This window comes from Peromyscus eremicus, chromosome 1, assembly GCF_949786415.1.
Source record: "Peromyscus eremicus chromosome 1, PerEre_H2_v1, whole genome shotgun sequence".
In the NCBI taxonomy this organism is placed as follows: domain Eukaryota; kingdom Metazoa; phylum Chordata; class Mammalia; order Rodentia; family Cricetidae; genus Peromyscus; species Peromyscus eremicus.
The window spans coordinates 61,584,753-61,724,859 of record NC_081416.1 but is presented as its reverse complement, the minus strand read 5'-3'; the positions used below and the strand labels follow the sequence as shown (position 1 = coordinate 61,724,859).

General features: G+C 49.9%; 5 protein-coding genes and 1 non-coding gene across 10 annotated transcripts; 3 read left to right on the top strand and 3 right to left on the bottom strand.

Moving 5' to 3' along the window:
- Positions 1-40,834: 40,834 nt before the first annotated feature.
- B4galnt4 (beta-1,4-N-acetyl-galactosaminyltransferase 4) lies at positions 40,835-51,837 on the top strand. Its single transcript, XM_059249909.1, has 20 exons — positions 40,835-40,987; positions 43,519-43,622; positions 43,972-44,067; positions 44,164-44,259; positions 44,345-44,435; positions 44,511-44,611; positions 44,761-44,828; positions 45,064-45,142; positions 46,633-46,699; positions 46,803-46,937; positions 47,021-47,130; positions 47,211-47,311; positions 47,396-47,487; positions 47,558-48,446; positions 49,878-50,161; positions 50,285-50,438; positions 50,553-50,625; positions 50,719-50,872; positions 51,149-51,275; positions 51,440-51,837. The coding sequence occupies exons 1-20, from the start codon at positions 40,837-40,839 to the stop codon at positions 51,561-51,563; spliced, it is 3,096 nt and encodes a 1,031-aa protein (XP_059105892.1). The 5' UTR covers positions 40,835-40,836; the 3' UTR covers positions 51,564-51,837.
- A 7,725-nt stretch (positions 51,838-59,562) lies between these two features.
- On the top strand, positions 59,563-68,746 carry Pkp3 (plakophilin 3). The gene is made up of 13 exons (XM_059249900.1): positions 59,563-59,920; positions 62,029-62,108; positions 62,243-62,874; positions 62,969-63,092; positions 63,620-63,824; positions 65,870-66,044; positions 66,566-66,683; positions 66,756-66,926; positions 67,030-67,215; positions 67,547-67,700; positions 67,874-68,066; positions 68,159-68,246; positions 68,440-68,746. Exons 1-13 carry the CDS (start codon positions 59,689-59,691, stop codon positions 68,473-68,475), a joined length of 2,394 nt encoding a protein of 797 aa, XP_059105883.1. The 5' UTR covers positions 59,563-59,688; the 3' UTR covers positions 68,476-68,746.
- Positions 68,747-69,550: 804 nt separating this feature from the next.
- Sigirr (single Ig and TIR domain containing) lies at positions 69,551-78,405 on the bottom strand. Of its 3 annotated transcripts, none has more exons than XM_059264663.1 (10): positions 78,293-78,405; positions 73,333-73,494; positions 72,127-72,319; positions 71,580-71,710; positions 71,358-71,498; positions 70,942-71,085; positions 70,737-70,839; positions 70,510-70,660; positions 70,158-70,347; positions 69,551-69,869 (listed from the first exon to the last, which is right to left on the bottom strand). In XM_059264663.1, exons 2-10 carry the CDS (start codon positions 73,337-73,339, stop codon positions 69,706-69,708), a joined length of 1,224 nt encoding a protein of 407 aa, XP_059120646.1. In that variant the 5' UTR covers positions 73,340-73,494; positions 78,293-78,405; the 3' UTR covers positions 69,551-69,705. The 3 variants fall into 3 exon arrangements, with proteins under 3 accessions (XP_059120646.1, XP_059120633.1, XP_059120639.1); XM_059264650.1 differs by having other exon boundaries at positions 78,261-78,380; XM_059264656.1 differs by lacking the exon at positions 78,293-78,405 and having other exon boundaries at positions 73,333-77,787.
- Positions 78,406-79,603: 1,198 nt separating this feature from the next.
- Ano9 (anoctamin 9) lies at positions 79,604-98,961 on the bottom strand. Its single transcript, XM_059249889.1, has 23 exons — positions 98,875-98,961; positions 90,912-90,986; positions 90,578-90,703; positions 90,305-90,450; positions 88,277-88,323; positions 88,120-88,178; positions 87,962-88,035; positions 87,617-87,751; positions 87,412-87,508; positions 87,180-87,240; positions 86,986-87,068; positions 86,787-86,891; positions 86,558-86,710; positions 86,440-86,476; positions 86,151-86,262; positions 82,263-82,320; positions 82,077-82,174; positions 81,838-81,980; positions 81,588-81,740; positions 80,707-80,854; positions 80,014-80,115; positions 79,846-79,939; positions 79,604-79,720 (listed from the first exon to the last, which is right to left on the bottom strand). The coding sequence occupies exons 1-23, from the start codon at positions 98,878-98,880 to the stop codon at positions 79,604-79,606; spliced, it is 2,229 nt and encodes a 742-aa protein (XP_059105872.1). The 5' UTR covers positions 98,881-98,961.
- Positions 85,349-85,452, bottom strand: LOC131902869 (U6 spliceosomal RNA). Its single transcript, XR_009377149.1, has one exon. It is a non-coding gene; the product is annotated as a U6 spliceosomal RNA (small nuclear RNA).
- An 11,692-nt stretch (positions 98,962-110,653) lies between the features above and the next one.
- Ptdss2 (phosphatidylserine synthase 2) lies at positions 110,654-136,436 on the top strand. 3 transcript variants are annotated; one of them, XM_059264647.1, is made up of 12 exons: positions 110,654-110,847; positions 114,941-115,042; positions 123,367-123,449; positions 127,395-127,462; positions 131,800-131,934; positions 132,384-132,434; positions 132,985-133,098; positions 133,187-133,305; positions 134,604-134,718; positions 134,808-134,953; positions 135,057-135,242; positions 135,589-136,436. In XM_059264647.1, exons 1-12 carry the CDS (start codon positions 110,732-110,734, stop codon positions 135,779-135,781), a joined length of 1,428 nt encoding a protein of 475 aa, XP_059120630.1. In that variant the 5' UTR covers positions 110,654-110,731; the 3' UTR covers positions 135,782-136,436. The 3 variants fall into 3 exon arrangements, with proteins under 3 accessions (XP_059120630.1, XP_059120631.1, XP_059120632.1); XM_059264649.1 differs by lacking the exons at positions 110,654-110,847; positions 123,367-123,449 and having other exon boundaries at positions 115,002-115,042; XM_059264648.1 differs by lacking the exons at positions 110,654-110,847; positions 123,367-123,449; positions 127,395-127,462 and having other exon boundaries at positions 114,940-115,042.
- The last annotated feature ends 3,671 nt before the right edge of the window (positions 136,437-140,107 follow it).

Sequence of the window (140,107 nt, the reverse complement as noted above, 5' to 3'; positions counted from 1 at the left end):
AAGTCTGGCAGAAAAGCACGCAGATCAGACTGTGCCCGAAACTAAGTCATTCTGTATGTACACAACAGCGGCTTTCAGGCCATGTGTGCCCCACCCTTTGGCTATCAGACTTTTGAAACAATAAGCCTCAAAGAATTAACATTGCCCCAGGAATCTCAGGCTGGAGGAAGAGAATTGCTTTGTCTCCTATGAAGAGAACATACACCATTCTGAGAACTTACTGAACCACCTTGTGGACAGACTAGAGTAAGACAAAGACAGGTCGATGGCCAGCAGGTCCATGCCTCCACCTGGATTCTTTAGCTATGCGTGTTTCTTGCTCTCTCTTTAAACCCCATGTCAGTGCCTGTTCTTTTAACTTCAGCACAGTGGCTGGGCCTTAATCCACTGCCTTTTCCGCCAGCAATTGTGACTCTGCAGTTACTGGTCTGCTTCTCTGGCAGCTGCCTGGCCGCTCAGGCTGCAGTCTGGTGGGATGAGTTCTGCTCCCGAAGGCACTGTCGGGGCTGCTAAAGGTAGCTTTAACTAAATCCCTGCCGCTCTAGTTATGAAAACCTGCTAGCTCAGGGAGGCTGTGTTGCAACTAGCTAAGCTTCTCTCCTTGCTGGTATCCCCAAAAGACCCATGCCTCCACTCTGCCAAACCAGAGAAGGGCACGCCACTCCAAATCCCTCCCTACTACTTCCTGTGTCTCTCTATCTCTCCCAGATGCCCTCTGATGCTCTATGATTAGTTTCTATCAACTAGTAGCTAACTCAACCTCCTGACCCAAAGTTAATTTTATTTAATCAGCCCAAATGCAAACTCAGGGTTCACAGTGTGATCAAATATCCCCCAACAAGTACCCTAAAGAAAGGCCTGGGTTTGGATCAGAATCAATTGAGGTGAAAAGAAGAGGAGCCCAACCTCCACAGGAGCAAATTATCCTTTAATCAGAACCGTGAAAACCAGCAGTCTCCATGAGAGCAGAGCAGGACTGCAACAGGGTTTGGGACTTCCGGGGCAGAAAAGGGAACTCGGGGTGAGAGAATCCATATGCATATCTGTTCCCTGCAGTCTCCAAGCTGTAAATACCAGCCAGGCTTGGTATGTTGATCTTCTCAGATGCTTCCTGGATCCTAACATCCTGAAGATGTTCTTGTTATGCCCAGATCGCGGGGACCCCCAAAAGACCACCACAGAGACCGAATCCCATATGTAAAAGCAAAGAGCCTTTATTTCAAGCTCAGAGCTTGGATTCTCTGTCCAATGCAGCAGTGAGAGCAGAGAGCCCTGAGCCCAGGAAGGGTGGTTTTTTTGTTTTTTGTTTTTTGTTTTTGTTTTTTTTTTTTTATCATAGCAGAAGTTGGGGTGAGGGGATTTCTAGGGTTCAGGACCCTGATTGGCTGACATTTGTCTAGGGGTCTCTGTAAAAGGAAAATAGGTGTGTGCTAGACTCAGGGACAGCTGATAATCTTATGCAATCTTATCTAATGGTTGGAATGTTTGGGGTGTCAGGTACTTCCCCTTAGATGCTGGCCATCCCTGGGTGGATCCCTGGGTGGTGTCAGCTTATGGCTTTTCCTGGACCTGGGTGTTGCCTGCCAGTAAGCCTGTCATATCAGTTGTGTCTGGGCCCCTAAGCCTGTCATGGCAGCTGTGTGGTGAAGCTGTTTTGAGCCTCCCACAGTTCTCAGCATGAGAACTTCCCTGTCAGGAATTTCTCAGCTCACCTGGGGCTTTGGGTTTCTTAGCTCTCTATTGGGTAACTGGACCCTTTTATTTGTTCCAGGACTTTCCAACATAGTCCTGATGAATAAATGTTTCTCCATTCTTTTTAAAAATCTTTTTTATTACATTCACATGTGTGTGTGTGTGTGTGTGTGTGTGTGTGTGTGTGAGAGAGAGAGAGAGAGAGAGAGAGAAAGAGAGAGAGAGCGCCAATTTCTCTAAGAATGCACTTTGAGTTGAAACAATTGTTTTCATGTGTCATTTTGTGTCAGTCTCTCAGTGTGTGTTCGTGGTGACTGATTCAGTGGCTGCAGCAAGTCTTACTAGAGATTTATTTAGGTACTCAGAATTTGAAGAGCTGGTACTCCCTGCACCCCCGACAGCCCCACTCCCACAACTGTTTTGGTGACTCTAGGTACCAGAAGGTTAATGGGAGTGTCATGGCATCCAGCCCCACTGCTATACAGTAGTGCAGACCTCTGTTGGGGTTTTCTTGAGAATGGAGTGGGTATTGATGAACCTCCATCTTAGGCTTGAAAGCTGTCTTACAGTAAAGACAAACTAAGGCTCATTCCTGTTTATGATTACATCTGTTTCTCAAGGATTGGGCTGTGCCCCACTTGTAACCTTAACTACACACAGTTCTGTACTGCCTGTTCCAGGAAACAGCAACCAAGCCTTTGTTTCAAAAAGTTGTTATGATCATCTTGCAACCCTACCATTGTTTCAAGAGGTTGTTATAATCACTTGTTGTTATGGCTACCTTGTTTTTTTTTTTTTAAGATTTATTTATTTATTATGTATACATAAGAGGGTGCCAGATCTCATTACAGATGGTTGTGAGCCACCATGTGGTTGGTGGGAATTGAACTCAGGACCTCTGGAAGAGCAGTCGGTGCTCTTAACCTCTGAGCCATCCCTCCAGCCCATATGGCTACCTTGTTATAACGACCTTTTATGTTCTGCTTCTGTAACGCTGCCTATTTGCCTGCCAAACCCCTCATTTGGTACTGAGGTATAAAAACCTTGTCTTCCCCATGTCCAATGCTGACTTCCTGAATCCCACCTTAGGGGGAGGCAGCCCATGTACATGAATAAAAAAAAAAAACCTTGCTTTAATTAATTTGGCCATGATGATTTGGGTTGGTGGTCTCTCCTCCCATCTTTGGGATTAACAGTACCTCTGTTTCTGAACTTCCTAAAATTATTTGTAGAGGCTTGTGTGACTTTTTCTGGTTCTTTCTTTCTTTCTGTCTGTCTTTCTTCCTTTGCTGATGAATTTGTTTTTTAGATGTGGGAATTAAATTAACTGTCTTAGTCACTGAAATGACACAGCGCATGGGAGGCCTTGGCAAGCTGGGCCAAGGTGCCCCGATGGGTGAGGGAGACATGCTGTGTAGACTTGCGGGCAGGCTGAAGCATGGAGCGGTGGAAAGTCATTCAGACCACACATCTAGGTGGAAAGTTTATTATAATAGAGAGGGAATAGAGAGAGAGAGAGAGAAAAGGAGAGAGAGAAAGAAAAGGAGAGAGAGAAAAGGAGAGAAAGGAACGTGGAGGTACTCGAAGCCTCGTGGAGAAGAGAGAAGGAAAGGGGAAGAAGGAGGAGGGGGAGGGGATTTTTCTTCTTAAAGGGGGTTTTACATCAGGATGCAAGTGGGGGGGGGCAGAATGCCAACAGTCACTGTTCTATCACTATGAAGAGGCACCACAACCAAGACAGCTCATAATAAAGCATTTAACTGGGGGCTTGTTGACAGTTTCAGAGACTTAGTCCATCATCATGGCGGGGAACATGGAGGCACACAGGCAGACATGGTGCTGGAGAAGTAGCTGAGAGTTCTTCATCCTGATTGTCAGGCAGCAGGAAGAGAGACACTAGGCCCGGTGAAATCTCCAAGCCCACTCCCAGTGACACTTCCTCCAACAAGGCCACACCTACTCCAGTAAGATCACACTTCCTTATCCTTCTCAAATAATGCCACTTCCTGGTGCCCAAGCATTCAAGTATTTGAGCCTATGGGGACCATTCTCATTCAAACCACTACACTTGACATATTTTTATGTTGTCTTTGGTTTGTTTGTTTGATTGATTGGAAGGATTTGGCTCTTCTATAGAGTTTTCTCCTAAGATAAACTTTATTCAAAATTAAACTGAAGATTGACATTTAATAAGCACCAGAGGAATCAGCTCAGGTTCTAAAGAGAAAAAAATGTAATATTTTTCTCTCCCATATAATATCTAAAATTTTTAGACTTATTTATTTTATATGTATGATTTTTTTTGCCTTCAGGTATGTTTATGCACCACATGCTTGCCTGGAGGCAAGAAGAAGCCAATGGATCTCCTGAATCTGGAGTTACAAATGGTTGTGAACCACCATATGGATACTAGGAATCAAACCCAGATCCTCTGTGAGAGTAATGTGGTGGTTTGAAAGAAAATGGCCCCCAAAAGGAAGAGCACTATTGGGAGATGTGGTCTTGTTGGAGTACGTGTGGCCTTGTTTGAGGAAGTGTGTCACTGTGGAGGTGGGCTTTGAGCTCTCATATATGCTCAAGCCACACCTAGTGAGACAGACCACTTCCTGTTGCCTGTAAGTTAAGATGTTAGAACTCTCAGCTCCTTCTCTAGCACCATGTTGCCTGCATGCTGCCTTGTTTCCCATCATAACGATAATGGACTGAACCTCTGAACTGTAAGCGAGCCCACCACAATTAAATGGGGTCTCTTCACAGCAACAGAAACCCTAAGACAAGTAGTAAGTGCTCTCAACCACTGAGCCAACTCTCCAGCCCTTCCATATAAATTTTATTTAAAATGTATAATTCTTTCAAATCTTAAAGTTTAGCCAAATGACCCCAGCTTATTTCTATTGGTTAGAAATATAATTTGGGCAGGTGGATCTTTGTGAGTTTGAGGCCAGCCTGGTCTACAGAGTAGGTTCCAGGGTAGCCAGGTCTACACAGAGAAACCTTGTTGAAAAAAAAAAAATTGGATTTATCTACTTATAGAGCTGGTATATTCATATTATTATATTGCTTTGTCATACGTGCCTAAGTTATATTGACTTCTCAAAACAGAATCTCAAAAGATAATATATTTGGTTATATTAATGTGTTTCATAGATTGTTAATATGTAATAGCACTTTGATGTACCATTAAGAGACATGTGATAAGCTGGATGGTGGTGACACATGCCTTTAATCTCAGCACTCGGGAGGCAAAAGCAGCTGTACCTCTGAGTTTGAGGCCAGCCTAGTCTACAGAGTGAGTTTCAGGACAGCAAGGGCTACACAGAGAAACCCTGTCTTGAAAAAGGAGAGAGAGAGAGAGAGAGAGAGAGAGAGAGAGAAAGAGAGAGAGAGAGAGAGAGAGCACTTCTATGATTTTAACAACAAATACTTTTAGAGAGACAATGAGTGAATTAGGATTCTCTGGAGGAACAGAGCCGATAGGATGAACATATATATACGGTGCTGGCTGGTTTTGTGTCAGCTTTACATAAGGTATAGTTGTCAAAGAGGAGGGAGCCTCAGTTAAGAAAATGCCTTCATAAGACTGGGCTGTAGGCAAGCTTGTAGGGCATTTTCCTAATTAGTAATTGATGGGAAGGGGCTACTCTCCTGGGCTGGTGGTTCTTGATTCTATAAGAAAGCAGGCTGAGCAAACCACAGAGAAGAAGCCAGTGGGAAGCATTCCTCCATGGCCTCTGCATCAGCTCCTGCTTCCAGGTTCTTGCCCTGGTTGAGTTCCCGTCCTGACTTCTTCAAATGATGAAAAACAATGATGTTTAAGTGCAAGCCAAATAAACCCTTCCGCCCCACGTTACTTCGATTATGGTGTTTCATCACAGCTATAGTAACCCTAACTAGCACATATGTATGTATGTATGATTTATTAGGGTAGCTTACAGGCTGTGGTCTGGCCAGTCCAACAATAGCTCCAGCAGTTTGTCAGTCTACAAGGCTGGATGTCTCAGCTGGTCTTCAGTTTCCTTTGGAACCCCAAAGAAGTGGGTTCTAACACCAGTGAAAGAATGCCTCAGCCACAGGACAGATGAACTTGCCAGCAAGAGCGACAGCAAACAGGAAAAATGTGCTGGGCGGTGTGGTGCATGCCTTCAATCCCATTACTTGGGAGACAGAGCCAGGCAGATCTCTGTGAGTTCGAGGCCAGCCTGGTCTACAGCTAGAGATCCAGGACAGGCACCAAAACTATACAGAGAAACCCTGTCTCGAAAAACAAAAACAAAACAAAACAAAAGAAAGAAAGAAAGAAAGAAACAGGGAAAAAAGCAAAAACTTCCTTCAATGTCCTTTTATGTAGACTACCTACCACCTTCAGAAGGGTTTGGCCAAGATTTAGGGTGTGTCTTCCACCTCAAATGATCCAGTCAAAAAATCCCTCCCAGGTGTTCTTGCCTTGAGTTTTAGTTGATTCCATATATAGTCAGGTTGACAACCAAGAATAGCCATCACCATAGGTATGGGTGGAGGGCAGGGTTAGGAAGAGATAGGCTTTAATCAATCAGGCTTTAAGATCACTGAGGTCATATTTCTCCATCAACTTGAAACGCCCTTAGAGTCTATAATTTGTATAAATATCAAATCCATTTGATAGTTGAGCCATAAAATAGTCATGGTGTATAGTTATTGTTGCTTTGAACTTTTAGCCTTCGGATTTAAGGATGACTGACCCAGTCAGTATCTGTGTAGACCCTGGTCTCATTCACACATACCTCTGAATACTCATATGAAACAGTGTTCATTAAGTCATAGGACAGAAACTGTGTTAAGTTGTTAGAACCTTTTATTTGACTGCTTAGACAATATAGTAGTATGTATGCATGTGTCTGTGTTTATGTGCCATGTGTGAGTGGGTACCCTCAGAGGCCAGGAGAGGGCATCAGATCCCCTGGAGCTGGGAACCAATCTCAAGTCCTCTGTCACAGCAACAAGTGCTCGTAACTACTGAGCCATCTCTCCAGCCCCAGAAATATCTTAACATATAATGATAGAACTAAAATTAGAGTACTCCTAAGTAATGTACAAAAAACTTTTATTTTTTTTATTCTTTACATATATTACATCCCAACCACAGTTTCCCCTACCTCCAATGCTCCCAGTTCCTTCCCACCTCTTCTTTCCCCAAGATCCACTCCTCCTCCATCCCCAACCCCCCCCCCCAAAAAAAAGAGCATGCCTCCCAAGGATATCAACTGAACATGACATAACATATTACAATAAGACTAGGCACAAACCCTCATATCCAAGGTTGGACAATGTGGTGATGTATGTGTCCCCCAATATACTGTGTCTCCCAATAAAGTAAAACTTGCCTGGAGATCAGAAGAAAAAGCCAGCCACTATATAGAAGTCAGGCAATGGTAGCACACGCCTTTAATCCTGTCACCAGGCAGGGATCTGTCTGGATCTCTGTGAGTTCAAGGCCACACTGGGAACAGAGCCAGGCATGGTGGCACATGCCTTAAATTCCAACACTAGTTAACCATGGAGGTCTGGAGGTCTGTACAGACAGACAGGAAGTGACAGAGCTAGGCAGGAAGAGGAAGTGATGTAGTTGGGCTGAGAGAGCAAATGAGAAAACAACAGGAAGGAATATAGGTGTGGGTAGACAGGAAGTAGCTTGTCTTTGGAAGCTGTGAAGTTGGTGAGGTGAGGTTCTGTGGCTTTCCCTATTTCCCTGATCTCTCAGGTTTTCACACATATATCTGGCTCTGTGTTTTTTATTTAATAAGACCATTTAGAAATTTATCTACAGGATAAGGCAACCCAGTAGGAGTAAAAGGTTCCCAAGTGTAGGCAAAAGAGTCAGAGACACCCCACTCCCACTGTTAGGAGTCCCACAGGAACTCCAAGCTGCACAACCATAATGTATACGCAGAGGGCCTAGCTCAGACCCATGCAAGGTCCATGACTGCTGCTTCAGTCTCTGTGAGTCCCTGTAGTTGATTCTGTGGGTCATGTTCTTGTGATGTCCTCGGCTCCTCTACCCCTCTGTCTCATAGAATCCTTCCTCCTCCTCTTCTGAAGGGTTCTCCTGACTTTCCCTCATGTTTGGCTGTGGGTCTCTGCATCTGTTCCCATCAGTTGCTGGATGGAGCCTCTTTGATGATAATTGGGCTAGGCACCTATCTATGAGTATAGCAGAATATCATTAATCATTTTATTGACCTTTTTTTTTTTTTTTTTTTTTTTGCCAGTCGTATTTGGATCTAACCTGGGTCTCTGGGCTTTCCAGCCTCCAGTTCCTGACCATCCACAGTATCAGACATGGGCTCCCTCTTGTGACATGGGCCTCAAGTAGGACCAGGCATGGGTTGCCCACTCCCACAAGTTCTGGGCCACCATTACCTCAGCACATCTTGCAGGCAGGACAGAAGGTCTTGTGGCTGGGTGGCTGGGTTGATGTCTTAGTCCCACTGTCTGGAAGCCTTGCCAGCACCTCTAAAATAATTTTTTAAGAGAATTTCTTGGTAAATCTGGTATCTATTTGATTGTTACTCATTGTAAGAGATCTATTATTCCTGTCTAGGACTTCTTGTTGGTACTCTTCAATTTCTCTGTAGTGCATCTAAGTGTCAGTGATGCAGTGGCCTGGGTGGGCACCCATAGCAGGAAAGTGTCATGAGTGTAATGTGAGCTACATCGATGAACACACTTGGGTCTTCCTATAATACCAGAATTTATTACATAAGCCTAAGTTTACAAGGTGCAGTAGTTTCAGAAGCAGCAATTGTTGGTTAAACAGTGCGCTGCTCGTGGCTGGCCGCTGCCCGCAGCTGAACGCCGCCTGCAGCAGCCATGCTGGCGGAGGAGAGTGCTGATCGGAAGAATCACGGCCATGGTTACCTTTTTAGAGCTTTATTGGGAGCGGGGAGAGAGAGAGGGAGAGAGAGGACAGACGGAAGGAAGGAGTGGAAAGGAAAGAGAGGGACACACAGAGGGCACACCTGCTTTTTAGGCTGGGACGCCCTTGCAGGCTGATGAGATAATTAAGGACAGAATCCTTACAGCAATGCCAACTTTTCAGCGGACCTGTGTGGATCTTCTCTACTGGACCTGGACTCTGAGGACCTGGAAGAATGGGGCGGACCACAGTCTAATGCTTTTACACACTGAAACAAAGAAAGCAACCATCTAAGGAAGATTGTCTGAGTTCAGAAAAACATGTAAATAAACGCCAGTCAGCACACAATAAATATTAACAGAGCAGCCCTTTCCCGGAACTTTCTTAGGACAGATCAATCTAAACACAGTTGCCTGACACCTACCACAGATTATATCTGGGCATGCACGAAAGCAAAGCAGAAGGCCATATCCAAACTCAGGGCACACTGAGCAGATTGGGTCCATAGCTATGTTCTGACATCCAACAAGAATAAGCATGTCTGATAAGTATTGGATCCCCGGTTGCTGGGTTCCTCTGCCACCAATACAATAAGCCAAATCAAACCGAATTAATAAATCTAGATTTAATAAACAGGGCAATGCAAAGCAGAACACTCCTGGGTGGCCCTCAGGAAGGGAGGGGACAGAACAGGAGTGTACACAAGGCAGATCTAAGGTCCAGGTCTTAAATAGCCTGGTAGGTGTGGTCCTGGGCATATCCCAGGCAGGAGCCACAGATGCCAGGCTTTCTGGAATGGGGCATCTTCATGGAGAGAGAGGTGGGGCTTCTACCTAATCAATGTCTTATAAATTGAATGTGAATGTTAAACACAGGAGGCACAAAAGAATGTCCAAGAACAATCCAAGGAACAAAACGCACCTGAGGTAAAAAGCCCTCTGCCTTATTTCCCGAAGCCTCTCTCACAGTCCCCAAGACATCGTTTACCGTGGGTCATTCTCTTGAACTTGTTCCAACAGCGATTAGCTAGACATCCCTGCTTTCTTTGATAACCCTGACCAAGGCAAACACTTTGGTTCCTATCTTAATAAATAATATTAACTCTCAGCCATATACACATTGCACAGTAAATATATGTGTGGGTTACAGAATTGCTGTAAAGTCCTAAGAGGCCACAGCAAGGTTGAGAGGTTTCACAAGTCCTTAGACTATGAGGAAGTTGATGGAAATGTAAATAGAGTCTGTACTGGTAGATAATGAAGCCATCAAACAACAGAGAAGTTGGAAACAGTGTGGCTCCTGCAGAGTCAGGCCACTGCTAAGGCACAGGTTTGACAGTGAAGCCCAGAGTTGAGTTCAGCAGCAGAGAGAAAAGCAAGGAAGCAGGTGGGTGGGTGGGCGGCCTGCAGGTTTAGATACTCAAACAGGACAGGCAGATGGCAGTTGAGCACAGTTATCAACAGTGGAGACTGAGCCAGGATGAAGCTCCTAGGCAGTTGGGAGTTCTTTGTGACTCCTCGATGCACATAGGAAGTATTAGGATGGCAGGTTGGTGGCAGTTGTCACCAATGCCATGAAAATAAGAGCAGTCCTGGTCAAAGACTCAGTTTACAAAGTGCCTGGTACAGTTCTGTAATGTCAGGCTACAGCATTCCGTGGCTAACATTAGATTCCTGGACTGAGCTGAAAATTCCCAAGTGGTGACACACTCAATTTCCTTCCACGGATTATCAGTTGCTTTTGTTATTCCAGAGTGGTAGATTTCTGAGGCAGATTAAAGAGACAGAAGGCAGGAAAAAAAGGAGGCACCTGACCTTTGACGGGATCATGCTTATTGGTGCACACGGTGATGGGAGGCATAAGCTAACCCGAGGGAAGCTGAGCTATCTGCCAGTGGGAAAAGATGGCTGCAACCGGAAATGACTGCAGCCAGTAGTTTACTTTCCCCTCTTTCTGGAGTTGCTTTGCCTGGTTGCAAGGGGACGCTGGGAAGTGTAGTCATTTAACTGCAAACCCAGATTCAATTCCCAGCACCCACATGGGGGTGGCTCACAACAGTCTGTAACTCCAGACATTAGGAGATCCCACGCCCTCTTCTGGCTTCTGCTGGCACTGTGCACATGTAGTGTACAGAAAAACATGCAGGCAGAACACTCACACATATAAAAACATAAAGACTAAAAAGATTTTCAACTTAAATCTCATTTTGAGGTTTGAAGATGGACTTGGGACTAGTTGGAGCTTCCTGTCCCCCTTCCCAACATGGCTACATTGAATAAATCTCCCTTTTCTGCTTTGCATGTTTAATTTGACTCTTTTAATTGGCTTATAGAGGACAGGTGGCTGCTGTGGGATGTTCTGTATGGCAAATGTGTTGCTGATTGGTCAATAAATAAATCACTGATTGGCCATTGGCTAGGCAGGAAGTGTAGGCGGGACAAGGAGGAGAATAAAGCTGGAAAGTGGAAGGCTGAGTCAGAGAGACACTGCCAGCCGCCACAATGACAAACAGCATGTGAAGATGCCGGTAATCCACGAGCCATGTGGCAAGGTATAGATTAATGGAAATGGATTAATTTAAACTGTAAGAACAGTTAGCAAGAAGCCTGCCACGGCCATACAGTTTGTAACCAATATAAGTCTCTGTGTTTACTTGGTCGGGTCTGAGTGGCTGTGGGACTGGCAGGTGAGAGAGATTTGTTCTGACTGTGGGCCAGGCAGGAAAACTCTAGCTACAGGTGGCTGCACCTGACGTGGAGCAGGGTTAGGGGTTAGGGTTCTGTCCCCCAAATTCTATAACACTAAATTAGTACAACAGGCAGGCACCTGACAGAGGCTCACCAGGGCTGCCAGGTGGAAGAGGCTTCTGGGAAGGAGATGTGCATTATCTCATTAATCACATAACAATCCCTCCCATCTCCTTTTGCTTAGCAAGACCAAAAAGTAGATTTAGAGCAAAGCCCAGACACCATCACCTTTTCATATGGTAATTTAAATTCCAGGATAGGGCGAAGCTGATGTTTACATTTCTAGTGTCACCAGGGAAACTGCAAGTAGGGACCCAAAGCTTCAATAGCTTGAGGCTACAAAAAAAAATTTCTTGATTAGTCGAATACAGAAAAAAAAAAAAATCAATATCTCCTACTATATTCCTACAACTATATGAAACATTCCTGTGACCCCAGAAGCAGGCAACCCTTCTCAGACACTAAGGGACTAGGTGTTAGGTTCCCAAACAGGTAGACAGATAGAGGGACCATAACTGGGTAATAAAGTTGACAAATCTCACCCTCCTGACCTGGGACAAAAGCCTGGCCACTTAAAACAAAGGCTGGGCAAGCCTCTTTCCTTCCCGCCAGTAAAACCCCCTTGCTGATGGGCCTGAAAGATGAACGAAGGCCAGATAGGACATGATTGCACAACACTAGTGAGCCAATCAGACACCCTGTCTTTGTTCTACCAAACAAACTCTTAAAGCTGGGGAAGAAGACCTTTCGAAGTTTAAAAAGCCCCGAAGGAGAGGCTGGGTTTTCAGGCTTCCGAGCCTCCCTCCTCTCCTGCCTGGAAGACCAGCTTTCAGCCATGTCGGAGAACCAGGAATCTTAAGAGGGGTGTCAGCGGGCTGAACTGCCTAGGCACTGAAGACTTTTTTTCTGAGGCCCAAAGCTTAATTCTTCACTTCATTTTTCTCTCTTTTCCTGTCTTTCGTTTCTCCCTTATCCCTTTTATACCACCTGAGATAAAGATTTCCGTTGAAGAGAAGATTACCTCACAACCTCGTTACATATTTTCCAAAAACAAATTAAAATCTACATAAGAAGAAATCATATTATGATCACAAGTTACATGTTTTCCTTAGAAGCCCACAAGTAAACATTTTCTTTGTATTAATTTTCCCACCACAACATCTTCACTCCAAAGCAATGGTTCTTTTTTTCTTTTTTTTTTTTGATTTTCTAGACAGGGTTTCTCTGTAGCTTTGGAGCCTGTCCTGGACTAGCTCTGTAGACCAGGCAGGCCTCAAACTCACAGAGATCCACCTGCCTCTGCCTCCTGAGTGCTGGGATTAAAGGTGTGCGCCACAACCGCCCAGCACAATGGTTCTTTTATGACTGATTAACAAAGTTTTGAGCAAACTAAATGAATTTCAGCCCTTTCCTTTTGTCCTGGCAGGCAGCTGTTTTTGGTTTCAGTGTAGCAGATTTCTGTTCTTAATTCTCCTCTGGAGAAACTTTATACTAGTGCTCAGCTAACCATCTATTTTTCCTTACGCACAATAGGGTCATCTAATTTCCTTTCACAGCTTTATTTTTCAAGGTGCATACCGGGGCCCCTGATTAATTCTGTAAGTTACATGACCAAGGAACTCAGACCTAACCTTGGGTGTAGGGACATACTTGTTTTCTTTGATCATAAGTCCATTTTTCTACAGACAGAATTCATGGGTCTATAATGCATGAAACTTTCTTGTTTTTATTTTTCATCTTCTGTAAATCTCATATCTAACTAAAGGGAAGGTAACTTTTAGCCTATTTATATCTTTTTTTTTTTTTTTTTAAACTTTTTTTTTTTTGTAAATTTTATTTACTTATTATGCATACAGTGTTCTGCCTGCATCCCTGCAGGCCAGAAGAGGGCACCAGATTTCATTACAGATGGTTGTGAGCCATCATGTGGCTGCTGGGAATTGAACTCAGGACCTCTGGAAGAACAGTCAGTGCTCTTAACCTCTGAGCCATCTCTCCAGCCCCTATATCTTTTTTGTATCTCTTATTGGAGCAATTGTCAGAACCTAAATCATGTCCCTAATCATCTTTACTAATGTCTTTTTGTTTTGTTTTGTTTTTTTTTTCAAGACATGGTTTCTCTGTAGCTTCGGAGCCTGTCCTGGATCTCACTCTGTAGCCCAGGCTGGCCTCGAACTCACAGAGATCCGCCTGCCTCTGCCTCCCGAGTGCTGGGATTAAAGGGGTGCACCACTGCCACCCGGCCTAATGTCTTAACCACCTGTACTGTAATGCCCGCGTGTGAGCCCTCCAACAAGACTGCCAAGGAGCCAACTTCTGATGCAAGAACAAGAGGTTTCGTTTATTCCGGCCTAGGCGGGGACCTCCACAACACCACGTTACAGCAGGTGAAAGAGGGGAGACCCTGAGCACTCACTTTAAGGGGTTTATATAGGAAAAGTTTACATCCAGAGGGTTACATATCTCAGGATTGGACAAGGGGACTAGGGGTGAGGTAGTTCTTTGAAGTTACTGGATGAACTATAAGCATAAGGTTACTAATGGCTAACAGGATTCAGGGTATCTATACAGACATAAATTTTTTACTCCCTATGTCCTGCTTTTGCTGAACCCAGGATATATACATTCAGATTTATTGTTCCAGTCCTATTCTCCCATGAGTTCAACTTCTAGTCATTTGAGTCCATTACTCCCCATATCTTGTTTTGCCAAGTCCAGGATACACAATGTAGGGCCCTGGCCCCCGTTTTGGGTAGCTGTTGCCTTGCTTGCTGACCTTGACCTTGATGTCCTCCCTATGCTAATCCCCTGCTGGTTTCCTCATGAATGCTTAAGGGAAGTTCCTTGTTTGTGTATCCTGCATATTGGGCGTTAACAGCTTAGATGCAATATGTAGAACATCAGTAGCAAACTTCTGCCCTTCAGGATTCTCCCATTGTGCTGTAAGCCTGTATTTAAGACCTCCTCCCTCCTTCAATAAGTGGCATTCAGCATTCTGCTGAGGCAAATGACTGGATGTCTCTTGTCTCTGTTTTTCAATCCGCAGCCCCTCGCTCAGACACGGTGAACGTGTGGTGGTAGCACACACATTACCACTACAACATAGATTTATTGTTCCAGCCTTATCTTCCCATGAGTTCAACTTCTGGTCAGTTCTAAAACTGCTGGTCAGCAAATACTTTTAGAGGAAGGGGGGAGGAGAAGAAATGTCTCTCAAGATGGCTACTAATTTTACCTTTCAGTATCTTTTAAGCTAACTCAGAAAGTCCAATTAAATCATAGATCTAACTAATCATCATTGCTTGTATCGGGAGTTCCCGCAGAGCTTTGCAGCTGGTTTGATTCCAAGTGTTAGCACCTGGCTTTGGTCTGCCTTTTGTGATGTTACCTTTTCTGTTTAAAGTATGTAAATTGTATCTGAGTGCTCCCGAAAGGGTTCAAAGCCTAAGCAAAACTTGGTTGCAGAAGAACTGGAAAAACTGAGATGTTTTGTGCCTGAGAATTGCTGTGGCATGTCTCTTTGTGGAGCTTCCGATGTGGAGCTCAGATAAGAGGTTTTGGTATGTGGAAACTGACTTGCTAAAGGTAGGAACTGTATAATCACCCTAGCTTTCCCCAAACTCGCTCTGTAGACCAGGCTGGCCTTGGACTCACATCCACCTGTCTCTGCCTCCTGAGTGCTGGGATTAAAGGTGTGCACCACCACTGCCTGGCCTGTTTTTTAATTCTTTAACTGGCAGATTAAATGAACCTCATCAAGACCCCAGACATAATGAAAGTCTAGGAGTTAGACTCCCTGGGAGGTAGATAGGGGAGGGGCAGCGGCTAGGTAATAAAGATGACAAATTTCCAACTTGGCCAGCTTCTTCCTCAACCTCCAGACTTGAGACAAAAGCTTTTGTCTCACACTTGCAGGCCCCCTGCTAACAGACTGGCTCAACAGGTTCAAGATCCAATCAGGACTGTCACACACAGTTGTGGACCGGATCAACCAACCTGTCTTCACACTGACTCACCCTAAAGTAGGGGAGTAAACCCTTCAGAGACTTTAAACCCCCAGCCCTCAAGACGACATTGGATTTCTTGGCTTCCTAACCCTGCCCTCTTTGCAGAGGGTCTTTTTCTCTGTGTGCCTGTTCCATGTGAGTGTTTATTCACCCCAATAAAGGCCTTCCTTCAACTGCTGATTCTTCTGCAGTGTTTGAGATTTCTCTGCTGCTGCCTGTTGAGCTTCAGATTTTTCCTGCCTCTTAATTCTTTAACTGGCAGAGAAAACAAACCCGATCAAGACCCCTGGACTGTATCAATAACATCACCAGCTGTGTGTCTTCTCAATTCAGTTCTGGCACTGTCAACCTGGAGGTTGTTAGACAGGGACTGACCAAGGTGATGTGGTAATGAAAGTTGACAGACCGGCCTCTCCAGGGTAGATGGTCCTTTAATTAGAACAATGAAGGACACCAGTCTCTCTGGGGGAGTGGGGTCTGTGCACAAGGTACGAGGAACTTAGGGGCTTTAACGGGCAAAAAAAGGAGACTTTGGGGATGGAAGATCCTATCTGTTCCCCTGCAGTATCAAAGTGGTGCATACCATCAGAAACTGGTACTTGATCTCATCAGAAGCCCCTGGGGTCCTAAAAGCCCACAGGTATCTTCGGTCAACTCAGTGTTCCTGTCTGCCTGGACTTTCTCAGCCCACCTGAGGCTTTTTTCTTTCTTTTTTTAAAATTTTTACTTATTTTTATTTCATGTGTGCATGTATGTCCATGTGAAGGAGTTGAATCCTCTGAAACTGGAGTTACAGGCAGTTATAAGATGCCATGTGGGTGCTGGGAATTGAACCCAGGTCCTCTGGAAGAGCAACCAGTGCTCTTAACCACTGAACCATCTCTCCAGCCCCACCTGAGGCTCTTAGGTGATCAGTCCTTCAGAGATAGCAACAGATCCCACAGGTCAAGGCTGAGACCAGAATACTGACCCCCACACACATATACACTTCAGATGCCAGTGACAGCCCCAGGTCATGACCCCCATCCATGCTTCCGAATGGTAGGCTATACAGTCAGACAGCCTTCTTGGAGTCAATTTATTTTCTCAAGTCATACACAAAAGCTCAAGGGAACACTTTTATTGACTGGTTCATTGTAAAAGGTATTTTTGAAGTTATAATTATTTTACCTTTATTTATTTATTTATTGGGGGACAGTGCAAGCATGCTGTGTGTTGTGTAATAGCCTCAGGTCATAAGGAACTGAATCAGGCTGTACTGGGCAATAGCCTAGCCCTAAAGAACTGCTCAGCTCCAATCTGAGGAACCATTCTGTCCCATCTGTGGAAATAATATGCCAGGTATCAGAAACAACCCACGTGGATCCCAGTCAAACCACACACACACAAAAGCTGTAACTTCCTGGTAGCTACATTTGAATGCATACATACATACATACCCCCCTGCCCCTCTAAATGCACTCAGCCTTCATCCTGAGGAAAGTTTGCCCCCCACCCCAAGTTATTCTGATAAAGCAGGCTCAGCCTGTTGAGGTCAAGTCTGCTTCTCGGCCTCATTTTTCTTCCATCTGGTGTTGAAAACCAGGACCCTGTAGGATCCTTCAGGCAGAAAGCCCTCCTTCCTCCCTCCGCAGGGTCGTTCCCTTGGGAGAAGAGATACCCTCTAAGCTCACTATACAGGCTAAACAGCCACCGGTTTCAACACTAGACCTCTGGTCTGTGAGCTCTGCCGCCATGAGCAGTGCGAGCCTCATTGACCGAATTTGGTTTGGGAACTTCATTGTGCTCTGTGTAAATCTATCTTGACCCCAGTCCTCTGCTCTCCTATGGATCCTCCCCATCCATCATCCTTTAACCTCTTCATCTCAGACTCTGATCTCCAGGCTAAGAGGACTTTTGTCATTTGGTCATTGCCATCCATGCACCCAAATTCTGCAGGACAAGGCAACTGCCTGGGCCTGACTCAGAGGTGCCCTGAACAGACCCCAGAAACTCTAGGAGCTCCTCACTCCTTCTGTATCACAGATGCTTGGATGTTCTGGAAACCTCCCACATTTGTGACTCCCCCAAGTCTTAGAATGTGGGGACAGACCCTCCTAATACTCAGGTCTCTCTGTGAGTTCAAGGCCAGCCTGGGCTACAGAGTGAGTTCCAGGAAAGAAAATCTCATTTCACAGCCTCCTACACATTCTTACTACACACTCACTCAAGGACCTCATCAGTTACTATGTTTTTCAAACACTCCCCCACCCAGGGTACAGCTTCTCCATGCTTACATATTGGATCCCAACCTGTGTATGAACCATGCCCATCCCTCAACTCCACAACACTCCTCCCCCAAACCCCTCTACATCCTCAGATCTCCTTCAATCCTGATCATATATTTCATTACTCCCTGCAAAAGACTGGTAGTACCCTAAAACAAGCCCTTTATACAGCAGGATATGCTTTACTTCAAGGGGATCCAACTACCCCTACAAGCTCACATGTACTAGAAGCCAAAGCTCTACCCTCCACACAACTTCACAACAGGCAGAACTAACTGTTCTTACCTAGGCTCTCACTAACAGGCTTTCTGCCAACCCTCCCCCACCACATAATAAGATTCTCCGCTGATGCAGTAAGCCAGAGCAAGCTGAAATTAAAAAGTATAACAACAGGTACATTTGAGCAAAGAGCAGGACAACTCCTGTGAGGGTTCTCTGGTCCCAGAGATCGAGGCCAGAGAAGTCGCACCCCCAGACGAAAGAAAGCAGGGAGATGCGACAGGTTGTAGCCGAATGGGTGGTGAGGTGTCTGCCACAAGCTGGGTTTGTACCCAAGTGTGGTCAAAAACTGAGCGCTCAGGTGGGGACTCAGGTGGCTGATGGCATCAGGGGAGGAAGCTGCAGTAGCCGCCAAGATTTCAGAACTGGGCTTTTGTGCGCCTTCCCTTTGTTCAGAGACTCTCTGAGCAGGTGGAATTTGGAGAGAGACAGACCAGATCATGCAGGGGTGAGCTGGAGGTTCCAACTGAACATTCATATATGCCTATAATACACTCACTCCAATATCTTAATCTGGAAAGAAAAGAGCTTCCTAACCCAGAAGGGAATTTGCCAGAACTTAGAATCATCTGAGAGACAGGCCTCTGAGCACAACATGGGTTGGTTAGGCTCTGTGCAAGTCCTTGGAAGATTATCTCGATTAGTGAATTGATGCCGGAAAGATGCATTGCATTGTCAGAGGGACTATTCCCTGGGCAAAGGATTCTGGACTGCACAGAAGGAAGAGAGTGAGCTGGACACCAGCATGCTTGCCTTTGCTGCTCTCTTCTGACTACAGACTTAGTGTGACCAAGTGCTTCAAGCTCCTGCTGCCGCCTCGACTTCCCTGCCCCAGCTGACTGTAACCTGGAACTATGAGACAAGATAAACACTTTCTTTCCTTGAGTTCTTGTCAGGGTATTTCATCACAGCAACAGACAAGAAATACGGCAGAGCATCAACTTTTTCTTTGAGGTAAAATTGGGATTTTTTTTAAGATTATTTTTATTTTATGTGATGACTGTTTTGATTGTCTATATGTCTGTGTACCATGTATGTGCCTGCTACCAGAAGAGGATCAGATCTTCTGTAACTGGAGTTACAGACAGTTGTGAGCTGCCACATGGGTTCTGGGAAGAAAACCCAGGTCCTCTGCGAGGACAGCAAGTCCTCCTAACCACTGAGCCATCTCTCCAGCCCCTGATTTGGGATCTGTATTCCCTTTTCTTTTTTCCCAGTATCAGAGCTTTATTAGGAGGTGGGGGACAGAAAAGAGTAACCGGACCTGGGAAGAGGCACGTTGGGGGGGGGAGGAGGGGGGGGCAGAAGAGAGAGCTCTTTTCTTGAAACAGAGTCTCACTGTGGAGCCCAGGCCAGCCTCTAACTCACTGTCCTCTCTGCTCAGCCTCCCAACAACTAAGATGACAGATCTGAACCACCACACCCAGCTTATGGCAAAAGTTGCATTTATTTATGTATTTATTTATTTATTTATTTACTTTTGAGTCAGGGTCTCATGTATCCCTGGATGGCTAGGTAGCTGAGGGTGGCATTGTACCACCTCATTGCCTGTATTGCTAGGATTATGGGCATTTGCTACCACTCCTGATTTATGCAAGGCTGAAGGTCGAACCCAGGGTTTTGTGCTAATTAAGCAAGCACTCTGAATGCTAAGCTACAAATTTAGCCCCCAAAGCTTTCAATGTTTTTGTCCTAGTTTCTCAGTTTTCTTTTTAGTCTGTTTATCGTATTCTGTTATACAGATTTTTAACATATTTATATAATCATGTGCGTTCCTCTATTTTCTTGCCGCATCTGGCCTTTTAAGTCTTCCTTGGAAAGGCTTGTCTTAACATTGAGGCTAGAGAATTATCCCTGGGCTCTGATGCTTGTGTGGCCTCAGCTTTCATGTTCAGATCCTTGATCAGTTGTGTTTCTCTTGTGTATGGTGGGAAATACAGATCTCTTGTTGTCTTGCCCCAGGACCCCTCAGCTGCCCCATGACCCCTCCAGCTGCCCCAGGGCCTCCCAGCTGCCCCAGGGCCTCCCCAGCTGCCTCAGCACCATTCACTGAAGAATCTACATTCATCTCACACACTATATGCCTCCTGTGTTGGGTTCAGATTTGAATTTACCGTGTTCTCTCTGTCCTACCCGTCTATGTCTGTGCAGAGGGCATACCCAGCTTTAGCCGGGCCTCTTCTATGGCCTCCTGCTCTTGCTCAGCACTTGTGTCTTTAACGTGTCCTTGGACTTTTTCAGTATGAGCCCAATCTGTGGGGGTAGCCTGTGCTGACTGTGGCTTTCCTTGGTTTTATTGCAATTCTTGGACCCAGGAGCTGCTTCTAGGAATCCCCTGAGAGTTCACTGACCCATCTGTCTCGAGGCCCAGTGTCCAAGAGCTGGCTAGTCTATGGGTAACCGAAGCTCTACTCCCCATCTTCCACTGGCCCTGCGGAGAAAGGGGTGGGAAGCCAAACCCCTCCCTCTGACCTTCCCATTCAAAGCCAGACAGTGGGGCCCAGTGAGGAACTGTTCCTGGAAGCCAGCTGCTCCAGAGTGGATTTGAGAGAGGAACAATCTGTTCTTCCCCAACTCTGTAATGACCAGAGCCTTTCCCTTCCTGGGCCCTCCTCTCCTTCATAGACCCCAGGACCTGAGGAACTCTGGCTTTTCTCCTGAAAGGTCCCTTACAAACTGTGTTTGTAAACTTACTGACACGAAACTTATCTCATCCAAGTAACTCTTTAACTTTTTCAAAAGAGACTTTGGATCTGTTGATAAGGCCAGAGGGTCTCAAGCCCCACCTCCCCCGGCAGGGACTAAAAGCCAGTGCTCAGGGCAACCTTGGCTGAGGCAGGACACATAAAACACTGAGAAAGATTTCTAAACAAAACAAACAGAAAGTCAGGTTTCCTGACTGTTAGACAAGAGTCTCACAGTAAAGCAGGCTTCCAGGCTGCAGTTCAGACTTGCTGCCAAGAAACCAGCTCCAGGGCCCGGCCCTGCTGGTCCCAGCTCCCCAGGGCAGGAAACCATCTCTTCTGTGCACATACCAATGAGTCCACCCTGCCAGGGCCCTGTGCCAGCCCTGGAGAAGCCTGAACACCATGAGCCACAGCAACTAGGAGTGGAAATCAGAAGCAGCAGTGGGACACTTTGTTTTTCTTGATCAAGTTCGGTTACCATCACATGTTTGGAATATTTCTCCATTACAATCTACTTTGGATTTGTCCTTAAGAATTACGGTGGCTCAGGCCTGTAATCCTAGCAAGATGATCATGAGCTGAAGGCCAGCAAGAGTTGCATAGCAAGACTCTATCTCAAATACAAATAAATAAATAATAAATAAAATTGTAGTATCCTTGGGGTTTGGCTTACTTAAAGTAAAGGTTCATCCTTGCACTAAAACTTTTCTCTGACACATTTATGGCTATCAGCTGTGCCCTGCTGGAATATGCCTCAGTATGGCATAAGACACCTCATACTGAGTGGAATAGTGACTGTAGACTGTGCTTTACCTTGGGAGACTACATTTTACAAAGCAGAATTAGGCTTCACTCAGCGCAGAGGCAGGACAATCTCATTTGTGTGTGTGCGCACACACATGCACACCCCCGTCCAGCATCAAACATGCACACACATACACACACACACACACACACACACACACACACACACACGCATACACACACACACCCTGTCCAGCATCAGTCATGATGTATAGACTAAAACTTGTTAAGGAGTACCACCCATGCATGACCTCATCAAAACAGATAGAGACTACAGGACATATTAAAAGCATCTCAGAAAAGCCAGGCTTGTTGACTTACTAAACATACCAGACCAACCAAAGGATGCCACTTTCCCACCTAGCTCACATAAAATGGGGAACATGTAACATCGGGGTGGTGGTGGCCCCACCAGCCAGTCACTCAACCACCCAATTGCTGCACCAAGGAGCAGACAGGCAGAGAACTTCAGTATAGTCCCTACTGCACAATATGTCTATCTCTTGAACTGCCATGTTGATCTGGGTTGGTCCTGAGTTTTCTGTCAACTTACTCTGTACCAGCTCAGCTCTGCACCTCAGCTCTGTTGCCTACAGCAGCTCTCTGAGTTCTTTAAAATCTTACCTAACCAGCCAGGCATGGTGGTGCATGCCTTTTATCCTAGCACTCTGGAGGCAAAGGCAGGAGGAACTCTGTGAGTTCAAAGCCAACCTAGTCTACCTAGTAAGTTCCATGACAGCCAGAGCTATCAGTGAGACTGCATTTCAAAAAATAAAAAAAATTAAAAAAGAAAAAAAATCTAACCACTAGAATCTTTCTTAGCATCCATGTCAGCTCTCTACCTCTGTCTTCAGGAAGGTGTCTTTGAACTTTGATCTATATATAGTTGTATAAAGTATAATACATGACCTAGGTTAATTTAGTAAATAAGATTATAAACCAGGCAGTAGTGGTGCACACCTTTAATCCCAGCACTTGGGAGACAGAGGTAGGCAGATCTCAGTGAGTTCAAAGTCAGCCTGGTCTACAAAGTGAGTTCCAGGACAGCCAGGGCTGTTACACAGAAAAACCCAACTCCCCATCCCTCCCCCAAAAAGAATTTAAAATAAAGGCTGGGCATGGTGGTACATGACTTTAATCTCAGCATTCAGGCAGCAGAGGCAGATGGAACTCTGTGAGATAGAGGCCAGCTTAGTCTACTGGTGAGTTCCAGTCCAGTCATGGCTGCATAGTGAGACCCTGCCTAAAACAAACAAGCTAATAAATCAATAAATCGGAACAAAGGAACTGAGACCATCATGGTCACAGTACTGTCAAGAGAAATCTGGACGACTCTAAATTGCAGCCAATAAAACCAACTAATGTAGTTTGTGAACTTGTTTTTGTTTTTTTTGTTTTTTTTTTCTCAATAAACTCTGACATCATGGAAAAACACAAAAGATGTCCATGTTTCTGATATGATGTGCTTATTTTGGATCTTAGGAAAGGTGTTTATATTCAAACACGAACATTTCAATTGCTGTCACTGTATGTCATACAGAGTTAATCTAATGAATGAACTATTTTGTTTTCATGCTGGGATGCCAGGGGGCAAACAAATGCTCCTTATATCAATTTCACTCTACACCTCACCTGGGCAGCCCCAAGATCCTCTTGAGGCTACAGTCTGTTGAGGGAGCTAGAGAGAGGCATACCCACCTGAGGGTTAGGTCTTCACAGTATGGGTGATTCAGTCTAAGGTCTAATTGGTTGCCAGAACAAGAGGCTGAGTCTGGAATGGCAGACAAAGATAAATGGCAGTTGGGGTGTCCTCATCATTTTTGGAGAAGCCAGGAGGGTTCTTCCTATCTGGAGCAGTGTAGAGATGGTCGTGTCCTGTGGTTCCCTTAATCCCTAGATGCGCTCTTTGCTAGATATAAGAACGTAGCTAATAGTTTTCTTGCCTAACAAGAGAAAAGCATAAAAGTTTTTTACTAACTTTACATACACATTGTGGGGATGTTCATGACATAGAACTATTTTGTTTTGTTTTGTTTTGTTTTTTCTGAGGTGTTTGGGGTGTGTTTGTTTATTTGTGTTTTTCAGTAGAAGTCAGACACACTGAACTGGGACTCAGATCAGTTCCTTTGCTCGGCCATCATCAGGGAAGCATTTTTTTGCAATACTTGGGAACTAACAGAGACCTACAACTGGACAACACAGAGAGTGAGAGATTCTGGAACATTCAGTCCTAACTGGGATGTCTTCATCAAACTCCTTCTCTCAGGGCTCAGGAATCTATGTGGAAAAGGAGCCTGCAGAAAGATTTAAGAGCCAGAGGGCATGGAGGTCACCAAGAAAACAGTGTAACCACAACAGGGCTGACATACATACGAACTCACCAAGACTCAGGCAACGTGCTCTGGGCTGCACAGCTTCAAGCCAGATGGAGTCCCAGCACTGAGAGAGGGAGTGAACATGAACTCCCATCCCCAACCAAAAAGCTATGTCCACTTGGCATCCACTTTCAAATAAGAAATCAGTTTTCTCCAGTGGAGTCTCAGATGTATTAACCACACTTAAAGGTAGGTCCCATGCACACACACACACACACACACACACACACACACACACACACACACCCCACAAGAAGAATGTCCACCTTGTTTGCCCAGACCCATAGGCAGTAGACGGCCAACACAAGAACTTAATGGTAGTAGACTTCGTCTCATATTGCCTTTGTGTGTGTGTGTGTGTGTGTGTGTGTGTGTGTATGTGTGTGTATGCATTTTTTTTTTTTTTTTTTTTTTGGTTTTTTGAGACAGGGTTTCTCTGTGTAGCTTTGCGCCTTTCCTGGGACTCACTTGGTAGCCCAGGCTGGCCTCGAACTCACAGAGATCCGCCTGGCTCTGCCTCCCGAGTGCTGGGATTAAAGGCGTGCGCCACCACCGCCCGGCCCGTGTATGCATTTTTGACCTACTGATCTTTTGCTTATATATGATTTCCGAATCTGTGTTTTTATGGGTTTTATTTGTGTGTACATTTATTTTTTAAATTTTGGCTTTTGGCCAGGCAGTGGTGGCTCACACCTTTAATCCTAGCACTTGGGAGGCAGAGGCAGGTGGATCTCTGTGAGTTCGAGGCCAGCCTGGTCTACAGAGTGAGTTCCAGATGTTAGGATTCTGCCCCTACTCCAGCTGCATGACCGCACATGTGCAGTTCAGGAACTAAGCAAGGGGTCTTGCATCTTACGTCATCAGTACACACTGGTGATTATGCACGCATGGTGTGGTCACTCAATCAGTGCATGCATGGTGTAGCTCCCTAAGCCCACCTGCATATGTTCACGGGAACCCTTAAAAAGCCAGACATAGACTCCTCCTTCTCTCTGTTCTCTCCTGCCACCACTCTCTAGCTCCCTCTCTCTGTTCTCTGCACGTGCTTCTCTTCCCCACCTTCCTCCTAATAAAGGTCTGATACTGGGTTTTGTCTGGGCTTAGGACCTTTCCATACAGTAACCAGCGCTGCTTCTCATTTTTAAAAAACAATACCAGAACAGCTAGGGCTGTTACACAGAGAAACCCTTTCTCTCTCTCTCTCTCTCTCTCTCTCTCTCTCTGTGTTTTGTTTTGTTTTTTTTTCCTGTTTTGTTTTCTAAACAGGAAGCAAATGAATGTGGATTTGGATGACTAACTGGGGAAGATCTGGTAGGAATTGGGAAAATGGAAACCATGATCAGAAAATATTGTAAGAAAAAATTTTTTTCCAACATAAATACATAAATAAAATAAAAGTGGAAGTCCCAGAACAGTTCTCTCCTACCATGTGGGTCATGGAGATCTGTCAGGCCTAAGTGCCCTGACCTTTTGAGCCATCTGGCCAGCCTATGAGAGGGAGAGATTAGAATAAATAACCAAAGTATGATGTGCTCACAAATTACTATTATATTTTTATTTTTTAAAAGGCAGAATCCAGGATGACCTTGAACTTCTGACCTTCCTGCCCCTACCTCCTAAATGCTAGAATTAAATGTGTGCACTGCCACACCCCCTTTATGCTGTTTTGGTGATGATACCAAAGGCCTGGTGCATGCTCGGCACGCCTTGAAACAAAGAACCGTAAGTCTGTGAAGGAAAGACTAAGACAAACTCATCTGTGAATAAGGGTGGTGAGGTCCAGGGCTGGCATCAAGAGACAGGGGTGACACAGTTAGTGCAAGGAGTGTGTTCACTTCAGGTTCCAGGCCGTTTGGTCAACTCAGTTAGTTAACTAGCTTAGGTTAGTGGCCACAGCAGCTCTCTGTTTCAACGTGAGAACATATGTTTCCCTAGACACTCACTCTGTGGCTTCTTGCCTGTGAGGAAGGAGGCCAAACAGCCCTTTCTGAAGTTCCAGCCCTGGAGAGGCCTAGGCCTGAAACAACTCCAGCTCCCCTGTGGGAGCTACCACCTCCCTCACTGCAAGGGCTTCCGGTCTGCTGTGGACCCCACCCCACTCCAAGCTAACAGGGAGTCAGCCACGTTCTTGGAAGCTGTCAGAAAATAAGAATCTTGGAGTGAGAGCCAAAAGATGTGGCTCCCCCGGCCCTAGGAAGAGAAGGTCACCTGCCTGCAGCTGTCACAGTCCAGACCGACCCTTCAATAGGTGTGACCTTCGGCCTAGGGAACTCTGCCTGCTGTGCTCAGGGTGGCTGAGCGGAGGAGGGTTCCACAGACAAGACACACAGAAAGGGTCTCCCCCACCTTTCACCTTAAAGCAACTTTCACTCTGTGAAAAAAACTATTCCCCCTAAACTGGGACCTGGAGTGGCCTCACCAAGTCATTTCCCCATCTCTGAGTCCGGAGCTGCTCACTGGACTGCCTGGTCACTCTAAAGTTTAGTTGGAGTGCTAGAATACTGCTCAGGACAGAGACCCCGCCACAAGTGGCCTTTCGGGGGTCACTGCTTCTCTTGAGAGGCTGCCAGCTACAAACTTACAAAGCTGAGGTTTTCCTTCCCCCAGCCTCCCTCCGAAGGGAAACTGGCACTGAGCGGAACCCTGGCAGCACCCCCACTTGGGACTCACGAATTTCTACATTGTGCTGAAGGATTCTAGGACCAAGGGCAGAAGCTGGGTCTGGGCAAACAGGGTGGACATTCTTCTTGAGGGGTGTGTGTGTGGGGGGGGGGGAGGGGTGGGTGTGTGTGGGTGTGTGTGGGTGTGTGTGTGTGCAGGCGCTGCCTCCCGTATTCTGGGCCCTTCTTTCTCTGTGAAGTCAGAGCTCCAGGGGCCCTCATCCTCAGACCTAGCTCTTATTCCTCACCTTCCCAGCTCAGTACCCTCCAACAATTCCAGGCCTCTTCCTACCCCTCCCCCCTCTTCGGGGATCCCCCTCCCCCGGGCCTTCATTCGCTTGCTCCCCTCCCCCCTTCTTTGGGAACTCCCTCCCCCGGGCCCGTTTGCTCAGTCCCCTCCCCAGCCCGCTCTACCCAGCAGTCCCTGTCACTTCTCGGAAGAGAGGAGGCGGGAAGCTGGGAAGCAGCCAGTCTTCTCTGTCCTCCCACGTCCCCACATGCCCGGGTGCATCACAGTTCTCCAGCTCTAGCCCCTCACCCACCCGCCCTTATCCAAACGGGCCTGCTCCCTGTGTGCCCCCTTCCTCTGTCTCCAAGTGTTCCCCACACATTCCCACGAACCCCTTTGACCTCCAGCGCTACTGGCTGAATGCCCACGGACTCCCACCCCCTGCCCCCCGGCTCCCCAGACCCTGTCCCTTCCTGCAGCCTGGAGACTAGGGCCTCTGTATTCGAGGATACTGTGGACATAGCCTCCCGATATTGTGCTCCAGGCACCAAGCACACGAGAAAATGCCACTCACTGCCAACAGCCCTCCCGAGCAAGCACTCAGGCAGCCCAGGACTTCCTAGGCGTAGCCTGGCGCAGATCCTGACCCGGGGCAAAGTCCTGAGCACTTTGAGACCCAAACTGCGAGCCTGCGGCGCCACCTGGTGACCATTCTAACAACACGGACCTCATGGACAGGAGGGGTGGGCCCCAGGGGCGGGAGCGGGAGGGGGGAGTGGGGGATGGGATGAGGGTGCGTAGGATTAGGTGAGGAGGGTGGGCATCCCCAGAAGCTATCCCTTTCATTTCGGCAGAACCCCAGGCGCCCGCATGTCTTCCAGATGTCAAGCATTCCTGGTTACACTGAAGCTAAAAAGCCAGCATGGTAATTGGAGAAAGGTGAAATTGCGATATGAAAGAGAGGTCCGGGTCCTGTTGGCCCTAGGGTCTGGAGCAGGGTGTACGGTGCATAGGGATGGAGAGGATGTGAGTCACAAAGGCTGTTTGGCACAAGTCATCTCCGGGAAGGGAAAAGATACCCACCTCCACAAGAATTAGGGACAAAATAGAGAATCGGGGCCAATGGCAGGTTCCAGGACAGAAAAGGCCCAAAGATGAGCCGGGGAAATCCCAAAACGCCATAAAATCAAGAACTCAGAAAAACAAAGCCCATAAAGATAGGTTATGTCATAGCAACACAGGAACCAGACAAAAGAGCCCTCTTGTGGTCAAAGCTGAACAATTTGAGCAACTAGATAAGCAGAGGGGTGTTGGAATACCCTAAAGCATGAAATTAATGTGCAGGAGTCCAGTCTGCGCCACCAAATCGACGAATAGGAGCAGCTCTCACGAAGAATCCTACAGCAAAGAAGAGGTTCTCCCAGACTTTAAACCTCGACTCTTTCCTCCGCCTTTCCCAGAGCTCTGCAGAAGTGGTTGTTCTGAAGAGACAGGACAAACACACCTCTTCGATGCTCTGTGTCAGTATCAGCGGTCCTGAGCCACAGAGCAGAGCAGTGAGGACCCCATGGGAGGTGACCTGAGGACATTGCCTTTGGAGTCTCCGTTTCCGAGCCCCCAGTCTCGGGATTTCCCCACCCTGAGGAAAACAGCGGGCAGCTCTGGATGGAGCAGAGCCCTTGCACAGGCTGACCAGTCTTGTTCTTAACCACCTGGGACATCAGAGGCAGCCTGTTATCACCTGAGGAGATGTGATGACTCCGTGTTCTGTAAGACTCTGGACAGATATCTGGGACAGAGGAGAACACTGGGGGAAATACGAGAAAACTGAGGAAATATGAACAGAGCAGGAACTTCAGTGTAAACAGTGTATCAGCCTGGGGAGATAGCGCCGAGGGTGAGAGCATTGATTGTGCGAACATGAAGACCTGACTTCCTGGCCCTAAAAGTCAGGCCATGAGGGCCTGTAACCTGAGCACCGAGGGAGTGGAAGGCAGAAACAGGATGGCTGGGGTTTGCTGGATAGCCAAACTAGCCAAAATCCAGAAGCCTCCAGATTTAGAAAGAGATCTTGTCTCAAGACGACAGGACAGAAATGATAGAGGACACTTGATGTCTTCCCCTGGCCTCTAAGTCCACGAATACATGCACTTACACACACACACACACACACACACACACACACACACACACCCATGGAGTAATATATTAATATTACAGTAAAAAATACATCACAGAAAAGCAAAATTATGGCTTGAAACTATGTATTATATGTTCTGAATTTCTATAAATGTATATACTGTTCTAAAAAGTTATTATTTGGGGGAGTCTATGACTCCCAGGCTGGCCTGGAACTCACTGTCTTCTTCCCTTAGCCTCCCATGCTGAGGTTACAAGTGTGTACTATACTTTGCCTTGATTCTATTTTATTGTTTTTTTGAGACAAGATTTCTCTGTGTAGTCTTGGATGTCTTGGAACTAACTCTGTAGATCAAGCTGGCCTCAAACTCACAGAAATCCACTTGCCTCTGCCTCTCAAGTGCTGGGATTAAAGACATTCACCCGGCTTTTGATTACATTTTTTATTGTTTTGAGACAAGGCTTTTTTTTTTTTTTTTTTTTTTTTTGGTTTTTTGGTTTTTTGAGACAGGGCTCACTATGTAACTCTTGCTGACCTGGAATTCGCTCTGTAGACTAGGCTGACCTTGAACACAGACATCCATCTGCCTCTGCCTCCCAAGTTCTAAGATTAAAAGCATATACTACTAGAGCTGGAGAGACGGTTCAGTGGTTAAGAGCACTGGCTGCTCTTCCAGAGGTCCTGAGTTCAATTCCCAGCAACCACATAGTGGCTCACAACAATCTCTAGTGTGATCCGATGCCCTCTTCTGGCATAAAGGCATATATACAGATAGGGCACTCATACATAAAATAAAAATTTGCTTGCTTGTTTGTTTTTCAAGACAGGATTTCTCTGTGTAGCTTTTGGAGCCTATCCTGGAACTTGCTCTGTAGACCAGGCTCCTGGCTGGCCTTGAACTCACAGAGATCTGCCTGGCTCTGCCTCCGAGTGCTGGGATTAAAGGCGTGTACCACCACTGCTATTTTTTCAAACTGCTACACAGCTGGATGTTGTATTTGTTTACCCAATCCTTCCCGACTGGGCCCCAGAAACATTTGGAAGACCCTTCCAATTCACAGGGCCCTGAGACTGATTGACAAGGAGATTCTGAAAGCCTGGGGGCTCTGGTAATACTGTGACTGAAGTGTGACTCTAGAAAGGCAGGGCCAAGGGGGCTTCACCTCCAAAGATGAGGGAGAATGAAGACTCTGGTGAGCAGTAGTTAGAGAAACAAAGAACCAGGCATGATGGCGCACACTCAGGAGGCAGAGGCAGGCAGATCTCTCTGAGCTAGAGGCCAGTCTGCCCTACAGAGCGTGCTCCAGGCCAGCCAGGGTTACAGGGAGACAAGGAAGGAGAGGAGGAGCAGGAGGAGGGAAAAGGAAGGAAGAACTACTCACAGCAGAGGAGGCTGGGGTGAATATTTAGCAGGTAGTCTTGCAAGCATGAGGACCTGAGTGGGATCCACTATAACCTATGTAGCAAAAGCTGGGCATGCCATGCTTCTAATCCTAGCACCAGGGAGGCGGAGACAGGCAGGACTCAATGGCCAGCCACTCCAGGCTTCCAGGTGAGTTCCAGGCCAGTGAAAGACTCTCTCAAAAACCAAGGTGGATGGCACCTGAGGAATGACAGCTGAAGTCCTCCTCTAGTCTCTACACGTGCACCTAAATGTGCACGTGAGAGCGAGCACACACACACTCACACACTCACACACACTCACACACACACTCACCATGCCACAAACATCTTTCTGCTAGCTAGTTTGTAACTGTGTCCAGAGGAACAAAATCAGAAGGCAGCTGTTAAAAGTTTCACTCTATCCAAGCCAATCAGAGTTACATGGTGAGGCCGGTGGGTAAGGAACTGAAACAAAGTGTGGTTAACAATTGTAACCTCAGCATGGGAGGAAGCCTATGAGTTCAAAGCCAGAATTGGAGAAAGAGACACAACACCCCCCCACACACCCCCACCCACACACCCCACCGCCAAATGAACCTTCTTTCTTTCTTTCTTTCTTTCTTTCTTTCTTTCTTTCTTTCTTTCTTTCTTTCTTTCTTTCTTTCTTTCTTTCTTCCTTCCTTTCTTTCTTTCTTTCTTTCTTTCTTTCTTTCTTTATCTATTTATCTATTTATTTATTTTCTTTTTCTTTCTTTCTTTTTATTTTTAAAGATTTATGTATACAATGTTCTTCCTGCATGTATGCCTGCAGGCCAGAAGAGGGCACCAGATCTCATTATGGATGATTGTGAGCCATCACGTGGTTGCTGGGAATTGAACTCAGGACCTCTGAAAAGCAGCCAGTGCTCTTAATCGCTGAGCCATCCCTCCAGCCCCGAACCTAGTTTCTTAGAACAGTATTCACTTACAGAAATTTAGTAAGTAGAAACTTGCCAGACAGCTAGGACATTCATAACCAAGTACTGAAGAGCTCTGGCCTTAGGGCATGGGGACAGGCCCCAAGAAGTTCAAGACCAGAGAACAGTCAGGCATTCCCACAACCGCAGAGTCAAGGTTCTGGAGACTCACTGACCAACGTGTGGTCCTGGGCAGCAGCAAGTCCAGTGGATCCCCAAAATTTGAGTCAGAAGAACATGAACCAGACAAAAGTGACCCCATCTAAGCCAGAATGCACTTGGTTTATCTCAAGCTATTATCAATGGCATTGTGCACATTCTGGCACAGCCAGCATCCACAGCCAGTTGGGAAGTAGTACTACCTTAATAGGTTTGCCTATTCCTAGTCTGCCAGAAAACTTTGTAGGGAAAAGAAACTAGGGTTACCCAGGGCATCATGGCAGTTTCAACCCACAATGCCTGCAGCCAGGGCAAGTTGGATCCATACACAGAGAAAGAAACGAGCTGCTCACTGCTCTGGAGGCCAGAAGTCTGAAATCAGGGTGCAAGTATGGCCAGGTCCAGGATCACACTTCCTTCCTTGCTGCCCAGAGATTCCACATTGCTCTGTTCTTAAGAGGGGTGGGAACTGAGCTCCCTTATAAGAGACCAGGACCCCTCCATGACTTCACCTAACTCTAGTTACCTCCTCCAAATATCACCTCATACCATCACACTGGAAGCTAGGACCCCAGCATATGAAGCGGGGACTCTGCGCCTATAGTAAGAGCCAAGTCAGACCATCACAAGAAGGAATCTGAGCCTGGGAAGGGGAAATAGGCAGATCTTCCAGGGACTTTGGCTCTGAATTGGTGGGTTCCTAGAAACCTGAAATCCACTTGTCAAAGGGGCTCATGGAGGACAGGGTATTTATGGGCTCTCACCTAGGCCCAACTCTCAGAAGGGCTGTGGGTTCCTAGACCCAGGCTGTGTTTACTCCCCTATGGCCCAGGCATAAAGGAAGAACCTTGTGTGGATTCCCCAGCCCAGGCAGAAGCTGTTGAGATGCCTACACCTGGAAACCGGGACGGCACAAGTGTACTGCCTCCTGCTGAGATGCCTGCACCTGGAAACCGGGACGGCACAAGTGTACTGCCTCCTGCTGAGATACCTGCACCCGGAAACCGGGACGGCACAAGTGTACTGCCTCCTGCTGAGATACCTACACCCGGAAACCGGGACGGTACAAGTGTACTGTCTCCTGCTGAAATACCTACACCTGGAAACCGGGACGGTACAAGTGTACCGCCTCCTGCTGAGATGCCTGCACCTGGAAACCGGGACGGGACAAGTGTACTGTCTCCTGTTGAAATGCCTGCACCCGGAAACCGGGACGGCACAAGTGTACTGCCTCCTGCTGAGATGCCTGCACCCGGAAACCGGGACGGCACAAGTGTACTGTCTCCTGCTGAGATGCCTGCACCTGGAAACCGGGACGGCACAAGTGTGCCGCCTCCTGCTGAGATGCCTGCACCTGGAAACCGGGACAGGACAAGTGTACCGCCTCCTGCTGAGATGCCTGCACCTGGAAACCGGGACGGCACAAGTGTACCGCCTCCTGCTGAGATGCCTGCACCCGGAAACCAGGACAGGACAAGTGTACCGCCTCCTGTTGAGATGCCTGCACCCGGAAACCGGGACGGTACAAGTGTACTGCCTCCTGTTGAGATGCCCGCACCCGGAAACCGGGACGGTACAAGTGTACTGCCTCCTGTTGAGATGCCTGCACCCGGAAACCGGGACGGTACAAGTGTACTGCCTCCTGTTGAGATGCCTGCACCCGGAAACCGGGACGGCACAAGTGTACTGCCTCCTGTTGAGATGCCCGCACCCGGAAACCGGGACGGTACAAGTGTACTGCCACCTGTTGAGATGCCTGCACCCGGAAACCGGGACGGTACAAGTGTACTGCCTCCTGCTGAGATACCCGCACCTGGAAACCGGGACGGCACAAGTGTACTGCCTCCTGTTGAGATGCCCGCACCCGGAAACCGGGACGGTACAAGTGTACTGCCTCCTGTTGAGATGCCTGCACCCGGAAACCGGGACGGTACAAGTGTACTGCCTCCTGCTGAGATACCCGCACCTGGAAACCGGGACGGCACAAGTGTACTGCCTCCTGTTGAGATGCCTGCACCCGGAAACCGGGACAGTAGAAGTGTACCGCCTCCTGCTGAGATGCCTGCACCCGGAAACCGGGACAGTAGAAGTGTACCGCCTCCTGCTGAGATGCCTGCACCTGGAAACCAGGACAGGACAAGTGTACCGCCTCCTGCTGAGATGCCTGCACCCGGAAACCGGGACGGCACAAGTGTACTGTCTCCTGCTGAGATGCCCGCACCTGGAAACCGGGACGGCACAAGTGTACTGCCTCCTGCTGAGATGCCTGCACCCGGAAACCGGGACGGCACAAGTGTACCGCCTCCTGTTGAGATGCCTGCACCCGGAAACCGGGACGGCACAAGTGTACTGCCTCCTGCTGAGATGCCTGCACCCGGAAACCGGGACGGCACAAGTGTACTGCCTCCTGCTGAGATGCCTGCACCCGGAAACCGGGACGGCACAAGTGTACTGCCTCCTGCTGAGATGCCTGCACCCAGAAACCGGGACAGTAGAAGTGTACTGTCTCCTGTTGAGATGCCTGCACCTGGAAACCGGGACGGTACAAGTGTACTGCCTCCTGCTGAGATGCCTGCACCCAGAAACCGGGACAGTAGAAGTGTACTGCCTCCTGTTGAGATACCCGCACCTGGAAACCGGGACGGTACAAGTGTACTGCCTCCTGCTGAGATGCCTGCACCCGGAAACCGGGACGGTACAAGTGTACTGCCTCCTGCTGAGATGCCTGCACCCGGAAACCGGGACGGTACAAGTGTACTGCCTCCTGGAGCATGTGTTCCCATAAAAGACTTGCTATGGCTCCACATCTCCCTGCACTTTGCCTATGTTTGGCCTATGGAGAAAACAGTACTTCTTAGAGAATGAAGATTTGTTATTGTAAACGTGATCAGACCATAGCTCTTGCAACTGCCTTTCCTGATTAGTTTCAGCACACCTACAACAACACATCTCTACTCTCACCTCCACCCCACAGCTGTACTGATGTGCAAGTGTCCTTTCTCCATACTTGTTATAAAAGTGTGAGGGTGAAAAAGTGAGGATGAAGACATTACTTTCAAAAGACAGCTACACTTTCATGGCCCTATCTCCCAGGACCAATGCTCTAGCCCAGAATTGTCTCCTAGTCCATAGGGACCTTCATCACCTTTCCTTCCCGTCGCGGTCGGTGGCACAATGGTGACTAACTTGGTGGACAGAAAATAGATGTTACTATCTTAGTAGAATTCACATGCCGAAGAGTGGATGCCACAGAGCCTGGGATGCACTGTCTTTGGAATTCCAGGGGGTTGCCTTGAATGAGAATGGTGCCCATCGGCTCACATGTTTGAATGCTTGGTCATCAGTTGGTGACATTGTTTGGGAAGAATTAGGAGGCAGGGCCTCGTTAGAAGAGATGTATCAGGGGCTGGAGAGATGGCTCAGAGGTTAAGAGCACTGGCTGCTCTTCCAGATGTCCTGAGTTCAATTCCCAAAAACCACATGGTAGCTCACAATCATCTATAATGAGATTTGGTGCCCTCTTCTGGTGGGTAGGCATACATGCCAGAACACTGTATACATAATAAATAAGTAAATCTTAAAAAAAAAAAAAAAAAAGGCGTATCACTGGGGGTGGTGGTGATCTTTGGGGTTTCAAAAGCCTATGCTATTCCTAGTTCTCTCTGTGTCCAACTCACATGTCCAGATGTAAATACTCAGCTACTGCTCCAGTGCCATACCTGCCTGCCTGCTGCCATGCTCCCCAACATGGTGATCATGGACTCTAGCCCTTTGGAACCATGAGTCCCAATAAATATTTTCTTTTAATTTGTTTTAGTCATGGTGTGTCTTCATAGCAATAGAAAAGTAACTAAGACACCAGGGTCCAGTGCATCTAGTCTCTTCAAGCATAAGACCACCACCACTTAGTGGTCCCCGGCCTATATACTTTAGTTCCTCCCCAAGATCACAGGCAATTAAGGCAGAGTTACATACACTAGATGGTAGAGAACAGCTGGATACTCAAGTGAGAGTCTCATGACCCTCTCTACCCCTCTATAAGGGGGTACAATCTATCAATAATCCAAACTGGGATGATCTTTTGCAAAGGGCTCAGATGAATTTGAAGTTTATTGGCTCGGATGTCAGTCGCTCATGACAGGGTGCTCACTGCAACTCCCTGTTGGGGAATATTATTTTAAGGTGTGTTACTTTTGTTTATGTTGCATTTGTTTAATTCTGTGAAGCTATGACAGTTTGCCTGTCTAAAACACCTGATGGTCTAATCAAGAACTGAATGGCCAATAGCAAAGCAGGAGAAAGGATAGGCCGGGCTGGCAGGCAAAGATAATATATAGAAGGAGAACTCTAGGAGGAGAAGTAGCCAGAGAAGGAGGAGAACATCAGGGGCCAGCCACCCAGCTACACAGCAAGCCCCAGAGTAAGAGTAAGATTTACAGATGTAAGAGAATGGGAAAAGCCCAGAGGCAAAAGGTAGATGAGATAATTTAAGTTAAGGAAAGCTGGCAAGAAACAAGCCAAACTAAGGCCGGGCATTTGTAATTAAGAATAAGCCTCTGTGTGTGATTTATTTGGGAGCTGGTTGTGGGCCCCCACAAAAAAGCAAAAACAACCAACAACAACTGCCTAACTGAATAACCCAAAACAAGAGAAGACTCTGCAGTTATGAGCACTTACTGCTCTTACACAGGACCAGGGGTTAATTCCCAGTACCCACCGGGTGGCTCACAACCATCTGTAACTCCAGTTCAAACAGACTGCAATGCACTCTTCTGGCTGCAGAGGGTACTGCATGCAAGTGGTACATATACATACATGCAGGCAAACAGTCATACACATAAACTAAAAATAAATAAAACCTTTAGTTGGAGCAAGGGACAATAAGTCCAGGCTAGCCCTTCAGATGATTATTACATTTGGCAAAGTGCTGCTCTCACCAGAAGAGAACTATTCTGGTTCCAACTGGTGCCCTAGATACTGAGCATCTCTCCTAAGCCACTGTTAGAACATCTGACCCACTAGACCCTGGAGTGGAGTTCATGGTAGTGTCCCTCACTAATGAAATGTGATATATAGTGCTGGCTCAAGGAAGCCCTGGAGGTCCAAGTAGGCAACTCCAGGAAGCAGACCACATTGTTAAGTCCCGCTGAAGCTATCCATACCAATGGCTCAGTGGGAAGCTGTCCCATGTAAACACTGACCCAAGCACCACTTCAGCCAAGGAGACAGGAGATGCTGAGAAGAATGTGGATGGGTGCTGTGGGATGTATGGCAAATGTGTTGCTGATTAATCAATAAAACACTGATTGGCCGTTGGCTAGGCAGGAAGTATAGGCGGGGCAAGGAGGAGAATAAAGCTGGGATGTGGAAGGCTGAGTCAGAGAGACACTGCCAGCTGCCACCATGACAAGCTGCATGTGAAGATGCTGGTAAGCCACGAGCCATGTGGCAAGGTATAGATTTATGGAAATGAATTAATTTAAACTGTAAGAACAGTTAGCAAGAAGCCTGCCACGGCCATACAGTTTGTAACCAATATAAGTCTCTGTGTTTACTTGGTCGGGTCTGAGTGGCTGTGGTACTGGCAGGTGAGAGAGATTTGCCCTGACTGTGGGCCAGTCAGGAAAACTCTAGCTACAGATGAGACAGCCCATCTGAGGAATTATCACTTCTCCCCCAGCACCCTGCTCTTATCCAGGAGGAAAAAAAAACAAAAAAAAAAAAAAAAAAAAACAAGCACTTTGGCAACATGAATACATGTTAGACACAACCTCATGTGCTGGTTAATTTTTTTCAACTTGACACAAACTGGAGTCACCTGGGAAGAGGGACTGATGAACTGACTTGTGGGCGTGTCTGTAGGGCATTTTCTTAATTGCTAATTGATGCAGGAAGGCCCAGCCCACTGTGGGTGGTGCTATCCTTAGGCCAGGTGGGCCTGGACTGTATAAGAAAAGTAGCTACGTAAGCTGGTAAGCAGTGTTCCTCCATGGTCTCTGCTTCAGTTCCTGCTTCTAGATTCCTGTTTAAGGGCCTGCCCTTGCTTTCCTTAATGATAGACTGTAATCTGTCAACTGAAATAAATCCCTTCCTCCCCAAGCTGCTTTCTGTCAGAATGTTTTATCACAGGAACAGAGGAGCAAACTAATACACACCAGAACCTGGATTTCCCGCCACAGGCTCATTCAGTTACGGCTACTGCTGAGTGCCCAGTTGCCAGCAGCAGAGAATGGCAGCAACCCTTCCATCCTGAAGTGGGCAGAGCTTTGCTTTCCCTGGGATAGTTGCCTACTCTGGTTGTGGATGCACCCTCCCTGGCAGCCTAAGGGACTCAGAGGAAGACCTACTCCACACAGCATAAGTCTCTCCAGAGAACTCACAGTTGGCCATGTTCCCAGTGAACAGTCAAATGGCTCCTAAAAGCTGTTTTGGTGCCAGCAGAGTGGCCACACTGTGGGGCTGGGATGTACCCAATAGGCCTGATGCTCTTGATCGGTGTCCACGCTACAGCTCACCACGGGTCCAGGGGTCAGGAGAAGTAGTGTAATGAGCTTGTTTCCTGTCCCTACAACTTTGGCTCTACTGGTCTAGCGATCGCAGATCCCAAGGGACCAAGCAATTCATCTTGGTTCATCCAAGACTCCCCTGGGGTTAAAGCTAAAAGTACTTGGTCTTTTGAGCCCCTTTCAGTCCTGGGCAAATGCAAGAGTGTTCTCCCAGGGGACATACCATACAAAAGGCTGTCGTGGAGGAGATCTGTAGAGAGAATGGTCTGTGTGTTGTCCAGGATGCTAGGTCCTGTCAAGAGGAGATCAGGGCCATGTTATAGACAAGATGAGAGATTCAGAAGGCAGGGATTTCTTGAGGGTGTCCCTTAGCACCTGCAAGACCCATAGGAAACAACTATAGAAAACTAGCTCCATCGTGTACAAACAAAACTGTTGAAAGCACAGACCTTTTGGGAACACAGGCTTAGGTTTCCCCCATACCAGGGAAAGAAGCTCAGCCTTTTCTGAGGGCAAAGGTATCAGGATGCCCCATCTAGAAGGGCAGCTGTCAGTGCCACTACGGCCCGTGACTGAATGGTAAGTGCTCTCCCTTACCCTCTGGTGATCAACTCTTTGCCTCCTTCTTCCTTCTCCGGTTCCTCTCCCATCTAACACATGTATTCACAGTGGCTAATGTGTTTCTGTTTGTAGCATTTACCTCTTGGATGTGCTCAGGGAGTACGACTCAGCTATAGGAATGAATAGCACCCAAAGGTGAACTTTGCATCCTCTGGCGATGCAGCCGATTTGGGTTAGGAGAGTTTAACTGTGGTTTTGCTTTGGTTAAACACAGTTGTAGGAGCTGGAGAGATGGCTCGGCAGTTAAGAGCGCTGGTTGCTCTGCAGATGACTCAGGTTGAGTTTCCAGCACTCACATGGCCACTTACCTCCTGGCAGTCATCCAGGAGATTCAACACCCTTTTCTGGCCTCTGTGGGCACCAGGCACACAGATGGTGCACCAGGCATGCACACAGGCAAAACACCCATACACATAAAACAATTAAAAACTTCTTAAGTAAACAGTTTTTTGTTTTTTTAAGAGTTCATGCACACTTTCATCAGGAGGGCTATTGTCTTTTTGTCAGCTTGGTTAGACTGGAACACTTCCCTCCATGGTTGGGGTGAGATGTGGTCATAGTGAGATGTGTTAGCAAGAGGAACAGCTGGCTAGCTGGTCAAAGATTGCCTACTCAATTGCTCTGCCACCACCCTTTACCCTACTTGCTGGATTCCAGATGAACAGAGGAAATTCCCTAGCTGGGGACCAACGAAGAGTCCCACACACTTCTTTGCCAGTACCTGCTTCCCAACATCTGCTTTCTTTAAAGCGTTGCTTATTTTGTGTCTGCCCAGTAAAACATGCTTCCAGCCACAGAAGCAAAGACCTTATCTCTTGTTACTAGTCTTCCAGCTGTAAAATACTGAGTAATGTCTCTTAGCTGAATGACTATGAAGATACAAAAGCAGCTACAACCATGTGACGTGGAAGGGGGTGTGTGCATGTGTGTGAAACGGACCGCTGTCTGGTGAGAGCAGCAGCTGATGGTTGGAAGAAAGTTTTTTGTTTTTGTTTTTAAAAAACCCCTTTGTAAGGATAGAAATGTAACCAATTTGTTTTTATGTCCCAAGGAGATATATATATATATACACAGTGATGGTAGGGCAATGTTAAAACAAAAGACAAGCCAGGCAGGCATGGTGGCACCCGCCTTTAATCCCAGCACTCAGGAGGCAGAGGCAGGTGGATGTCCAAGAGCTCCAGGCCAGCTAAGGCAACATAGGGAGACCCTGTCTCAAAACAAAACAAAACAAAAAACAACAACAAAAAAGAAAGACAAAGAAAAAAAAAGAGCCAAGCAACCTCCCAAACAGGACCAGTGGGTTGACAGTGATGCATGTGGTATGGGGTAGCTCCACTGCTGAGCTGGAGGCCACCCCTTAGAACAGGCACAGGAAGGTGCCCAGTCATCTCCGCTGGGGCACAACCACTCCAGGGTGAGAAGGTCTCTGAGCGATTCCACCCCGTGCCAATGGCATCTTTCCACTTAAGGCCATGACATCAGGGAGGAGGGGAGACTATTCAAATGCCCAGTCCACATTCCTAACCCACGAGTTCTGCAGGCTCGCAGCAGCTTCTGCTACACCAACTGAAGTACTGTGGTCAATAGGCTGGAACCTCAAGAAGAACCGACTGGTGGCAAGGTAGAAGAGCCGCGGTAGTCAGGCGGGTTTAGATGCGCCAGCAAGAAAGCAAACAGAGTACACAACAGAAGCAATCTCGACAGAACCACCCTCCACCCACCTGTCCTCCATCACAGCTAAACGAACTAGAACATCCCAACCTAGTTCAAGTCCGACTGAGACCTAAGCTGAGCTCCTCTTTGGTCCACAAGCTTTCTCTGCGTGCTCATTATCCCTAAGGTTTTCCCAGACACATAGCCGTCTTCCCGCAGCACCCCTCACCCCCGCCACGGCCTCCACGGTGACAGCGACCTCTTACATCCCTCTCCCTGAACGTCCCTGGTGTCCCTCCCCGCGGATTCGGTACCCACAACCCCCGCATCCCCGGGCGCGCGGCCGGCGCAGACCAGGTAAGTGCGCGCGTCGTGAGGACCACTGGCACACCCTAACGCGCCGCCCCGCCTCCGAGCATCACGGATTGGTTGTGCGCAGGCTGGCCGCGGCCGATTGGCTCTAGCCACGCGGCCGCCGGTCCCGTTTCACGGTGGGTAGCACCGCAGCGTGGATGCTGCTCGGTCCCGCGGCGGCCGGAGGAGCTTAAGCAGCCGGGAGGGGCGGGCGGGGGAGCGCCTCGAAGAGCCGCTCCCACCGCCCACCCCGACCGCGGCCCGAGCAGCCCGGGCGTCGCGACCGAATCCCGTAGTCCCGGCGGCGGACAAAGGGCCATGCGAGGCTGCAGGCGCTGAGCGCAGCAGGGTGGGCCGGGGGATGTGGGGCGGGGCAGGCGGGGCCGGGGGGCCGCAGCGACGCCTCTGAGTGTGGCGTCGCGATGCCGTGGTTCCCGGTGAAGAAGGTCCGCAAGCAGATGAAGCTGCTGCTGCTGTTGCTGCTGCTCACCTGCGCCGCGTGGCTCACGTACGTGCACCGGAGCCTGGTGCGCCCGGGCCGCGCGCTGCGCCAGCGGCTGGGCTACGGGCGAGGTACGCGAGGGCGCGCGGCGTGAGGGCCCGGGCCTCCCAAGGCGCGGGGGGGTCTGACTGCCCAGAGCCCCTGCTGCCGTGCTCCTCCCAGCTCCGCTATATTGGGGGAGGGGTCGCGGCTCTCTTCGGCGGGACTCCCGATGACGTCAGCAGTAACGCCGGGGACCCTCTTGGGGCGCATCCCTAACCTTTTCTGACCCTGGAATCTGGCTTAGACCCAGTAGTGATGGAGTTAACGGTGGGCTATTGCGGGCACCCGTGCCCTTAGCCAAGAGGCCTGGCAGGCCCTTGCCTACTTAGCAGGGCCTCAGTTTCCTTGTCTGCTGGGGGTGGGGGGTAAGGGTGGCGTTGAGGGATCCAGCTGCCTAGAGTGGCCAACACAGTTGGAAACCCTGGGTACACCTGTGACTGTGGACTGAGATGCCTATGTGCTAGGGATCAGTGCTAACTTGAGTAAATGCTTGTAGTCTGCACATTTAAGTAAGAGTGGGTAGAGGATGTACAAAGCAGCTCAGGCCTGGCGAGCCTGGTGGGCTAGAAGCAGGGGAGAACCTCTGGAGATGGTGGCCATTGACCCACACTTCGGTGAAAAAGTTCCAGAGCAGGGTGGGCGTCAGTAACAGCTAGGTAGAAAAAGACCAGGGAATGGATCCGAGAAGCCCAACCAAGCTGGATAGAGCCCAGCCAGGCTGTCTCTGATCCTTGTGAAGGAGGCTGGTGAGCTGAGGATATAAGGAGGAAGGTAGCAAGTGTCTGTCCTCTGAAAGACACTGACTTGTGACGTCCTGGTCCACTCCACCTGATGGATCCCAAACTCCCTGTTCAGCCTGCTCCTGTCTCTAACCTGCAGAAGGTCCTTTGCCTCCGCATGCACCTGGACACCCGCTTCCATACATCTTCCACCAGATCCAGGGCCAAGGATCTGAGACAGATCCCAGCCCCAAAGAAAGTCTATGGGTCATCCCAATCCATGTACCTTATAACTGTGACATCTTCAAGATACCCTGGCACATCTCTATCTATCCCTAAGAGAAGCCTTGTCTCAGCTGTGAGCTGATAGGTCTGGACCCAGAGCTGACCTAGTACCCAATAAACCCAGCCCCTATCAGCTCCCCTTGTGGGTTTCTCAACAGCCACAGGCCTCCCTTCCTCCCGGCTAACTTCCTGAGCAATGTGATCCTGAGACCAACCAGGAAGGGGTGAAGACAGGGAGGCCCACTGCTGAAGGTTGGATCATTAGGGCAGCTGGCTCTGATTCCTCCTGGGTGGGTAGGATCTCTCCTGGCTCCTGGAAGACCAGTGCTGCCCAGTGGCACTGCTAGAAGCAGCCTGGGCTGCACAGATGGGGTCCCGGCCACATGGACTTTACTCTGGGCTGAAGCCCCACCTCTTGTCTGGCCACCTGGGATCCCACCAGGCACTACACGGCTTGTGAGAAGCTGAGCAGCTGCATGTGTCTAAGGCTTTCCTGACCATGTAGTCAGTCTTCAGTGCAGGCAACATTCAGTGGGTGTCCAGCAGTCTGTGCTTCCAGATTTCCACAAGTGAGATTGGGGCAGAAGCCTGTCTGCACGCCCTCTGTGCTGAGGCTTAGCTCCTGCAAGATGGTGATAGTGGCCTGGGCTGAAACCCCACTACGGAAGGCTCCCCGTATGCCAGATGCCTGGGCTTAGCTGGAGGGGCTGTGGGTATCCAGACCAGGCTATCCAAGCCAGGCTCTGGGAATTTGACCAAGCGAGTCTGTTGTTCACTTCCTGGCTGGTCAGGAAAGGATTGAGAATGTAGAGCAAGTGAGAGGTACCACAGGAATTTCAAGAGAAGAGACCACAGGCAACCCCTCACCTAGAGACAGTTTGGGCCCGTCTGTACCCAAACAAGAGCCTAGCTTCTGAGCTCTGCGCCGAGGGGTCGATGTGGATGCAAAGCCTAGTTTGAAACAGGAAGGGTTCCTGGATCCAGTGTCTCTCACTGGGAGCACCAGGAGAGACAGGACTGCGATAAAGTGAAACTTCCTGTCTTTGAAGACTCAAGTCCAGAAGAGTGGACACCTAGGAATGACGTGGGCTTGAAGCTTAGGGAGAAGGTCCAGGAAGTGGGCTGAAACAAGGTACAGGGGTGTTCTACCCCAAACTAGAGGGGCAGTTGTGGACATGTCTTCATAAGATCTGGGGAGAGTCAGGAGGCAGGCACCCTAGCACATGGGCAAGGCATCGAGGGTGCCAGGCCATCTGCAGTTCTACCCAAGGCAAAGCCCTTCAGAAGATCACCAGATGGGGGTGAGCGTGTGTAGTTTCACAGTATCCTGAGTGTGCGTATAGTCCTGCTTCCATCTGTCCTCCAGGACTGGAAAAGAGCTGGAGAGGGACTCTTGCTTTGCACTTCCCACTCTAGGTGGGTTCTAGAGGGGCCCCAAAATGAAGGATCAGAAGTGCAGGAGCTTCAGCAACTCTTCCCGTCCCCACCCCTCCCCACAACAAAGATGCTAACCTTAGAGAGAGTCTGGGGCCTGACACTTCACATGCTCTCTGCAGATAGTGAGAAGCTGACTGGTGTGACAGACAGCAGGGGTGTCCGAGTGGGATCGTCCACGCAGAGGGCAGAGGACTCCAGTGAAAGTCATGAAGAGGAGCAAGTGGTAAGCAGTGACCAGGAAAAAACTGCACGAGAGGCCACTGTTGTATCTTAGGCTTAGGCCATGGATAGCTAGAGCCATGGGTTGTATGTGAGCTTCAGCATCCCAGCCTGGATGCTGTGTCTGGGTAGCAATCGATGATCTGCTTATGTTGTGCATCCTGTCAGTGCATCATACCTACCTACCTGGGCAAGCTTGCTGAGGGTGTCTATGTGGAGAGTACTTAGGTGATATGCAAAAGGGGGACCATGAAGTTCTGCTTTGGTGTGTGTGTGTGTGTATACCTAGATGGACTGTGCAGTTGTGACACTTCCTGCCTTTAGAATGCTAACATGGCTACCCTTTCCTGCAGCCTGAGGGGCGGGTCCCAAACATGCTGTTTCCTGGAGGAGCTAGAAAGCCACCACCATTGAACCTCACTCACCAGACACCTCCATGGCGGGAAGAGGTGAGCTCTGTTGGGTTGGGTGGGGCTGGGCTGGGCTGGGCTGGGCGGAGGGGTGAAGCAGGCTGTGTAACAGCTCAAGTCCCCTCCGGCCCCTAGTTCAAGGGACAGGTGAACCTGCACGTATTTGAGGACTGGTGTGGGGGTGCTGTGGGCCACTTGAGAAGGAACCTGCACTTCCCGCTGTTTCCTCATGTGAGTACCTCAGGAAAGGACGGGTGGGCAGAGCGGGCACGGCATGTGATGAGCTGTGAGTCAATGGTTGTTGCCCTACCGGCAGACTCGCACCACTGTGACAAAGTTAGCCGTGTCCCCTAAGTGGAAGAACTACGGACTCCGGATTTTTGGCTTCATCCACCCAGCCAGAGATGGTGAGTAGGTGGGGTATGCCAGGGGCAAGATGCCTCGAACAGTCCGGCTTACTGCGCCTGTGTCCTGTGGACTAGGAGACATCCAGTTCTCCGTGGCTTCGGATGACAACTCTGAGTTCTGGCTGAGCTTGGACGAGAGCCCAGCAGCTGCCCAGCTTGTAGCCTTTGTGGGCAAGGTAGGTTCTGCCCTCCTTCCTCGCTCTGTCTGCACCATGTCTGTCTTCACTGGGCCTCCTGCAGCCTCTTGAAAATACAGACTGAATGTGTCAGATGCCCACGAGGAAAATGTGATCACGCTTCTACCCCTTCCTTGTGTCACCCCTAGACTGGCTCTGAGTGGACAGCACCGGGAGAATTCACTAAGTTCAGTTCCCAGGTGTCTAAGCCGCGGCGGTGAGTGAGGGTGCATGCATCGTGTGTGTGTGTGTGTGTGTGTGTGTGTGTGTGTGTGCGTGCGCGCGCGCGTGCGTGTTGGCATGTGAGAGGGAGGCTGGGTGTCACCCTTGCCCATATTACACAAGCATCCTCCTCCTGAGGGACCATCCCAGAGGGATGTGAGAGTCTTTCTTCACTCTCTGGGCTCTTCATCTGTTTGGTGGGAGACAACCCCGACTCCTTATGTCCACAGGCTCATGGCCTCCCGGAGATACTACTTCGAACTGCTTCACAAGCAAGACGACAAGGGCTCAGACCATGTGGAAGTGGGTGTGAGTGTGGCCTGCCCTCTGGAGGAGCCCCAAAGACCACAGCTCTCCTCCCATCCACTTCCCATGTCCTTAATGGACAGGCACTGCAGGGTGGTCCACAACCCAAAGGGATTTCCAGTCTAGGAAATAAAGCAGATATGCAGGGACATGGGCCAGGGTCAAGAGGGCACGTTGTGCCTGCTGGATGCTCGGAGGGGCTGCACTGAAAAGTGGCCCTTCACCAGGAGACGTGGGGGAGAGAGTGTACAGCAGGAAGCACAACATGTAAATGCTGTACCTGGAGAACTGGCCCCCATCTTCTAGCATCTTCTGAGACTCCAAGAAGTCTGGTGGCCAGGCCAGGCCTGAGCTGTAATGCTGTGCTGAACTGCTCAGACTGTCGTGTGAGAGGGGCAATGAGGTTTGCCTGCCAGGGGCCCCTCTGGCCTCTGTGGAACAACGGGAAGCCAAGAAATGGAAAGTGTATTGTTACCTTTTTATTGCCATGACTATCACTGTCACAAAGTACCTGACAAGAAGCGACTTAAGGAAGGGTTTGTTTTAGCTCACAGTTTGAGGGTGCAGCCCATCACGGAGGGGGAGTCCTGGCAGGAGTGTGAGGTAGCCGCTTAGATTGCATCTGCAGTCTGGAACAGAGAGAGATGAACGCTGGTGCTCAGCTCACTTTCTCCTTTCTATTCAGTTTTGGACCCCAGTCCATGGAATGGTACTGCCCACATTTTAGGGTAGGTCTTCTCCCCCAATTAACCCCATCTAGAAAATCCCTCACCGACATGCCCAGAGTTTGCCTCCAGTGATTTTAGATCCTGTCAGGTTGAAAATCAGTATCAGCCATCACAGGGAAGAAAGACATGTAGCTGGGAGGTAGGGAGAAAGGTTCCTCAGCAAGATGGAAGAGCCCGGAGGATGAGGAACAGTGACCTCAGTAGGAGGGGGGGTTCTCAACCTCAGCACCATGGGATATTACGTATCTACCTCGGTAGAGATGAGACTCAGGGTTTCGATGGTCCTAGGGAAGCAGAGGTGTTGGTACAAAGGTCTAGGACAAGCTGGCTACGGAAGTGCAGAGTTAGCCCCCCAGGAGCCCCAGATTAACAGAGGAACACATCTGTAAGGAGACTCAGGAGCAGCCATGGAGCTGGGCTATGGGGAAGCCATCTGGCGGCAGATCCTAGGTCTGGGGCTGAGGAAGAGTTCAGCAGAGACCCCAGGAAGGCAACATGCAAAAACCAGAGAGAAAATGGGATAATAAGTTATAACTGGCAATCCTTGTTGGAAAGAGGGAGGGAGGGGATGAAGGTGGATGGGGTCTGGATCTGTCCCTTGAACCCCTCAACCTTTTGGGCCTTATATCAGATGCCGCCTCCCTCCCTCTCTACCCACAAAGCTTCTTACATCCTTTGAGGATTTTCGCTCTCTAGTCCCTCACCCCCGAACTAAGGAACACCACCTACCACGACCCAACCTCTTTCCTATCCCCACACCCCCAGTGGCGAGCTTTCCTGCCTGGTCTGAAGTTCGAGATCATTGGCTCTGCTCACATTTCCCTGTACACAGGTGCGGGCTGGGTCCTTCCTCAGGGGAATGGCTGGGTTCTGATGGGCTCAGCATGGGGATGGTGAAGGGTAGGCTGAAGCTCCAGACATCCTTCTACTCTCAGATGAGTCATCTCTGAAGATGGACCATGTGACCCATGTGCCTCAGTCTCCCGCCAGCTATGTAGGGGGATACCCAGCACACGAGGAACCCAGTGCCGACATGCTGCGGCCAGATCCCAGGGACACCTTCTTCCTCAGTGAGAGGAGGCTCCAGAGGAGGGTGGGGATGGAGCGGGGTGAGGCCCAGGCCACCAAGTGACTGACTGCCCTCTACTTACAGCTCCTCGGATGGAACCTCTGAGCCTGGAGAATGTACTGGAGCCCTGTACCTATGCGCCTACCTATGTCCTCAAGGATTTTCCCATAGCCAGATACCAAGGACTACAGTTTGTAAGTGCCCAGTGAGAGAGGCTTCCTAGAGCAACCCTTTCCCCCAAGCCCTACCCCTGAGCTCTTGGCCCTACCTGCAGGTGTACCTGTCCTTCATCTATCCCAATGACCACACCCGTCTCACTCACATGGAGACGGAGAACAAATGCTTCTACCGCGAATCCCCACTATACCTGGAAAGGTAGGTTGGGGTGGGGGTTTGTCCTATCGGAACGAGGAGGAGGGGCCTCCGTGAGGAAGGTCTCTGATGCCCTTTCTCCTCCAGGTTTGGGTTCTATAAATACATGAAGATGGACAAGGAGGAAGATGAGGAAGAAGAAGTTCAACGTAGAGCCTTCCTCTTCCTCAACCCCGACGGTGAGTGCCCTATTCCTGCTGTCCACCCAGCCCATCTGCCAGATACTCGCTTACCAGACGCTCTCTACAGACTTCCTGGATGATGAGGATGAGCAGGAACTGTTAGACAGTCTGGAGCCCTCTGATGCATCCCTACGGCAGAGCCACAGGACCCCCACCCCAACAGCCTCCGTCGGGACTACAGCCACCCCTACCCCACCTACAACCAGTCCTCTGGATGAGCAGACCCCCAGACACTCCCGGGCCCTGAATTGGGCCCCACGCCCCCTGCCCCTCTTCTTGGGGAGAGCTCCACCTCCCCGGACTGTGGAGAAGTCTCCCTCAAAGGTGTATGTGACCAGGGTGCGACCTGGACAGCGGGCTTCCCCAAAGGCACTGAGAGACTCACCCTGGCCACCCTTCCCTGGTGTCTTCCTACGCCCCAAGCCTCTGCCCAGAGTGCAGCTGCGGATGCCCCCACATCCACCGCGGACCCAGGGCTATAGGACCAGTGGCCCCAAGATCACTGAACTAAAGCCCCCAGTCAGGGCACAGACCACCCAGGGAGGCCCAGAGGGCCAGTTGCATGGACAGGGACTCATGGTGCCCACAGTGGACTTGAACTCCTCGGTGGAAACACAGCCTGTGACCTCCTTCCTGAGCTTGTCTCAGGTGTCCAGGCCACAGCTGCCTGGAGAGGGTGAAGAAGGGGAGGATGATGGGGCCCCTGGTGATGAGGCCACATCAGAAGATAGTGAGGAAGAGGAGGAGCAGGCCGCTGGTCGGCCACTGGGCCGCTGGCGCGAGGATGCCATTGACTGGCAGCGTACATTCAGTGTGGGTGCCATGGACTTCGAGCTGCTGCGCTCCGACTGGAATGACCTGCGCTGCAACGTGTCTGGGAACCTGCAGCTTCCTGAGGCTGAGGCGGTGGATGTGGTGGCTCAGTACATGGAGCGACTTAATGCACGCCATGGCGGGTATGGGGCAGGTTGCTGCTTGGAGAGAGGGCATGCTGTCCCCCACAGGAATCTCAGGCCTTCCTTGGCTCTCACCGGCTCTCTGATCCCCTTTTCCCTCTGCAGTGATGAGTGTCTTACTGTTCTGCCTTGCCCAGGTTGAAGGGCTCTCTGGAGCCCCACTCGAGACTGGCTCCATACTCCTTCACTGCCAAGCTCCAAATCCGTCACCTTGGACCTAGACTCTAGGATGAATCCAGACTGCAGGGGACAGTTGTCAGGGTTAGCCGGGTCAAAGGCAGACAGCCTTTTCAGGGACAAGAGACACTGAAGGGTCAAGGTCAGGACCACCCAACATCTCCTTGTAGAGCACTGAAGGGTCTGGGGGACTCTAACTCAAGGGGGAGATCCCAGGGCCCCTGCTCACTGGCCCCCTTGGCCTCCTAGGTCTTAGGAATCCAAGCTGTCTCTACCCCATTTTGAGGGAGATTAGGGCCATAATTTATCTTTGAGGGAATTCTTATGAGAGTCTGTTCTGTACATTGTCAGCCTTGAGGAAAGGTAGAACCTTTGTGGACCTCGATGAACACAGGGACATCGAGACAGGGTGTCTAGCTCATGGATAGAAAGAGCCAGGCTCAACAGGAAGTTTTGGACAGGTAGGGGTTGTAAGGCTGTTCCAGAGGACAAGAGCATGATAGTCCTCAAACAGGGCAGTGATGAGGTGGCCTAAGACTCTCCCCCATTGGTGGTGCAGGACAGTCCCAGGTGGTTCAGAGGACAGGTTTCCTGAAACAGTTTGTAAGGACAGCCCCAGGGTCTCTTTAGGGCACTGTCCACCGTGAGTGGTCAAGGTGTGACCTTGTTTTGCACATCTGGGTGCTAGGGTGTGGGTAGCCCCAAGGAGTAACCTAAAGTGTTTGGTTGTGAGGGTAGAGGTTCCTGACCTGGGGTGAGGGGAGCGGTGAGTCACACCTATGAGTCTGGGCCCATCTGAAGTCACACTGCTGGGTTCCTATAGAGAAGCACTAGCTGTCACCAGGAGGTAGGAAGCAGAATGAATAGCCTGAGAACTCTTGCCCAAGACAAAATAGAGACGCCTGCTGGAGGTGGGGGGTGGCAGGGGAGGACCAACATCCTCCTGATGGCTGCCTAGGAAGCTGACCATAGCAAGAGAGGCCTGAAACAGCACCCCAGGACAAAGAAAATCAGGCAAAGGAAGTCATCTAGGAGAACACGACAATCCTGGGCTCACAGCACCTCCTAGTGTAGCCTTCTCAACTTCCTGCTGGTCTGGGGAAGTGAGATGTGGGAAGGTCAACTTGCCTCTGGGACGAAAGGAGCGGGTTGCAGGTGTAATGCGGTCTGAGGAGCGTAGCTGCGTGGTTCTCGGGGTGAAGTGGGGGCGTTAAGTGGAATTACGGCCCTTGGCTAATCAGCCCTGCCTCGCAGGCGCTTCTCGCTTCTGCGCATCGTGAACGTGGAGAAGCGCCGCGACTCTGCACGTGGAAGCCGCTTCCTCCTGGAATTGGAATTGCAAGAGCGTGGAGGCGGCCGCCAGCGCCTGTCAGAATATGTCTTCCTGCGATTGCCTGGAGCACGCATCGGGGATGAGGATGGAGAAAGTCCTGAGCCCCCTCCTGCCCCCTCCATCCGCTCAGACAGTCGCCCAGAGCTCTGCCGGCCCTTGCATCTGGCCTGGCGTCAGGATGTCATGGTTCACTTTATTGTGCCAGGTATGTGCGCCTCAGTGGTGGTGGGGGCATGCTAATGCCAAAGGTGTGGGTGGCTGAAGAGGGTTTTCCAATGAGAAAGCATGCTGTTCAGTCATGCTGGCTCAGTGGCACCCTCTCCTCCAGTGAAGAATCAGGCTCGCTGGGTAGTGCAGTTCCTGGCCGATATGACGGCGCTGCATGTGCATACGGGGGACTCGCACTTCAACATCATCTTAGTGGACTTTGAGAGCGAGGACATGGATGTGGAGAGGGCCTTGCGTGCGGCTCGGCTACCTCGGTAATGATGATCACCACCACCACCTAGTGAGGCCAAAGATCTTTTCTCTTGTGGGAGGTGGGTTGTCCTGATCCTATCTACCTCCCTTGATGATTCCTGTGATCCCTTCCCCAGGTACCAGTACCTGAGACGAACTGGAAACTTCGAACGCTCTGCAGGCCTGCAAACCGGAGTGGATGCAGTAGAGGTCTGTGGGCCAGTCAAGAGCTTAGGGGAGAGAAATGAGGGTGCTGAGCTTGCCTTGGGGAGGTGGGCAGGGCTCAGACCTCCCACCCTACAGGACCCCAGCAGCATCGTTTTCCTCTGTGACCTGCACATCCACTTCCCACCTAACATCCTGGACAGCATCCGCAAGCACTGTGTGGAGGGCAAGCTGGCCTTCGCCCCTGTGGTCATGCGTCTGGGCTGTGGGAGTTCACCGTGGAACCCACATGGTAAGGATCTGAGTGTTCCCCAGGAACCCCAAGTTCTCACAACCACCAGGGCAAAATCCAGGCCTAACCTCCCGGGTAAGAGGACCCCGAAGTGCAGGGTTCATAAGACCCTTTCCTCTGTGGACCTGTGAGTTCGTGGGTTATGATCAAATACCAAGCCCCTTAAGAGACTCCAAAATAAGGAGGCTTCTTGGAATTCCTCCTGGGGTCCTCCAGTCTTCCCTGGGGAGAAAATGTTAAGGACTGCTGCCTGATGATCATCCTCCCCGCTCCAAGGTTACTGGGAAGTGAATGGATTTGGCCTCTTTGGGATCTATAAGTCAGACTTCGACAGGGTAGGAGGCATGAACACTGAGGAGTTCCGTGACCAGTGGGGAGGCGAGGACTGGGAACTTCTGGACAGGTGACTGCCCTCCCTTACACTGAGACATCTCATCTTCCTCCCAAACCCCTCCCATCTGCCCCACTCCCAAGAACCCTCCCCAGCCCCAGGCTCCTGCAGTGTCTGGGCAGCCCTGAGTCCCAGCACCTGAACCGGGGCTCTGACATCCCACCCACCCATCCCAGGGTCCTGCAGGCAGGGCTGGAGGTGGAGAGGCTTCGGCTGCGGCACTTTTACCACCACTACCACTCGAAGCGGGGCATGTGGGCCACACGCAGCCGCAAAGGTGCCCGCACACAGCGACCCTGAAGACCTGGCAGCTCTCGGTGCCACTGGGTTTTGGGGCAGCAGCTAGAAGCTGCACCCTGAGCCTGATTCAGGCTCTGCTACCACCTGTGCTGGCCCCATAAAGCCTCCTCTGTGACTCCAGATAGGCAGCCTTCGTGGCAGGGCTGGTACCTTGGTCCCCACACTCCCTGATGATTTCTGTGAAATTTTCCGTAGCAATGACATTGTTTTCAGAATTTACAAGAGTTCTGTCTGTTCTGTTTTTTATTCAGAATGAAATGAAATATTTTTTTTAGTTCTGACTCGTTCTCTGTGACTGTTCTCTTGTGAGGCAGAGCCCTGGTTAGCAGGGCGGCTGGGAACAATGCAGCCTCCCCTCCCATACCCACTTCCTGCCTCTAGCGGCTGTGTTTCCACCTGGTTTCTGTGGAGTCTGGCTACTCAGAGCAGACATTGCATGAGACCTTCCCACACAGGAACTGTTGCTGACCCAGCGTATGTGGAGACACCAAGTCTCCTGTATGACCTCGATCTGTCACTCTGCAGGGGAGGACCCACACAGCCGGAGCAGACACACTGAAACCCCCAGTTACCCACATTGCCTTCTCTGTATCTAGTTCAGAAGAAGTGCTCCTGCTTACAGACGTTTTTACAAGAAAAGCATTGAGTTTAAGAATAGATGTTCTAGGAGCTGGAGAGATGGCTCAGTGGTTAAGAGCACTTGATGCTCTTGCGGAGGACCTGGGTTCAGTTTCCAGCACCAACACAGTGTCTCACAATTATCCCCAACCCAGTTCCAGGGGATCCAACACCCTCTTAATATCTCAGGTCACCTGGTACACATGTATATGTGAAGGCAAAACACTCATATATAACTAGGCAGTGGTAGCGCACTCCTTTAATCCCAGCACTCGGGAGGCAGAGCCAGGCGGATCTCTGTGAGTTCGAGGCCAGCCTGTTCTACAGAGCAAGATCCAGGACTGGACCAAAAACTACACAGAGAAACGCTGTCTCGAAAAGAAAAAAAACAAAAACAAGAACAAAAACACACATATATATATATAAAATAAATAATCTTTAAAAAAACACACACACATTAAAAGAATAAGGTGTGGTGGCATACACCTTTAATCCCAGCAGTTGGGAGAAAAACTGTCATATCTCTGTGGCCCAGATACATAGTGAGACCCTATCAAAAAATAAAATAAAAAAGGCAGCCTGCTACCAACGCTGGCAAGATGAATCAGCAGCCAAATCTGATGACCCAAGGACTCACATAATAGAGAGAACTAACTCTTGCAAATTGTCCTCTGACCTCCACAGGCATGCCATGGCACATGCACACATAAATACATACTTTTTTTTAAAGTACTGCAAGTTAAAAGAACCTCCTCTCAAAAAAATAAAATAAAATGATGTGGAGAGCTGGCTCAGCAGTTAACATTTGCTGCTCTTGCAGAGGATAGTATTCAGTTCCCAGCTTACATGGTGGCTCACAACCATCCAGGACTCTGGTTCCAAGGTATCAACACCCTCTTCCGATCTCCACACACACCAGGCATGTACACACATGTGGTACAATCCATACATACAGGCAGGCAAGACACTCATCCACACACACATGCACACTCGTGAGCACATACGCACAAAATGTGAGCTGGAGAGATGGCTCAGGACTTAGCACAGCTACTCTTCCAGAGAAGCTGACTTAGGTTCCTGGCATCCACATCAGGCAGGTCACAATTTCCTGTAACTTTCAAATCCGGGGACCCAACATCCTCCTCTGGTCTCTGTGAACACCAGTACACAGATGGCATACACACATACACAGATATACACACATCTGCATAAATAAAAATAAAATTATTTTAAGGCTGGGCGGTGGTGACGCACGCCTTTAATCCCAGCACTCAGGAGGCAGAGGCCTCTGTGAGTTCGAGGCCAGCCTGGTCTACAGAGCAAGATCCAGGACAGGCACCAAAACTACACAGAGAAACCCTGTCTCAAAAAAACAAACAAACAAAAAATCATTTAAAATTAAAGCAACAAAAACCAGGTGTGATCATGCACACATGCAAGCCCCACCTCTCAGGAGACTATGCAGGAAGGTCTCAAGTTTGAGGCCAACATGGACTATTTAGCAAGACTTTGTCAAAATGGGGTGGAGAATATATGATACCAAGAAAGAAACATTATTTTTTCTTTTCTTTTTTTTAAATTTTTATTTATGTGCATTGGTATTTTGCCTGCATGTATACCTGTATGAGGTGTTGGGTACCCTAGAACTGGAGTTACAGACAGTTGTATGCTGCCATGTGGGTGCTGGGAATTGAACTCAGTTCCTCTGGAAGAACAGCCAGTGCTCTTAACCACTGAGTGATCTCTCCAGCCCCAAAGGAAACATTCTTAAAAGATAAGGAAAGGGAAAAGGAGCCATAAGTAAAAGGGAAATGAAGAAGATTAATATCAGAAGCCCAAATCAGCAGGCTACGCTCACACCATAAATTTACATTAACACATTAAGGAGTCCTCTCTCTCTCTCTCTCTCTCTCTCTCTCTCTCTCTCTCTCTCTCTCTCCTTCCCTCCCTCCTTCTCTCCTTCCCTCCTTCCCTCCTCACTCCCTCACCCTCTAGGGTCTCTCTACATAGCCCTGGCTGTCCTAGTTCTCACCATGTAGACCAGGCTGGCCTCTAACGGAGGTCCACCTTCCTCTGCCTCCCAGTGCTGGAATCAAAGGTGTGCGCCGCCTCGCCCTGATATGTTAAGGTGTTTTCAGCGAGCACCAGCCAGAGGACAGGACTTGTCCTGGGAGGACTTACATCCTAGCACAGTACTGGGTGGTGCTGTTGGGTGCTACACCTAATAATAGACACACTAGTATAATGTCTGACATCAGAGTGCCAGTTAATGGCAAGTGCTATAATGAATAAGGCCAGAAAAGAAAGTAATACATCTGAACAGTGCTGCATTTGTAGTGGGCAGGAGAAGCAAGCCTGCAAAGGTCTTCTTCGAGGAGAACAAGCAGATGTTTGAGGAGAATTTAGAAAATTGATGAAGACAACAATGGAAATAGAAATTATTAACAGCACTTAGGTAGAAAAATTTTTAAAGGTAAATAAGAAGCTCGGCAGTGGTGGTGCACACCTTTAATCCCAGCACTCAGGAGACAGAGGCAAGCGGATCTCTGTGAGTTTAAGGCCAGCCTGGTCTAGAGAGTGAGTTCCAGGACAGCCAAACTGTTACACAAAGAAACGCTGTTTCAAAAAAGAAAAAAAAAAAGTTAAATAAGATCTTTGCAGGAATAAAGCCATTTTAGCATTTGGGATATAGCTGAGTGGTAGAATGCTTCACTGGCATACAAAAATCCCTGGATGTGTTCCCAAGAACCCACACAGAACTATCAATAATAATAATAAAGAACAACATACAGAATGAAATGCTAAATAACACAGATAAATGAGAACCAGGCCTAGTGGCACACGGCTGTAATCCCAGGATTCAGGAGGCTGAGGCAGGATGATGGCCACAAGTTAGAAGCCAGCCTGTTCTACAGAGTGAATTCTAGCCAACCAGAACTATATATATATAATGAGATCCTGCCTCAGACAGAGAAAAGAACAACAAAAGCGACTCATGAAAAGACAGTAGCTGACAAAGCTCAACTAGAGAAGCCATAAGAGGAGGAACGGGGAAATATGTGATAAAACAAAAGAAAACTTTCCCAAAGTAGAGGCCAGAGTCAAAGGAAGCCCCAGGCCAAGAGTGATCAGTGCCTACGCAAAGGAAGCTGCTGAGTTTCCAGTGAGACCTCCCGGACACAAAGCAGGCTGGTGGAAGGTTCTGCTAACCTGGAGGTAGCCAGCTGTGAAACTCAGCAAGATCTCTGATAAATCCCATCTATAGGAGTGGGCCTCAAGTGGTTGGGCATGGTAGTGCACGCCTTTAGTCCCAACACTCTGGAGACAGAGGTAGATGGATCTCTGTGAGTTTAAGGCCAGCCTGGTCTACATGGTAAGTTCCAGGACAGCCAGGGTAGGTAGAGAGGCCCTGTCTCCAAAAAAAAAAAAAAGCCTCAGGCAGGCACTAGGGCTAGCCAAGAACTCCATAGAGGCAGTAGCCTTAGAAGAGAACTCACAGAACCAAAGAAGCAGTCTTCAAGACAGAATAAAACCCCGCCACTAAGAGAAACAGACTGTCCCCTTGGAGGAAGTGTCCAGGAAGTGGTCCAGACAGAGATGACTGTCAAGAACTCTACCAAGACCCCATTCTGCCAGTGAGCAACACCCCATCACCCCTGTTCTGCTGCTCCTCAAAGTTAGAAATGTTTCTAGATGCTGCATGTGATGGCACATGTCTTTATTCCCAGCACTCGGGAAGCAGAGGCAGGAAGATCTCTGTGAGTTCAAAGCCAGCCTGGTCTACATAGAGAGTTCTAAACCAGCCAGAGCTATACAGAGGAACCCTGAAACTCTAGCTAAAAAAAAAGAGAGGCAGAGACAGATTCTGGCTTGCTTTACAATTTATGTAATTAACAGAAACTCATTTAGCCTTATGGAGCCTCCGTTTCACCATCTATAAACGGAGGTAGTCATAGCTCCACTCTTCTGGAGTTCCTGTGAGGATTAAGGGCAGAGTATGAACTAAGACTTCATCACCCTGCCTGGTACATCATCATTCTGGGGTCAGCATTAGCCCTACTCTAGGGACAACTCACTGCCGTGTGTCAGCGCTTCCTACCCCGACACCTTCTGCAGGATGCCACCCCCGACTTTTCTCTCCTAATTCCTTCTCTACAAAGGCTAACTACACACACACACACACACACACACACACACACACACACACGCACGCACGCACGCACGCGCATGTGCCCGCATAGGCACAGGACCTCCCATTTTTACCTTATTGCTGTGCTGCTGTGTTTGGTACTTGGTTCTGCTTTGGTACTTTTGCTCTGCCACAGACTGGCCATTACCCTGCATGGCTCTCATCCCTGTAAATCCAGGAGGGACTACTAAGGGAGAAGTCCCGGGTGTCATGTCACAGGAATCTCCTTCAGAAGTGCCTGGTGCACAGGAGGAGGTGAACTTGACCAGTGAATGGATTAATGTGGATGGACTGACAGGCAGGTGGACATGTTCCCACATGTGTCGGTGACCTGGACTGGTACTCCTCAGCTACCTTCCACCCCTGAGGTATAAGTCTGGGATTGGAGCATGGGCAGTGATGGTGAAACCAGGATACCCGTGGGCCCAGGATGGGATAGGGGGCCATAATGTCTGAGAAGGTATAGAGTGACACCCATGGGACAAGTCTGAGTAGGCTTTGTGAAGGAGGTGGTCTTCGGGCAGGCATGATGACGCTCAGGCTTCTGGACTTCACCAGCACAAGGATGTGCACCACAGGTCTCTCAGGTCAGGCTACTGCACCCAGCCAGTTCATCAACTCATCCCAAAGCAGTGCTGGCATGCCCTCACCCTGCCCCTCGGGCTTCGTGAGCACCAGGAACCTCCTTAACCTGTCTGTGCCCCAGCATACTCATGGCATCTGTGTTTGGAAGATTCTGCTGTTACTATCCTAACACACTCCTAGGCATTTAACTTCCACTCCTTAGTAAGCCCGTCCCTCACCCTTGTATTACTCAGTCTCCCAGCCCATAGGCTCCTCCCCCAGCTTTCCTCACGTGCCCACCCACATGTAGCGAGCAAAATTCTCCCACTCCTCAAACCCAACCCCGCCCCCCTCCCTGCAGTTTGCACTCCTCTCTGGGAGGTAACAGCCACTGGGACGGTGGCAGAGAGGGTGGCAGCCCACCAACTGCTTCACTCACTCTTCATGATCCTGAGTTCCAGGTTCTAGGCCTGATTACAGCAGAAATTCAACCATCCATCTCTATGCTCCAAGTAAACTTTCTTTATGCATCAGACCACCTCCTCCTTGAAGCCCTGCTGCATCCTTCCCATCCTCTCTCCAAAAAAAGGAAGAGGGACACTCACAGAAGTTGAGAGAAAACTGGTCACAGGGGTCAGATACAGATCCAAACATGCGGCTCAGAGGAACAGACTCAGTGAGTATTACTGATCCTCTGAGCAATATAGCCATTAAAGGAAGTACCCAGAGTCCAAGCTTTTTAGGGACACTGAGCCCCAGAGGTAGATACAGCTCTCAGTCCCCATGTCCTTAAGGAGGCTGGTCATAGCTGTGGCACCTACAGCTCTCTGCCAGTGAACCCCCAGAGCTGACTCTGGCCTTCCATCCAGTTGCCATTCATGCTCACCAGGTACCTCCTTATCTGGCTACAGCCAGACCTAAGCCGTGTGTAATTATGGCCCTCCACTTTGCACTCTCCTGGAGCCCTCTGTCCCCTCTGCCCCGCAGCCTGGCTGCTGTAGGGCTCTGGGTGGACCTAGTACATACAGGGCGGGCCTCTTCAGACCAGGCGTGTGCCTCCAGGCCGCACGGCGCCGCACAAACTTGTCTCCCAGGATTTTTCCACACGAAACACGTCTCCCAGGGAAGCAACCGGTCTGATGAGATGGGTGTGCAACGTTCCCACCCCACCCTCTGGTGCCCCCACGGAGCCATCTCCAAACAGAAGCTGTTGCCCACAGGAGCTGGGCCCTGATGGAGCCCACCACAGGCTCTCGGACCCGGATGGAGCCCAGGAGGAGCTGTCCTACAGCCGTGGCCTCTAGAATGAGCCAGGGGGCCAGTGGGATCCAGGCCAGCAGCAAGGTAGGTTGCCCAGCCCTTGCCTCCACCCATGACCAGTAGACCCAAGCCAGACTATCCTGGAGGGGCTTCACCCTCCACACGATCTCCCCAACAACCTCTGGCCTCTGACTCCCATCCTCCAGCCCTTCCTACTCACTGTGGGCTTGTCCCTGATGCTGTCTACTTTCTCGGAGCACTCTCCACTTCCAAGCTTCTGCTCCTAGCCACCGCTGTTAAAAGCAAATGTCTTTAAGGGACCAGTACTCAAGGCTAAGGGCCTGGCGTGGGAGAGAGAGCTCAGGCTGAGCCCAGGGACTAGGTTCTGGGAAAAGACAGAGCCTCAGGATAGAGTCCCAGGAATGCTTAAGAAGCACATGGAGCATGCAGAGGCAACTTGTCCCCATACTCCAGTTCTCCTGGCTTTTTCCTTTAACCCTCCAATCTACCTGGATGCCAGCCAAGCCTAACTCACAAGCTGGCCTACCTGACAGGGGTTCTTGGGAGACCTTCCAGGGACAAGCTCTGATGCCCCTCACTTCCAGCCCTCCCCCCAGCCTCCTGGCCCCCCAGCCTGACAAGTGCTGACATGAGCCTAGGCCCCTCTGAGTCAACCCCTTGGGGCGGCTCCGCCTGCCTGCCCTGACTCATATGTTGGGAACGGGCCTCCCACCCCAGGCCTGGGGGGCAGAAGCTGGGGAGAGGTGCCAGAGAGGGCCAGGCAGCCCTTCTGAAGCCTCTGTAGAGGTGGAGGCTGGGTGAGTTTCTGGGTTTGCAGGTCATGGGGTGGACATTTGTCTACCTCACTGGGCAGTCTTACTGAGTTGTAAAGCCCAGGTTTAGCACCTTCGTGGGGTTGCTTTTGACCTGAAAACTCCAGCACCCACCCACGTTCTTTATCCTCTACCAAGACTCTATAAACATGAAACTGTCTCTGGATGCCAACCCTGCCTGGACCTCACCAAGCCCGGGCCCAGCTGTCTTGGAGGCTGCCTGGTCTTTGATGCTCTAGAACTCCCAACCCCCAGGCTGGGACACTCCTCATATGGCTTGGAGTGACAGGCCCCCACAGGCTCCCTGTCCTACTCTGTACTTAGAACGCTGGCACCCACGGGGCTTGGGCTGGGCTTGGAAGGCTGAGAGCAAGTAGAACCCAAGTCCCGTGGCCCTGTTCTGGGATAGGAGAAAAGGGAAGGCCATGACTTGAGGACGCGCTGGGCCTGTTCTTCCGCCCAAATTCCACCTTAAGCAGGCAGAGGCCCCTCCCTCCCACCTGGCCCAGGTGTCCCCGCCCCCAGCCAAGCTCTGGGCTGGCCGGGCGGGCGCGTCTGTCTAGGAGAGCCAGCCAGGAAGAGACTTCTGGAACGGGGCCTTGAGGGACAAGACCGGGAAGAGGCCCAGGACAGGTGGGGTTGGCTAGTCGCCCCTGTCACTATGCAAGAGGGTAACTTCCTGCTGTCTGCCCTGCAGCCTGAGGCTGGTGTTTGCTCCCTGGCGCTGCCCTCGGACCTGCAGCTGGATCGTCGGGGTGCTGAGGGGCCGGAGGCTGACAGGCTTCGAGCCGCCAGAGTCCAGGAGCAAGTCCGAGCCCGCCTCCTGCAGCTCGGCCAGCAGTCGCGCTACAATGGGTCTACTGAGCTTGATGGCGCCACCGACACCGCCAGAGGTAGGCCAGCTTGGGCATGGTAGGCAACAGAGGGGGCTGAAGGCCCTGGGGGTGACAGCGGCAGGTAGAGGTGGCTGGGGCAGGGGTGGTGGTGCCAGGGACAGAGGCCATACGTGCTCGGGGTTCAGGCCTTGACTCACCTCACTGAGGCCTGCTCTGAGTCACCGCCCCGCCCCAGCGGGCATGAGGAGCAGCCTGGGTGGGGCATCCCTCCTCCCCAGCCAGGACAGGGGTCTTGGGGCTGAGCCCACCCACTCCCTAAGTTGGGAAGACCCAGGGAGGTAACAAAGAGAGCAGCCAGGCCCACCTGTCGGCTGTCCCCCCTCCACCCCGACACATTCCCTCCCATCACCACAGAACACAGGCTCACTTGAGGTCTCAGACAGAGGCCAGAGTGCCTTCCAACCAGATGGGAGTGACTCTAACAGTAGTATGAGAGAGCGATGATCCTGGATAGAGCCCAGGTCTGTCTGGAGCGGGGGCTCCCTGAGGAATTACAGAACTGGGCCTACCAGGAGTGACCCAGATACTCTACATGAGAATAGCCTGCAGGATACTCTTCAGGGGCGCTCTCTCTCTCTCTCTCTCTCTGTCTCTCTCTCTCTCTCTCTCTCTCTCTCTCTCTGTGTGTGTGTGTGTGTGTGTGTGTGTGTGTGTGTGTGTGAGAGAGAGAGAGAGAGAGAGAGAGAGAGAGAGAGAGAGAGAGAGAGTCATTCAGACATGCTGGGCTCAAGGCATTCTTTCCAAAACGGTCATTTCCCTACCTGCCAGGCTACAGCAATAGGGATTAAATGTAGACAGTACAATGAACCTCTGTTCAGAGGTCCAGACCCCAGTTCACAGTGGTCCACATGATGTCTAGAGAGGGTTGTCTGGAAGAAGGGCTGGTCAGGAATTGGATTGCTGCCTGAAATCTTTCTGAGCCTAACCCTCACTGGAGCCAAGTTGATGCCCAGGGGTCATGGGGTGGGGAGGGCACAAGGAGGGCTTAATTAACACCTGGCTACCCTGCCAATTAGGGGGAGGAGGATAGTAATTTGGGGGTGGGCGTAAGGTCCCCAGGCTGGGGTGTGCCCCCCTAGGCTGGCCCTCACTAGCGTCAAAGGGTTAACAGCCCCTGCCTAGAAGCCTCATTAACCTGGGTGGGTCTGGGGAACACCAGACCGTCCACCCCCTGGGCGGGGTTAGGAGGAGTGAAGGCCCCTTCCCCACATCCATACAGACCTCTGTAGTAATAGCTTTGCTCAGGGAGCCCTTGCCAACAGCAGAGGACCCTTGGCAGAGGCTGAGTCCACCGGAGACCTGCCCGCTATCACTATCATCTCTTGGGATGATGTTTCCTGGGGGGCCTCACCTCTCTCACCCCTGCACCCCACTGTCTCTCTGTTGCCCATTTTCTACCCACCTGTGTGACCCTCTTTCCCCTCCCTCCCCCACCCATCCGTTCATCTCCATATCATTCCAAGCTTCTGACCAGCCCTCTCCGCCCACTCACCCGCCTTTGTGTCCACTGACCACGGAGCTGGGCTGACGCCCCATCCTCAGCTAATGCGCAGCTGGATGGGGTAGGTGTGGTCCCTGCCTCAGGCTCTACCAGGTGGCTCTCCCACTGTCCATCGGAGCAGATGGATCCAGAGAGAGACTACATCCTTGGTCTACATCGTGTCACTACCCTGTGACTGTAGTACAGATGGAGTCTGGGCACAAGGGGAGCTCAAAGGAGGTCATTGTGGGTTGGGGCAGGTTGGGCTGGCCTCCTGGAGGGGGCCAGATGCTGTGCTCTGGCGGGGACTGGACAGCTGATGGAGATCATAGTGCATTCTCCAGGCAGGCCAGAGGTCAGCAGGATGAGTTGTCTGACCTCTTTTGAGCAGAGAAGGAACTTTGGAGTTCCAGGGAAAGAGGGCCTACCAGAACAGATTGGCTGAAACCAAGCTGCAGCCCTGGCAGGGCCATGGGCAAGGTGGTAGCCCCAAAGCCCACTTGGCCTCCTACCCTGGTCTGATGTCACTCTCAGGGTTGTGATCAGAGACCTCTGGCAGAAGGGAGAAGAAAAGCCAACACTTTGCTATCTGTCATGGTCAGGCCGTCACTGTTTCTGTCCACAGGCATGCCCAGGGGTCAATACCACACTGTGCAGGCTGGCTTCAGCTCCCGATCCCAGGGTCTAAGTGGAGACAAGACCTCGGTGAGTCAGGGAGTCTAGCTCTGAGTCCACACTGAGGGGGAGGCTCCACAGGGAAGGCTGGGAGCTCTGGATCAGAAGGGGAGGAAGCCAGGTAAACCCCAGATATCCCTTCTCTATACCCTCCCCTCCCATAGACCTTCCGGCCCATCGCCAAGCCAGCCTACAGCCCAGCCTCCTGGTCCTCCCGCTCAGCTGTGGACCTGAGCTGCAGTCGGAGGCTGAGCTCTGCCCACAATGGGGGCAGTGCCTTTGGGGCTGTGGGATATGGGGGTGCCCAGCCCACTCCACCTATGCCCACCCGGCCAGTGTCCTTCCATGAGCGAGGTGGGGCAGCCAGCAGAGCCGACTATGACACATTGTCCCTGCGCTCACTGAGGCTGGGGCCTGGGGGCCTGGACGACCGCTACAGCGTGGTATCTGAGCAACTAGAGCCTGCAGCTGCCTCCACCTACAGAGCCTATGCTTATGAGCGCCAGGCCAGCTCTGGCTCTAGCCGGGCAGGAGGCCTGGACTGGCCAGAGGCCACTGAGGGCCCACCCAGCCGGACCATTCGTGCACCTGCCATGCGAACCCTGCAGAGATTTCAAAGCAGCCACCGAAGCCGTGGGGTTACTGGGTCCGTGTCAGGTACTGGCCTGGAACCCGTGGCCCGAGCCCCATCTGTGCGCAGTCTCAGTCTAAGCCTGGCTGACTCAGGCCACCTGCCAGATGTCCGTGGACTGGACAGCTACACAGGCCATCGCACCCTGCAGAGGCTCAGCAGTGGGTGAGGAGCTGGGCTTGAAGAGGGAGGGGACTGTACCACAGTCTGACCCAATCCTAAGGTCTGCCCGACCACTGACTGACCCCTGCTTCTACAGCTTTGATGACATTGACCTGCCCTCAGCTGTCAAGTACCTCATGGCCTCAGACCCCAACCTGCAGGTGCTGGGAGCAGCTTACATCCAGCACAGGTGCTACAGTGATGCAGCAGCCAAGAAGCAGGTGACATATCCCACTGACTGTCACCTGTTATCTCTCGGTGACTGCCCCACTGGCCCTGGGTGCCCTTAATGACTATCCTTACCAGCCCCCAACCCTCCCTGACTTCTGGTCCTTGGTCCTCCTTGCTGATCACTAGGCTGGCTGGGCAAACCTCACCTCTCCATATCCTCAGCAGAGAAAGGGCAGAAATGTCCTGTTGGTATATACCTGCATCACCTATATACACCAAATACAGATGCATATACCTGTGGCACATACATGCATCATATATTGCCATGTACTTGGATGACCTCCATATACTTGAATATACATGCACAGTCCTACATACATCTGTAGCATATATAGACACCATTTCCATGCACCTGCACCCCCAAATACATTTGCGTATGTTAGGTACAAACTTGCATATCACCTGCAACCATCTGGATCACCTACATACATATGCACTTATTCCCAGGCATGTGGACATGTCGGCATGCATCTTCAGTCCACATGTGCCCACATACATCTCTACATATGTGCCACAGGCTCGCAGCCTCCAGGCGGTGCCTAGACTGGTGAAGCTCTTTAACCACGCCAACCAAGAGGTGCAACGCCACGCCACGGGTGCCATGCGCAACCTCATTTATGACAATTCAGACAACAAGCTGGCGCTGGTGGAGGAAAATGGCATTTTTGAGCTGTTGCGGACACTGCGAGAGCAGGACGACGAGCTCCGCAAAAATGTCACAGGTACCCTTGTCCCCCAGCCTCTTCATTCTGTCCCCTCCTTGCCCCCCCCTGTCTTGTCCCGCTCTTCTCTCACTGTGCTCCCCTCTTTCCCTTCCTTATTCTCAACACTCCATCTTTATCTTATGCCTTTCCTGTCCCAGATTGAACTTTTTTTTTTTGGGGGGGGTTATTGTTTAAGTTTTTTGTTGTTTATCTTTTATTTTGTGTATCTGCATGCATGCCACAAGCATACATGTAGAGGTCAGAGGACAACTTTGGGAGTCAGCTCTCTCCTTCAGCCATGGGTTCTGGGGAATCGGACTCAAGTAATTGGGCTTCCGCAGAAAGCACCTTTACCGGCTGAGCCGTTTGCCAGTCCATTTATTTATTATTTCTATTGAGGCAGGCGCTCACTATGTAGCCTTGGCTGTCTTGAAACTCATTATGTAGCCCAGGCTAGTCTCAAATTCATAGAGATCTGCCTGCCTCTGCCTCCTGAGTGCTAGGTTTAAAGGTGTGTGCTATTACGCCCAGCTTATTTTATTATTTTTTAAAGATTCCTTTGTTTTTATTTTTTATGTATATGAAGTTTTTGCCTGCATGTATGTTCATTTACCACATACACACCTGGTACCTACACATGTCAGAAGAGGACATTGGATTCCCTGAAACTAGGGTCACAGACAGTTATTAAAAGCCATGTGGGTAGTGGGAACCAAATCTGTGTCCACTACAAGAGCAGCAAATGCTCTTATCCACTAAGCTATTTCTCCGGCCCCTGGGGTGTGTGTGTGTGTGTGTGTGTGTGTGTGTGTGTGTGTGTGTGTGTGTGTGTGTGTGTATTCAATTTTACTTTATTTTATGTGTATGAATGTTTTGCTTGCATAAATGTCTGTACACGACATGCATGCCCAGTGCCATGGAGGTCAGAAGAGGGCATTAAATCTCCTGGAACTAAAGTTACAGATGATCATGTAGGTACTGGGAGATGAACCCAGGTCCTCTGGAAGAGCAGCCTGCTCTTAACCACTGAGCCATGTCTCCAGCCTACCACACCCCATTTGTATTGTCCCACCAAATTGTATTGGCACACCAAACTGGCTTCCATCTCACTATGTATCAGACACTGGCCATAAACTCATGGCAATCCTTCTACCCAGACCTTATGGTGATGGCCCATGTCTGTCATGAGCCATCACAGTAAGCCCAACTTGGTGGTGGTGGTGTTTGCTGTCATTGTTGTGTGTATTGTCTGTTTTCCAGACAGGGTCTCACTATTAGTTCTGACTGGCCTGGAACTCATAGACCAGGTTGGCCTCAGATTCACAGAAATCTACTTGCCCGTGTTTCCCAAATGCTGGGATGAAAGGCACGTACCACTATGCCTGGCTATTGTTTATGAGAGAGGGTCTCTCCGTGTAGCCCCAGGATGGCCTCAAACTCATGGCAATTCTCCTATCTTAGCTCCCTACATCCTGGGGTTACAAGTGTCACACCCACAAAACTCTATTTTTGTGGCTTCTATCCTGATTTTCTGTGGTGCTGGGTGTGGTACTTACGGCTTCAGGCACACAAGCAGGGCATACAAGTGCTCTGCCTCTGGCTCTGTCTTTCCAGCCACCTCCACTCCCAGGCCTTCAGGTCCCCACACACCTTGTTTGTCTCTCCTGCTCTGCTCCTGCCCCACGCTTCCGAAGGTCACACTGAGCACCTCTCCAGTGGAGCTCTAGAGTAAGGCCAAGAAAGTGTGGGGCCAAGAGCTGAAGTGAAGGCTCAGTGAATAAGAGGGTTTGCTGCTCTTCAAGGGACCCACGTTCTGTTCCCGGCACCTACCTCAGACAGCTCATAACTGCATGTAACTCCAGCTCCAGGGGATCTGACACGCTCCTCTGGACTCCACGGGTACCTGTGCTCATGTGCTTATAATATACCCATGCGTGTTCACACACGTAATTTAAAAGATAAATAAATCTTTTTAAAAAGAAGCAGCTGTAGAGAGCCTCCTCTGCGCCATCCCCAGAGGAAGCAGAAGGGCCAGGGAGCTGACCCTGGCCCCTGTTGTGCAGGGATCCTGTGGAATCTGTCCTCCAGTGACCACCTGAAAGATCGTCTAGCCCGAGACACCCTGGAGCAGCTCACAGACCTGGTGCTAAGTCCCCTGTCCGGGGCGGGGGGTCCCCCCCTCATCCAGCAGAATGCCTCTGAGGCAGAGATCTTCTACAATGCCACCGGCTTCCTCAGGTGTGCTAAGTGGAGGCGCTGGGCCAGGAGATGCTGAGGGGAACGAGCCATGTGCCAGAGAAGGACCGGGGAAGCTTCTAGAAGAAGTATGTTCATTTGCCACCTAAATGGCAAGGACAGTTAGCCAAGCCTGCAGGGAGAAGTAGACAGCAGGGAAAAGTTTAGGGGCTGAGGCAAGAATGGGATAGGCCAGGTGTGGCTACCAGGTATAGATGTCAGGACACTCTGGAGCTTTATGATTCATTAAATCAAGTCCCTTGTCCTGATACCCATCTTCCGAAACTTTGAGGAGTTGATTTGGAGGTGGGTAATGTGAAGGGCAGAGGCAGAAGTGTGTGGTAGGGTCTAGGAACAGGAAGTCACGGGCCAGTCCCAGCTCAGGATGCAAAGATCAGGGCCTGATGATTTCATCGCCAGGACAGGGGCTTCAAGTTAAGGGTCCCTGAGGTGGCACTTCTAGGGTCCCTGGGGGGGACTGTGTTGGTATCCCTGTGGGAGCTCTGATCTGCCTCCATCCCCAGGAACCTCAGCTCAGCCTCCCAGGCCACTCGCCAGAAGATGCGTGAGTGCCATGGGCTAGTGGATGCTCTGGTCACCTACATCAACCATGCCCTGGACGTGGGCAAGTGTGAGGACAAGGTGAGGGGCAGCTGGTGAGCCAAGGGGGCCCAGGGGCTTCGGCCCACTCTGACCACCCTCTATTCCCTGCAGAGTGTGGAAAATGCTGTATGTGTGCTGAGGAACTTGTCCTACCGCCTCTATGATGAGATGCCGCCGTCAGCACTACAGCGGCTTGAAGGCCGGGGCCGCAGGGATGTCACTGGCGCACCCCCTGGTGAAGTAGTGGGCTGCTTCACACCACAGAGTAGGAGGCTGCGTGAGGTGAGCACGGACCTGGGAGGCCAGGAGCAGGGAGTGCGAAGCCTGGCGCCCTGGCCTCAGTTGTAGCCTTGGCCCTGGTTGACTCCTGTATCCTCCCTCTCAGCTTCCTCTTACAGCTGACGCACTCACCTTTGCGGAAGTGTCTAAGGATCCCAAGGGCCTTGAGTGGCTGTGGAGCCCCCAGATCGTGGGGCTGTACAACCGACTGCTGCAGCGCTGTGAACTAAACCGGCATACCACAGAGGCGGCTGCAGGGGCACTACAGAATATCACCGCCGGTGACCGCAGGGTCAGTGGGCTGACAAGCCCCACTTTTGGTCTTGTGCTGGGCACTAGGACACATGGATGGGAGCCACACCCTAGGAGTTCATGGTCTACTGGGGGAAGGAACCCCAAGAGTAAGATGTAGAATGAGACCCGTGCTCAGTCTGAGGAATGGGGCCCTATGTGGATTTGGATTCTGATGTTCTGAGCAGAAGGGTTACCTGGTCATGAGTTGGTAGAATAGGCAGAGGTAGCAGGCAAGAAGTAAAGTGGTTCTGCCTCGATCTTGAACAGGGCTGGCTAGGCATGGCTGGAGTGCTGCTGGGCTTTACCACATTCCCTACCTTTCCCTGCAGTGGGCGGGTGTGCTGAGCCGCCTGGCCCTGGAACAGGAGCGCATCCTGAACCCCTTGCTGGACCGAGTTCGTACCGCTGACCACAACCAACTGCGCTCACTGACTGGCCTCATCCGAAACCTGTCTCGGAATGCCAGGAACAAGGATGAGATGTGTGAGTTGTTCTGTCCCTGGTCCGGCACACAGCCCATGTCTCCCAAGGAGCTGGCTTCCGGCTAGCAAGTCAGATAGAGTGGGCAGGTGTGTGTGCCAGCCCCCAGGGGAGGCGGGGGTTCTGGGTGCCAAGGCAGCAGGGAATATGTCAGACTGACCCTAGCCTCTTATCAGCCACAAAGGTAGTGAGCCACCTGATTGAGAAACTCCCTGGCAGTGTGGGTGAGAAGTGTCCCCCAGCTGAGGTGCTGGTCAACATCATAGCTGTGCTCAACAACCTGGTGGTAGCCAGCCCGATTGCTGCCCGGGACCTGCTCTACTTTGATGGGCTTCGAAAGCTGGTCTTCATCAAAAAAAAGAGGGATAGGTGAGGAACAACCCAACCCACAGCAACGTGGCCAAGGGACGCCCTACCATCCTACCTCCTAACCTTGACCCTGACCTCTTGAATGCCCCCAGCCCTGACAGTGAGAAGTCCTCCCGGGCAGCCTCCAGTCTCTTGGCCAACCTCTGGCAGTACAGCAAGCTCCACCGTGACTTCAGGGCGGTATGTTCTACAGAGCCTGGGAACAGGGACTTGGGGCATGGAGTCCAGTGTAGGGTGCAGATCACCAGGGGAGGGACACAAGCCTGGAATACAGAAACAAGAGGCCCAGGCTAGGCCCAGAACATTATAGGGAAGGCAGGATTTCAGGGACAGCAAAGGCAGTCCTGATCTCTCTGTCCCCTCTCCCCTGCAGAAGGGCTATCGGAAGGAGGACTTCCTGGGCCCATAGGTGAAGCCTCCTGGAGGTGAAGTGATTCAGCTTCCAAGAGATAGGCTCAGCTCCTACTGTTCCACAACCCATGGAAGGGGAGCTGATGGCCACCAGACCTCCCTATCTCTGGAGTCCCGTGTGTACCCTTGAGGGACCAGGGCCACCAGGAAAGAATGGGGGCTTGTAACTGGGGATTGATTGGCTTCTGCAGGGCAGGGGAAGGGGGCAGGGCTTGAGCTGCTCTGGTGCTCGGGGTGGTGATTTAGTCACAATGGCAGGGGTGGGACTGCCGTGGCCTGACAGCCTTGTGACAGCTGGGAATAAAAGTGGTTTTGAACAGAACCCCAGCTTTGTGTTTCCATAGCTGGCCACAGACCCTCAAGTGTGCATTGTCCCCAAAACATGCCTACTTGTCCCAGAAGACGCAACTCCAGGCTCACACACAGGCCTCCCAAGGCAGAGGACACAGGACAGGGAAGGATAGCCAGCCTAACTGTTATCCATAGACACAGCAGAGCAGAGGACGTCATAAGCAGTATCCATACCATAAACACATCCAACACCCTCTATTCACCCTGAGCTGATGCCAGGAGGTAGCCAAGGCTTGAAGTCCAGGAGTATCAGGAACAAGGCTACCCATTTTTTTTTTTTTTTTTTTTTTTTGGTTTTTTCGATACAGGGTTTCTCTGTGTAGCTTTGCGCCTTTCCTGGAACTCGCTTTGGAGACCAGGCTGGCCTCGAACTCACAGAGATCCGCCTGGCTCTGCCTCCCGAGTGCTGGGATTAAAGGCGTGCGCCACCACCGCCCGGCCAAGGCTACCCATTTTTTCCTTGTAAAATTATCAACAGTAGCTTCCTACTGAAGGACTTGTCCCAAAGAGATGGGCCTAGGGACAGTCACATTTCCAACCAAGAACCAAGAAGGGATACTAGGGGCTATCAGAACAAGGGATATGCCAGGGGTGGCCGAGAAGGCAGATTTGGGTTTGAGAGGGAACCTGGTGCAGGTGGTGATGAAATGAAGGGTCGGGGCATCTTGGTGGAAGCGAAAAGAGACACAGCAGGTACCACCCAGAAGAGAAACGGGCCCAGGCAGGAGCAAAGACAAGTTTATTTGTGACACCCTGGAGCCACGCTCCTTCCCCGAGAGGGTCAGAGCTACAGGCAAGGGTTGTGGTCCTAGGGAGAAGAGGTGCCTGCCTCTACCCTGGAAGCTGCCACCTATGATCTGGGCTGCTAGGATAAGGGCTACACATCATCCTCAGACACAAGGCAGTAGAAGTCTGTTCGTGCACTGTAGTTCCGAGAGCCAAGGTCCGAGACATCCACTTCACTGCCGTGGCCCTCTCCCATGGAGACCCTGCTTGCATGCAGTGGAGTTGGTGGCTCCCCAAAGACAGGTCCTCGGACACCTGCAGGACACCATAAGGCCTGAGGCCGTATGTCTACAGCCAGTCTTCTACTAGGATCTGTGACAAGAAGGGGTTACTCCATGCTCACCCACCAGCCACAATGACACTAGAAACCCTGGAAGTTCCCCCCACAGAGGCCAAGGGGCAAAACACCTCCCCGAGGCAGTTAGGGGCACTGCCAGTGGAGGTCAAACTTCTACAGGAGGCAAGATCTCTCCATCCCAGACTAGGATACTGGATGGAGCTGTGTCTGAACCCTTGATCTGCAATGAGGCCAGGTGAGCATACCCAGGTCTCCCTCGGGGTCTGGATCCAGCTCTGACTCCATGCACCGGCCCTGGGCAGCTCGTCCTCTCACGATTAGCATGGGATCTTTGTCATCCTGTAGTCGGGTCTGGGGGTCTCCCTCCACCGGTCTGTATTGCACCTTCCGGGGCAGTGCCAGCTGTAGCTCTTTCCAAAAATCGGAGGAAGGCGTCTGGGGACCAGATTTGGACCGTCAGTTTAAACACATGGGGATCTGTGAACTGGAAGCCTCAAGCCACCCAGATCCAAAGTAAACACTGATGGTGCCTGACTTGCAGGTCCCCTAGCCCTCCAGCACCTCAAGCACCCACTCACAAACCCCCATCCCTCGCACCACGGAGCCAGGCTTCCAAAGCAGCAGGGTCACAAGGTGGCGGTGCTGGCGCAGGAGCCGGAGAGCAGGGTGCATGGGCTCACGCCTCTGGCCCTCGAAGGTGATGAAGATAGGTCTGCGAGTGAGCTCCAGTAGGCGGCACAGTCCCTCCCTGCGGGAACCGGACCGTCAGGCGGGGCAGGACCAGAACTCCCGGTCCCCCACCCCAAGCCAAGCGCCCGACGCACCGGAAGCTCTGGCTACACCAGGCCCGACCCAGGAAGGCGTCTGAAAGAACCACGATGAGGCGCCGACAGCGGCTCAGGTTCACCAGGAGGTCGGCAGAGGGCTCTGTGGGCAAGGGCGTGGGCCGGCGGATGAGAGGCGGGGCCGGTGACAAGGGTGGGACTCAGGGAACAGGGTGGGGATCAGGAGGCCGGGCAAGGGCGGTACCAGCGCGCGGCAAGAGATCGCGGTCCTCCAGGAAGAGCTTATATCCCCGACGCCGCTCCAGCTGAGGCTTCAGAATAAAATTCACAAATTTGCGGTCCTCCGGGCAGTCGCTATAGGACACGTAGGCATCGTATAACTTCCCATCTGCAGAGGAGGCCATGCAGCAAGGCCAGTTATAGAGATACTCCTACCCAATATCCAGCACTTCTCTGAACAAGTGAACCAGACCCCAGGACTCTAACCTTCTGTTGACCCTAGTCTTGTGCCCTTCTGAGACACCGCCTTTCCAGACTGTACACCTAGCCCTCTTAGAGCTACAACTCCCTCCTCCCAGGCCTGAACCCAGCATGCAGCTGGCGCCTCAGTAAGGCCCTTGGCAGAATACTGTGCCCTAATCCATGCGGGACCCTACGCACCGTTCATCTCCACCTCCCCATAGGCGTCTTGGTACCAAAGCAGCACATTCAGACGACACTTAACATAGAGCAGGGCCACCAGCAGCAGAACCAGCAGGACAAGGAGGGAGGCCAGCACTGCAACCACATGGCCAGCAGGGCCTGCAGACAGGGAGAATCACTATTGCTTCAACCTTGGGACTTCAGGAAACCCTTGCCCTCCACCACTTTGAACTCCCTCACCAGCTCTCCAGAGACTGAAGGAGTGGGAGCTGACATTCCAGACAGAGCAGGTGAAACTTCCATAGTCCTCAGCATTGGTCAAGTTGAGCACCAGAACACTGGACACAACCTCTGAGAAGTTGGCGCCGACCCTGGGAAAACCAGGCCATACCCTCACCTGGGGACCAAGAACATCAGTGGATGCTCAAGTCCCACCTGCCTAGGATGCACCCAGGGAGATTGGAGATTTGGGCTAAGTGATCAGAATTTGGGCCTGGGCCCTGGGGACCCTCTGGTTACAGGCCTAGGTAGTAAACGGCCCATTCAGGAGTTAAGATTCTATCCCCAGACAGTCTACAAGATATACACAGGGGTCGTGAAGAAACTTTGGACCTGTCCCCAAAGTCATCCCTCTATCTCTGTCCATGGGAACACTGCCATGCCAGGTTTGCCCGGGTACTACACAGCCCTTGTCCAGGTTGTTACGGTTTAGGGTGTAGGTCAGAAAGGCTGCTAGCTACGGTGTATCCCGGCAGTTACTCTAATCCTGGACACCCCAGTCTCTTACCAAAAGTCCTGATGGAGGTTGAAGTGGCTTCCATTGCCCAATGGAAGGCCATCTTTTAGCCACTGTACTGAGGGCTGGGGACACTGGGGTGCAGAGACCACCCAAGCTGTGCAATTCAAAGCAACTGTACTGCCAAGGGCAGGTCCCAAGGCCTGGTTTTCAGACGGTGAGAGGAAATTAGGGTCACAGACATCTGCAGAAAGAAAACAACAGGTCAGCCATGCTGGGATGCCTTCTCCCACTCTGTTTATAGATGCTCTGTGATCAAGGAAAACAAGACAATAAGGAAGTCGTGTCAGCGATCATACTACATCCATCCATGGGTCCTATAGGCCACAGCCCAGGCTTTCATTCTTCCCTCAGTAGTGGCCAGTTGTGTTCTTCGGGCCCTCATGTGACAGCCTTGTGCTCAGGGGGAACATTAACAGGCAGAGGAGTGGCCAGAGTCATGTCTGAGCTGAGCCCGCCCAGCCACAGGGGCCTATCTGTTGGTTTATCCCTGCTGGATGAGTCTAGCCTCCACATGACCCCCTCAGAGCAGGGTCAGTTCCTGCCCCCCTCAGCCTGGCTGGCTTCTACTGAAGAGCTAGCTGCAGGGACTATGGGCACCAAATGTGGAAAGAATACATGTACTAGCATCTTTCACAGGGACAGGGCAAGCTGGAGCCTGGGCTTCCAGGATCCCCTCCACTAACCACAAGACCTGCCCTCCCACTTCTCTGAGGCCTAAAGGTTTTCATCTTCAAGTGAAGCTGATGTCCCTAGCAGGAGGCTGGAGAGGTATACTATGTCACCTCATTTAACACCCACACCCCAAGATCCCCCCATTGAGATTCTTAGGCTTACTGATTCTTTTTTCAGGTGAGGGTGGGGGTTCGAGACAAGGTTTTTCTGGGTAACAGCCCTGGCTATCCTGGAACTCGCTTTGTCTCTGCCTCCGAGTGCTGGGATTAAAGGCATGCACCACCATGCCCGGCAGGCTTACTGATTCTTGTATGCCTCCTCTGTAGGCCTTGGGCAGGAGAGAAGCAGAGAAGCTCTCATCATCCCTGCCTGCCCTGAGCTCAGAACCAACTGTTAGAGAGAAGAGATGAGCACAGGCCTTGACCTCTGGCATGTATCCAAGCACAGAGCTCAGCAGAGAGTGCAATGTGACGCCAAACCCTGGGGTGGAGACTTGGTCATGGTCCTCTCTGATCTACCTACCTGCCATGGCTCTTCCAGGGCCTCTGCAGGCCGAACACTGGTTCCACCCCTGGCTCCACTGGGGCTCTTTAACCGAGCAGATGGATCCACTGAAGACTGAGAAGGACTCCTTTCTGTCTATTCAGCCAGCTGGACAGGGTCCCTGGAGGTCAGAGGCTGTCACTGTCCCCAGGGGACAAGTTAAACAGGAACACGGTGAGTTAACCAGTAACTGTCAGACAGCAGCAGTACTTACTGGCTGCACAACAGATAGCTTCCTTGCAATTTCAGCCAGTCTCAGAGTGCTGTGTGAGCTCCTACATATCACAAGGCCAGAGCAGACTCTGCCTCACACAGCTTGGGAGGGCCAGTCCCATGGACCACTTTCATTTGTCCTGGAGCCACTGTGGTGACTCAGGGATACAACAGACATGCTCCAAGAAGGATGTGACCTCAGAAGAGAGCAGTTAGCCTCATTCCTGGCTGTCCCCTGTAATGGACTGCTGCTGTATGCAGGTGGGTGCGTGGGTGCTTGTCACCTGGCCAGGACCTGGGGATTAAGGGGATATGAGCCATAAGTGAAACCTAACTGTGAGATTTTGCTCTGGATGCAGTCACACATACACATGGGAATGGACACATCACACCTGCAGACACCTTGAGGCTCATCTGGGCCAGGAAAGGTAAATGGGGACCAGGCTACTATTGAGGTCACTCTGAAGGGCCTTGGGAAGCCCTTCTGGGTACCCCCAAAACAGATGACTCTTATCTAGGGCCCTGGGTCATTCTTGGCCCATAACAATTACACACATCTGGGACTCAAAAAGCTCCGTAATGGCATGACTGCAGGAAACATTCAGGATGCTCTTCCTTAGCAGCCCAGGGCCCTAGGTGACCCCTCTTTCCTGGGTGCCCCAAGTTCACTCTCTTTATACATTTAATTGAGTTCCTACTCTCCTCCATCCTGCACAGACACATGGGCAGCAGGAACATGGGGTCAAGCCCTGGGCCTGGCCTGCCTCAGATGCCCCAGTGGCTTTGATGAGAATTAGTCTCTTATACTCTCTCCCTTTGTTCTGCACTGGGTAATGCTGGGCCAGAAATCTCAGACTTGGCTAGACATCAATCTCCTTGGGAGCTAGTTCAGGAAGAGGCACATTACTGTCAAGGGTGGCAAGGTGATCCTTCCAGAAACCCTTTGGTGTGAAGGGCAGTCCTATTACAATCCTGAAAGCAGAACCACTTACCAAGGGCCTGTAGAAGACAGGCTTCTCAATTGACCCCTCAGAGTGACCAGAAGTGGATACCCCAGCCCAGCAGGTCCCAGAGCATGTCCTGCAATAGCCCTCAACCTCCTCAAGCTCAGAAGACCTTGACCCCTGCAAAGGTAGCAGCAGACACCACCAGAAATGAAGACCAACCCTCCAGGATGTGACTCACGGAGGCAGCAGGTGCCCTCTCCCCTTTCCCATTCTACGCATGCACAGCCCCCTCGGGCCCCCAGTCAGCCTCACTGAGTTCACCTTAGCCAATGTGCACACATGTATCTTCCATACAACACTGCCCTCCACACAGGTTTTGGGCTGCACACACCTCCCTTCACAAGATCACTCCCAAATACTTCAGGGGCCACAAGCACACCCATACACGCATATGTGTGTGCGTGCGCACGCGCGCGCACAGACACACACACACACACACACACACACACACACACACACACGGTGTGCCTTCATGCACCTCAGCACCATGGGCCTCTCCTCAACCAAGCCTACCTCCAAGGACAGACCACAAGGCCACAGGATCCCTCAGCAGTAGGGAGGCACAGTCACCTCATTTCCGGATCTTTTCCTCCAAAGGGGAGATGGTCATTGAGGTCAGTAACATGCACTTGTGAGCAAATTGTCCCCTCTGCTGGGCCCCAGAGAGGAGCCACAGTGTTGTGGCTACCCACGATGCATCACCAAGCTTGGGCGAGGACCTGGCTTTTGTTGATATATATTTTAGTCAGAACTTTCCCCCTTAGTTTCCTGGCCTTACAGTCACATCCTCTCCTAAACCTAAACCCCACCCAGGTACCCACCCCTTCCCCTGGCGGGGCGGGCTGTTGGCGGTCCTTGCCCCGCCTTGCCTGACTCTTCCTGTAACTCTAAGAGGCCCCTTCCTCCCAGGACAGCCCCAGTCCCTAAGTACTACATTTGCTCCAGCACTAAAGCGTAGGTGGATACTTCAAGTGGCAGAGGTTGGGGGGATGTGCAGAGATCCTGGCAAGGAGATCTCCAGCCAGAATAATCCTAAACATATACTGGGTAGGAGGCGTGCCTTCTAGATTCCATCCCCCAACCCACTTCACCCCTGCTTGGCACAAGTTCTTGCTATGTAGTCCTGGTTGACCTGGAACAGTCTGTGTAGACCAGGCCGGCCTGGAACTCACAAAGCTCCACCTACCTCTTTCTCTTGAGTGCTGGGATTAAAGGCATGCTCCAAGTCTGGCAACACTCCCTTTTTTTTATACTATACTCAGGAGTGGAGAGGAAGAATTATATTATATACTCCACCCCCCCAAAAAGCCCCAGGCATGACTCACCTCTGACCTACTGTAACAAAGGGGTTCTCTCAGAAACTGGTGACCAATAATGAAACAATAGAGCATATCTCTCTGGTCCTTACCCTGTCCACCTCCTAGGCAATAGACTCCAATGAATGAACAGTTGTAACAGGCTATGGTATCTCACAGACATGCGCTCAGGGCTGGGGTGAGAGAGCAGAGCCCCCTTTCAAGAGCCAAACACAAGAGCCACAAGCCTCTGGCTCTGAGGTGGGATGTGGGGGGGGGGGGGGAAACACAGCTGGTTTCTCCTATTGTTACCACTGACTCCAGATTGACTTGAGCCTTGGGGCCCAGTGGCATTATTTACAAAATTGGACAAAGGTCTTCTCCGGTTCCTGTCCCTCTCTCTACCCTCACAGTTGCAGGAGTAGGTCCTGGATACTCTCCTGTGATCTTCCTGCCCTTGGTTCAGGCCACCCAGGAGTATCCTCAATTCAGGAGCAGGCTTTCCTGCCACCTTACCTGATTATGACCCAGCCTTGTTCAAGCCCCTGTGGCCTGGCATTCATGACCTCTGGGTGATGGTGCCCCTTAGGCTCAGGGCTGGAAAGGCTGAAGGGAACAGTTCCCCTTCCTCTACACTTGTGGAGCTGCTTGCTACCTGAAGCTGCCTCATAGGCCTCCTGAGTAACCCATGCACAGTAACTAGCTGACCTCGCCAGAGGCAGTTCTGTACTTTCTCACATTGTGAGTAAAGAAACTGAAATGCGGGGCTGCAGAGATGGCTCAGCAGTTAAGAGCACTGGATCCTCTTCTAGAGGACCTGGGTTCAATTCCCAGCATCTACATGGTAGCTCACAACTGTCTGTGACTCCAGTTCCAGGGGATCCAGCATCCTCACATAGACATATATATACACAGGCAAACACCAATGCACATAAAATAAAAATAAATTAATTAATTAAAAAAGAAAGAAACTGAAATGCAACAAAGTTCAAGAGCACCCAGGTTGGAAATGAAGAGGTAGGTACCCAGTACTGAGGTCAGTGCTCCCAAACACCTTTGCCCCCTAATAAGCCTGGCATAATGTTTGAGCCCCCTGCTCCTAGTCTCTGTCACCCTCTCAGGGTCTTGAGTCGATACCATTCTCCTTCCCTTCGTCTGCTAACATCTACCACCCTCTATCCTGCCCTCAAAACCAAGGCTTGGGACCCCTTTTGGCCGCAAACGATCCTTTCACAGAGGTCACCTAAGGCCATCAGAAAAGACAGATATTTACATTACGATCCCTAACAGTAGCAAGATTGCAGTTATAAAGTAGCAACGAAAATAATTTTATGGTTGGGGGTCACCACAACATGAGGAACTGCATTAACTGGTCACAGCATTAGGAAGGTTGAGAACCGCTGCTCTATCCAGTAGTCCAGCCTCAGGCCAGTCTTGCATAAAAGCCCGGATTGCCTCAAACACTTGCCCCTGCAGTCCTTTGGAGGCGCTCCGGGGTCTCGGAATTTAAATCCCAGCCTGGACCCTCGCATCACTCAGCATTGCCTCCACGTTATGAGGTTCCTCGAAAGCCCAGGTCCTTCTCCCGCCAGGCCCAGTCCTTGAGCTCTACTGGCACCCGGTGCTATCGGAAGTGAGTATTCAGAGGCTGCGGACCCAGAAGCCAGAGCCCGCTCCCCTCTTGCGGATCTGTTTCGCTGCTTAGCATCCCGCGGCCGGGGTGCCGCTCCTGCTCAGTTCTTGACTTGTGCAGCTCCTGGTTTTAGCGTGTGCTGGGTCCCCAAATATCTTTTTGTTAAAGAAAGGAGTGTGCATAAAAGGCCTCAAGGAGACCATCATGCTCCTACATCTTGCCCTTCGTTTTCTGTGGGTGGCACATGACCAGTTTCCCCGGACCCAACAGGTGCTGCAAGCAGATCTATCAGGCACGGGAGCAGAAGACGGGGACGCGCACGGAGAGCGGAAGCGCGCCGACAGCTAGTCAGGGCGAGGACCGAGTGCTGGTGCTTGCTGAAGGCGGAAGCTCTGCTGGGGTCCCCTGGAGCCGGGGCCCCAGCCAGCCTCTTAATCTGCCCAATGTGTCCTAAAATTACTCAGGGTTGAGATAAGCTCGTGGGAGCGAAGGTGGGGTCTTGCGCCCCTGGCCCGCCTCTGTAGACTTGCATTGAAGTCCAGAGGAGGCTATTGACCACGTCGGGCAGAGTGAAAAGAGAAAAGCCAGGGAAGGAGACTGGACGTAGCGCTCTTGAGCTTCCGGGCTGCTCAGGGGAAACACGCCTGGTTCAGAGCTACTTCCTGCGGGACCATGGCCCCGAGGCTCCTCGGAGCAAAGTACTCCCAGGTTCCCAACCCTAGAACTGGAGCGGCTCCAGGAACCACAACCTCTACTCACCTCCACGCGTCTGAATTACGACTGTCACCCACCTGCTTTCAGACCTGGGACTCGCGCGGAGGCTGGCAGTTTACCTGGCCTAGGTGCGCAGCAGCGACAGACCCAGCGGCAGGTGCAGCCCCGCCCCGCAGGCAGGGCGAGGGCGGACCCTAGTGTCCCGCTTTATGCCTGAGGCTAATGCTGGAGACTGTCGGGAGTTCAGCCCCCCGGATCTTCAGCCTTCCACGCTTTGGGGCAGTGGCCAAACCAGCCCAGCCAGCCCAGCCCGCAATGGGCCATCCAGCCGACCTTCATGGTGTTCTGCCTCTCTAGCCTGAGCTCTTCCATTTCGTCCAGGAAGTCTGTCTTGATCCACACCCCACCCATAACTGACCCTGTGTCTTCTCTTGCCACCCTAAAAATCCAGATATTAGGAAAGGAGAACCTTCTTTATAAGGTGTGCCTCATAGCCGAGGAGATAAAGTAAACCAGAGAAAAGCCAGGTGGTCTGAGGCTACCACAGTTCAGACTTGCCCAACAATGGGCATCCTTCCCTTGTATAGCCCAGGGCAGAAATAATTCCTAGAAACTGGATCTACATAATGAGGCTCAGAAATCAATACACGCAGGTTTATTTTGTTTGTAAAAAGTTTTATTGGTGGTGGGGATCCAGCTAATGGGGGGGGGTGCCAGAAATTAATCTCTGGACCTTCCACCAAGCAGGAGGCCACAGTACGTGATCTGGGGCCCAGAAGCCAGGAGGTCAGTGGAACTTGGGCTAATTTTACTGCAGTGGGATTTTGTGAGCAGCCTGAAATTCTATGGGTACTAAGGTTACTGAAGAGTTTTAAGTCAGGTCTGTGCCACGTTTGAACCCTAGGAAAGTTGGAGCAAACCCCACAGGCACATCTGTGCTACTCATAAATACCCTAAATATACCAGTGACCCCTTACATATACATACATACATACATACATACATACATATATATTGGTTTACATATATACATGGGCTTCCTAGGGTGCTCATATATGCCTACATATATTCAAGACCTCCTATGATCTTCATTCACTGACATATATGTAGACCACCCAGGACCCTACATATGCATGGACCATTTTACAGCCTCCCTCAACACACGGATGGATACATGTTGTCATAGACAGGGGCAAGCTGTAGAGATGGGGACTCCTTCCTTCCTAGTCCAGGCTCCTGGAAATCAGCATTTCTCCACCTGCCCCGGATTGTCTATACGTCTGTGCTCCTAGAACTGAAGCTACAGGGAGAATGAAGTTGGTATGGGTCAGAGGCATGGCCTGTCCCCAGGCACAGACCTGCCCCCAACCAAGTAAGCCACCGCATCCCTACCACATTTTCTCCCGAAGTATCCGGTACTTCTCCTCCAGAACCTTGTTCTTCACTGACTGGGGCACATCGGGCACAAACCATGCAGCGATGAGCTTGATACACAAGGCGACATGCTGGGGGTAAGAGGGAGGAGAAAGGCCCGGCAAAGTCGGCGGCTAAGAAGAACCTTTAGGATTTGGGGGCTGGGAAAGAAAAATGAGAGAGTTGCCCTCACTTGGGCTCTCACAATTCTACCCACCTCAAAGAGGATGACGAAGGCCAGCCGGATGGCCAGAATGAACCAGAATTGCTCAGAGAAATTGTAGTCATGTTCGTTTCGGTAGTCCCGGTACCTGGGGTAGGGAAGTACCTAAAGTCAGGAACCAGGAGTTTAGAGGGCATTACGGGGAAGTAAGAGGTTCCAAACCTGCATGTGGTCACATTTTCTTGGCCTTCCATCCTGCCGTGGTCCTGGAAATCCTTGGTGTAGAAGACAGACAAGCTGTGGTTGACATAGCCCTTGAGGCAGCTGGGGAGAGAGAAGTGTGGGACTCTCGGGACCCGAGGCTCCTCCTGAGAACTCACGTGCATCTAGGGGGCAGGAGGGGGAGGGCATGCCTTGGAAGGCCTCCTCCATTTCCCTTCATGAGAAAAGGCCTGCTGTCCAAGCACAAGGCCACGCTTGGGAGGGGTGAAAGAGGCTGAGAGGCCACCAACTGTCTACCCTACCAGGCTGGATGAATGCTCCTAGGGCTGACCCAAAGACCCCCAGTCTGCAGGTGCAGAGGGAGCTAGACATATTTGTTCTCTGCCTTCCCACGCCAGAAGCAAGACAGAGGTGTATAACTTTGTGGGAAAAGCCATTTAGGTACTGCCTGCTCATCACCAAGTGGGCCTGGTACTTCTCTCCCCACCAAGGGTTCATTCGTTATTCCTGGGGTCCAGCCAAGGCACGTAGGTCATATACACAGTTCAGGGAAGAGCCAAGTCCCAGCCTCAGTGCAGTCCCAGCTACCACTGGCAGCACCCACATATACCCAGGAGAGCCCCAGGTCTGGACTCCAAGGGCTTAACTGGAAGGGCCAGTCTCTCAGGGGAGCTTGACAGTTTAATGCCTTACTCTTCTGTGAAGTTCTTGTTCTGCCAGCACGGGCCATAACGGTACTTGTAGACCACTCTGGGAATGAACTCAGAGGTGAAGGCGATGACCATCCCGTTGGCAATGACTGCCAGCACTCCAATGGTCTCCAGTACCTGCAGCCAGGTCCCTGAACCACAGCAGTACAGTGAGTGAAGCAGCCAGTCCTGATCTTTGGTAGTCTCCCATCCTAAAAGCTTAGAGCCTGATTGGTCAAGGAACCCTGTGACATCTCTGTTCATGCCTCATTGTAGCTATGTGGGCCAAATTATCTACAAGGAACCCCCCCAGCTAAGACAGACATAGTATGGCTGCACGCTCTTCTCCTTGACGTGAGCAGGGAAGGACTCAGGTTTCCCCATCCCCATTCTTCCGGGAACTCTTCAACGGGTTGTTTATCTCCTGGACCCCACCCAAGTGAGGATTCCTAAACCTGGGCCCGAGCCTGGGGTTCTTCCTAATGTTTCTCCAACATCTAGCAGCTAAACCCTCTGTTTCCCTGACACCTGTCATCCTCACTAGGGAAAGTCAGGATGACTGAGGGCTTGTGCTCTCTGTTCCCTCCCATGTGATCAGACTCAGGCTTTTCCATTTGGAGAGTCCCCTTGGAGGTTGCAAGACCTTCAGCCACACGCTGGAGGCTCACGGGAGGACCTTGTCAGGTGTACTCTAGCCTGCCTTTTTCTAGGGACTGAGCCCATGAGGCTTAGTCTCCATATCTGGAACAAGAGGGAAGGGCCCCAGCCATTACAAGTTGCTTCAAGGTGGCCTGGCATGGGCAGGTGAAAAACCTAGGGTTGGAGGTTGCTCTTCCCAGTGCCCTGGCTTCTTTCCTCCACTGTACAATTTGTTTGCCCTCTGACCTATGTCCTTAGCCTTTCGAGGAACCAGGCGCCGCTGTAGTCTGACCATCTTGATGGCGTCCAGGCGGATCTCCACAAGGTTGCTGAAGAGTGCCAATAGCGGTGCCAGAGGGAAGGCAGCCACAAAGATGGTGGTGAAGCCATACTGGATCACTGCGGGGTGGAAATGTCACCCTGGGTCCAGGACAGCCACCCACTTTTCACCCCGCGTACCCACCCCATCTGCTCAGTCCACTGGAGCTTCACACACTCATCTCCATGAATTCGTCAAACAGGCTGAAGGTGTTGACTGGATTCATGCGGTAGTTACGCTGCCACTCCTCCAGATCTGGGTCCCTGGACTCACGACCATGTTCATGAGCCCGCATTAAGCGGCATTTCAGGGCCAACCACCTGTGGGCACCAAGAATGTGTGGAACATACAGGAAGACTGCAGGGCAGGGGGGACAGCACTGTGGGCACTGGGGTGGGGTAGGAAGAGGTCCTCACGGGCGCAGATACTCGATGCAATTGCTCAGGGTTTGCTTGAGTCCCATGATGATGGCCATCTGGATGAACAGGTCCGTCATGCAGCCACTGAGATGGCACTGTGGGGCCAGTGTGAAGGTCAGGGATGGAGCTCCAGGGAGGAGAGGGGCTCAAGAACTAGGCAGTGGGGTCTTAGGACAGACTGACCTCCTCTAGCTTCCACAGCCCAGCCAGGCGCGTGGACTTCCCAGGGTGACCATTGATCCTAGGCAGAAAATCAAGGCCTGTGAGGAAGTTGAATAGCACCCTGACGCTTGGGACCACGGGAAGGTAGAGTAACTGTAGTGGTTTGAATGAGAACGCCCTCCCCCTACAGGCTCATGTATTTGAATACTTCATCCTCAGGATATGAGATGGTTTGGGAAGGATTAGGAGGTATGGCTTTGTTGGAAGAAGTAAGTCACTGGGGTTGGGCTTTGAAGTTTCAAAAGACTCATGCAGGGGAGGGGGAAAACATAATCAAAATATATTTTATGAAAAAGTTGTTTTGTTTTGTTTTTTTTCTGGCCCAGCGGTGGTGGCACACACTTTTAATCCCATCACTTGGGAGCCAGGGCCAGGCAAATCTCTGTGAGTTCGAGGCCAGCCTGGTCTACAGAAGGAGTTCCTGGACAGCCAGGGCAACACAGAGAAACCCTGTCTCAAAAAGCCAATAAATAAATAAATAAATTTTTTTCAATTAAAAAGACAAAATAAAACACGTGATTCCTAGTACTCTCTCTCTCTGCCTCAAGGCTATATAGATCAAGATGTCAGCTCTCAACTGTTCCTTCACTTCACCATCACAGATTCCAACCCTCTGAAACTAAGCCAAATTAAGTACTTTCTTTTATTAACTATCTTGGTTATAGTGTTTTATCACAGTAAAAGAAAAGTAACTAAGACAGGAGATGGTACCAGGGAGTGGGCTATTGCTGAAAGATCTGACTATGTTGTTTTTGGAGAAATGTGGAAGACTTTGGGACTTTGGACTAGATAAATGGCCGAATGCTGTAGGCAGAGCTTAATGGGCCTTCCTAGAAGCTTAGAAGACAGTGCTGAGAGCCATGTGAACTATGGAGGCCTCACAAAAGAATAACATGAGCAACTTGGCTAGAGACAATTCTTGAGATATTTGGGCAGGGTGTTGGGGTGGGGTGAGGTAGTGGTGGGGGTGGCTGCCTTCTGCCCTAGGTTTAAGAATTTGCCTGAGGCTAAATTGGAAAATATTGAACTATTTTCTTTGGTGGAAGAGATTTCAAGACAGCCTAATATTGATTCTGTCGTGTGGTTATCAGTAATCACTCTTATGCAGGTCTACAATGAAAAGGAGAAAGCAGATGAAAGAGAAATACAAAATATTCAGTTTAAAGAAAAAAAGAGTACCAGGAAATTTAATGTTGGATTCTATACTGTGCTGAAAGAGATAAGGGGATTCAAAAAGGCCTGATCCAAAATGGGATAAAGGAAGGGGGGCACTCAGAGCAAGACCACACCCAGCTAAGCTTCCAGCTTGTGGAAAGAAAAGGCCCAAAGAATTTTCTGCTTTTAAAAAGCAACAATCAGCCAGGCACTGACAGCACATGCCTTTAATCCCAGCACTCCGGAGGCAGAGGCAGGTGGATCTCTGAATTCAAGACCAGCCTGGTCTACTGAGCAGGGGGAAAAAAAAGATAAAGAAAGGAAGAAAACCAAACTACTGGGATATAGGACTTGAGAAAATATCAGTAGTAGCTAGGGTTAATGGCAGAGGCCTGTAATCCTAACACTCAGCACACTGAAGCTAGAAGATTAAAGATGGTGAAACCTTGTTGAGAGAGAGAGAGAGAGAGAGAGAGAGAGAGAGAGAGAGAGAGAGAGAGGAAATAACGAGAATAAAATGAAATTCACAAGAAATCTGCAGGACCTATGTGAAGACAGCTACATCCTGCTAGAGTCTGATATGAAGACAGCTATACTCTGCTAAAGAGCATAAAGACTAAAGAGCATAAAGACTAAAGAGCATAAAGACTTGAATAGAAAAGAAAAACTGTTCTTTACTGAGAGGGCTGGGGCTTGACCTGGTACAGCAGGATGACAGGGACAAAACGCTGGGAATGATCTCCAAGGACAGGGCAGGTTAAGGGACTCCCATGTCTTTGAACACACTAGGAGATTTAGTGGTTGTGTCGGGGGGGGGGGGGGGGGGTTGGTCAGAAGCTTGTGATTATTGGTAATATTTAAATACCTTATAAAATTTAAGCATGTATACAAAGCAGCAATTATTTTCATCAGAGAAAACAGAAAGGCAAACATTGACTGCACCAAAAGTGGTTCATTCAAACCAGGAAGGTGAGGCGATATTCATGTGGCTTCTTCATGAAGCACAGCACCCCACAAAAGGTGTGTAGAATATGGGACACTTGGCAGAGACACCTGGATGTTTCCATGCAAAAAGTAAGTCTGGTTGCTGACATGGCAAAACCGCCTAGCCAGTGGGTGTCTGTGTGCAGATAGATATACATGTACAAACAAGAAGACCCACCAGACTGAGCTGGGTCACCTCTGGGGCCTAGGGTCACAAAAGGTGTTGCTCTATATTGAGTTTCTAAGTATTCTGGGCAGGGACTAATTTTTAAGCTGGAAGAACAGATCTGATCAGGCAGCGGCAGTGCATGTCTTTAGTTCCAGCACTCAGGGAGGCAGAGGCAGGTGTATCTCTCTGAGTTCAAGGCCAGCCTGGTCTAGAGAGTGAGTTCTAGGACAGCCAGAGCACACAGAGAAACCCTGTCTCAAAAAAAATGAAAAGAAGAAGAAGAAGAAGAAGAAGAAGAGGAGGAGGAGGAGGAGGAGGAGGAGGAGGAGGAGGAGGAGGAGGAAGAGGAGGAAGAGGAGGAGGAGGAGGAGGAGGAGGAGGAGGAGGAGGAGGAGGAGGAGGAGGAGATCTGACTGTTGATTACGCTGTGGCGCTGCTCCTCATGGCTGGCCGCCGCCCACAGCGGCCATGCCGGCGGCGGCGGAGGAGAGTGATGGTTGGAAGAATCACAGCCATGGTTACCTTTTTAGAGCTTTATTGAGAGAGAGGGGGAGAGAGAGGGAGAGAGGGAGAGAGAGAGAGAGAGAAAAGAGAAGAAGGAGGTCCAGATGGAAGGAAGGAGTGGAAAGGAAAGAAAGAGACACACAGAGGGCCCACCCGCTTTTTAGGCTGGGACGCCGTCGTAAGCTGATGACGTAACTAAGGACAGAATCCTTACACTGACCACTTTTTTTTTTTTTTTAATATGAAACACTTCACAAATTTGAATGTTGTCGTTGTGTAGGGGCCATGCTAATCTTCTCTGTATTGTTCCAATTTTGGCTGCTGAAATGAGCACTTTTTTTTTTTTTTTAAATTCAGGGTCTTATGTAGCCCATGCTGACTGAAAAGTCACTCTCCTGCCTCCTTGAGTCCTGAAATTACAGGAGTACGCCACCACATCCAGCTTATGTGGTGCTAGAGGTCAAAGGTAGGGCTTCATTCATGCTACACAGGCACTCCAACTGAGGTACATCCCCAGCCTCAAGATCTGGCCACTTTTATTTTTCATATTTATTTATTTACTTAGTTTTTTGAGACAGACTCTCTCTACTTAGCCTTGGCTGTCCTGGAGCTTGATATAGAGACCAGGCTGGTCAGATTCACAGAGTTACACCTGCTTCTGCCCCCCACCTTCCCACCCCCATCCCTACCCCACCTTACCCCCACCATCACCACCAGTGTTGGGATTAAAGGTGTGTGATTAAGATCTGGCCACTTTTAAAAGCAAGAAAGAGCCGGGCGGTGGTGGTGCACGCCTTTAATCCCAGCACTTGGGAGGCAGAGCCAGGTGGATCTCTGTGAGTTCGAGGCCAGCCTGGGCTACCAAGTGAGTTCCAGGGGAGGCGCAAAACTACACAGAGAAACCCTGCCTCGAAAAACCAACAAAACAAAACAAAACAAAAGCAAGAAAGAGCCAGGAGGGCTGAGGCTGAAGGAGCTGGGGGCTGGGGTGGAGGGCAGGCATATGGGACTGGGGAGGCGGGTAGGTGGGGGCTTACCTGCCCAGAATGAAGGCAATGTAGATGAGAGAGGAGAAGTGGGCGAAAAACTGCAGGGTGAAAAACTTGACGGTGAACTTGCTCTCTCGCTCTGAAAAGGTCCTGGGATCCTCTGGAATGAGACATGGCCATCCTGTCTTTCCCTAGACCAACAGGACAGCATGACCTACACCTCTCAAGTGAGAGTCCCAGAAGAGCAGGAAGCCCCCACCCCATGTCTGATCACAGCTCCACGACTCTCAGCCCTGAGTCCTCCCCAGCTCCCAGAGAGAGGCTGGCCTCTGCTCACCAAAGTTACAAAGCTTCTGGGCTACCCATTTGTTGACCTGAGGGAAGAAGGAACCAAGTGGGATTTACCTAGAACTTCAGTCGAGCCCCCCAGGGCCTCCCCTGCCCGACCTCTCTACCTTAGTCATGATGACTATGATTACATAGTGTACCACGGCCCCGGTCACCACCACGACAGTGGTCACCTGCTGCTCCAGGAAGCTGCTGAAGAGAGCAGCGGCCAGCACACGGTAGACAACCAGCACATGGGCCATGCCAATCATGAAACAGATCTGCAAAGGGTTGGGGGTGGCCATGAAGGGTAGGGACAGCTGGGTCTCCAGCCCTTGCCACAGTTCCCAGCAGTACCATGAACACGGACAGGATCAGAATGATAGTGCTGTTCAGGTAGGAATGATGATGTGTTCTCAGCTTGTAGTCCGGATAGTTAATGAGCTCAAGGGCCATCTCTTCCTAGGAAGGTCACCAGACACACCTCAGATACAGTGGTATGGGCCACACGGGCCACTGGAAACAAGCAACCATGTTGCCGCTGGCCCCGTCTTACCTCTTCCTCGTCCCATCCATACAAGTCCCAGTGCAGGACCACGCGGGCACGCTGCCGCTTCCAGATCTCCAGAAACACTGTGGCTGCAGTGAGCATTGGGAGCTGTCACAGCACCCCTGGGGTGAGCCAGGGTGGCTGAAAAGCTAAGGTTGGCTGTCCCCAGGGCCCTCCAGGAATGCCCAGCAGCAACTCACCCCACAGAGCCATGAAGATGGCAAACAAAACAGTACCCTCGTTGTCGAAGAGATGAGTGAGCTGAGGAGAGGAGCACAAGGCTCATGCTGGACCTCCTACCCATGTCCCCTAGCGGGGAAGGAAAAGCCCGGCCCGTCAGGGCATTCAAGTGCCTTGTCTTCCCCACTTCTAGATGGACATACTGTGCCAACCCTTTCATAAGCCCTGAAAAGACTCCAGTAGGCATCAAACCTTCGCAAAAGTGCACATTTCTGAGAGCGGCTGGTATCTGCGACTGTGGTCGCCAAGGGGGCACATGAAGATGTCCTTGGCCGCACAGATCTCTTTGCTGTGAGTACAGAGACAAGAGCAGTGATTCTCAGGTGCAGGGTCCACCCAGGCTCCCACCTCCATTCCTGGCCCACAAAGAGACTGCAGGCCTCAAGCCCTGACCCACCTGATCTGGCTGGAATCAAACAGGGCAAAGCCGCTCAGGAAGATGACGAGGCCCACCAAAGCAGCAGGCACGAGCATGTAGGTGTACCAGCCAAGCCAGGCGAAATACAGAGCCACCTTCTCGCCAAAGTAGTTCCTGTGGGAAAGCTTCCCCATCAAGGCCACCCTCCCCAGTGGCCTCAGTACCTAGTAGGGTATGGGCATATGAGGAGAGGGTAGGAGGAGGAGGGTACTGCTAGCATCAGGGTGAGTGGGGACTGTATGTGTCACTTAGGACTGGATGTGCTGGTGATTTGAGCACAGATGTGTCTATGGCCCACAGGTGAGCTGCTTGGTGTGGTATTACCTAATATCATCAATCGGCTGTTTCCGGAACATGTTTCTCCATCGGGCCCATTTTCTCTTCAAGTCTTTTACTCCCTGTGTCACGGGAGTCAAATGAGAGCTTGGCTGCCTACCTCAGGTTCCCACCCTTAGGTCCATTCTGAACTTGTCACCCCTCACCTCGTGCAGAGGAAACATGGTCTCAAAAACCCCATCCTTCACCAGGTCCTCGAAGGTCTCTAGGGGTTACAGGGAGCCTCAGTCAGAGAGCAATGGAGGGTAGGAGAATCCAGCCCACAGCAGCACCCTCCTAGGCCACCTGTCCATCTGTGCTCACCACCAGGTTTCATCTTGTTGTTCACGACAAAGCTCACAATTCGGATTCTGAAACCCAAGAATCTAAGGATCAGAATGGCCCCATGATGGCCCAGTGGACCTTGCCTGTTAAAGCCCTGTTCTCCACACACCCGGCCCTCTCTGTTCTAGAAAAGACATCCCACCAATACTGACCAGAACCCAGAGTCCATAAATCACCCTGAAAGCCTGCTCGGGTCAGGTTTGCTGGGCCTGCAGGATGGGGTCCTGTCCTTACTCTCAGGTTTCCACAGCTCTCCCAGGTTCGGGGTCAAGAGCCCCCATCTCTGACCACACTTGCCTGCACATGCTGAGTGTTAATGTGCACAAATCCTCTTACTTGGTTATGAATCATTCTGCTTATGTGGAAACTGAGGTTCCGAGGCTAGGGTACCTTGCCTAAGGCCACACAGGCATTTTTTCAGATGTTAGGGTACCTTGCCCAAGGCCACACAGGCATTTGTTCAGATGTTAGGGTACCTTGCCCAAGGCCACACAGGCATTTTTTCAGATGTTAGGGTACCTTGCCCAAGGCCACACAGGCATTTGTAGAGCCATATTCAGACACATCTTAAGTGTCTGAGACACAGTCACCGTATGAACACATGGAAATCACCCCGTCCGCCCCTGTGACTCTTTCTTTGTCCCCACCAAGGTGTCTCTACTCTTCTGATTTCCCCTCAGTCCTCCCCAGTACCAAAAAACTCTGTGTTCACAGGACTCTGTTGCCTGGTACCTAATCCTCTGACTGCCCTTTGCCAGGGTCAACTAGCCAGGTCCCAGATAGCTCTGGCTGGATGTGGGTAGGTGACAAAGAAGGACCAGGAAGGGGTGCATGAATCACCTAGAGGAGCAGGTGACTGGAGACACAGGGGGCTGTCCCTGTCAGATAGCTAGGACCAGATGTCCAGAGAGGATCTTGAGCTGATGAGGAAGGGATCTATGGGAGATGAAGACCTCAGAATCCAGAAGGGGTGTCTGCTCATTTCACTGCTGACTTTGATTCAAGAAAAACCATGACAAGGAGTTCTCACAGGATGTCAAGAAGTGAGCTGTTGTTGTGGAATATTATTTTAACTGGGCAAAGATGTGTTAATTCGTTTATGCTGCACAATATTACTTTAATTGTGTAAAGGTGTGTTACATGTGTTTAGGCTGCATTTGTTTAACGATGTAAGGAAGTGTGTTTAATTATGTAACGATGTGTTGGTATTTCACCTTGCCCGCCTAAGGCACCTGATCGGTCTAATAAAGAGCTGAACAGCCAACAGCTAGACAGAGAAAGGAATAGGTGGGGCTGCTGGGCAAAGAGAATAAATAGGAGGAGAAATCTAGGTGTGGGGGAGAAGAACAAGAGGAAGAAGAGAGGAGAGAACAAGGGAGACACCCGGGACCAGAAGCCAGGGGGCCGCCAGCCAGCCAGCCAGCCAGGAGAAGCAGTGAAAGTAAGATATACAGAAGGGATGAAAGGTAAAAAGCCGCCAGGCGGTGGTGGCGCATGCCTTTAATCCCAGCACTCGGGAGGCAGAGGCAGGCGGATCTCTGTGAGTTCGAGGCCAGCCTGGTCTCCAAAGCGAGTTTCAGGAAAGGCGCAAAGCTACACAAAGAAACCCTGTCTCGAAAAACCAAAAAAAAAAAAAAAAGAAAGATAAAAAAAGCCATGAGACAAAGGATAGATAAAGAGAAACAGGTTAATTTAAGTTAAAAGACCTAGCCAGAAACGAGCCTGAGCTAGACCGAGCATTCAAAACTAATGATAAGTCTCCATGTCATGATTCAGAAGCTGGTTGGTGGCCTAAAAGAAAAAGCCTGGTACAAGCTGTCATTATTACTATCACAAAATGAGAACTGGGGCACAGAGCCTTGCTCAAAGAGTGGGATCTGATCCCCTGTGACATCCACAATAAGACTGTATAGAGCTGTATTGTCCTACCTCAGGTGGAATGTGGCCCTTGTTCTGCCTGGACAAGAGCAAGGGTTCTCTTGCTCTGGACTCTGGATACATCCTCACCTTGTGGTAGCTGGGATGCAGTTCATCTTGTTCAGTTTGGCTCTGGGGCCAGGATCTTCAGGCTTCATGAGAAGAGTCCGGTACAGGTCAAAGATCCCACTGTCAGCTCGGATCCCAAAGAACACCTTCTTCCGGTCCTTTATCATCTTGGGAGTCACAGGGGAACCAACTCATCCACAGCCACTATCCTGTCCCCTGTTCCTGGGGCATGTGACAAGGCATGCCCCATGACTCTCGGGCCCATGACTTGGCCCCTGATGCAAACTAGCCCACCTTGAACTGGAAGCCTTTGCTCTCAAGCGTCTCCAGGAACTGCTGTTGCCTCTGAACCTGCTTCTGGATTTTCTGGGTCTGGAGATCAGCCACCAGGACACAGTCCCACTGATGAGAGGCCTCAAGCTGGAGGAAGAAGACGCAGGGTAGAAACAGAACACTGGATACAGATAGGAGGAAATGTAGACGTGGACACAGGATGGGAAAAGGTGTGGGGCAGGAACCCAGCATAGGACATGGCTATGGGAGGAGGTGTAGGACCATAACCAAGCACAGGATACACAGTAGGCAAGGGGTTGGTGGGATCAAGCCTGGGAGGCCTGATCAGACTCACCTTACAAGTACCCATTTCCATCAGGGGCAAGTTGTCCCCATCTGACCCCACCAAGATCTGGAGGCTCTCATCACCCTGGGGAACAGAGAAAAATGGGGAGATGAGCATGTAAGCCCCTCACAAGCCTCCTCCTCCATGCTCTAAGCAGGCACACAGGCACACAAAGAAGCAAGACTCCCCACTCTGCACCAAGCTAGTTGGGAAATAGGTAATTCCTGGTGGAGGAGAAGCTGAGGATGTCACAAGGTAAGGCAGCAGAAGGTGACAACAGAGCCAGCATGGTCTGTGTGGAAACACCAAGAGGCTCCTTCAGGGCTTTCCTTTTTTTTTTTTTTTTTTTTTTTGGTTTTTCCAGACAGGGTTCCTCTGTGTAGTTTTTGTGCCTGTCCTGGATCTCACTCTGTAGACCAGGCTGGCCTCGAACTCACAGAGTGCTGGGATTAAAGGCGTGCACCACCACCGCCCGGCTCCTTCAGGGCTTTAAGGAAAGTCAGACAGCCCCATTCCTCCATGACAGGCAGACAGTGGCTCACAGGGGTGTCACTGAAAGGAGTCCCAGTGAGCACCTGATGGGTGAAGAGATGGCAACTTCAGGAGAATCAGGGAGGGGCAGTCAGAGGGCTAGAAGACCCGGGCTGCACACATTTTAAGAGTCTGAAGATGCCAAAGTCACTTGTGTGCTGGTGGTGGGTCACACAAACTTGGAAACATTTTGCACTGGGTTCTTAATTAGGCAGTACTAGGGCCTGTGGCCTGACCACCCTTGAGGACGCCGACAAGAACTTCAAGGCAGGCATATTCCCCACCGCTGAGAACCACTAGTGGAATCTGGAAGACTTGAGTTTTTTCTGACTTGTTCACTACTAGACCACAGTGATGATCCCAGATCTTCTGGGAGATGGGCTTACATTTCCCCCCATTCTGGGCTAGGTTCAGTGCCTAGAGAAAGCTGTGAGCACGGGAAACACAATGGGCACCAGTATTACCCCAATCCACATGAGGACGGTGTGGCTGCCCCTTGTATCCCTGGGAGTCAGGAATGCACAGCAGGAGGTGGAGGTGAGTGTAGGTCCTGCTGCCTGAAGCCTATCAGCCATCCCGCCCTAAGTCCTCAGAGAAGTTCAGAGGGTCATGGGAAGAGTGTCCGTCCAGGAGTCATGTCACCAAGACAAGGGCAAGATGTGTCTTAAGGGGAAGCTAAGAAGATGGTGACTAAAAGCTACACTGAATCCTGAGTGACAAGAAGAGATACAAGGGTGTGTGGCTGCAAGTGCTGGGCAGCACAGGTGTGTCCTGAGACTTAGTCAGGGGAAGCTAATGGAGGGCTGGGGGACACCAGAATGACCTTCTAGTTCTATTACTAACCAAAATCTCAAACAAGCTTGTTTTTAAGAAAACAAACCTTAGGAATCTGCATCTAGCATGATATCCTTTTTTAAAAACGTGCATAGAATAGGTATTTTGCCTGCATTTTGCCGGCTAAGTCTGTATACCACTTGTCTGCCTGGTGCCCATGGAAACCAGAAGAGGGCATCAGACCTGCTGGAATTGGGGAGGTAACACAGAAGGACCAGAGGAGTTACAGATTTTAATGAGCCACCACGTGGGTGTCTGGAATTGAACCAGGGTCCTCAGGAAGAGCAGCCAGTGCTCTTAACCGCCATTTCTCTAGTCCCTAGCATGATACACTTTTTTATAAATTTTTTTTTCACTTTTTTATAAAATGAAAGAAAGTAGCATTAAAGCTCTGCTTTTTAACTTTTTATTTATTTTGTGTGTGTGGGTGTTCGGCCTGCATGTATGTCTGTGCACTGTGTTTGACCTTTGTGCCCACAGAAGCCAAAAGAGGTGTCAGGTCCCCTGGAACTGGAGTTACTGTGGGGGTGCTGGGAATCAAACTCAGATCCTCTGGAAGAGCAGCCAGTGCTCTTAACCACTGAGCCACCTCTCCACTCTAACCTGCTTTTTTTCTTCTTTCTTTCTTCCTTCCTTCCTTCTTTCCTTCCTTCCTTCCTTCCTTTCTTTCTTTCTTTCTTTCTTTCTTTCTTTCTTTCTTTCTTTCTTTCTTTCTTTTTTTCCAGACAGGGTCTCACTTTGTAGCCCTGGCTAGCCTGGAATTCACAATGTAGACCAGGCTGTCCTCAAATTCAGAGACCCATCTGCCTCTGCCTACACAGTTCTGAGATTAAAAGTGCATACCACTACACCTGACCCCATTTTGTTTTGTACATTTTTTTTTATATTCTTTATTTTGTATTGTACAAATGTTTTTCTTTCAGGCATGTGTGTTTGCCATGTGTGTGCCTGGTCCCAGTGGAGGTAAAAAGAGGGTATCAGATCTTCTGGAACAGGAATTACAGGCAGTTGTGGGCCACTGTGTGAGTGCTGAGAATTAAACCCATGTCCTCTGCAATTTTGTTTTAGTTTTTGAAACAGAGTTTCATACAGCCCAGATTGATTTAACTTCACTATGTAGCCCAAATGACCTTGAACTGCTAATCCTCATGCCTCTATGTCCCCAGCCCTGGAACTGCTGGCAGACACTACCAAAGCCTCATTTGTGTGGTACTAAGGATTGAACCCAGGGTTTCATGTGTGCTATGTGGGCTTTCTATTGATTGAGCTGCATACCCAATCCAGTACGTTTATTTTTGAGTTTTTGACCCAGGCCGTGTATCCCAGGCCTCAAATTGCCTAGGAGGGAGGATGACCTTGAATTTTCAATCATCCTGCCTCTACCTTCTGAGTGCTGGGATTACAGACACTGAGTTTTTGTTGGTTTGTTTTTCTTAAATAGGGTTTTAATATGAATCCCAGGCTGCTCTCAAGTTTTTCATCTTTCTGCCACAGCCTCACAAGTAAAGTGGTACATTTTTAGGAATATTCACAGTTGGAATAAAACTATACCACCATCTGGGTGGTGGTAGCGCACACCTTCGATCCCAGCACACGAGAGGCAGAGGCACGAAGATCTCTGTGAGTTTGAGGCCAGCCTGGTCTACAGAGTGAGTTCCAGGACAGCCAGGGCTACACAGAAAAACCCTGTCTCCAGAAAAATAAAACAAACAAACAAAAAACTACACTACCAAGGGAGGGGGCAGAGTCAGGGCAGTGGGTGCTGTGGTCTCTGTCTCCATGGGTGCTGAGTCCCGGGGTTCTCGAGACTTCATTTACTCTCGACAAACAAGGTGCCCGAGGACTGAAGGTAAGTGGCAGTCAGGGCTTCTTTCCGGAGGGTGTGGGCTATGGGAAGCAGGGAGAAAGACCTGGGGAGGTGGGGCTGCCGGGCAGGGTGCAGCAGGTTGCGCTTTCCCAAACCTGATGGAGTAAAGGCCGAGGGAGGGGTTGAATGGGCAGCTGCACTGGCTAAGGAGACAGCATTTGGCAGATGCTGAGGATGCCAGTTTTGTAATGCATTATGTGTAACGCATGCTCTGTGCACATGGGTGACACAGTCCTGTCCACGTCCCTAAGAGCAACACACAGGGGTTGATGGAGGGACTTCAGAGGGACTCCAGAGTGACAAGGACCTGTGGCTCCAGTGTCCCAGAAGCAGGTACACTTAGGTACCCTCTAGGCACCTGAGCCAAATGAAGCTGTTTCTCTGGCTGTCCAGCAGGTTGGGAGACTCTTCTCCTATCCCATGGCCCAGATCCCGAGTCTTGCTTATCCTGTTACCAGTTCCAAATGCCCATCCTCAGTGGCCTCTGCCTCTATCCCCACACTACATCTTACCATCCCTGAAGTCACTCCAATGCCAGGTCTGGCTCCTGCTTCCCCTGCCCAAACACATTCCTCCCACCTCCTCCAGAGAGTCTCACCATACTGCTCCAACAGGCCAGCTCAAGAGCTGCCAGGTAAAATACAGGCCACCCAGTCATGTAGGAATTTCAGATAGCCAAACAGGCTTTGGGATGGGCATGGTGGCACAAGCCAGCAATTTGGAGGGTTGTGGTGAGTTTGTGGCCAGCCTGATCTACATAGTAAGGCCTTGTCCCAAAGCAAAACAAAATGAAGGGGTTTTGTTTGTTTGTAAGTATAAGTATATCCCAATGTTGCCTGGGTATACTTATACTGAGGGGGGGGGAGAAGTTGTTTATCTGAAATTCTGAAATTTAACCTGAGGTTCTTTGTTTTATTTGTCTGTTTTGCTGCTGAATCCACCCCCTGCTGTATTCCCGTGAGTGCACAGACACACACTCGCACATACCCAAGGAGCTTCTGGTTGAGGATGGGCTGGTGTTGCCCCTGCCCGAATCTCCGTCGAGCTGCTGGAGGGGGTACAGGCCTCAGACCTTCATCTCCCTGTCTGGTGTACATCCTGTGTCCTATACTTCCCTGTTCCCCTGGGCTCCCAGGGGAGCACTTCTGTGTGCTCCCACCCTCCCTGCTCTGACAACATTCCCCAGACTCTTGGGCTTTCCTGGACTTCCCATCCTCTGCCCACAGACACCTGCACCCGGTCTTGTGGGCAGTGACGGAAACTTCTCCAGGAGAGAAACCCTACACCTAGAGCTGTAAGACAGGTGAGCACCAATGTCTCAACTTGGGAAGAAGGTGACATCGCAACCACAGGATAGATAGCCAGGGGACCCTTATGTCCCCAGCACCCAGCCTAGTAATCCACCCACCATGAAAGCTCAGCAAGTGTCACGTGGGATGAATTGGTGAGTGAAATGTGTTTGACTTCGGACCTGAGCAGACGTCCTCTCATGCCTTCCCTTCCCATAAACCACAATCAATCAGTGTGGGACCAAAGCATTAAAACGTGTGGAACAAATTAGAATGGAGATAAGACCTAGGAGAGAACCAGGAACCTGTGGGACTTTGGAATCCAAACTGAGAGGGATCCTAGGAAGAGGAGACTGTCCACAAAGTATACATTTGAAGGCTGGGCTAAGAGGCTGTCTCTAGTCAGCCCAAAAATTAGACTAGAAAGCCCCTTCCCACTAGAGATGTGTGCAGCTTTGGAACAATTACCTGGAGCCTCATGGGGCTGGGGACGTCACTTCAGCCAGTGTAGGTAGGCTGAAGCCACTCTGGGCAGGACCACTATTTAAATATACATGGTAAAGCAATATACACATAGCTAGGGGGCTGCACCAGCTTTTAGCTGCCACCATAGCACAGGGACAGTGGCCAATCTATCAGCTAGGCCAGAGCTCCCCTAGCTAGCCCTGGTTCGTCCATTCCTAACCCACAGCAAGACAGGTCTGGCCACTAAGTTCTACATTCATGCATGCTGGGCTTACCAACCCATCCACAGCCACAGCACCCAGATTTCAAGGTCAGGTGGTCCAGGGCCAGTGTGTACAGGGCCACACCTTGTTGTTCCTCAATGATGATACCCAGTGTTGCCCTTGGGTCGTTCATGGTAGGACCAGCTAGTGAAGCTATCTCAATCTCCAGCCAAGCAGCTTTCTCAGTGTTCCCAAAATATTCAAAGCTTCTGGGTCATAATCCATTGGGTGCCACCTCCAAGAAGCTGTGTGTGGGCTTCTGAAACTCAAAGATACCCAAGGTAGGGACAGGGCTGTCCCCACACACTCAGCTGGGGCCTTGGACCTTCAGTTCCAATCTTGCCATACATAGCCAGCCTAAGATTCAAGCTCAGGCAGACAGATACTCTGGCTCTGATGTGATCAGCCTTCTAAGAAATTCAATTTTCTCACCTATAGAATTTAAGGATATCACCTCCACAACAAAGAAACCTAACAGTATACACGGACAGGAAAAGAGTGAAAAAAATCATGTGCCCAGGCAGGCACTTAGGTTCCTGCCACTTTCCCCAGTTCTTCCCACCCCAAATCCTACAGGCCATACACAGTGGGCTGGGGCTCAGGGTTCAGGGCTCAGCTAGGGCCCCTAGCTCCTTATTATGTCCTCCAGTGAGTGGGACACCATAGCACCTAAGGAATCCTCCCTTTGGGGGATCAAGAATGCAGGGAGCTAGAGCTGGGCAGTCCTGCTCCCTACTGTCCATCTCCTCTCCATCCTCCTGGTCAGTGCAGGCAGAAGGGACAGCTGTGCATACAGCTGCCATCCGTCTCCAAAGCAAGCCTGACCTGTGGGTACACAGTACACATACTGACTGCATCCCAGCCACACACAAAAGACATGTGGACCTCACTCCCCACCCCATTCGTGGCCCACCTTGCCCTAAGGTCATGTTTACCTCCCTTGCTAGTTCTCTGAGGCCTACCACACTCTTCAGTTTCATTAGTCACAGGGGGATCCACCTGCTCCACCACAGTGTACAACATAGAGGCCACCTCTGCTGCCCAGGGCTCTGTTTTCCTAAACCTACTGCCTTCTGGGCACCATCTCTGCTTCCTCTGCCTCCTAGGAACTCCCAAGGCTTCTGTCTCTCTCTCTCCATCTTTCCTTGAGTGGTCTGTCTTCCATTGGTCCATCCTTTTGTGTGCCTGCCCATCTGCCCATCCCTAGACGCTAAACAGGCAATTCATTCTGTGTTCTCAGTGCTAAGTCCTGGAGGGTAGTGCACGGTGTGGGTGCACATAGGGACTGAAGTCATGTCTGCCTGGTGGGAGAGATGGTCCCAGTCTTTACCTCATCAGGCAAGAGATAAGCAAGAGGAGAAAAGGGGTTGGAGCAGCATTTCTAGGAGAGGGAAATGTATGTGGATTAGTTCTGAGAGGCAGGTTGCACTTGGAATTTTTACTCAGTTCTCGGCCCTTCAGAGACTCAGTCCTTACCATCTCAGAAGACTCAATAGCTATTGCTCTCAAGAACTCAGTCCTGGACCAGTGAGATAGCTCAGCAGGTAAAGACACCTGCCAACAAAGCCTCGTGTTGATCCCTAGGACCACATGGTCAAAGGAAAGAACCGACTCCAAAGAGTTGTCCTCTGACCAGCCACATGCATGTCCTGAATGGACTCAGTCCTCAGCACCCCTGGCAACTTGGTAGTCACTACTCCTGGTGACAGTCCTCAGCACTTCAACTTTGCAGGAGTATAAAGGGCAAGGACAGGGCCACCAGGCGAGGCTAAAAGTTCACAGAAGCCAGATCAAGGAAGGTTTCCTGGACTTCAACAAAAACAATGGAGAGCCATGGCAGAAATTTAAACCATGGAGGGCAGGCGCAGATCCAACCAGGAGCTGGGACCACCAAGTCCTCTGAGTGCCTAAAGGCTCATGCTCTCTCTTTCTATCACCAGTTTGGAAAAGAGGGGCAAGGGGGCTTTGGGGCCAGGCTAAGGGGTGTCTATGTGCTGGCTTGAGCAGTCAGCTCCCAGAACTGGGTTCTGGAAAGCCCAGTGAGAGTACTGAGTAACAGCAGAGGGAGCAGCCACCCACACAGCCCACACCGGGAGGCCTGGTGCCTGAGTGGGAAGTTGGTTTCACTCTCCACCTCGCCCTTCCCTCCTCCCTGGGGATGCCAGTGCTGGCCTCTGCCACAGGTGAGCTTTTTGGTTAACAAGAGGAGAAATAATGCTTTCTAAAAAGTTACCCCCCCCACACACACATATGCACAGACACACACACACACACACACACACACACACACACACACACACATTTCACCTTCTGCTCTACACCTGCTTCAATTCAGCATTAGAGCTGGCCTCTGCCTGGAGCAGGATCCAGAGAGCGTGGCACATAGCTGCCCAGGCCAATCTATCGTAGTGCCCATAGTCCCTCCCCCTCAGTGCAAGTTGCAGGTCTGGGAATTCCACCACAGCATCTCTGTCCTCACCTTGCTCAGACAACTCTGGCAGAAAACCCTAAGTCGCACACTCGTAGGAGCCCAGTTCTGGGGTCTCCAGAATGCCAAGATAGGGCTACAAGGCTACTTCATGCCCTATATATAGGTCCTGATCCAAGTCAAGCCACATTCCCCCTGGATGGCAGGTTGTTGGGAACTGCCTGCCATCAAACCTTCCAGGAAAGGGTGGCAGTGGTGGGGGCGGAAGGCATGTCCCTTTAGAACCCAGGCTCACCTGCATGCTGGTGGCTGGTCCCTGAGTCGATGTGGGGCTCTGGATGCTGGTGCTGGCAGGTGTGAGGGTGGCGGCCAGGCGGCCGGCTGTTACCTGACTTCCGTGTGTGATTTGCCCCGCCCTCTCCTCTGATAGCTTGCCCCAGTGTGCTGAGGCGGAGCCAGGAGAAGCCCGCCAAGAAAATCCCTTCCAGTGTCCAGCAATTCCAATACCTTCCTTTTAGGGGTGAGGGTGGAGCAAGAGGGCAGAAGAGCACTGGAGCTCTCTCCTGGGTTCCCTATTATCCTCCCTGCGAGGTGCATTGACGAGAGAAAGAGGCGAGGGGATGGCGAGACAGACCCCAAAGGAACTGTCTTCTCACACCTGGGCGCCTGAAGCCTTGAAGTCTTGGGTGATCCTGAAATCCCGAGCTCTGCTGTGCAGCCTGCACTGAGGCAGCTGTTGGAGAAGGCTATGGGGCAACCACCATGTGGGAGCACGCTGAGGATGCTGAAGCTGGCAGGGGGTGGATGGCCTCCATCAGAGAACATAGGACACTGACTACAAATGCCATTACACACATGACAGGGGCCACAGCTGAAAACCAATGTGAAGCTGAGGATACAGGGACAAGGCTGATACTCAGGACAGGATCTCTCTGAAGGTATCACAGGGTGGCTGGCAGCCAGGAAGCACCCAATGTCACCTGATCAACACTGTGTCACCGTGTATTACTCTCCTACAGTTCAGGCACTGAGTTGATGTATACTTGCTCCGGTTTCTTGGAAGAGTGGCATGCCCTTACTTCTGCTTAGGGGCAGTAGCAGGCTCCAGGACTGCATTGTGGTTGGTCAAAGAGAAAATAGAAAACAGAGGAAGGAAAGTGAGAGGGAGAGAGAGCAAACTGTGTAACTGTGTCTTAGTCACTGTTCTATGGCTGTGAAGAGACACCATGACCAAGGCAACTCTTAGAAAAGAAAGCATTTATATGGGGCTGGCTTACAGTCTCGGAGGTTTAGTCCATTGTCATCATGGCAGGGAGCCTGGCACTGGTACAGTAGCTGAGAAGTACATCTTGATCCCAAGGCAGAAAGAGAGAGAGAACCCCCAGAGACATGCTTCCTTCAACAAGGCCGCACCTAATCCTGCTAATCCTATCAAAGAGCCCCAATCCCTGGTGGTTAAACATTCAAATATATGAGCCTTTCCTATTCAAACCACCACACTGTGTAAGCAACGAAGTCAACCCAGGACATACTGGTATATGGGCAACAAATGGAAATGGTAGTGGCTTAAACACATTTCTGGATGTTCTTTCCTAAAAAGGAAGTCCAGAGATGGACAGTGAGGACTAACATGTTCAATCCATAATCATCAAGGGCCCAGATTTTCTTTACTGTGGTTTGCCACTGTAAAACACTTGGTCTTTATTCCCTTTGTTAGATTTTTTTTTTTTTTGAGACAGTGTTTCTCTGTGTGGCTTTGGAGCCTTTCCTGGAACTCACTCTGTAATCCAGGCTGGCCTCGAACTCACAGAGATCCGCCTGGCTCTGCCTCCCGAGTGCTGGGATTAAAGGCATGTGCCACCGCCACCTGGCCAAGGAGCATAAGTTTTAGTGGGTGAAATAAACTATGTTTACTCAGATTTTTTCCTGTTATTGAACATCTAGATGGTTTACAATCCTGGACACAAAAGGCATATCTCTCTATATATCTTCTTTATTTTGAATTTTTCCCTCTCCGAACAGTCATAGGAAGCAAGGTTAATGGGCATGACCAGAAACAGTTCTGAGGCTGTTATCAGTCTTGGGGATCGATGTCTCGAAAGATTGGTTCAACTTCTCTCCAGATCGGGGTGCTGAGAAAGGCTCTGGCTGTACTCACTCCCCTGAACGTGGGCCCTTCTATGAGGCAGGTAAGGCTAGAGTAAGAGCTGTCTCTAAGAAATAAACAAAATTGTGCTTTAGGGCTGGATTTTAAGTCAACAGCAGAGTGTGTGCATAGCAAACTAGAGGTCAGGGCTCCATCCCACACACTGCAAAAAGAAAAAAGAATACGAAAAATGAGAATACGGAAAAATGCTTAGAATGTAAAACAAAGAAATTGAAACATGGAATTTCAACTAAGCTGAAAACTATGAAAATGTTGGAAAAGCAGGTTCACAAGTCGATACTGTGTAAAGTCAATTCACTGATTGTCACTCGTGTTTCTTTTACATTTTCTACCACAAACACACATCTATTTGATGTTCACTATTAAATTACTTTATTAGCATATCATGATCTAGTATTACAAACCTTATTTTCCCAGACTTGCTGTGTTCTTTGGCCTCTGTTCTGGGTGCAGCTGAGGTGGAAGTGACAACGTCAGGGATGAGGCCCCGCTGGGGTGTGGCCCAGCCTCCTTGGCTGTTGGCTGTGCTGCCCTGCCTTTCTAGGTAGAGAACTTTGGCCCAGGCTACATGGGGCTCTGGCTCTTCCCTGTGGACCATGGACCTTTCCACTCCTTCCTTATTTCTCCAGCTACAAATCTTGGCTCCTTCCAAGGGCCAAAGTGCATCAAGAGGCATCTGTTGCTAACTAGGACCCAGTGGCCTCACTGTGGATCACGATGACAAGGCCAACAAGGGCTCCAGGAAGCAGTGAAACTCCAGAGACAAGAGTGAGCACTGTCTGCCTTACCCCTTGACGTAGGACCTCCAGCCCTTCAGGAATGTGTCTCTCAATCCTGATGGCTTGGATGTGAATAGATATACTCTGATGCCTTGACCAAGATCCCTCTAAGCGATGGAAGTGGATGCCTCCAAGAACCTGCTTCACATCTTCTCTCTGGGTTGGTTTCCGACCTTGTTCCGTGCAAGGGGAGCCCGAACCATCTCTCAGGCTGCTTGCCTATCAGGTCTCTCTTTCTGAAGCTGGCCTTGTATTTTCCACACATAGGGTGGGGCCTCCCTACAGGGACTGCTTGGTTTCTCTGCTTCGCTCCTTTAAAAAAACTCGGAGCCGGGCGGTGGTGGCGCACGCCTTTAATCCCAGCACTCGGGAGGCAGAGCCAGGCGGATCTCTGTGAGTTCGAGGCTAGCCTGGTCTCCAAAGCGAGTTCCAGGAAAGGCGCAAAGCTACACAGAGAAACCCTGTCTCGAAAAACCAAAAAAAATAAAAATAAATAAATAAAAAAATAAAAAAACTCGGGTGGCAGGTGTGCTGGGAATGAGTTTTCTGTAATCCATTCAGCTTTGTAGATTTACCACACCAGTAGAAACAAGCCATTGTTCCTTTGCACAGGCTTTCTCTTCTTTCCTTGTAAGGTATTTTTAGAAAACATTTCCGTCAGTGTTCCACTGTTTCCCACCATCAATGTGATTCCCTGGGCCTAAGGAAGCCTTGGGCTCTGATGCCAGGCCAGGTCACGCCCATGTGAGCTTTGGCGCCCTCCTTCCCAGGGTAAGGCCGGAACTGGCCATTTCCTTTAAGCCCTGCCTGGCTCCAGAGCCTTGGGTCTCTGATATTAGGCTTCACAGCTGAGAAAAGGCCACTCTGTGTCCCACTCCCTAGGGGCTGGGGTGAGGGCTTTCGCAGCCTGCAGACAAGAGGGAGTGAGACACTGGTGCGAACCTACAAGCGGAGGGAGCGCCTGCAGAATCCTGGGGTTCAGGTAGAGGCTTCGTGATCCTGTAAAGTGTTGGGAGTGGAGGTCACCAAAATTTCCGCGGTTCAGCATCTGTTTCTTTTTTCTTTTTCTTTTTTTTTATTAAGAAATTTTCTATTCACTTTACATACCAACCACAGATCCTCGCATCGCTGTTACTAAACAAGGCGCAAAGATAAAACTCTACAGTTGTGAAGACTAAAATCACTTGTAAAACATTGGAAACTTGGGAGAATTTCCCACAACACGTCGTCAGACCGGGGCAGTGATTACTAACACTTGAACAGAGCAGCATGGTCGGACTAAAAGGTGGGCGCGCCCTCCCAGACCACGCCCTTTCCGGGGTTGCTCTACCCACCGCCCACGAGCTGCCGGCCCGGCCCCTGAGCAATTCAGCTCCGCCCCGGAGCTGGCCTCTCCAGGCCGGACCTTTAAATCTTGGCTCCGCCCCCAAACTGCCCGCCCACCTGCCGCTCAGAGCCTGGCCACGCCATTCACCCTGCCCCCCCACCCCCAGCCCCGCCCTTCAGCCCCGCCCACAGGCCGTCATGTCAGTCCACCCGAAACCCCGCCTCTTGACCCTGGACCGGCCCCAAACTGCCCTTCCAGAGGTCCGAGGCCCGCCCCAGACGACGCCCCCGAGCCAGCCAGCCTTTGGCTCCGCCCCTCGCCGAACAGTCCCGGATCGATGCTGTCTTTGATCTCTGAACAAGGCTGCGGCACTCCAGCCATGCTTGGGAAGGAGGAGCCTGGTCTCTGCTCAGGAGAAACACCCACACTAGGAAAGCTCTCTCTCTCTCTCCACCAAGGGACCTCCGAAGGGAGATACAAGAAGAGGGCACTGAAGGATGGCTCGCAGGGAGCCGCCCTTGGGCACTGCTACAGGGTAAGCCGGTAGCCTGCCGCCCCGGCGCTGGACTCGACCTCGCGTGGTATGACATCACTTCCTCGCCAAGTATATGTTGGTACAGGCCCATTGTCTTAGTCCCAGACAATGCAGTCGTGGTGCCGCCGACCCCATCACGCTTTCAGCTGCTTCAAGGCCTGTTACAGGATGGAAACTGAGGCCCAGCCCTGCCCTTCTTTGTAGTCCCGTATTGTCCACTCGCACACCCAACGATAACACAGGGCTGATACAATGTGTGGGGCCATACGCGACCAGAACAATGGATGGGTGACTGGGTGCCCAGAGGCAAAGCACTAAACTTACCAGAAGACTCATACATCTGCATAGAGCAAGGTTCAGTATTCATGTGATGAATATTTTAACAAACTGTGGAGGTTGTAAACATCGAGGCAGGCTAGAAAGACAGGGGAAAAAAGTAAGGTGACATGGGAAGGGAAAGGAGCCCTTCCCCAAATGAAAGTCAAGAATTCCAGCACAACAAATTTGCTGTGAAGACTGGCGACATAGAGACAACATATTTCTTTTATACAGAAGTACTTTCAAATAACAATGTTACAATGAACCCAAATAACAATGTTACAATGAACCATGCTTAAGCCCTGAGTGTATATAACCTTAGAATATGGACTCACTTCTTTCTCAGAGAGAAAGTTTGAGAGTTTCACAAACAGAAGTTTACAGTAGAAGCTCCTTGCAGCTGGGCGTGATAGCACACACCTTTAATCCCAGAACTCAGGCAGAGGCAGGCAGATTTTTGTGAGTTCAAGGCCAGCCTGATCTACAAAGACAGGACAGCCAGCGCTGTTACACAGAGAAACCCTGTCTGGAAAACCCAAACAAACAAGAACCTCCATGCAATCTTTGTGACCTAGTGTTTTACGTTATCAACTGCAGTCCTCTCCAGTGCACATCAGGAACTGCTTTAAGACCACATTTAAATTCTTTAGCAACCCTTTGAGATGTAACTTCAGATGATACCAACATCTTATATGGCTACTGTAACGATACTTACAAGGGACTGTCTTGAGAATCTCCACTTTCCCACTTGAGTGTGCATTATTCTAGTCCCTATAAGTCTATTACCCACCCCCACCATGTATAAATCTGTGTTAAACTCTCTTCTTAATTAATTCCAACTTTACTTCATACTGACTCATCCTGACGTGTCCTAGGGTGTATAGTCAAGAAGTCCAGTTTTGAAGGCCTAAGCACGGAGCTGTGTCTTCAGTCCACACTCCAACTACTGCTGACAGAATCCAAATGGAATCTCTTTGTCAAAACCCTAATCAAATGAATCTGAGTATGGCGATAAATGCCTGTAGTCTCAACCCTTGGGAGCCTGTGCCATTAGGATCGCTGTAGGTCCCTAGCCAGCCTGGACTACATGGTGATTTACAGGGCAGTTGAAGGTACCTAGGGAGACCATGTTATAATAAAAACCTACCTAGAGCCAGAGAGATGGCTTAGAAGGTAGAAGTGCTGGCTGCACAAACCTGAAGGCCACAGTTTAATGCCTGGAACCCGTGTAAGAAGTGGCATTCTGGGGGCTGGAGAGATGGCTCAGCGGTTAAGAGCACTGGCTGTTCTTCCAGAGGTCCTGAGTTCAATTCCCAGCAACCACATGGTGGCTCACAACCATCTGTAATGAGATCTGGTGCCCTCTTCTGGCCTGCAAGCATGCATGTAGGCAGAACACTGTATACATAATAAATAAGTCTTTAAAAAAAAAAAAAAAAAAAAAAGAAGAAGTGGCATTCTGTGGCATGTAATCTTAGCACTCCTATGGGTGAGATGGTGGGCAGACGCAGGAGAATCTCTTGGAGAGCTGGCTGCGTCTCGAGAGCCAGCTAGCCTATACTGTGCAGTACAAGAGCAGTAATGAGAGATCGTGCCTCAACAGGTGTGCTAGAAATAAGTTCAAGGTCAAAACCAAAGACCACCACTCTACTTGAAGTGTCTCTTCAAGGGTAAACTTTACCCTTGATTGTGCTCTAAGGAACAAATAGTCGCAGACAGGAAGTGCACTTGATTTTTGTTCTAATACAAGTGGTGATGAAGAACCAGCCTGCCCTCCATCTTAGGCTTAAAAGCCATCTTATAGTAAAGACAAACCAGGTTCATTCCTGTTTATGATTAAACTTCTGTTTCTCAAGGATTGGACTATGTCCTGCCTGTAACCTTAACTACAAGTGGTTCTGTTCAGGAATGGCAATCATGTCTTTGTTTTTAAAAGTTCTTTATAACCATCTTGCACCCTTACCTATGTTTCAAAAGGTTTTATGACTACCTATAGCCACCTTGTTAGGACCACCTGTTGTTATGACTACCTCGTTACGCCCACCTTGTGACCATGTCATTGTTTCAGGAGGTCACCAGGACTAACTGGTTATGTTCTTCTCCTGTAGCCCCGATTTTGCCTGCCAAATTCCCCATGTGGAAACCCCCTACCCCTGAGCTATAAAGCATTGTCTTCCTCACATCCAATGCTGACCTCTCAAATCCCACCTTAGCGGGAGACAGCCCGTGTTCAGGAATAAAAAAGTTTGCTTTAACTAATTGCTTGTTTTAATTAATGTGGCTGTGGTGATTTGAGTCGGTCGTCTTTTCCTCCCAGCTTTGGACTTAACATTGACAGTATTTTTTCCTCATTGGCTGGGGTCTAACCTCTCAGTCTTTCAAGATTGGCCAATTTTAAAGGCATCTGCTGCAGAAAAAAATGGAGGAAAGGAGAAAGGAGTCACTTGCTCCAGACATCCAGTTCCTGGAATGCCTGTGAGTAAAGGAAGGTTTACTGGGTGGGGGATTAAAATATTTGCATAAATGTTGTATAAGGTGGGGGAGATGAAATAATTTGGATTTCTTGTTTTAAACACAGTTTAATAGTATTTGATAGAAAAGACTCATCTTTAATATTTTGTGCAAGTGGAAGGCAAGAACCGGTTCCCAAATGTCCTCTGGCTTCCACATGCACGGCCATATTTTGCACGAACATACACACACGATCTTTTTTTTTTTTTTTAACAGTTTCAGCTGTAGTTTTATTTGCTCACTTAACATCACAAATAAATGACATCAAATTTCACACAGTTGCTTTTACTTAAAATTCAAATGCTTTGCCCATTTTTTGAAGTTGCCAATTGGCACTTTTTCCTCCAGGGATTGCTACTGCATTTTCTAAATACACTGATGGGGACCACGGTGAAGCAGGCTACTGCGAAGCAGGACAGTCTCTTAAGATGGGTTTGTGAAAGGACAGTGATTGACAAAGAATACATCCCCCGGTTTTACCCAATAGTCAAAAAGGATGTTAGGTTGAATACAGAGGTGGGGAATGAGTGGCTGTTAAGGATACTAAAGCCAGCTCCAGATAATTTGGATTGGAATCTGAAACACTGTAATTCTCCTCAATCATGAAGGTTTACAGGTGGAGCCTTTTTTTTTTTAATGCAGAGTCTTACAGAACCATGTGTTGGGTCCTCTTGTTGTTCTCACAATAAAATATTTCATTCTAGAAACATGAGTTTCTGAGTTTCCTTTTTCACATGTAACTTTCTTTCTTTTTTTTTTTTTTGAGACAAAGTCTCACTTTGTAGACTGGCCTCTGGCTGTCCTGCCTCTGCCTCCTGAGTGCTAAGACTAAAGGTATATGCCACCGTGCCTAGCTGTAACTTTATTTTCTTGAAACCTAGACATTGTCAGTTTGAGAAGAAATTCACTGAATCCACAGTGCTCTTGCCTTTAAATTCTGAAGTAGGTAGTACATTCACAAGATTGCTTAAATTTCTTTTTCCAATTTACAATCTTTTTTTTTTTTTTTTATTAAAGATTTATTTATTTATTATGTATACAGAAGAGGGTGCCAGATCTCATTACAGATGGTTGTGAGCCACCATGTGGTTGCTGGGAATTGAACTCAGGACCTCTGGAAGAGCAGCCAGTGCTCTTAACCTCTGAGCCATCTCTCCAGCCCCCCAATTTACAATCTTAATTCTCCCCAAGTAAGTGTAATTTTTTGTTATTGTTGTTGTTGTAAAAAAGATTATATGATGGTTTGTGAGCTTTGTTTTAATTCTTTTTTATTCTTAATTAAAATAATAATAAAAAAATCTGGGAGAAACATGAACCACTGAGAATGAAATCAACTGCCTGCAGTTGTGGTGGCCCTTGTTTATAGCTCAAAAGAAAGGACTAGTAGGATAAAGGGACTATGGTTCTGCCTCTCTTTGAGATAACTGTGATTTTTTTTTTTTTTTGAGACAGGGTTTCTCTGTGTAACAGTCTTACTTGTCCTGGAACTCACTTTGTATGCCAGGCTGGCCTCGAACTCACAAACTACAAACTCTCAGAGATCTATCGACCTCTGCTTCCCCAGTGCTAGGATTAAAGGCTTGCACCACCACTGCCCAGCTTACGATTTTTTGTTCGTTTGTTTGATTGCTTGCTTATTTGTTCTTGTTTTTGTTGTTGTTTTTTCGAGACAGGGTTTCTCTATAGCCTTGACTGTCTTGGAACTCACTCTGTAGACCAAGCTGGCCTTGAACTCACAGAGATCCACCTGCCTCTGCCTCCGGAGTGCTGGGATTAAAGGCGTGCGCCACCACTGCCCAACTTGGTTTTTAAGATGGGGTCTCCTGTAGCCCAGGCTGACCTCAATCTGGCAATGTAGCCAAGAGTTACCTTCTATGTTCTTTTCTCTGCCAGTTAAAGAATTAAAAGGCATAAGCAGCTGGGCAGTGGTGGCGCACGCCTTTAATCCCAGCACTCAGGAGGCAGAGGCAGGCAGATCTCTGTGAGTTCAAGGCCAGCCTGGGCTACAGAGTGAGTGCCAGGAAAGGCGCAAAGCTATACAGAGAAACAATGTCTCAAAAAAACAAAAAACAAAAAAAAGGGCATAAGCAGCAGAAGAGGAAAGGCTTTTATTAGGGTGAGGAAGCACACAGGGCACATAGAAAGACCCTTTGCAAAGCTCAGGGCGCACTCAGGAATCACAAAGCCTGTCTTTCTTTGAATGCTGGGTAGTTGTTTGAGACAGGATCTCACTATATAGCCAAGGGTGGCCTGGAACTCACTATATAGGTCATGCTGGCATCCAAACTCACAGAGACATGCCTGCCTCTGGGTCCTGGGATTAAAGGTTTGGACCACTGTGGCCATACCAGCAACATAGGCAGAAGGCTTTAAGGATCTTGAAGGGGTCTTATAGCTGGAGTTTTCTCCAGTCCTGCCCAGCTCCATGGACCCCACAACCACTTATAAAATAATCACTCAGAAGCTCGTATTAATTAAACTGCTCGGCCATTAGCTCAGGCATACCACTGTCTAGCTCTTACACTTAAACTCAGCCCATTTCTATTAATCTATACCTTGCCACATAGCTCATGGCTTACCAGTAACTTACATCTTGCTACTCATTGAGGCGACTGGCAGCTTCTCCTGACTCAGCCTTCTTCCACCCAGCATTCTTCTCTCTTCTTGTCCCACCTACACTATCCTTCCTGCTTGACTACTGGCCAATCAGCGTTTTATTTATCAATCAATCATGGCAACATATATTCACAGCATACAGGACATCCCACAGCAGGGTCTCCCTCCCTAATTTATGCTTTGTCAGTTTGAACAATAGCAGGGAGGCTGATAGGCCCAGAAAAGGATCACAACTTTTAGGCAAACATGTCCTTATCTGGCCTTGAATTTGTCAGGCTGGTCTGTAGACTGGGGCTCCTACTGCCAGAGAATAAGCCCACCACGGCCTTTCTTTTAAGCTGCCAGAATTTTGTTTCAATTCAGGAGGGTGAAGGAGATACCAGAAGTTTATCTTATGTGCATTGGTGTGAAGGTGTCAGATCCCCTGGAATTGGAGTTACAGACAGTTGTGAGCTGCCATGTGGGTGCTGGGAATTGAACTCAGGTCCTCTGGATGAGCAGCCAGTGCTCTTAATCTCTGAGCCATCTCTCCAACCCCTTGTCTTTGTTTTTTTGTTTCTTTACTTTTTTGGGGTTTTGTTTGTTTGTTTTTGAGACAGGGTTTCTCTGTGTAGCCTTGGCTGTTCTGGAACTTACTCTGTAGATCAGGCTGGCCTTGAACTCACAGAGATATGCCTGCCTCTGCCTCTGGATTATTGGCATTAAAGGCATGTGCCACCATTCCCCTGCTGAAATTTGCCACCTTAATATCTATTTGTAGGTTCTCTTCCTATCTGTCTACCTATCAGGGACTGTAACTCCTAGTCCCACAGAAGGATGACCATGAACTTCCTGATCTACCCACCTCCACCTCAAAGCGCTAGGATTTCAGGCCCGTGGTACCACATGCCAACACAACTGGTAAAACTGAAAAAGAACTTACATACTCATACAAGTTTAGGTAACCCATTCTCTACTCGATGGCAGAAATGTATTTTCAGCAACTATCCGTGTGCTTTTCAACTTTCCAACATGACTCATTCAGTTAATTTAAAGCAGAGATAGATAGATAGATAGATAGATAGATAGATAGATAGATAGATAGATAGATAGATAGATAAATTTAAAAAAACTTTAAGGAATTGAGACTAAGTCTCACTGTACTGTAGCCTTGGCTGATCTGGAGCTCACTGTGTAGACCAGATTATCTTCAAACACATACAGATCTTCTTCCTGCCTCTGCTTCCTGAGTAGCTGGGATTAAAGCTATTTGCCACCACGTCTGGCTAAAATTTTAATTTTTTAAAAATGTGTATAGGTGTTTTGCCCGCACCACCAGTGTGCAGTGCGTGCGAGGTCACAAGAGGGCGTTGGGTTTACTGGAACTGAAGTTACAATAGATTGTGAGCTGCCATGTGGGTGTGAACTGAACCCGGTCCTCTAAAAGTGCAGCCAGTGTTCTTAACAGCTAAGCCATCTCTGCAGCACACCCACCCACTTTTTAAAACAAGGTTTGTCTATGTAACCCAGGGTGGCCTTGAATTGGTGCAATCGTCCTGCCTCAGCCTCTCCGGTGCTTAGTTCGTTTGCTAGGGCCACCACAACAGCTTAAGCTGGTTCTCTTTGCGTCCCCAGACACCTGTCTTTGGAACTCTACCAACACCAACCACTGCCACACGCTAGAACAATCTCCCAGCAAGGCGGAGCACGCGGCCGGTCTCCTAGCAACCGGACCGCGTCCCTCTCCGGGTAGCTGCTCAGGACCCGGCCGGCAGCGCCCAGCATGCTCTGCGGCTCGGCCCGCACTACGCGTCCCACAATGCTTCACGGCCCCGCCCCACTCCCGCGGAGACCCCGCCGGGCGGCAGCGCGACCCCTGCCCGCCGCCCGCAGCCTGGCGGGCTGCGCAGGCCGGGCGCCATGCGGAAGGGCGAGCGCAGAGTCGCCGGAGGCTCGGAGTCCGGGTCTCCGCTGCTCGAGGGCCGCCGCAGCACCGAGTCCGAGGTCTACGACGATGGCACCAACACCTTCTTTTGGTGAGGGGCTCCCCGCGTCCTGGTCCGGGCTTGGGACAGGCGGTTTGGGTTGGAGTCGGGGACCGTCAAGGCCAGGATCAGTCGGGGGAGCGGCGCACCGGGGCTCAGAGGCCGGCAAGCCGGTGGAACACCCCCCCCCCTCCCGCCCCCGTGGTCGTCTGCGTGTGAGATGGCGAGTGTTTTTCGGGTCCGGGGAGCCCCGGAATGAGCTCTGGAAGGCCTCGCCACCACACATTAGTAACATGCAGGCTTCCCCTCCGTTGGACAGTTGGCATCCCCTGCTCCTCCCCGGTGGCATTGCCCTGAACTGGCCTGATGGGTATGGCATGTCTGTGTGCTAGGTTTTGCTCATTGCTACCTTTTTCAGTGACTCTGGCCTGCACAGCTCAGCCCCTGACAAGTTTTGGAGTCGGGCTGCCTCCTCTGCCTTTAGTGGAGTGAGTGCCTGGGAATTGCAGGTGCTTTGCTCCTTTAAAGGGCCATGTCACCGCCCTGGCTGACCAGCCAAATGTGTGATCCCATGACCTTGGACTAGCCCTTCACCTTTCCTCATTTGTGAGAAACGACAAAACTCATAAACCAGAGAGCATACATACTTCATGAGAGGAATGGTTTTGCCGTGTGTGTGTGTGTGTGTGTGTGTGTGTGTGTGTGTGTGTGTGTGTTTCGAGACAGGGTTTTTCTGTTGTGATAGTTCTTGCTGTCTGAGAACTCACTCTGTAGACCAGGCTGACCTCGAACTCATAGAGATCCACCTGCCTCAGCCTCCTGAGTACTGGGATTAAAGGTTGCACCATCATTGCCCAGAAGCTTTACCGGTCTTTACTTCAGATGGCTAAGTTTCCACCCACCTATGCAATGCTGGGTGGGTCCTGTAGATAAGTGGGACCCAAGTGCAGAGAGACAAATGCATACCCACTGGGGATGCTAAGTGGAAGTAGCTTTGAGAGAACAGCAGTAGCAGTGCTGAGAGCACATTTAATGAGAGTGAGAGAAGCCTGGCTGAAAGTGATTGGATAATTCAGAAGATGCCATTACACAGATAGGGTTCTCTGAGGGACTCTGGCTTGTATCTCTGGCTTGCAAGAGGGAGTGGTAGCTGAGGCTCTGGTGAGATACAGTTGAAGTAGCAGGAGAGTGGGTGGGTGTAGGAGATAGCTTTGCATCTTATATTAGTAGCACTTTCTCCGGGTTATGGACAGCTTCTGCAAGGGGTCCAACCAGTACTTCTTTTCAATATGATGCCCTCTGGTGACTGTGAAAACATTAGAAAGGAAAGAAGCAATCCCAGCACTCGGGAGGCAGAGGCAGATGAATCTCTGTGAGTTTGAGGCCAGCCTGGTCTACACAATGAGTTCTGGGACAGCCAGAACTACATAGTGAAACCCGGGGTGGGGGGTGGGGGGTGGGGGAGAGAAAGCATGGGGCAACTGAAGTGAGTGTGGGGCCAGAGCTAGTGCCAATGGACTTCTCTGACCTTTGAGGTCCTTTGGACATTGAAATGACCCAGAAGAAGTCAGGCTGTCCTGACCCCATAACTGACCTCAGGACTGACCCCATACCTCGTCCTGCTTGACAGGACATGTGGTTTCTAATCCCATAACTGACCCCATACCGTCTCCTTCACATCCTGCCTGACAGGACAAAGGATTCCTCTTCCCTTTCAGGGAAATGATTCCTGTAAAATCCCTGGCCCACACCTGGTTCTTGTTTTTATAAACTCTGGCTTGCCTTCAGGGCCAAGAGTTCTTTGTGGCAGGAGCCTACTTTTGGTGCCCTGCTTAAATAAAGGACTAATTGGCCTTATATTCATGATGGACTATACATTACTCAAGTGGGTATTTCAACGTCATTCTCTGTCAGGTAGCCCCCACCATGCCTCTTCGGCAGGAGGGAGGCACCACCCTCCCCCATTATCGTTGATGGCCACTGGAGAGAGAATCCTGGAGTGGGCAGCTGGCTTGCCTTTCTTGTTTTATATTCATTTATTCATCCAGTCATTCTTCAGTGTGTATTTTGGAGACCTCTACCGAGTGCCATTACTATCTTAGGAGATATGTCAGGAAACTAAACAGGAGCTCAGACTCTAACACAGTCCTGGAACTTTATTTAGAATTTTATTCTGTGTGTTCTGATGTCCTGTCTGTATCTGTACCATGTATGTGTGCAGTGCCCCTGGAAGCCAGAAGAGGGTGTTGGATCTAATAGTTAGTCCTTGGGACTAATAGTTCCAGACTGATGAGGTGCTGTATAGGTGTTAGGGATCCAATCTGGATCCTCTGGAAGAGCGGCTAGTGTGTCTGTTTGTTTGTTTTGTTTGTTTTTTGAGACAGGGTTTCTTTGTGTAACAGTCTGTCCTAGAACTCACTTTGTAGACTAGACTGGCCTTGAGCTCACTGAGATCCACCTGCCTTTGCTTCCCAAGTGCTGGGATTAAAGGCACGCGCCACCACCGCCCGGCACAGCTAGTGTTCTTAACCTCAGGGCCATCTCTCCAGACCCCCAGTGTCACTTTCTAACCTACTCCCACCAACATGGAATCTGTGACAATTTGAGAATTGGTAGTCTATGCTTGAATCTTAAAGCTTGGGGCCTCTGGTGAACCTTCTAAGTGAGTTGAGGCAGATATTACCAATGCATCCTCAATAGTTCTGTACTTCTGCAGCTTCAGGTGTGTGTGGATAATCACTGTGGACTAGGGCTTGCCGAGGTTTGCCCACATCTAGCAAACATGATTTGACAACTCATACCTGTTTAACTATCAGATCAGCAGGCCAGGAAGGCCAGTGTAACAGGCTAGGAGCCTCTTGCAGACCTGGGGCAAGCCTTCTCCCTTTCTTGGCAACACCCTCATGTTTCCCTGGTTGGTTCTGGCAGGGCTGCCTTCCTACCCAGTCAGCATGAGCAGCATGGTCATCTCTAGGGAGGAACAACAACTGGGTATTTTCCACTCATAGCAAGGAACCAGTTTGTCCTCGTGCTTGCCCCATGCAGTGACTGAAGTCCCAAGATTTACATAGGTCAGCTCTCATCCTGGGCCTAGTCATGAGACCCAGACCATCCCAGTGTCTGCCCACACTAGGGAGGAGGAAGCACACCATTGCACAAAGCTGACATTCTGGAAGGGGAAAGATGACCTGCCTTTGGAATCTGTTGCACACATGTGCGTGCGTGCGCGCGCGCGCGCGTGTGTGTGTGTGTGTGTGTGTGTGTGTGTGTGTGTGTGTGTGGTGAGCTAGACAGGGTACAGCAAGGTAGAGCTTGCTCTTTAGCGATCATTGACTGATACATTCTGAAGTCTACCTACTGTGAGTTTGTCTGGCTGATGCCCTTGCCTCTGGATCCCCCTTCTTGCTGCTTCATTTTTCCCAGGTCAGGGGAGGCCAGGTACTTGGTAACTATGTGAACGATAGGGCAAACAGTTACCTCAGGGGAAAGGTGTTCTTTCTGTTTCAGATATTCCTGGTATATTTAAGAGAAGTTAGAGATAGTACTCCCAGCCAGGCGGTAGTGGCCCACACTTTTAATCCCAGCACTTGGGAGGCAGAGGCAGGTAGATCTCTGTGAGTTGGAGGCCAGCCTGGTCTATAGAGTAAGTTCCAGGACAGCCAGGGCTACACAGAGAAGCCCTGTCTTGAAAAACCAAAAAAAAAAAAAAAAGAAAGAAAGAAAAGAAAAAAGTCAAGGATGCCCTCAGCTTACTGGCTACTTCAAAAACTATGAGAAGATCAGTGTACTAGTAAAAAATAACAGTAAAGTAACCGAGGAGCTGAAGTAATTTTTTAAGCTCTATGGAAAAGAGCTGGGGATTGTACCTCAGTGGTAGAGTACTTGTCTGGCATATGTAAGGCCATAGGCTCACTCCTCAGAACTAGAGGGAAAATGGGGAAAGCCTTCCATGTTTAACTTGTGTTAGTTATGTGATCCTGTCTACCTGGGTTGTAGGCAGTACATTCCAACCCCTCTGGTACCCATGGGACTGGTCAGTCAGCTCAGGAGTGTAGGTCAGACCCTCTGCTGTGCTGGGTGAGTGGGTATCGCGAGTCCTTGGTAACCTCTCTGCTCTGACACTACCTGTGTGCTTTGGATTCAGGCGTGCCCACACCTTAACTGTGCTGTTCATCCTCACCTGTGCACTGGGCTATGTGACTCTCCTGGAAGAAACACCTCAGGATACAGCCTACAACACTAAGAGGTAACTGCTTATGTGTGGTGCTCTGTGGTGCTCTGGCCAGCCCAGGATCTGAATTCTCCTTGTACGTCAAAGTGACTAGCTTCTGCACCTTCCCTTGGCACTGTGTAGTAGTTCTTGCCCAGGACCCTACTTTGAAGTAATAGGGGTGTTTTGCAGCAGCCTTCGGGGTGATTCCTCCCAGCTGGTGGTGTTGATGCCAGCACTTTGTAAATATTTAAACAAATTGCATAAGAGGCCAGGTGGACATTCCATGACCACCTGTGACCATGCTTCTCAAGGTTCTCCAGAGCAGCAGGTCACAAGCACTGTTCTGAGGCCAATCCCTAGCATACAGAGTACTGACAGGCTTTCCTATTGCTCCCTCCTCTAATTCTCTAGCCTGCCTATCTGCCCTGGAATGCTGCCTGGCAAGGCAGGTCCTTCTTGCTCTGGGAGGGCTAGAGAGGAGACCAGAGAGGATTTAGTAGGCAGAGGCACAGGGAGATGTCAGAAGTCTACTAAGATTTCAGTGCCACCTTAGTTGCTTGCCCTCCAGACTTTTGGAACCTCCATGGTCCTGACACTTGTAGGCCAAAATTTTGTTTTTAGAAAATGGAAGTCTTAGTACTTTGCTATAAGAATTGAATGGGGTAATAGTGAGTATGGTGTGAACATGTGGATGTAGTCATTCCCTCCTCCCCAATCTCTGTGGGTCTTGTGAGAGTGATATCACATCAAACAGCTCACCATCAATGTGGTAGACTCTAGGACATAAGGATACCCAGCCTGTCTGGGATGTAGAGCCACCAACAGTGAACCTTTGTAATGGAGCTTATGCCCTTGGGTACAACTGGGTTCTTATGGTAAAACATTGCCGTCAGGCTGCTGGACCCATAGGCTCCCATCTGTCTTTCTTGGGCAATACAGGTACCTTCTCTCTAGCTGGTTTCCCAGCTATTCCTGGCCCATTTTCTGCGAGTTTTTCTTTACTGTTTAGTAACTTCCGACTCACAGTCAGTCTCTTAGGAGTTTCCTCATGTTTTCTGAGCTTGAGATGGCTTGATTCCAGGCCCACCAGCCCTTCTCTAGTCCATCATGTCTGGCTGGGCCTATACTGGCACTTCCTGCTCATTCTCATCTACAGGCCTGCCTGTTTCTCCCCTCTTTCTTAGAAAGGCTTCCATCACACTCTTAAGTCCCAGGCTAGGCCTGTAAGCTCAACATGCTCTTAAGGAGCTGAGCTAATACTGAGAGAAGAACTTGTGCTTCCTGGACCACTAGGCAGGATCTGTTTTGCCCTTCCTGTCCTGGTCCTGGCAGAGGGACCATCTGCACATACTAGCCCCTACGATATGGAGGCTGTAGACTCTTGGTTGAGCCTACATCTGCTCAGAGGGAATTTTCAAATAGAACTGGTCTTAACTAGGTATGATTGCTCAGACATGTAAACCTAGCACTTGGGAAACAAGAGGCAGAAGGATCAGGAGTTCAAGGTCAATCTTGGCTACATGGTGAGTTCAAGACCAGCCTGGGCTATGTGAGACTGTATCGAAAAACAACCAAAAAGGACATGGTGGTACATACCTTTCTGGCACTGGGAATGCAGAACAGGCAGATCTCTATGAGTTTGAAGCTAGCATGGTGTCCATAGAGAGTTCCAGGACAGCTGTTGCTACATAGTGAGGCCCTGTCTCAAAAACGAAACAAAACTGGGTCTGAGTCTGTTGGATTTCTCTGAATTCATCTCTGTGTACTTGGGCATGGAGGGTCAGTAGCATTCTGCAAGGCTAGTAAGAAGTCCAAAGAGATGGGACATGGCTACACCTCAGAAGGTGTTCTCCATGGGCTGAATGTATGGCTTAGGGGCCTAGAATTTAATCCTTAGCATCACACCCTGCACCCCCAAAAAGGTTTCTCTATATGAGAAGTAAAATTAGCTAAAGATGCCCAGCTCTGAGGTCACTGGAAAAGAGTTGTCTCAAGGAAGAGCAGGAACATGCAAAGGTGTTCTGGAATGGTCACCAAGCACCTGCCAGAGCAGTTACAGAGCTGTTGTCCACCCAATACGTTGGTCCTGTTGTCAATACTAGGTGACCCAGACCCTGGAGAGTCCAAGAGCTCAGAGCCCCAAGCTTAAGGAGGGTGGCACTGTGGACCTGTGTGGATGAGGCCACTCTTCCTCCAGCACTGACCTCAGGGGAGCTGCCTCACTGCTCCTCCAGGGGACACTAGACACTCACTCCTCATGTTCTTTGTCTCCCTCTTTCGTCTTTAAGAGCATGAAGGACTTTAGGAGCATTCTGGCCTGTAATTCTTTTGATAGAGCCTGGAATCTGCTATTTTCTCCTCCCTGGGAATATGTGGGAGTTTTCTTATGCCCTTAGGGTAGGCTTCATGTCTCAAATATTGTTTTCATTACATTTGTTTCCTTTGTCTATATGTATATGTGTGTTCAAGTGTATACAATGCACACATGCACAAGTGTCAGAGGACAACCTATAGGAGTTAATTTTCTCCTTCTAGCATGCAGATCCCAGGGATTAAACTCAAATTGTCAGGCTTAGTGACAACCATATTACCTGCTGAGCCATCTCACCAGCCTTATAGGAAATATTTTATAATTTTTGCGGTGTTGTGGATGGAACTCGGACACTCACATATACCAAGCAAGCACTCTTGCTTGCTCAGAGACACAACCCCAAGACTTGCTTATTTTTCATTTAAACAAATATTTTTATTTATGTGAATTATGTGTTAGGATAGGTGAGTGTTCTCAGAGGCCAGAAGAGGATGTCAAATCCCCTGGAGCTATAGACAGCTGTGAGTTGCCTTATGGGTGCTGGAATCTGCATCTGGGTTCTCTGGAAGAGCAGCATAAGTGCTCTTAACCACTGAGCTGTCTCTCCAGCTCCCCAAGATTTATTTATTCATATTTTTTTATAATTTATTTATTTTTATTTTACATGCATTGGTATTTTTGCCTTCGTATATGTCTGTGGGAGGGTGTCAGATCCCTTGGAACTGGAGTCACAGACAGTTGTGAACTGACATGTGGGTGCTGGGAATCGAACCCAGGTCCTCTGGAAGAGCAATCAGTGCTCTTAGCCACTGAGCCATCTCTCCAGCCCCCCTCCCCCCAGCATTTATTTTTAGCATTTTTCTTTTTTGTTTCTCAAGACAGGGTTTCTCTGTGTAGTCTTGGATGTCCTGGAGCTTGCTCTGTAGACCAGGCTAGCCTCGAACTCAGAAATCTGCCTGCCTCTGCCTCCAAGTGCTAGGATTAAAGGTGTGCGCCCAGCTATTTTTAAATTTTTTCTAAAAATTTATTTAATTTTTCATGTGTATATATGTGTGCCTGTGTGAGTTATGTGTACTCTGTGCATATAAGTGCCCACAGATATCAGAGGCATTGGATCTTTTGTAACTGGAGTTACAGGCAGTTACAGTGAGCCTTCTGATTCGGATGCTAAAAACTGAACCCAGGTCCTCTACAAGAGTAGCCAATGTTCTTAAGTACTGTGCCGTCTCTCCAGCCCCTTTTGGGAAGTCTTTAATTTCAACTTATGTATCATTGTTTTTGAGACGTAAGGAGGGGGTGGTCACTGTATTGCCAGTCTGGGCTTGATTTTTGGATTGTGTGTGTGTGTGTGTGTGTGTGTGTGTGTGTGTTGTTTTTTCGGGCAGGGCTCTGGCTGTCCTGGAATTCACTGTTTATGTGGATCAGGCTGATGCGGAACTCACAGAGATCCACTTGCCTCTGCCTCCCAAGTGTTTGGATTAAAGGTGTGCTTTACCACACCCAGCTACCAGTCTGTTCTTGATCCTGGGCTCAAGTAATCCTTTTATGTCAGCTTCCTGAAGAGCCAGGACTCCAGGCACAGACCACTGTTTAATTTTTAATTTTTTTCTTCTCAAATCAACCTTATTGGGATATATATATATATATATATATATATATATATATATATATATATATATATATATATTTTTTTTTTTTTTTTTTTTTTTTTTTTTGAGACAGGGTTTCTCTGAGTAACAGTCCTGGCTGTCCTGGAACTCACTTTGTAGACCAGGCTAGGCTTGAACTCATAGAGATTCACCTGCCTCTGCTTGCTAAGTGCTGGGATTAAAGACGTGCACCACCACCGTGGCCTATAATTTAATGCATTTCTAATAAAGTTACAACTTGGTAAGTTGAGGTACATACACCTCACCTGTGTGCCTGCTGCTGGCCCAGGAGTGGAGTTGCTGTGTTGCTCTTCTGTGTCTGGCTTCTTCTCCACGACAGTGGATGTGTGTCTTTGTGGACTGTCGGACTGTTGTGCTGTGCCACACAGATGCCCATGATTTATCATCTGCATGTGGCACTTAAGGCTCTCTCACCTCAGTTGGTGAAGTGTCCATTCCATCTACAATTTAAAAAAATTGTACAAAATTAAAGGCCAGGCATAATGGCACACACCTGTAATCTCAGAACTCAGGAGTTTGAAGCAGGAGAACCCTAAGTTCAAGGCCAGTCTGGGCTACATAGCGAGAATCTGCCTCTTTTCTCAAAAACAAAACAAAAACCCACCCACATTTTTAAAAGGGCAAACACAATTAAAATCTGTTGACACACACATGTGCTCCCAGCTGCTCTGGAGGCTAAGGTAGGGATTGCTTGAACCCAGCCTGGACAGCATGAGAAGTCTGTTCTCTAGAAAGTAAGGTAAGAGGGCTGGAGAGATGGCTTAGCAGTTAAGGGCACTGGCTGCTCTTCCAGAGGTCCTGAGTTCAATTCCCAGCAATCACATGGTGGCTCATACCATCCATAATGAGATCTGTTGCCCTCATCTGGCCTGTAGGCAAACATGCAGGCAGAATACTGTATACATAATAAATAAATAAATCTTAAAAAAAAAAAGAGAGAGAGAAAGAAAGAAAGGTAAGGACCTGAGTAAAAGACCTGGACTTCAGGAAAGACACAAAGCTACACAGAGAAACATTGTCTTGAAAAACCAAAATAAGACCTGGACAGACTGCTGGAGAGACGACTCAGCTGTTGAGAGTACATACTGTTCTTGCTGGGGGAACCAAGATCAGTTCTCAGTACCCATCTCCAGCTCTAGGAGATCTAACACCTTCTGGCACCTACACTTATGTGCAAATTCCCACATACATGCACACACATACATTTAATTAAAAGGAATAAAAATAAAGCACTTGGGAGACAGAGGCAGGTGGATCTCTGAATTTGAGGCCAGCCTAGTCTACAAAATGAGAAGGGCTGCTAAACGGAGAAATCCTGTCTCGAAAAACCAAATAAATAAAGAAATCTTGGAGGGGGAAAGGCCTGAACAGATACCTTACCAAGGAGGAAGCGGAGGGAAACAGCATATGACATCATATGGCATCTCAGACTTAAAACAGTGAGATGCCACCACACACCTGCAGGGAGGACTGAAATGTAAAAACTGGGAAGGGTTTGAACCAACAGCGGCTCATTCATTACTAATAGAGATGCAGAGTGGCCTGTCCACATTGGAAAGCAGCTTAGGGAACTAATATCTCTTTCTTAATTTTATGTGTGTGTGTTGTGTCTGTGCACCATTTTTGTGTCTAGTGCTCATGACAGATCTGGAACTGAAGTTAAAGATGGTTGTAAACTGTCTTGTGGGTGCTGGAAATCAAACCTGAGTCCTGGGCAAGCATCCAGAGCTCTTAACTACTGAGCCATCACTCCAGCTCCACTGTGTTCACATGTGGTCCAGCATCAAGCTTCTAAGGGTGAGATCAATAGTAGAGCATTAGAGCATTTGTGTTTGCATTGTTGAGGCTCTGAGTTCCATTCCAAGTGACACACACACACACACACACACACACACACACACACACACACACACACACAAACGCACGCACGCACAAAAGAAAACTATCTTAGATGGCGATGGTGACTAGGACCCTAAGAAGGAAGGCGTACAGACAAGAGAATCAATTTATAGATACACTGAGACACCTGAAGTGCCAGGGGCTGAAGTCTTTAAGAACAAAGGCAGAGACGCTGCAAGAGCTCATGTACTGGCTGACAGCTGAGCCCATGGGTACCTGTACAGTTGCTGCTGCTGTGCCTTTGATGTGCCTTTGTGACAGATGCCAGAAACCAGCAGTTTTTATGTCACCAAGGACAGAGGTCAGAACTGTCCCCACTGGGAGACATCAGAAACAAACTCAGGTTTAGCTCAATACGGAGCTAACAGGTGGTTACAAGTAGTATATGTTATCTATAACACTTCAGCTTCCCGTATCCACCAGCCTCATCTCTGAGGGTTCAACCCAACTTTGAAAACATTTGAAAGGGAACTGGAGAGATGGCTAAGTGGGCAAGAGCACTGGCTGCTCTCCCAAAGAACCCAGATTCATTTCAGCATCTACATGGTAGCTCACAACTCTAGTTCTAATTCCTTCTTCTGGGCTCTCTAGACACTGCATACATGTGGTACAGACATTGATGCAGGCCATACACCCAAGCACATAAAAATAAATAATTTTGTTTCTTTTGTTTTGTTTTTCGAGACAGGGTTTTTCTGTGTAGCCTTGGCTGTCCTGGGACTCATTCTGTTGACCAGGCTGGTCTTGAACTCAGAGTGCCTCTCAAGTGCTGGAATCAAAGGCATGCGCCACCATACCTTGTTGCTGGCTGCTCAGTTTTGACTAAGGCCATTGATGTCAAATGACCTAAGAACACTGCAGGCTTTTCTGAGTTTCAGACACAACAGGAACCTCTAGGCCCATTGTGGGCCTTTTCTGCCTCGGTCCTGGCCTTACAATGACTCCACGGAGTCTGGATCTCTCACTGCAGAACACTAGAAGCCAAGATCTGCTGCTGGGTGTACTTGTTGCCACTAGGGTAAGGCTAGCTTTAGGCTCTGAGTTCAGAGAATGGCATGCACTTGCCTTCACCAACCTATATCCACACATACAATTATCCTGATATCTGTGGGTGTTGGTTTTAGGATCCTCCAGAGATAATGAAATGTGGGGACACTCAAATCCTTTACATGCAGTGCTCTCAGTGTATAGCACACAAATCTCCCATTTACTAAAATCATCTCTAAACTGCATATACTAGCTAATAAAATGTGGCTGCTACATACAGAGCTGATTCAGTGAGTGATGGACAACGACAAGGAAAAAGTCTATACATGTTCAGTGTAGATGTGGTTTATTTTCAAATATTTTCTTTTTGTGGGTGTAGAGGGAGTATGGGTTTTGAGACAGAGTTTCTTTCTTTGTGTAGCCTTGGCTGTCCTGGAACTAGCTCTGTAAACCAGGCTGCCCTTGAACTCACAGAGATCTGCCTGCCTCTATATCCCAAGTGCTGGGATTAAAGGTGTGTGCCAAAACAAAAAATGTTTTCTTTTTTTAAAAAAAATTGTGGTGGTGTATCTTTAGTACCAACACTCAGAAGCAGAGGCAGAGGCAGGTGGATCTCTCTGAGTTTCAAGCCAGCCTGATCTACAGAACGAGTTCCAGGACAGCCAAGGCTACACATAGAAACCTTATCTCTGGGGAAAAAAAAAAAAAAAAAGAAAGCAAAAAACTGAGCAACAAAATCAGTAAAGTGATGTTGGAATATTACCCAAAGAATGAAATCTCATATACAGGAGTCCATAGTGAGATGTGTGATTAAATCATTAAACAGGAGCAAGAGGCATAGTTCCCATGCAGAAAAATCCCACGTGGACGGGCTCTACCTGAGGAAGCTGTAAGCCCTGCACCTTTCCTGCTCCTTCCCCAGAGCTCATTAAGGGGATGGAGGATTGCTCTGTAGAGAATAGCTGTGCTCAGGGTCAGCATCGGAGTCCTAAGAAACAGATCAGGTAGATAATGGGGACTATAGTTGGTGACCAAGGGGTGTTTGACCCCTGGGCCTTCCTCCCCAAGCCTACAGCCATATTCTTACTGTGAGGAAAGCAGCAGGGAAGTCTTCAGACAGGCTGAGCGTCCTGCTGCCAGCTGGGTCACCAAAACCAGCCTGTCACCAAAACCTGAGGAGCCTACAGCGATGTGAAGACCCATCATCAGTTTTCAAGGGCTTTATGAGGGCTAATCATCATGTGCCCGAGTGGATGAGTGGTGACACTGTAAATGACATGAGAAGCCTAACCCAAGGACATCTGAGAGGGGAAGTGAATCTTTGTGCATCAGCCGAGCAGCTGCCAGACTGAGTGTGGGCTATTGCTCACACCTGATCCTGCATGCCAGGGACTGGCTAACATGGGTGTCCTCTGGGGTCCCTGCTGCCTCCCACCTCTGCCTGGAAGAAGCTTGCGCACACTGAGGGGCTGTTTGTTCTTTATTTGCAGAGGTATTGTGGCCAGTATTTTGGTTTTCTTATGTTTTGGAGTCACACAAGCCAAAGACGGGCCATTTTCCAGACCTCATCCAGGTAACTCGCCATTTCTTTCTCCGTGTGTGCTACGTAGCCCTTCTGTTCTGAGCAGCTGCTGTGTCTGTGCCGCTGGATGTGAATGCCCTGTCCCTGCTCCTCCTGTGGCTGCTACCTGCATGGCAGGGATAGCTGACTAGACTTCCTTCACTTGTTCTTCAACTGTTCTATGGCTCTCACCTTCTTCCTGCAAGACCAGGGTGCCCTAGGATCATAGGAGGGCTGGAGACCTAGCGGTCCTGTTGGGTGCTGTCTCCATCACCCCTTCTCCAAGTTCTGACAAATCCCTGGCATCAAATTGCCCCATGTGAACCTCAGCTGGAGGTCACAGGCTACCACCCACTTTTCTCCTCCGTTGGCCAGAGCTCAGACTAGGAGACCCCTGAGGCTACAATTTGGTTGATGTGACTCAAGGGCCTCATCATATGTTTAGAAACATGTTTCTTTCCTGTCTCAATGGGAGTATAAACTGTGGAAATACAGAAACTATTTTTTAGGCATTTTAAAAAATAAACACTTAAATTTGGATGTGTTGTGTATATTTATTTATTTACCTATTTTTAAGAGTCTCACTATTACTCAGGCTATTCTCCAATTTCTGGATTCAAGGAATTCCCTTTCCTCCCTTCCTTAAAACTAGGACCACAAGTGAGTGCCACAACACTGCTGGTTCCTAGGTTTTGATTGTTTGTGGTTTTTTGTTTTTTGTTTTTGTTTTTAAAGATTTATTTATTTATTATGTATACAGTGTTCTGTTTATATGTATGTCTGCACACCAGAAAAGGGCACCAGATCTCATTATAGATGGTTGTGAGCCACCATGTGGGTGCTGGGAATTGAACTCGGGTCCTCTGGAAGAGCAGCCAGTGCTCTTGACCTCTGAGCCATCTCTCCAGCCCCTTTTGTTGTTTCTGTATTGTTTTGTAAATTAGTCAGTCTTGAGATTTTGCCCATATGTCTCTGTGTACTTACCTGATTGTGTAGCAAACCACTGTAGGAGCAGAGATAAGGAATTATCCCTGAGCTTGTTAGCCTTCAAGATGGGGCATGTCTGCCAAGAGTAAGTCAGTTCTGAGCTGGGAACAAGACAAGATTCCCCTGTGGCTCAGAAGCTCTGAGCTGGGCCCTTCAGGGATCCGAGGAGGTTGTGTGGTCTGTGATTGCTGCTAGATTACTGAGTTGCCTCAGAGTCTTAGTGAGCTTCCGCCTCTGAGCCTAGCCAGCCTTGCCTCAGTAGTAAGGTTTGGAGCAGAGCCCCAGAAAAGCAAAATAATTAAAAAGTGCCCAATTTGCTTTGTTTCTCCTTTGACATGTTTAATTGTGATGTTTTCAGATGGCACTTCTGAAATAAGTCTCTCTCTCCTAATGATGACTTGAGCTCTACCATACAGTGGGAAATCAACAGAACCTATAGAATTTTATTTGGAGTTGACATTTTTTTGTAATTGAAATATGATTATTACACACACTTATATTTGGTTTTCACTGGAAAGGAAAGATGCTCAATTTTAGGTGTTAATGTTGTACACATTGCTTTGTTAAAATAAAACTACATGTGTACAAGGGGGTGGGACTGATTGCTAAGTGCTTGTCCTGTGTTTGGAAGAAGAGGGCTGTAAGCCCATCCTGGAAGGCATACTTCCTCCCTCTTGGATGCCGCATCTCAGTGAACATGACAGATGGGACCAGACTGGACACTGGAAGTGTCTCTAAGACGGTCTAGTCCAGGGGCAAGCTCAAGTCACCGTGTCTGGAAGGGTTTAGAGCTTTTGGAGGCTCCCACTGGACTCTGAGCCAAGTGACTATTGCACTAGCTCCCAGTACTTGGATGTTGGTCTTTTCCCTCTTTGGTTTTTTTTTAACAGGATCTCACTGTGTAGCCCCGGCTGCCCAGAACTCACCCTGTAGTCCAGTCAGGTCTTCAACTCCGTATCTGCCTGTCTCTTTCCTGAGTGCTGAGATTAAAGGCCTGTGTTACCATGCCCAGGAGTCCTCTCCCTCTTAACGTGCATGCTCACCTGTGCGTCACTTTGAGAGCTCTGCTCTGCCTTCTCTCGCTCCGCTGTAGTTGCTTTGCATAAGCTCCAGGCTTCCTCACCATTCCTTGTCTTACTTATGCAGGAAGTCTGTCCTCAGCCATCTTCCTGCTCCCCCTCACTATGTGTTAATGTACTGAGCATGGAACCGTCAGAGTCGCCAGTCAAAAGGCACGTGATGTAGCTAAGTGAGACTTCAACAAGTAGCACCGTGGGAGGGACAGCTCAGATGTGTTCCACTCTAGGGAGGGTTTCCTGCAGGGCTCTGCCCTCGCCCCTACCTCCTGGTCTGCACTTAGGAGGACCCAGTCAGGCTGCCTCAGCTGGGACCATTATTGCCTGGCCTCATTAGAGCAGCAAAATGAGGTTTCAGCTGACCTGTCTGGGGAGTTGCTTTATTTGGAAACTTTAATTGGATTCCATGTGAACACCTTGAAATAGGTCCTGGTTCTTTTGAAACAGCCTCCCTCCTTGGTTTAATTTTTTTGTTTTTGTCTGTGTGCAGTGCTAGGAGCCGAACCCTGGGCCTCATGCTTACTAGACAAGTGTGCCACCACTGAGCTACAACCCCAGCTCCTTTCCCAGTTCTTTTATCAGTGGCTGTGTCCAAAGCTAGGGTTCAGATGTCATCCCCAGCACTGCTAAACTGCCTGTGTTCCTTTCTCACATTTTATATTTGGGTGGACAGGGGACACTGACATCACCACCAGAGATTAGAAGATTGGGAGCGGTGTATGGAGGCAGCTGGACATTTAGGGGTGGACCTAAAGGAAGCAAGGATTCAGGTGGTTCAGCTTCTGATTTGGGCTCTTCCTTAAAAAGAGTATGGGAAAGACAGGAAACAGCAATAGCAAAGAGATGGTGTCAGCCTCAGAATTGAGGACATAAAATAGATGTTCCTGTTGGACCGGGCGGTGGTGGCACACGCCTTTAATCCCAGCACTCGGGAGGCAGAGGCAGGCAGATCTCTGAGTTCAAGGCCAGCCTGGTCTAAAAAGTGAGTTCCCGGACAGCCAGGGCTGTTACACAGAGAAACCTTGTCTTGAAAAACTAAAAAAAAAGAAAAGAAAAAGAAAAAATGTTCCTGTTGGAATGTGTGGCTTTAGGTATCTGGCTCTTCTTTTAAGCACCCCCACCCCCACCCATTGCACAAACTATGGTGGTGTAGGACATCCTGCTGCCCTCAGCTGCCATTGCACCTCTAGAACTGTGAAGGTTTTCACACAGGCTCTTCCCCCACTTCAAGTGGGAAGAACATGCATAACCTCCATCTGTATCCCAGAGTGACATGAGCAAATCCATTAAGAGCTTCCCATCATGTTCCCATCTGGGTTGGTCATTCTCAACCAAATAGATAAGTCACACACCCTGAATGCATGGAGCCTTTCTGGCTCTTCATTACCATGGTGGTGTTGAGGGTGGAGGGTATTTGAATATCAGAAGTCTGCTGATACGGTTTGTGTTAAAACACCTTCCTAAATGAAGAAGACTAAAACTTTGTACTTATTCATGATTAAAAACTGAACATACTAGAATTATAAGGTTCTCTCTCATCCCTGAAAAAGGTGTCCAGCAGAACCTGGTGCAGGTCAGCCCCATGAGTAGTAGATAAAAGAGCAGGATGCTGTCATCACCTCTTCTACCCAACATTATAGGCCTCTGGACCTCTGTGGGAAGGCAAAACGAAACCAACTCCTCAGGACTGGAGTAGAGGAAGCATTTCAGAGAGAAGATCTCTGTGTAAATTTATTTAGGCCTTGCTTATAAAAATTCTATGAAGGACACCTGAGCACTGCCCCCCTCCCCCCCCCCCCAAAAAAATACAATCTGTGATCAAGAACCTCCTGTGGCTGGGTGGGGCCTAGAGCCCCAGAGCAGAGCCCCTGACATTGCTGTTGTCTTGTTGTAGCTTACTGGCGGTTTTGGCTGTGTGTTAGTGTGGTCTACGAGTTGTTTCTCATCTTCATCCTCTTCCAGGTAAGCAGTTTTCCTTGGTTGATAAAATAGGAATAGATAACAGAGGAGGCCTTGACTTGTCAGTCCCCAGAGTCCTGGCAAGAAGCCACCAGGCAGGACCAGCATAGGTAGCTACAAACTGTCTCCCTCCGGGAGGGCCCACATGAAGGACTGTCTTAGTGTAGGTGCCCGCAGAGACTGCTGCCGTGTCTGTGTACAAGCAGGGACAGATGTAGAGAAGACGGCTCATCTGATTTCAGGACAGGAAATGTGCAGGTTTGCCCCTGGCCTGTAGCTGAGCAGCTGCAGCTTTAGGAACTTTGGCCTACCTGGGACCCACAGAGCTGGTAGGGCTGGCAACTCACCAGGGGGTGGAACGGGCATGGAGTGTCACACTGTGTTCACCGATGGTTCACTCACTGAACTCTGAGCTTCATGGGTGAGTGGCCGGGTTTGTTACTGTGCCATCTGTGGGAGTTATTTAGGGCTGAGCCCTGTGCATGGACAAACATCGTAGTAGGGCCCAGAACAGTTCTATCGCTAGAAAACTCACTCAAATCCCTTGATAGTCTCTTCTGCCCTGTAGTCACCTGCCATCTGTCAAGACCTGTCTCAGAACAGCCCATGTGAGCCATGTGAGCTTATCATACCTCTGAGGTCCACCCAGCCCTATCATCGGCACAGTGCCTCTTCCTGTGGCTGAGAGACATACAGGATGGCATTCTGCCCGCTCAGCAGACCTGAGAGGCATTTGGTTTCCCATTTGGGGCTGTTATGAATCAAGCCGCTTTCAACACTCCTATCCGGCCTTGTATGGACACAGATTTCCATTTCTGTCCTAGACAGGCCGTAGTGGTCTCACTGGTCACATCACACATGTGCCTTCAGCGGTTTGAGGAGCTGCCAGGCTGTTTTCTAGCATGGCTGTGCCATCTTGCATCCCACCAGCACTGACTTAGAATTCCTGCTGCTCTATACCCTTTCTTTCAGTTCTGTTGTGTGAGTGCTCAGAGTGTAATTGCTGCTGGTGAATGGAATTATATCCTAATGGGTATAAGGTGGCATTTCTTGGTTTTGTCTTTTCCCTAGGAGCCAGGGGTCCCCTTGAAAACACCACAGGACACCTAGGTTCACATCTTCTGGGCTCCTCTGGACTATGTAGGTCTCAGGCTGACCTTGCTTCTCATGGGCTGGCAGCTCTGCAGAGGCTGGTGGGTGTCTGGTTGGTCAGGTGGCAATGCAGTCTTCCACACTTTGTTCTTCTCTTTCAAGATTGCCCTGTGTCGGCTGATCTACATTTCCAAACAAATGATAGACTCACTTTCCGGCCATGTAAAAGCCCATGAGATTTCTTTTTCTTTCTTTGCAGTACTGGGGATGGAACCCAGGCCTCCTGCATGCTAGGCAAGCGCTCTACTACTGAGCCACACCCAGCCCTAGCAGGTGACATGTTGACAGGGGTTGCATTGATCAGTTTAGAATACTGCCATCACAACGTCATTAAGTCTTGTGATCCACGAACACGGGATGTCTTTCCATTTATTTAGGTCCTTAATTTCTTCCTACTGTGTTTTATAGTTTCCATACTTTAAATTTTGTACTTCCTTTGTTAAACTATTCCCAAGTATTTTACTCATTCTGATGCTTTTCTTAAGTGGAATTGTCTTCTCAGTTTTGTTTTGGATTGCTTGTTAATAGTGTGTAGAAATACAGTTTATTTTCATGTCGATTCGTGCCCTGTGGCCTTGCTGGACTTACTAGCTCCTGTACTTCTGTAGGATTTGCTGTTTTCTAGTTCATGCCATCTGCCTTTTTCCCAGCACTCTGTTCCTTTCCTGAAGGATGGAGGACAGTCTTAAGAGACAGCAGTCTGGGAACTGGGTTTGCTGGTCAGGTGTCCCAGTCCTCGGCTACAGAAGCAGCTCCGTTTGTGTTGGCCTGTGTGTGACACTTCTTTGCTGTCTGGTGCCTTCTGTTTCCTACTCTTGTCTGCCTCCCCTAGCTGGGCCTTCCAGCAGTGTATTGAGTACAAGCATGGACCTCCTTGACTGGTTCTTGATCTTAGAGGACCATCTAGCCTGTCTGTCCTGAGCATGCTGAGAGCGAGCACTGACTTCCCAGAAGCCTTCACCAAGTGGAAGCAGTTCAGTTGTAGCTGGTTGACGGTTTTTATTATTAGATTTTAGGATATTAGATTTTGTCAAATGCGTTTCCTGCGTTGAGATGGTTATGTGAGTTTTTCTTTATTGATGATGGTATTTATATTGATTAATTTTTTAAAAAAATTATTTATTAGATATAGTGTTTTGCCTGCACGTATGCCTGCATACCAGAAGAGGGCACCAGATCTCATTGTAGATGGTTGTGAGCCACCATGTGTTTGCTGGGAATTGAACTCAGGACTTCTGGAAAAGCAGCCAGTGCTCTTAACCTCTGAGCCATCTCCTGAGCCTTATATTGATTAATTTTTAAAATGTGGTTCACTTGGGGTATCCTGTTCTGCTTTGTTTTTGAGACAGGGTCTTGTTGTGTAGCCCAGGCTGGCCCCGAGCTTGCAGTAGTCCTCCTGTTTCTACTAACCGAGTGCTTTGGTCAGAGGTGTGCGCCGCCATACTTGGCATGACTTTTACCGGCACCTATGATGCAGTCCTGAGATGCGGTGGTGGTGTATGGCCCTATCTGTAGTCTGGATTCAGCCTCCTCGTATTTTGCCTAGGATCTTTGCATGTATATTCAAGAGACACATGTCTTTGATTTCCTGGAACTGTTTTTTCTGGTTTTGGCATCAGAGCTAATTAGAATTGGTCTGATGTGTTTGTTAGGATTTGACTGGGGTTAAGGTATATGTCATCTATCTGTCCATGGGACTTCTGCCTGGTAAGACTGGTCTTGATTGTGGATATGCAACACCTCTCAGTGTCCCCTCCATATGGTGCCCTTTTACTGCCTATTTCTGTCTGCTCTCTAGAAGGAAGTTTCTGTGTGCTATCCATGTGGGAAGAGGAGCCAGGACTTGAGCTCCACTACCTCAGAGTTGTGTGTCTGTGTGTTACTGGAATTCCTCTTAAGGAAAGGCTGACTCTTTTCCACCATGTCTTAAGTATCTAATAATTTGTTGGGATCAGTGTGGCTCAAAGTTATTTTGTTTCAGGTTGTAATCAAATACTGCTTTTACGTTTTTCACTGAAGTTCTTTAGGCCATTGGCAGCTCTCATTTAGTCTCTATCTTGTTTGACACACTCCCTTCTTTAAGGGCTCTGGGTTTTTTGTTTGTTGAAGCCCTTCCTGACTCATACCATAGGATGCTCCAATTCTGTGCACCCCCGACCTGAGACCTGGACTCAGCCTTTTCCCATGGCCCTGTTCCTTTCCTGAAGGATGGAGGAGATAATTAGGAGACTGCAGTCTGGGAACTGGGTTTGCTGGTCAGGTGTCCCAGCCCTTGCTACAGAAAGCAGCTCCGTTTGTGTTGGCCTGTGTGTGAAACATGACTGTGGTCATAGCAGTTTAGTTCTCTCTCTCTTGAAGGTCCTTCTGCAGCCTGGCTACTTCCCATTTGCTCACCTGCCCTCTACAAGAATGCCACGGGGTCAGAGGGTTTCTGCATGTTGATCAGGGGCAGCAGGGGTTTTGTACCTAGGGACAGGTACCCCTTGATTCTAAACTTCTGCCAAGCCCAGAACTCGCCTTTTCTGACTTCATTTGAGGCCTCAGGCCCTTAGCTGGAAGGTGGTTTCAAGAACATTCCTGCCTCAACGTTTCCTCAAGTCTTGATAGTTTTCAGGACACGTGGCATTAGCATGATGGCCATCTGTGGAGTCTGCACCAGGAACAGGTGAACCCTGACCTTCCGATCAGGGGCTAGACTCGCAGCTGCTCCTGTCTGTGGTGTGTTTTCACTTCCAGCTCCTCTGTGGACCTCGGCTGTATCATTGAGTCTCTGGACCTTTGAGCCTCCTTTTGTCCTAGCTTGTGCTTTCCTCTAGGGGCCCTCCTCCTTTGCGTCCAAAAGTGCTTCCTCCACTGAGGAGACAGAACTCTTATCAGCTGCTGCATATCCAGAAAGATGGGGTTGTGCCTGGCAGAGTGACCTTGGCGTGGCCCTGGACTGTGGAAAGGCAGCAGTGTGGGCTGCCTCTTCTGGATAGGGATCTAGTCCTGTATCCCCTGGGAGAGAGTGTTGTAGGGGCTGCCTGGCATTTGTGCCTTGATGGCTCCCTGGGACTCAAGGCACCCCCAGGTCTCCAGCCCTAGCTGGAGTGGAAGGGCCGTGCTGACCCAGACAGAGATCACACCGCAGACTCCTCCATCCGGGCTGCCCTGCTGAGCCTGACCACACTAATGGCTCTGCTTTGCAGACAGTCCAGGATGGCCGACAGTTTCTGAAGTATGTGGATCCCAGGCTGGGAGTCCCGTTGCCAGAGAGGGACTACGGGGGCAACTGCCTCATCTATGACGCTGACAACAAGACTGACCCCTTCCACAACATCTGGGTAGGGGTGTTCTCCTCCACTGCAGGACTTCAGGAACCCCAGGGCTGTCCTTCACTTATGGGATCAGGCAGGGTACCCTGCAGGACAGCCCCCACCTCCTGCTTTTCTACACTGCTCCTTCAGGGCAGTGTGGTGTGGCTCTGCACATGGGGGTCCAGGCCCATGGTCCTGTTCATGTTAGGTGAGGCTCCAGCAGAGAGGGATTCTGCTCTCTCTTACCAGCATGATCATCTGAAGGTGTCCACATAACAACATACTTGCCAGACTCTGACTTGGCATCAGCCTGAAGGGTGGGGAGGGGGAGGGAAATGACGCTGGGCCTCTGCACAACATGAGGTTGTATGGTCCCTGGAAACTTGCCCAAGATACCACAGGGGAGGAGACTGCCTGAGGGAGGGGCCGCCTGAGGTGGGAGCTGTGCCTCAGGGTCCCATCCTTGTTACCTACAGGACAAGCTGGATGGCTTTGTTCCTGCACACTTCATTGGCTGGTATCTGAAGGTAGGGTGACCTAGCTGGCCTGACACCCTGGTTCTCTCTAGTCGCCCTTCCTCCATGTTCCAGGCCATTGGGGCCACAGTTGACCTGAGTGGTAGGTGGGTGAGCCCTGGTAAGGAAGCACTGCCATCCTGAGAGTGTGTGTGCAGTACTGGAAGTTTCCAGGTTTCTCGGTGAGACTCAAGTGCTAGTGCTGACCCTAGATCTGTGCCCTGTCCCCAGCACTGCCGCCCGTTAGGAAGGGACGGGGAGATGGCAAGGCAGGAGGCCAGGTCAGCCTGTGGTCCTGGTGCACTCCACAACAGTGCTGCCCACCGGTTAATAGCACACACCTCGAACCAGGCCTCCTGGCAGAGCTCAGTGCCAAACCTCTGGGCCCCTCCATGTTAACCAACACTCTTAAAGTTAGAAGGGCAGCTGCCCATCTAGTACACATACCAGGGACCCCCCAGGCTGGGGGCTGGAGGCAGGAAGCAGGGGTAGTTTGTTTGAAGGGCACAGTCTGTAGGGGTGAATGGCAAAGCCTGATGGGGTGCTTTCTGGTACCTCACAGACCCTCATGATCCGTGACTGGTGGATGTGCATGATCATCAGCGTGATGTTCGAGTTCCTGGAGTATAGCCTGGAGCACCAGCTGCCCAACTTCAGCGAGTGCTGGTGGGACCACGTAGGTGCAGCGGGCAAGGCGCAGCCTGGGTGGGCCTGGGCCTGTCGTCTCAGGCCCCGTGGCTAACACCTCTCCTTTCCTGACCCAGTGGATCATGGACGTCCTCATCTGCAACGGGCTGGGCATCTACTGTGGCATGAAGACCCTCGAGTGGCTGTCCTTGAAGACATATAAGTGGCAGGGCCTCTGGAACATTCCAACCTACAAGTACATCTTGGGAGTTGTAGAGGGAACCACAGAGCTTTGGGCCCCCAAGCACAAGGCCTTGCTGCTCAGGAGGGTGGCAGGCAAGATGGTCTTTGTCCTCCAGACATTAGAGTGGTGGAGAGTCAACTGTTTCTCCTCCATCTGGCCCCTGGTCTGCTTCTCTCAAGAGGCCGTGGGCGTGTTCGGTCACCTCTCATGCAGCCCAGGTTAGCCACAGATTTGCTGTGTCATCTAGGGTGACTCTTGCCCCCACCTCCCAGCTCCTGGGAGGACTAGTGTGTATCCTTATACCCAGTTTCTCTGCTACTTAGGAGATTTAAAAAAAAGAAATGATACCAGAAATGATGGCATACAGTGATAGATTTCACTGCTTCAGGGAGCTGATGCAGGAGAATTCTTTGAGCACAAAAGTTTGAGGCTAGTCTAGGCAGTCCAGTGAGACTTTGTCTCTAAACCAAGAAAAAGTGGGGGCTGAGAATGTAGTTCAGCTCAGTAGAGTACTTACCTATCATACTCAAAGTCCCAAAAGCACATAAACCAAATGTGCTGTAATCCCAGCACTTGGGTGGTTAAAGGCAGATCAGGAGTTCACAGTCATCTTCAGGTATATAGTAAATTTGAGGCTAGCCTTAGCTACATGAAACCTAGTTTCAAAAAATAAAACTAAAAGTTAGCCAGGTACAGTGGCACACACCTCTAATCCCAGGAAGGCAGGAAGATTTCTATGAATTGGAAGTCATATAGTAGTCTATATAGTAAGACTTTGTCTCAGCAACAAAGGTGAGGTGCACGACTTTAATCCCAGCACTCAGGAGGCAGAGACAGATAGGTAGTTCTCTCTGAGTTTGAGGCCAGCCTGGTCTACATAGCAAGTTCCAGGACAGCCAGCGCTACGTAACAGAGAGACCCTGTCTCAAATAAATAAATAAATAAATAAATAAATAAATAAATAAATAAAGCTGGAGATAAATAAATAAATAAATAAATAAATAAATAAATAAATAAATAAAGCTGGAGGAGCTAGGCAAGGTAGTCCCAGCACCGAGAAGGTAGAGGACAAGAGGATTGAGACCCTGGTCCCAGGCACCACAAAAGAGAAACAAACTGGGGGACGGTAAGGAATGAGGTGCCCCTCCCATCTGCATGCCTCGGGCATGGGAATAGCCCCCTGAGTAGCTGTGGGGTTTTGGACAGGACGGAGCCTGTCTGCTGAGGGCAGTATGCAATGGCTCTCGAGCTCGGGCAGTAGCTCCGTGATCTGGCCATTGTCCTCAGGCTCCTGGCTTTCTGGTTCCCAGGGGCAAGATGAAGAGGATTGCCTTTCAGTTCACGCCCTACAGCTGGGTACGCTTTGAGTGGAAGCCAGCCTCCAGCCTGCACCGCTGGCTGGCCGTGTGTGGCATCATCTTGGTGGTAAGTCCTAGCAGCCTGGTGACTGTGTATCCACACACCATCAATGGTTACTTCTCAAACTGACGAACTGACCTTCTCCCATTCCCTAGTTCCTGCTAGCAGAGCTGAACACATTCTACCTGAAGTTTGTGCTATGGATGCCCCCTGAACACTACCTGGTCCTCCTGCGGCTGGTCTTCTTCGTGAACGTGGGTGGTGTGGCCATGCGTGAGATCTATGACTTCATGGATGAACTGTGAGGGCCGCCCATAAGGCCTAGGGTGTGGGAGGCAGGAGCCCGGGAGTCCCAAGGGCATTTGGGGTGCTGAGCAAGCCAGGCAGCTGCTGCCTCTCTGCAGGAAGCCCCACAGGAAGCTGGGCCAGCAGGCCTGGCTGGTGGCCGCCATCACAGTCACAGAGCTGCTCATCGTGGTGAAGTATGACCCGCACACACTCACCCTGTCACTGCCCTTCTACATCTCCCAGTGCTGGACTCTTGGCTCCATCCTGGTGCTTACGTGGACTGTCTGGCGCTTCTTCCTGCGGTGAGTGGGGATGGGACCCCAGGCCATCAGGCTTCACTGTGAGTGGAGTCTGTCCCCCTCTTTGGTTGAATACAGACAAGGCTCCATCCATTCCCCACCCTTGTCTTGTGGCTCTAGCTGCCTTGGTCCCTGTACTCTCTTTGAGTCTCTGTGGCTCTGCCTGGTAGTAGATCCAGGTTCTTGAGGTTCAAGGTAGCCTGCCTTGCTGCCTGTAGCTGGCACTCCAGCTTAACCTCGACTCAGCCATCCCCAGAACTGTAGCAGAGCGAAGTATCCAGGTGTCTATGGACCATGTGCTGGGGGCTGCTGCAAGGACAGGTGCTAAGGTGGCTCTGCCGCCCCACAGGGACATCACCATGAGATACAAGGAGACCCGGCGACAGAAGCAGCAGAGTCACCAGGGCAGAGCCGTCAACAATGGGGATGGGCACCCAGGGCCGGATGATGACCTGCTAGGGACTGGGACTGCAGAGGAAGAGGGGGCCAGCAATGACGACAGTGTACCTGCTAAAAAGGAGGAGGCCTCAGCCGCCTCATGATCCTCCCCCTCTTCACTGGCCTTGTGCCATAGGACTGTCCCATTTCTCCCATTCTTATGCTCCCTGCATCAGAGGAGGTGGGGGGCCCATCCCCACTCCACCAGGGGCACCTGAGTGTACATGTCTGTGTGCAGGTAGGTGTGTGCACATATTGGCTCCTGACACTTCTCTAGGGCTGTGAGCTGACCAGTGAGTCTGGAGCTTGCTCTAGAGCAAGGGTCCTGCCCTGTCCTGGTCAGCCAAGGCCCTGGCCCATGGTTTCCCTTGTGCTCAGTCTCAGCACAGGCCAGGAGAGGCATCTCGGCACTCTTTCTCTACCCTCTGTGGGGTAGACAGAAGCCCCGTGAGACCCTGTGGCCCCACCCAACTGGCAGCAGCAGAAGTGAAGGATGTCACACCACCAAGATGGCTACAAAGTGGTGGTCTGGAGTCAGTACTGAGCCGTTTCCTTTGGAGCCTTCCTTTAACTCCAGTCTAAGCTGAAGGGTGTGTACATGGAGGGAGGTCGCCAGATTGGTCCCTTGAGGGGTACCAAGTCAGAGAGTCCAACTTGGAGACCTGTACCCCAGGTGCTAGGGTTTGTCGTCACCATGGCTCCCCGAGTTTATAGTTGTACTCTTGAGCAAACAGAACAAATAAAGTGATGACGAAGGTGCACAGCCTCTGGCTGCCTTCTCTGCCCCATGCTCCCAGGGACCTCTCGGGGGGAGGGACTGCTCCATCCGTTTGGAGTTGGGTGTGTGCGTGTAGTTCTCACAGGGCTTTGAGGGCTGGGGACACAGCTCTCCAGGGGCAGGCATAGCTGCTCAGGACATGTCCCCTGCCTGCCACATTGTCTCTCACGGGCTGGGGCTGGTGATCACTGAAGAGTGACTATGGGAGGTGACTGAAGCTAGCTTTACAGCTGCAGCCATTGGGAATGCAATGACAAAGCCACTTGTCTTCTGACAAGTTCACTTGTCCCACAAATGCAGATGTGCAAAGCTTGTGTCAGTCTACTCAGGCAACGTGTTGTTTCTTGGGGTTTTTGAGACAGGGTTTTGCTGCATAGTTCAGAGTGGCACAGAACTCCATATACAGCCCAGGCTGGCCTCAAATTCTTGCCAGTCTTCCTGCTTCAGCCTCCCAGTTTCTGGAATTACAGGTTTGTGCTACTATGCCTGACTAAAAGATTCTTTTAAAAAATACTTAATTTTTTTTCTTATTTTTTTTTATTTATTTTTTATTTTTATTTTGCAATACAATTCAGTTCTACATATCAGCCACGGATTCCCTTGTTCTCCCCCCTCCCGCCCCCCTCACCTTCCCCCCAGCCCGCCCCCCATTCCCATCTCCTCCAGGGCAAAGCCTTCCCTGCGGACTGAGATCAACCTGGTAGACTCAGTCCAGGTAGGTCCAGTCCCCTCCTCTCAGGCCGAGCCAAGCGATCCTGCATAGGCCCCAGGTTTCAAACAGCCGACTCATGCAATGAGCACAGGACCCGGTCCCACTGCCTGGATGCCTCCCAAACAGATCAAGCCAATCAACTGTCTCACCCATTCAGAGGGCCTGATCCAGTTGGGGACCCCTCAGCCATTGGTTCATAGTTCATGTGTTTCCATTCATTTGGCTATTTGTCCCTGTGCTTTTTTTTCTTATTTTTAATTAAGTATATGAGTGCAAGTGCCCATGGAGTCCAGAAGAGGGCATCAGATTCCCTGGAGCTAGAGTTAGAGGTTTTTTTTTTCTTTCTTTCTATCTGTCTGTCTTTTTTTCCCCCTGGAGCTGAGGACCGAACCCAAGGCCTTGTGCTTGCTAGGCAAGCGCTCTACCACTGAGCTAAAGCCTCAACCCCCGAGTTAGAGGTTGTTAGCTCCCATCTCTCCAGCCCCAGGTACTACTCCCCGACCCCTTTACTCCTCTCCCCCCCCCCCCCCCCCCCCCCGCTCCAGACAGGGTTAGGGTTTCTCTGTGTAGCTTTGGACCCTGTCCTGGAACAACTCCGCTCTGCAGACCAGGCTGTCCTGAAACTCACAGAGATCCTCCTGCCTCTGCCTCCCGAGTGCTGGGATTAAAGGTGTGCTCCACCACCGTTTGGCCCTCCCCACTTTCTTACTGCTGTAGTGATCAAGGCAGTCAGATGTCTCAGACAAACTGATTTAGTTTGTTTTGTGTGTGCATCTGATAGTGCAATTCCTGGGTCATACCATAGCTCCATCTGTTTTGGTTTGGTTTGATTTTTGGGTTTTTTGTTTGTTTGTTTTGTTTTTTAAATATACTTAGGTTTTCTTTTTTAAGAGATTTCGATTCATTTTACATACCAACCACAGATTCCCCTCACCTCCCTCCTCTCGCCCCCAGCCTTCCCCCCCCATTCCCACCTCCTCCAAGGCAAGGTCTCCCATGGGGAGTCAGCAGAGCCTGGCACACTCAGCTGAGGCAGGTCCAGGCTCCTCTGCCCTGCTTCAAGGCTGTGCAAAGTGTCCCACCATAGGCACCAGGCTCCAAAAACTGGCTCATGCACCAGGAATGGGTCCCGATCCCACTGCCTAGGGGCCCCCTAAACAGTTCAAGCTAAACAACTGTCTCGCCTATCCAGAGGGCCTAGTCCAGTACCACAGGAGCTCCTCAGCTATTGGTCCACAGTTTATGGGTTTCCATTAGTTTGGCTGGCTGTCTCTGTAACATTTTCCCATCATGACTTGATGTCTCTTGCTTATAGAATCCCTCCTCTCTCATCATTTGGACTCTTGGAGCTTGGCTTGGCGCCCAGCTCTATATCTGCTTCCATCAGTCACTGGATGAGGGCTCTATGATGACAGTTAGGATATTCAGCCTACCACAGTTGGCCAGTTCAGGTACCCTCTTGACTATTGCCAGTAGTCTATGGTGGGGTCATCCTTGTGGATTCCTGGGAACTTCCTAGCACCCTATTTCTCCCTATTCCCATGATGTCTTCTCAATCATACCACAAAGACACATGGTCAGCTATGTTCATAGCAGCATTATTCATAATAGCCAGAACCTGGGAACAACCTAGATGCCTGTCAACTGAAGAACAGATTAAGAAAATGTGGTACAGCCAGGCAGTGGTGGCGCATGCCTTTAATCCCAGCACTCGGGAGGCAGAGGCAGGCAGATCTCTGTGAGTTTGAGGCCAGCCTGGACTACAGAGTGAGTTCCAGGAAAGGCACAAAGCTACACAGAGAAACCCTGTCTCGAAACCCTCCCCCCACAAAAAATGGTACATATACACAATGGAGTACTACTCAGCAGAGAAAAACAATGACAGCATGAAATTTGCAGGCAAATGGATGGAACTAGAAAATATTATCCTGAGTGAGGTAACTCAGACTTGGAAGGACAAACATGGTATGATTTTTGTTTTTTTGAGACAGGGTTTCTTTTTATAGCCCTGGCTGTCCTGGAACTTGCTCTGTGGACCAGGCTGGCCTCAAATTCAGAGCTCTGCCTGCCTCTGCCTCCAGAGTGCTGGGATTAAAGGTGTGTATCACCACTACCTGGCAAGATTTTTTGAGAGTTTTACTTTATGAGTATGAAGAGTGCTTTGTCTGCACATATGTGTGTGTGTGTGTGTGTGTGTGTGTGTGTGTGTGTGTGTGTGTACCACATAAGTGCCTGAGGCCAGAAGACAGCATTGGATCCTCTGAAACTGTAGTTAAGAGATGGTCGAGAGCCAGCTTAGGAATGCTGGGAACTGAACCGCGGTCCAAGCAACACGTGCTCTTAATCTCAGCGCCACTCTGCAGCACTGTACACTGTCTCATCCTGTCGGCCATTTTCAGGGAGGTAAGGTGACATCTTACTGGTTGGTTGTGTGTTTGTTTGCTTTTTGGTTTTGTTCTGAAACAGGGTTTCCCTGTGTAGCCCTGGTTGTCCTGGAACTCACTGTGTAGACAAGGCTGGCCTTGAACTCACAGAGATCTGCTCTGCCTCCTGAGTGCTGGGATTAAAGGTGTGTGCCACCACTGCCAGGTAAGATGCTGGTTTTGGTTTGCATTTCCCAGGTGACCAATAATAATGGACATTTTTCCTTCCTGGCTTTTCTTAAGTTCTATCTGTTTAGATGTACTGCTCATTTTTAATCAGGTTATTTATAAATTCTGATTAAAATAGCAAAAGTTAGTGGACCTGTAATCCAGCACTCCAGACAACTTAGACAGGACTACTATAACTTCAGGGCCAGCCTGGGTTACAGTGGGAGAACCTGCTTCTTGGTCAGTATTCTGTTTGGTTTTTTTTGTTTTTGTTTTTGTTTTATTTTTTATTTGGTTTTTTGAGACAGGGTTTCTGTATAGTTTTGGAGCCTGTTCTGGAACTCACTCA

Bases quoted from the DNA above. Each gene is read 5' to 3' on its own strand.
- Pkp3 (XM_059249900.1), top strand. From the start codon at position 59,689: ATGCAAGAGGGTAACTTCCTGCTGTCTGCCCTGCAGCCTGAGGCTGGT. The intron at 62,875-62,968 runs GTGAGGAGCTGG...CTGCTTCTACAG, and splicing joins CTGCAGAGGCTCAGCAGTGG to CTTTGATGACATTGACCTGC. The intron at 67,216-67,546 runs GTCAGTGGGCTG...CTTTCCCTGCAG, and splicing joins TCACCGCCGGTGACCGCAGG to TGGGCGGGTGTGCTGAGCCG.
- Ano9 (XM_059249889.1), bottom strand. The intron at 87,752-87,961 runs GTAATACCACAC...GCTTTCCCACAG, and splicing joins CAGCCGATTGATGATATTAG to GAACTACTTTGGCGAGAAGG. The intron at 87,241-87,411 runs GTTTGATGCCTA...TCCTCTCCTCAG, and splicing joins AAATGTGCACTTTTGCGAAG to CTCACTCATCTCTTCGACAA.
- Sigirr (XM_059264663.1), bottom strand. The intron at 71,086-71,357 runs GTGCGTAGGGTC...CCTCCTCTGCAG, and splicing joins TGGGGAGGTGGAGATGAACG to ATGGGAAGTTATACGATGCC. The intron at 70,840-70,941 runs GTACCGCCCTTG...CCTTGCCCACAG, and splicing joins CGATCTCTTGCCGCGCGCTG to AGCCCTCTGCCGACCTCCTG.
- Ptdss2 (XM_059264647.1), top strand. From the start codon at position 110,732: ATGCGGAAGGGCGAGCGCAGAGTCGCCGGAGGCTCGGAGTCCGGGTCT. The intron at 131,935-132,383 runs GTAGGGGTGTTC...TGTTACCTACAG, and splicing joins ACCCCTTCCACAACATCTGG to GACAAGCTGGATGGCTTTGT. The intron at 132,435-132,984 runs GTAGGGTGACCT...GGTACCTCACAG, and splicing joins TCATTGGCTGGTATCTGAAG to ACCCTCATGATCCGTGACTG.
- B4galnt4 (XM_059249909.1), top strand. From the start codon at position 40,837: ATGCCGTGGTTCCCGGTGAAGAAGGTCCGCAAGCAGATGAAGCTGCTG. The intron at 44,260-44,344 runs GTGAGTACCTCA...CCCTACCGGCAG, and splicing joins ACTTCCCGCTGTTTCCTCAT to ACTCGCACCACTGTGACAAA. The intron at 50,439-50,552 runs GTAATGATGATC...TCCCTTCCCCAG, and splicing joins CGTGCGGCTCGGCTACCTCG to GTACCAGTACCTGAGACGAA.